The 113,319-nt window shown below is 49.5% G+C and overlaps 4 protein-coding genes and 1 non-coding gene across 5 annotated transcripts; 2 read left to right on the top strand and 3 right to left on the bottom strand.

The window, feature by feature from the left end:
- Positions 1-20,295: 20,295 nt before the first annotated feature.
- UBALD2 (UBA like domain containing 2) lies at positions 20,296-26,033 on the top strand. Its single transcript, XM_021670909.2, has 3 exons — positions 20,296-20,415; positions 20,648-20,710; positions 24,908-26,033. Exons 1-3 carry the CDS (start codon positions 20,296-20,298, stop codon positions 25,214-25,216), a joined length of 492 nt encoding a protein of 163 aa, XP_021526584.1. The 3' UTR covers positions 25,217-26,033.
- Positions 26,034-28,823: 2,790 nt separating this feature from the next.
- Positions 28,824-57,328, bottom strand: QRICH2 (glutamine rich 2). Its single transcript, XM_012453915.2, has 19 exons — positions 56,807-57,328; positions 53,430-53,489; positions 52,966-53,076; positions 46,649-48,662; positions 45,625-45,710; positions 44,123-44,208; positions 43,558-43,672; positions 38,281-38,532; positions 37,271-37,393; positions 37,096-37,170; positions 36,725-36,889; positions 36,472-36,593; positions 35,801-35,866; positions 35,475-35,576; positions 34,419-34,619; positions 32,517-32,664; positions 32,028-32,115; positions 30,869-30,997; positions 28,824-29,002 (listed from the first exon to the last, which is right to left on the bottom strand). Exons 1-19 carry the CDS (start codon positions 57,326-57,328, stop codon positions 28,824-28,826), a joined length of 4,644 nt encoding a protein of 1,547 aa, XP_012309338.2.
- Positions 57,329-62,849: 5,521 nt separating this feature from the next.
- Positions 62,850-99,606, bottom strand: PRPSAP1 (phosphoribosyl pyrophosphate synthetase associated protein 1). The gene is made up of 10 exons (XM_021670910.2): positions 99,437-99,606; positions 95,309-95,361; positions 92,550-92,616; positions 80,346-80,518; positions 78,655-78,770; positions 78,180-78,235; positions 77,175-77,320; positions 65,921-65,991; positions 64,975-65,121; positions 62,850-63,790 (listed from the first exon to the last, which is right to left on the bottom strand). Exons 1-10 carry the CDS (start codon positions 99,604-99,606, stop codon positions 63,632-63,634), a joined length of 1,158 nt encoding a protein of 385 aa, XP_021526585.1. The 3' UTR covers positions 62,850-63,631.
- Positions 73,748-73,851, top strand: LOC135271737 (small nucleolar RNA U13). Its single transcript, XR_010339873.1, has one exon. It is a non-coding gene; the product is annotated as a small nucleolar RNA U13 (small nucleolar RNA).
- On the bottom strand, positions 93,585-94,128 carry LOC105718238 (large ribosomal subunit protein eL39-like). Its single transcript, XM_012453899.3, has one exon. The coding sequence runs from the start codon at positions 94,126-94,128 to the stop codon at positions 93,865-93,867; it is 264 nt and encodes an 87-aa protein (XP_012309322.2). The 3' UTR covers positions 93,585-93,864.
- Positions 99,607-113,319: the final 13,713 nt, after the last annotated feature.

Here is a 113,319-nt window from a genome sequence, read left to right as displayed (position 1 = left end):
GCTTACCCAGGAGCAGGCAGGGATGTGGCTCAGTCAGGCGGGCCAGGCAGGGATGTGGCTCAGTCCAGCAGCCCAGTCCTGTCGCTTACGAGGTATCGGCTCTGGTCCCACCTGGGCCTGAGCCTGGGAAGCCAGCTTCTCCATCTTGAATAATACTTTCCAAGCATAGGAGTTGGTTTCACCTCCCACAGAAGAGTCATGAGTCCAATGCATAGAATGGTAAAGAAAAACAAGGCATAGCACAATAAAATCAGTGAATATTTATGGAATACTCTATGTGCAGGGCTGTTTTAAACACTTAACAAAGATGAAAGCATTCAACCCTCCCAACAACCCTATCAAATACATGCTATTTACACCCCGATTTTACAGTTGAAGAGACTGAGGCACAGAAAGAATGCTGGACTTTGAGTTGGACAGATCAAGACCCTAAGCAGCTATGTAACTTAACCGTCTCCGTTTCCTCCTCTGAAAATAGCCCAATCTTCAATGGCTATTGCAAAGATTCAATAAGTGAATCAAGACTCTTTTTGTTTGTTTGTTTTGTTTTTGAGATGGAGTCTTACTCTGTCATCTAGGCTGGAGTGCAATGGTGCGATCTCGGCTCACTGCAACCTCCCGAGTTCAAGCAATTCTCCTGCCTTAGCGTCCCGAGTTGCTGGGATTACAGGTGCCCGCCACCACACCCAGCTAATATTTGTATTCTTAGTAGAGACAGGGTTTCACCATGTTGGCCAGGCTGGCCTCAAACTCCTGACCTCAGGTGATCTGCCCGCCTCAGCCTCCCACAGTGCTGAGATTACAGGCATGAACCACCACACCTGGCCAAGACTCATTTTTAAAAGAATTATTACCAGAGGCAGAAAAGAAAGGGATAGAAGGTAGTTCAGAAACTTCTAGATCAAAGAGACTTTTTGTGAATTAATTCAACTAGAGTCCCACAGTCTACAGTGTAATCACCTAAACAATTATGGAAATAGAATCTCAGCCAGTGCCCAGGGCAAAGGATGGGTTGAGTCCTGCGTTCCTCTATGGTTCTTCCCTGGCTCCACTTGGCTTCCTCTCCAAAGATCTGGGCCAGGGAGAGTGCCCGAGGGAGAAGACAGCTTGGAGAGGAGGAAAAATCCAGAAGTGACTGCCATCAAGAGAGCCGTAAAAATGCTTTTAACTTGAAAATGGTCTGGGGAGGGGTTGCACAGTGTCCATAGGGAAATTACATGCAAATACCACACGTGCTTTGTGGAAATAGCTTTGCAGCATCCTATCCACTTCCTTACTGTGGATGCAGCCCTTGGGAGAATCCCAGCAGAGAACACAACATCCAAGGGTCTCAGGAGTTTCCTCTAAACATCGCTGGAAGGCAAGGGACCAAAAGCCAAATATTTTATCACGTTCAAGCTCTTCTATAACTTGGGTCTAAGGGAGAAAGGAGAAAGGTGGGGGAAACATGGGGACAAGTAATTTTCAGGTGAGCTTGTCCCTTTGAACTTTTCATTCTGTTCATGTTGCTGTCCTGGTTTCAGCCCAGATGTGCCATTTTCACCCTTGTAACACATGCCATGATTAGCTTAGTACAGGAAGGATTGAGGGAGCCCACAGGTGGAAACTGACAGACAGCCCTGCAGCACAGAGTTCCTGAGGCAGCAGGGTTGGGAAGGCAAACCAGTAGCTCAGGTGACCTGAAAGAGTTAAGAAAAGTTCCTGCCTCTAGACAGGAAGATGAGGGTCTTGGCTGTTGTTTTTTTTTTTTTTTTTTTTGAGATGGAGTCTCACTCTGTCACCATGTCACCAGGCTGGAGCACAGTGGCACAATCTCAGCTCACTGTAACCTCCGCCTCCCAGGTTCAAGTGATTCCTCCTGCCTCAGCCTCCCGAGTAGCAGGGACTACAGGCATGCGCCACCACACCCGGCTAATTTTTGTATTTTTAGTACAGACGGGGTTTCACCATGTTGGCCAGGGTGGTCTCCATCTCTTGACCTCGTGATCTGCCCGTCTCAGTCTCCCAAAATGCTGGGATTACAGGCATGAGCCAAAGCGCCTGGCCGGTTATTCTTAATGACTACAAGCTCTCTCCAGAAGATATGGCCCAATCAGCCACACATGGTCCCAGATCCCTCCTTCAGTCCTCGACATGTGGCTTCGGTGGATTGAAGCCAAAACCACCAGCAGAGAATCTCACATCCTGCTCCAGATCAGTGGGCTAGGCTAATGCCAACAGAGGGGTCTCATCCTAAATGCTTTGGGGTGCTGCAGATGGCTCCTCTGGCAACCTAAGGCTCTCTGTAGAGGAAAACAATCTTGTCTATTAGGAAGCCCGCAATCAGGCTTTAATATTTTGCTTTTTGCAGAGTGTGAATTACTCATTGTTAATTTCATCCTCTGCTCTGGGCTGCCAACAAAGAAGAATTGTTCAGATGGATGTAGACGCCAGTCCAGTTTGTAGCCTCTTAATCTATTTTTGAAGTTAAGACTAAAAGGAAAGATGCTGTTTACCCTGCCCAGCGTGGTCGGGATGAGGGGAGGCGAGTGAGACACCTGGAGTGTCAACTTTAAGAGTTTCTCACTCTCAGCGTCATGCAAGTGGCTCACCTGCCTCACTCTGGTTCTGGCACTGCTGCCTGGGCATCTGGCATTTGGAGAAATGAGGGGCCCAAGACATTATTTGTTTATGGACTAGTTTGAAGAAACTGGGCGAGTCTGTTCTATTTTTTTGTTTTTTCTGTCAAACACCAGACCTTGTTAGCATGTTCACTTCTGCCTTCATTCTCTTCCTCATTACTTCTGCCCTTCTTTTGGCTTTCAGCTCACTCCACTTGGGACTGCACATTCTGCATCCTAAAGTTGGTGTAAAAAGAATGTGCGAGCCAGGTGCAGTGGCCCACGCCTGTAATCTCAGCACTTTGGGAGGCTGAGGCAGGTGGATCACTTGAGGTAAGGAGTTCGAGACCAGCCTGGCCAACATGGTGAAACCCCATCTCTACTCAAAATACAAAAATTAGCCAAGAGTGGTGGCGTATGCCTGTAATTCCAGCTACTTGGGAGGCTGAGGCAGGATAATTGCTTGAATCAAGGAGGCAGAGATTGCAGTGAGCTGAGATCGCGCCACTACACTCCAGCCTGGGGCGACAGAGGGAGATTCTGTCTCAAGAAGAAAAAAAAAAAGAAGAATGTGAGGCTAACATTTCAGCTCAGCAGGGCAGGCCTGGTGGCTCGCACCAGTGATCCCAGTGCTTTGGGAGGCTGAGGTGGGAGGATTGCCTGAGCCCAGGAGTTTGAGACCAGCCTGGGCAACAAATTGAGATCCCATCTCTATGAAAAAATATTTAAAAATTAGCTGTGCAGGCCGGGCGCAGTGGCTCATGCCTGTAATCCCAGCACTTTGGGAGGCCAAGGTGGGTGGATCATGAGGTCAATAGTTTGAGACCAGCCTGGCCAACGTAGTGAAGCCCAACCTCTACCACAGATACAAAAATTAGCTGGGTGTGGTGGTGTGCGCCTGTAATCCCAGCTATTCAGGAGGCTGAGGCAAAAGAATTGCTTGAACCCCGGACGCGGAGGTTGCAATGAGCTGAGATCACATTATTGCACTCCAGCCTGGGTGACAGAGCAAGACTCCGTCTCGGGAAAAAAAAAAATTAGCTGTGCAAAATTAGTAGTCCAAGCTACTCAGGAGGCTGAGGCAGGAGGATTTCAAGAGCTAGACTGCACCACTTCACTCCAGCCTGGGTGACAGAGCAAGACCCTGTCTCAAAGAAACAAACAACAACAAAGAAAAGACATTTTAGCTCAGTATTGACTCCAGCTGCCCTCAGAGAAACAAACCGGACTAAGCAGGCAAAGCTCAGCATCTGTCTCCTTGCTACCTAGAGAAGGTAGAATGTGGAAGAGGCAGCATGGTTTTCACCTCAAACCTTTCTTTAACAAAACAAATACTCAACTGTGGTTACTTAGATAAAAAGAAGAAAATGATAATAAATTCTCATTTTTCTCCCATGGTTTCTTGAAAATGCCTGTCCTGGCTAGATGGTCAGATTTGGAAGGAATCTCAAAGGTGTAGCCCCTCTCCTGACGGATGAGGCAGCTGCAGCCTGTACAGGCGAAGGGGCTTGCTCAAGACCATACAAGTGGCAGCCATGGCTCAGGACCCAGGGATTCCTGGCTCCCTGTGCACTGGGTCTTGATATTTGGAAGCTGATGCTGTGCTGGTTCTCTCTCTCTCTCTCTCTCTCTCTCTCTCTCTCTCACTCCTTGGTGAGCCGTCTCCTACAACTGGCATAAGAGGATAAGCCGACTTCAGGTCGAGCTCTGCAGCTCAACACAAGTGCACATACGTGTTCAGCTGTTGCAGTGTCAGTGCGAGCATGCAATCGACGGCATTTGCAGAAAAGTTGTCTATAACCGTGCTCAAGTTGGAATCAGAAAACCACTGAGCTCCTCTCAGCTGGACACTCCCTGCATCCTCCCTCTACTCCTCTGAAACTGGAGCTGAGGTCAAGGCTGCAGAACTGAACTATCCACCAGTCACCTAACTCCTCCCGGGCACAGGAACCAGAGGGCTGCTGAGAACATAGACATGAGAAGCCACTGAAGGTTAGATCAGATTCTTAGCAAGTGGGTTAGAAGTGGCATATGCACGCTAGTAGTGTGTCTAGCTAAAGTCTGAGTGCCAGCCAAAGTCCACCACAGACAAGCAGTTTGTTTACAAATGACACATTTATTTCTGAGCTAATTGCGTGTTTATTTACATGATAACTACTGTCCTATTAGTGTATTTCAAAGACTGTGTTGAGCCTGACAAAGTAATAAACAGAGACACCACTCACTGTTGTGGTTCTCACAGTAAGCTATTCGAAGTCTTAAGTCTTTTTTACACATCATGAGGTATATATTTATTACATTGTTAGCCGTATCCTGTTATCTTTTTTTTTCTTTGAGATGGAGTCTCGCTCTGTCACCCAGGCTAGAGTGAAGTGGTCTGATCTCGGCTCACTGCAAACTCCACCTCCCAGGTTCAAGGGATTCTCCTGCCTCAGCCTCCCCAGTTGCTGGATTACTGATGAGTGCCACCACATCCAGCTAATTTTTGTATTTTTAGTAGAGATGAAGTTTCACCATGTCGGTGAGGCTGGTCTCAAACTCCTGACGTCAAGTGATCCACCCACCCTGGCCTCCCAAAGTGCTTGGATTACAGGCATGAGCCACCATGCCTGGACCTGTTATCTTTGGTTTTATTATTATTTTTTTTTATTGTTGAAATAGAGTTGTATTCTGTCATCCACACTGGAGTAAAGTGGCACAGTCTTAGCTCACTGCAACCTCCACCTCCCTGATTCAAGTGATTTTCACGCCTCAGCCTGTTGAGTAGCTGGCTAGGATTACAGGCACACGCCATCATGCCCAACTAACTTTTTGTATTTTTAGTAGAGATGGGGTTTCTACTAACTCCTAGCCTAAAGTGATCCACCTGCCTCAGCATCCCAAAGTGCTGGGATTATATGAGTGAGCCACTGTGCCTGGCCCCTGTTATGTTTTACAGTCCAAGATGAAATCTGTGTATGAAAAAAGGTCTGGCCATTTCATTAGCTTCGTCTCTGGTTTTCCTACCTCTTGGTCTTCCTTCACCTTATCCATTCTCTAAATTATTCTCAGGTTACTTCGCCAGTAAGCAGCCGTCATCATAGTACTCCCTTGCCTATATACCTTCAGTGGCTCCCTGTTACCTTTCAGAAGGGCTTCCTCCCTGAGCCCTTTCCTCCCTCTGCTTCCCAGTAAACCCCTGCTTGTACCCCAAATGCAGCTTATCATTCCTGCTCATATTTGGGTTTTTCGTTTTTGTTTTGTTTTGTTTTGAGACAAGGTCTTACTCGGTCACCCAGGCTGGAGTGCAGTGATAACAATCACGACTTACTGCAGCCTCCACCTCCCAGGCTCAAGCGATCCTCCCACCTCAGCCTCCCAAATAGTTGAAACTACCAGCACACGGAACCATTCCCAGCTAATTTTTGTATTTTTTTGTAGATAGTTAAAAAAAAACACTCCCCTTTGTAGAAGGGGAGTTTCACCATGTTGCCCAGGCTGGTCTCAGACTTCTGGGCTCAAGCGATCCACCCACCTTAGCTTCCCAAAGTGCTGGGATTACAGGTGTGAACTACCACGTGTGACTCCTGCTCATGTTTTTGCTCACAAAAAAACCCTTTCATGTGTGTCCTTTCCATTCCTATCTGCCAAGGTGAATTCCACTCAGCTGAAATTATACCTCTTCCATGAAGCCAATAGGTGGCTCTTCTTTCTCAGCAGTTCTATTGCATGAATTGTTTTCTGTATAACTTGATATTTGCGTGCAAGATGCCCCCAGCCTCCAAAGGGAAAAGGCATATACAGTTGTCGCTCTGTATCTATAGGACATTGGTTCCAGATAGCAAAATCCTTGGATGCTCAAGTCCCTGATATGAAATTTGCATGCAACCTACTATGCACATCATCAGGCATGCTTTAAATCATCTCTAGATTACTTATAATACCAAATACAATTTAAATAGTTGTATTATCTTTTATTGTTGTATTGTTATTTTTCATTGTTTCTTTTCTAATTATTTTTCTTTTTGAGACAGGGTCTCTGTCGCCCAGTCTGGAGTGCAGTGGTACACTCTCGGCTTACTGCAACTTCTGCCTACTGGGTTCAAGTGATTCTCCTGCCTCCATCTCCTGAGTAGCTGGGATTACAGGCACCTGCCACTACACCTGGCTAATTTTTGTATTTTTGGTAGAGACGGGTTTCAGGTTGGCCAGGCTGGTCTTGAATTCTTGACCTCAGGTGATCTGCCTGCCTCGGCCTCCCACAGTGCTGGGATTACAGCTGTGAGCCACCGCGCCCAGGCTCTTTTCTAATATTTTTGATCCACGGTTGGTTGGATCCATGGATGTGGAACTCATGGATTTGAAGGGTCAACTTCATAAAGCTCTAGAGTCAAACACAGCACGGTTCAGAACCCAGGTCTTCCACTGTTGGCTGTGTGTCTGGGAAAGTTCTTTGACTTCTCTGAGCCTTAGTTGCTTCACCCACAAATGAACATGAGAGCATCTAAGAGCTGTTTGAACATTGTTAGCTAAAGCATGTGCAGCCCTCGCACAGTTCCTGACATACAGTAGGTGCTCAATGAATGCTAACTTTTTAAATTAAAAACAAAAAACAAAAAACCTGACCAGGCGTGATGGCTCACATCTGTAATCCCAGGGAGGCCGAGGCAGTCAGATCACTTGAGGCCAGGAGTTCAAGACAAGCCTGGCCTACATGGTGAAACCCCTTCTCTACTAAAATTGCAAAAATTAGTGGGATGTGGTGGCGGGTGCCCATAATCCCAGCTACTCAGGAGGCTGAGGCAGGAGAATCGCACGAACCCAGGAGGCAGAGATTTCAGTGAGCCGAGATCACGCCACTGCATTCCAGCCTGGTGACAGAGCAAGACTCCATCTCAAAAACAAAAACAAACAAGCAAAAAAAAAAACCCTCTTTTTTTTTTGAGACAGAGTTTCGCTCTTGTTACCCAGGCTGGAGTGCAATGGCGCGATCTCGGCTCACCGCAACCTCCGCCTCCTGGGTTCAGGCAATTCTCCTGCCTCAGCCTCCTGAGTAGCTGGGATTACAGGCATGCGCCACCATGCCCAGCTAATTTTTTTTTGTATTTTTAGTAGAGACGGGGTTTCACCATGTTGACCAGGATGGTCTCGATCTCTTGACCTCTTGATCCACCCACCTCGGCCTCCCAAAGTGCTGGGATTACAGGCGTGAGCCACCGCGCCCGGCCCAAAACCCTTTTTTAAACAAAGAGATTAGCTTCCAAAAAATAATTTTTAAGTCAGAGTTTCAGGATTTCTGAGTCAGGATATGTATTTGAGAGCCTGCACGGGACCAAACCAAGGTCCACACACTACCAACTGGAGGCAGAGCCCAGGGCTTCGATTTCCTGAGACATCACCTTTCTATGTTTGTTGAAACTCAAAATGCCAAGAACACATCTCCCCTGTCACATGTGTGGTGGCTGCTAAAGGGCCAGAGGAAAAGATAGTCTGGCCCTGCTCCTTCTCGACAGAGTGCTTTGGCTAAATCACTGCACTGGAAGAAAGCAGGGCCCCTAGTTGGCACTCTTGCCCCTGCTGTCTGGATTAGCCATCTGTGGACGACTGGTGTGTGTATTTGTGGGTCAGAGTTTGTCTGCCATTGTTTTGAGGGGGGTGTTTTTTGTTTGTTTACTTTTTGAGACGGAGTCTTGCACTGTCACCCAGGCTGGAGTGCAGTGGCACGATCTCGGGTCACTGCAACCTCTGCCTCCCGGGTTGACGTGATTCTCCTGCCTTAGCCTCCTGAGTAGCTGGGACTACAGGCACAAACCACCACACCCAGCTAATTTTTGTATTTTTAGTAGAGACGGGGTTTCACCATGTTGCCCAGGCTGGTCTCAGACTCCTGACCTCAGATGATCTGCCTGCCTCAGCCTCCCAAAGTGCTGGAATTATAGGCGTGAGCCACCACGCCTGGCCTTTTTTTTTTTTTTTTTTTTTTTTTTTTTTTAAGAGATAAGGCCTTACTATGTTGCCCAGGTTGCTCTTGAATTCCTGGGCTTAAGTGATCTTCCCACCTCAGCCTCCCAAAGTGCTGGAATTACAGGCATGAGCCCCTGCGCCCAGCCTTCTGCCATTATTAACTTCGCACTTAAGTGCTGTTTGCTAACTAGAGAGAAGGTTCAAGTTCACTGAGTTGGGGCCAGATTTCCAGGGCTCATAGTTCAGAAATTTTTCCAGCCAGTTGTTAAATTGTTGGTAGCATAATGGGAGTATTTACAACACAGAAACCATCAAATGCTGCAAATCACGACTTCCTCCCATTCTCCAGAGCCAGTTCACCAGCAGACCCCTGGTCTTAGGTTTCTTCTAATCCCTGGAAGGGCTGCACACATTGCTTCCCATACAGAGAGTGCTCACTAAATGAATGACTATTTAGATACGTATTATTGTTATTATTATTGTTTTCTGAGACGGAGTCTTGCTCTGTGGCTCAGGCTGGTGTGCAGTGGCACAATCTCGGTTCACTGCAACCTCTGCCTTCCAGGTTCAAGCAATTCTCCTGCCTTAGCCTCCCTAGTAGCTGGGATTACAGGTGCACGCCACCATACCCAGCTAATTTTTGTATTTTAAATAAAGACAGCGTTTCTCCATGTTGGCCAGGCTCCTCAGCCTCCCAGAGTGCTGGGATTACAGGCGTGAGCCACTGAGCCCAGCCAAGAATCATCATTTTTGAGCAATGACTCCATCTAAGTACTTTGGAATGCCTTGTCACCTGGGCTGGCGTGCAGTGGTGTGATCACAGCTCACTGCAGTCTTGACCTCCTGGGCTCAAACGATCCTCCCACCTAAGCCTCATTTAATCTTCAAAACAACTCAAAGAGATAAGTATTATTGTTCCCACTTCCCAGATGAGAAAACTGAAACTCAGGTAGGCACAGGGAGCAGGAACTTGCCCGAGGTTCTTCCAGGTTCAAAGTCCCATGTTTTACCCACGGATCACCCATCCCACCAGCCTCGTGGGGAAAGCCTCCCTGGAGGGATTCTGCTGGTGTGGTGCCAGTGACAAAGGGCAATGCATGGGGACATCTCCATTGTTGTCACGCCACCACCTCTACCTTCACCGTGCCTCTCTCCAGGTTTAATCTTCCTTCCTTTCCCTCCTCACTTCCTCTGTATTATCAATCTCCTTGCCTGTATTGTCACTATTTTCTCAACAGGCCCTGGGAAACTCTTGTCTATGGAAGTCCTTTGTGGCCTTGAACTTCCCTCTAAGAGCTCTAGTGGATAAGTAACCTGCCCTCCTACAAACACTGCAGTAAAGCCTGTGTGTAGGCAGCTGCCTGCTTCAGGGCTGGATGGACATCCTGTTTCCTTTCTCAGTCCCTTCTGATGACTGAACTCTGTACACAGTGTGGTCAGCTCTGATCTGGAAGCTCCCTGAAGGCAGGACACAGGATTTTCTCTGACTGTTCCCAGGCCCCAGGTCGTGTTGGGCACAGGAGAGTGTGGCATGGATGTTGTTGGCGATGAGGTATATTCTGGTGGTTTCCCAATTCTGTTGTGTACAGCCCAGTGCTCTAGTGCTCAGTAAATACTTCCTTCCTCTTTATGCAGAGCACTGGCTCTTTGTTTGTTAATGGCACCTCATGCCCTGCTCAAAGAATGATTTGCGTGGCTTGCCTGTTGGGGCCAGGAAATAGCACTTGTCTGTCATTCACTCTGGAGGTGCTGTGTTTCTGAAGGAGAAGGGGACCTATCACAGCAAAAAGATCAGGGGCTTTATTGTAAACACTTCTCTTCCCAGGACTCATTTCTTGCTCTCTCTTTTGTATTTTCTCTCTCTCTTTCACTTTTTTGTCCGCTATACTCAGCCTTCCTGTGTTCCTGACAATTTCTAAAGCCTCAACCATGATCTCATCAGAAACTCTGGCTTCTTTTAACATTCCTCTCCCTTCTGCTGAGTCCTAGTCCATTTAGATTTCCTCTGTGACTCTGGGATTTTTTTTTTTTTTTTGAGACTTAGTTTTGATCTTGTTGCCCAGGCTGGAGCGCAATGGCCCGATCTTGGCTCACTGCAACCTCCACCTCTTAGGTTCAATCAATTCTCCTGCCTTAGCCTCCAAAGTAGCTGGGATTACAGGCATGTGCCACCACACCTGGCTAAGTTTCTCTTTTTTTGAGACAGAGTCTCACTCTGTGGCCCAGGCTGGAGTGCAGTGGTGCTATCTTGGCTCACTGCAATCTCCGACTCCCAGGATCAAGTGATTCTCCTGCCTCAGCCTCCTGAGTAGCTGGGTTTACATGTGTGCGCCACCACGCCTGGCTAACTTTTGTATTTTTAGTAGAGACGGGGTTTCACCATGTTGGCCAGGCTGGTCTCGAACTCCTGACCTCAAATGATCTGCCCACCTCGGCCTCCCAAAGTGCTGAGATTACAGGTGTGAGCCATCACGCCCGATCACACTCTAGGATTTAAAGATAACCAAGTGAAAATAGATGCATCCTCTTTGACTCACAGCCTGGCTGCCCGTGGAGGCATAGAAGTGTTAACATTCACCGGAGCCCTGTCCTTCTCCACTTCTGGGTATGCAGAGGCTCCTTTTGCTACTCGCTTCAGGCTAGAAGAGGCCACGTGATTCTTCTGGACAGTGAACCATGAACAAAGGTGTATTGCAGCCATGAGTTTGCTTAAAGACCCATATATGCTCCAAGAAACGCGTCATTAGGCGATTGTGTCATTGTGTGAACATCCTAGAGTGTACTTACACACACCTAAATGGTCTAGCCTACTACAAACCTAGGCCCTGTGGCATAGCCTGTTGATCCCAGGCCACAAACCTATACAGCATGTTACTATACTGAATACTGTAGGGAACTGTAACATAATGATTAAGTATTTGTGCATCTAAACACAGAAAAGCACTTTGGGAGGCCAATGCAGGCAGATCACTTGAGGTCAGGAGTTCGAGACCAGCCTGGCTAACATGGTAAAACTCAGTCCCCGCTAAAAAAATAAAATTAGCTGGGCACAGTGGCTTATGCCTGTAATCCCAGCACTTTGGGAGGCCGAGTTGGGCGGATCATGAGGTCAGGAGATTGAGACCGTCCTGGCTAACATGGTGAAACCCCGCCTCTACTAAAAATACAAAAACAATTAGCCAGGTGTGGTGGCACGCACCTGTAGTCCCAGTTACTCAGGAGGCTGAGGCAGGAGAATCACTTGAACCCAGGAGGCGAGTTCAGATTGTGCTACTGCACTCCAGCCTGGGCCACAGAGCCGGACATTGTCTCAAAAAATAAAAATAAGAACAAAAATACAAAATTAGCTGGGTGTAGTTGCACATGCCTGTAATCCCAGCTACTCGGGAGGCTGAAGCAGGGGAACTGCTTGCACCCGGGAGGTGGAGGTTGGGGTGAGCTGAGCTCATGCCATTACACTCCAGCCTGGGCAACAAGAGTGAAACTCCATCTCAAAAAAAAAAAAAGAATAATAAACAATCACCCGTGTACCTGACACAGAATTTAAGAAGTCCAAGACCTCTGAAGCCCCTTAAATGACCCTTCCCAGATGCATATCCTTTCTTCTTCACCAGAGACTCAGTATCCTCCAATTTGCATTAACTGGTCCCTTGCTTTTCATTGTCATTTAATCCTCTATGTGTGTATTCCCAAGCAATGCATTGTGGGTTAGCGCACTGATTCCACTGCACGTGTGACCCGGTCTCTCTCCCCATCTTCTGATGGGTGAGCTCAGTGGAGTTCTCTTAACAAGGCAGATTCCCCCAAGCAAGGGCTGGCTCTTTTTCTCTTTTCTGTGACCTCAGACAGCGACTCTGACCCAAACAAGCCACCATAGTTCATAAGGATCTAATCCAGGAAGGCACCTTAGAGCAGGGAAAATGGAAGCTGGGAAGGATTTGGATAAACAGGAAGGAGAAGAAAGGGAAGTTTTGGAAGAGGGGATAGTGCAAACCAAAGCAAGTTCATAGCTACGACCATTCAGGGCGTCTGTTGGGAGCCGGTGGGGTCTGGGGAGGTGCTAAGCTTGGATAGGCAATGGCTGGAATGGACGTGCTCTGGGCAGTGGGGGAGGGGGTGGGGGGCCACATCCTTCATTCATGAAAAGCGGCACATGCTGTCAAGTTGGCCCAGAGACGCCACAGATTCCTCAGGTTAGGCTCAGCTATACTGAGATAACTGACAGTTTTCCTTCTTACCCATACAAAGGTGGCTGAAGTGACTCAAGAAAAATTGCCTTCAGGGCAGTGATATCATGACCCAAAAGGGGACTCATCCATCCTCTTGTAGCAAACTATAGCCCTCAGTTTGCTGCCTGTTTTTGTAAATAAAGTTTTATTGAAAATTAGCCAGACATGCTGGTGCTCCCCTGAGGTCCCAGGTACTCAGGAAGCTGAGGCAGGAGGATGGCTTGAGCCTCGGAGGTCGAGCCTGCAGTAAGGTGAGATGGAGTCACTGTACTCCAGCCTGGGTGACAGACAGCGACCCTGTCTCAAACAAAAATTGTTTTTAGCCGGGCGCAGTGGCTCACACCTGTAATCCTAGCACTTTGGGAGGCTGAGGTGGGTGGATCACCTCAGGTCAGGAGTTCAAGACCAGCCTGGCCATCATGGTGAAACCCCATCTTAAAAAAAAAAAAAAAAAAATTATTGGAACACAGCTATCCTTTTTTGTTTTCTTTTCTTTTTTTTTTTTCTGAGACCAAGTCATGCTCTGTCTTCCAGGCTGAAGTGCAATGGCACAATCTCGGCTCACTGCAACCTCTGTCTCTTGGGTTCAAGTGATTCTACTGCTTCAGCCTCCCAAGTAGCTGGGATTACAGGCACCCGCCATCACGCCTGGCTAATTTTTAGTATTTTTAATAGAGACAGGGTTTCCCCATGTTGGCCAGGCTGGTCTCAAACTCCTGATTGCAGGTAATCTGCCCACCTCAGCCTCCCAAAGTGCTGGGATTACAGGCGCGAGCCACTGTGCCTGGCCCCATATTAAAATTTTTTATTTTGTAGTAAAGACAGGGTCCCACTATGTTGCCCAGGCTGGTCTTGAACTACTGGGCTCAAGTGATCTGTCTGCCTCAGCCTGAATAAAATGATTATACTGCTATTTCTTGATGTATCAATTTTAGAAATTATTTACTTTCAATTACAGTAGATCAATATTTACATACTTAAAACTGCTGCCTCCACCTCTGCTTCCCACCCACCATCCTGCAGGCCACACCCATGGTGATGGGGCTGAGACCTGGCCTGGGCAGCTGAGGGCCTCCTGGGGCACTGGTACATGTCTGTAGTCCCAGCTACCCAGGAAGCTAAGGCAGGAGGATCACTTGACCTGGGAGGTCGAGGCTGCAGTGAGCTGCGCTGTGCCACGGCACTCCAGCTGGAACAGCATTGAGACACTGTCTCAAAAAAACAACAAAAACGGCGGGCCAGGTGGGAAAGCTGTCTCATACCTGAAGTCAGTGGCTGCCACAGCAACAGGCCTCTTGTGTACTGGACACAAGGGTGAAGTTACAGTGGCCTAGCTCCAGGCCCATCCATTTCTGTCCCCCCACCCAGAGAAAGTGGCTGGGAGCCCTGAGTCCAGGCAGATAACCAAGGACCCCTGAGAAGGAGGACCCTCCTTAGAAAGCTTTTACTCTGTCTCTCCCTTATCAGAGTCAACCTCCTGTGTCCAGCCAAGTGTCTCTTTGAAAAGATTGCCAGCGGCCAGGTGTGGTGGCTCATGCCTGTAATCCTAGCATGCCTATAATGCCTCCCCTGTTGGGAGGCCGAGGTGGGCAGATCACCTAAGGTCAGGAGTTCGAGACCAGCCTGACCAACATGGTAAAACTGTCTCTACTAAAAATACAAAATTAGCCAGGCGTGGTTGTAGGTACCTGTAATCCCAGCTACTCGGCAGGCTGAGGCAGGAGAATTTCTTGAACCCAGGAAGCAGACATTGCAATAAGCCGAGATCGCCCCACTGTATTCCAGCCTGGGCAACAGAGCGAGACTCTGTCAAAAAAAAACCCAAAAAACAAAAAACAAATAAGATTGCCAGGGTCTCACCTACCATTAGACACACCCAGCAACCAGAGGCAGGGCCACCTTATCACTGGGCTGGCAGGTACAGGACAGAAAGTACTCACCAGTCAGAGTGCTGCTTTTGGGAAATGCCATTAACTGTGCTGGGAGTGGTGCGGCCTTTGTCCCTTGTGGAACATGTGACATTTGGCGAAAAATGTAATCTGGTATAAACCAGCAATGAATTCATCACTGGGGGATTAACTTTCACCTTCCTGCTGCTTCCAACAGCACAGATAAGCTTTTCTATCTTTTCAGTATCATTGAGGGCGAGCTAAGGGGGATTTCAGGGCGGGCAGAATTGAAAGTCAAAAGTGAGCATTAAGAGAGACAGCTTTGGAAGCAGACACCAAGTATCTGGGCTCAAACCTCAGCTTCCTGAGCTAGCGGAGTGACCTTGGGCAAACCACTTACCACCCTGACCTCCTTCATTTGCCCATTTGTCAGCTGGGGATATGCAGTCCCACCTCATTGGGTGGTTGTGAGTGTTAAATGACATAACCCAGGCCAGGCGTGGTGGCTCACATCTGTAATCCCAGCACTTTGGGAAGGGATTACGAGGCGGTCAGATCGCTTGGGGCCAGTAGTTTGAGACCAATCTGGAAAACATGGCAAAACCTTGTCTCTACTGAAAATACAAAAATTAGCCAGGTGTGGCAGCGCATGCCTGTAGTCCCAGCTACTAGGGAGGCTGAGGCATGAGAATCGCTTGAACCCCAGGGGCGGAGGTTGCAGCGAGCCAAGATCGCACCACTGCACTCCAGCCTGGGTGATAGAGTGAGACGTTGTCTCCAAAAAAAGAAAAAAAAAAAAGCATAGATTTGCAATGAAAAATAGTAGCAAAAAATAGGTTATGTTAAACAAATAAAGGCTAGCAATAGCATTGGAAATCCACAAAAGGAGAAGAAAACCACCGCACCGCCAGTACCTCCCGGACCTGAGCCTCCGGAGTGTGTGAGCCCAGCCCTGCGCAGCCGCCTTGGTGCTGCTTGTTTCCATTGTCTTAGCGGCCCTTTCCCACTCTCCTTCTCCTCTCAGCACGTTTCCGCTTCTCCTGGCCACCTTGTCCTTTTGTCCTGGCATCTTAAAGAAACAGTAGGGAAGCAAGAAATAAAATTAAAGGATGGAAAAAAGAAAGGAAGGAAGGAAAGGAAAGGAAGGAAGGGAGGAAGTAAATGAGCTTTTGGATCAACCAAACCTGAATCTAATCCCAGTGCCGCCATCAGTCAGCGAGGGGAGAGCGGGTGCCCATGACCTTAAGTGGGTTTCGTGCCCTCTCTGTGCTTCGGGCCTATTGGGAGTTCTGCGAGCCCTCAGGTTCCATCTTTCAGCTTTGTTGGAGCTGTTTGGATTTAGGGAAGTAAGAGGTAGAAATGAGGAAGAAAGGAACAAAAATTATTTTTATTTTTATTATCATTATTTTTGAGACAGAGTCTGTCTGTGTCGCCCAGGCTGGAGCACAGTGGCTCAACCTTGGCTCTCTGCAACCTCCGCCTACGGGGTTCAAGCAATTCTTGTGCCTCAGCCTTCTGAGTAGCTGGGACTACAGATTACAGGCACGCATCACCACGCCTGGCTAATTTTTGTTGTTGTTGTTGTTTAGTAGAAATGGGTCTCACCATGTTGGCCAGTCTGGTCTTGAACTCTTGACCTCAAGTGATCCAGCCCCCTCGGCTTCCCAAGGTGCTGGGATTGCAGGTGTGAACCACGGCACCTGGCCAGAACAAGAATTTAATGCACTGCAGAGATGGAGGTTGAGAATGCCAGTTTTCCACCCTTCCCCCAACCCATTACGCAAGACAGCTGGTGTCCTTTTCTCCCCATCCCTATGGAGGCGGGAGGGTTCACTCAAGCATCTCCAGTGGAACTCTCAGTGACCTCCATAGATCTTTTTGGGAAGGGGCCCTTTGAGAGTCCCGCGGAAGTGTCAGCTGGAGCAGGAACGGAGGTAGCATGGGTGAGCTAACCACTGCCTCACTCCACCTGTGGACACGCTGCCCCTCCACCATCCTTCAGTAGCCCCACCTGTGAACTGGGATTCTGAATCTGGGGGAGGATTGAAAGGCGTTAACAGACATTCAAGTCTTAGAGAGCCGCCTGGCTCACAGGAAGTGCTTGGTAACTGGCAGCTGTTTGTTATGGTCCGGCTATTGTGTCCCTGTTTCAGGAATGATTCAATGACTTGCGTTCACCACAACCTTGTTATCTGGGAACAGAGGAAATGCTGCTAAGATTGTTTCTCCTCTTGATTACTGCCTCACCGCTTGTTCTGGAGCCCAGACCATTGGTGTAACAAGGATTTTCTATCCGGGGCTACCACGTTTTGTGATTGAAGCCATTTTATTATGATGATGATTTTTTGAGATGGAGTCTTGCTCTGTCACCCAGGCTGGAGTGCAGTGGCAGGATCTCAGCTCACTACAACCTCTGCCTCCCAGGTTCAAGCTATTTTCCTGCCTCAGCTTGAGTAGCTGGGACTACAGGCGAGCACCCCCATGGCCAGCTAATTTGTGTATTTTTAGTAGAGATGGGGTTTCGCCATGTTGGCCAGGCTGGTCTCGAACCCCTGACCTCAAGTGATCTGCCCGCCTCAGCTTCCCAAAGTGCTGGGATTACAGGCGTGAGCCACTGTGCCCAGCCCATGGCATGTTTTTATCTGCTCTATTTGACCTACCATACATTGTCCTCTCAGATGAAAATAATAGTACCTTCAGTTAATAATAACCTTGCATTTAGGCAGTTGCTTTCATTGCATCAGCTCAAAGCCCTCTACGAACATGACCTCATTCATTCTCCCAGGAGTGAGGCGGTCCTAGGTTTCCCAGCTACTCATCTCCAACCAGATTCTCAAAAGCCAAAATATGGATTAAGCACTTCCACCTCTCAGGACCACCAATCACGGGCTCTCTGGCTCTCCTTCTCCGTTCCTGAGTGACCTTAGGCCCACAGAAGATAACCAGAACCTGAGTTCCTCTGGCTTGGGGGCCTTGCCCTCCAGGCCCCGCCCAGGTGCCCACAGCTGGGCCCTGCAATTGTTAAACATTACATAAATGTTTTGAATAAACTGCCTTGATATCCAGGAAATAACAAGTTTGGCAATTTTGGACTCTTGCTTTCCTTGGGAACTTCTGAATTAAGACCTACGGGTTCATAAAAGATATTCTACTACAGCCAGAAGGGCTGCCCAGGGCAGACCCTCCTACTCACGGCCCTAATATGCTTGACACCCGCAAGTACTTGTGAGAACCTGGAGCTCCACAGTGACAGTACTTCCTTGTTCTGGGCTGCTTGCGGCCTCAGCTCCCTGGCAATGTGTGCTGCCGGCTGCTCACTTTTGTTTTCACCTTGCAATTACTGGACAGGAAGGCTGCAAGCTGTATTGGACTCTCCAGCCACTCACCAGGTCCCAGCCCACGTGTACTGCAGGGCATCCAAGTGCAACCACGGCAATTCCCAGGAAAAAGCTGACTCCTACTCCTTCAAAACAAACAAATAAACAAAAAACTGACTAAGTGGAATGAGCTCATTATAGTACCTGAATTTGTTTTTCATCAGTACAGAAACATTAACGTTAGTTGTAATCTTCTTCTTGTTTGTAAACTTTAAAAATACATATTGTCAAGTTTTCTTAGATGGAGAGTTAAATCCAGTTTAGGCAAAGTCAGGATAGAACCACAGCGTGCTTTCTTATTATAAGCCTCTTTCTGTTCTGCAGACCTTTAACTAGTTAAAATATACTCTGTAATTAGTAGTTCGGATCAAAAACTAAGTTCTCCTGAAACAGAAACTCTAACAGTGAATCCCTAACAATGTTTATCTCCCTAATCTCTTCTGCCCCTTCCCCAATCTGCTTAAACTCCTAGTTCTTCTCCCACCCCTACAATTCCCAAACACAGCCCTGAAGATCAAACCCTAATCCAGAAGATGGAAGCTCAGCACATGTAAACAAATTTGGGGCCGGGCATGGTGGCTCACACGTGTAATCCCTGTGCTTTGGGAAGCTGAAGCAGGAGAATCACTTTAGTCCAGGAGTTCAAGACCAGCCTGGGCAATATAGTGAGACCTCGTCTCTACTAAAAATTCAAAAATTAGTCAGGCATGGTGGTGTGTGCCTGTAGTCCCAGTTACTCAGGAGGCTGAGGCAAAGAGGATCACTTGAGGCTTCGGTGAGCCATGAGCATGGCACTCTAACCCTGTCTCAAAAACAACAACAGCAACCAAATTTTGGGCTTTAAAGGGCTATGACGGAGAAACAGTATCTGTGTAGAAACACTCACTGTTTTTTATTGTTTATTTTTATTTTGTAGCGATAGAGTCAGTGCTATGTTGCCCAAGCTGGTGTTGAACTCCTGGCCTCAAGTTATCCTCCTGTCTCAGCCTCCCAAAGTGCTGGGATTATAGGTGTAAACCACCCCAAACCTAGACTCCACCCCCACCTCCACCCATTGTTTTTTTTTAAATATGGTAGAAATTAAAGCTTCATCTTAGCTTTGGTGACAAGCAAGAGAAAAAAAAAGAAATGAAAGCTTCAGTTAGGTCAACCGATTTAACAAGAAAAAATTCTTGGCTTGGGATATTGGTCGCTGAGAAAGTCTCACTTTTTCCCTTGCATATTTCCTTGCATATCAAATTTATTGTACATAAATCTTGGCTTCCATCTTCAGAGAGCAAAGTCTTTGGTCTAAAAACGTAGGGAAAGACTGCTCGATCCTCGTGGTGGGTAGTGATTAACAGAGGGGAGGACGGTGATTCTTAGGGTGCAGGTAACGTTCTGTTAATTAATCTGGGTATTCACTTGATGAAAAGTCTGAAAGCTGTACCTGTGACATCGCACTTTCCTAATATGCATTATATTTCAATAAAATATATTTTTAGAACAAATCGGACTGCTTTAAAGTTATTTTTTAAATTATATGCTTTTGATGCTTTTGAGACTTGAGCAGCTGCAAAGGTTCTGTTTTCTATTTTGATCATTCTGTTTCTCGAGATGACCACATCTTTCAGAGGAAATGAGTCAAAGCCACTCTGTCTTGCTTTTCCAGCTGAGCATGTTCTGTTTCAATGAAGTAATGAATGAACTTGGCCGCACCACCCCCTAGCCTACAACAGCAAACAGAGGGCCCTCGGCCAATCAGCAGGCACTCTGGGTTTTCAAGTTGAGTTCAAACAGGACCATGGGAGGCCAATCACTACCTTCGGCCCCGCCCCGAGCGCACGGCTGTGGCCAATCACGAGGCCGGATGAGCCAAAACACAGTGGCCGGCCAATGCCGGGGAGGCCCACGGCGCCGAGCTCCGCCAATGGGCGCGGCCGGGCGAAAAGAGAAACAGTGCGGGCCCCGCAGGCCGCAGGATTCGAATCGAACGTCCTTACGGGAGCCGGGCGCTGGCGGAGCGGCGAGCCGGCCAATCAGCGGCGGCCCCCGAACGTTGGGTCGACCCGGCCCCGCCCCGCGCTGTTGTTTGTGGTTCCGCCGGGCCGCGGGAGCCGAACCACAACATTCGCCCGGCGGGCGGCGGCGGAGAGGCGGCGGCGGCGGCGAGCGCGAGCCCCGGAGCCCAGGAGCCCCGGGCGGCTGGCCTCCCGCGCCCGCGCAGCCCCGCGTCTGCGTCCAGCCCGAGCCGCCGGGCCCCGCGCCGCGCCGCGCCATGTCGGTGAACATGGACGAGCTGCGGCACCAGGTCATGATCAACCAGTTCGTGCTGGCCGCGGGCTGCGCGGCTGACCAGGCGAAGCAGCTGCTGCAGGCGGCCCACTGGCAGTTCGAGGTGCGAGCCTGGCCGCGGGGGTCGGGGACGCCGGGCGGCAGCGGCGGGGGCGGGAAGCGCTCCTTTCGGCGACTGGGAAGCCGAGCGTGTCCCGCGGGTCCGGGGCTGGGGCCGGGGCCGGCTCCCTCTGCACGTGGGGCAGCCGAGGGTCGGGAGCTGCGGGCCCGGCACGGAGGCGGGGGGAGCCGGTGGGGACCCGGGCCCACGGTGCCACTGCCCTGTTTGTCCGCAGACCGCGCTGAGCACGTTCTTCCAAGAAACCAACATTCCCAACAGCCACCACCACCACCAGATGGTAAGCGGCGGCGGGCAGGGGCGCGGGCCGGGGCCGCTGTCAGCGCGGCAGTGACAGCCATGTTGCCGGGGAGCGCCGCGCCGCGAATGTAAACAAAGAGCCAAAATGTCTTCCAGGAAAGAGCGGCTCCCGGGTCGGCGCTGGCGCTTCCAACTTTGGGGCCCGCCTCCCGGGCTGCTGCTGCTTGGCCTCGGGACTGGTGCCCGGCACTGGGCCCTGGGGGGAAGGGGCGCCAGAGTTGGTGGTAGGAGGGAGGGGGAGAGGGCCGGGGGCCTGGCGAGGGGCTCGGGAGCTGGGGGACCCCAGCGCCAGGGGATGGGGAGGGGGCTCGGATGATGCCCAGACTTCTGGGGAACTGGGAAGCCTGGGCGAAGGGCCCAGGGAGGGCGCTGGGGTTGTTTGTGTTTATGGGGAGCCCCTCGTGCTGTTGAGTGGCGGCCCCCCTCCCCCTCCACACACACACCCAACGCTACAGGGAACAGGAAAGGCACGAATCCACCCTGGCTCAGGAAGCCAGGCTCTACCCACAAAGATCTGTTCACCCTTCTGAAGCCCAAGGGGACTGGGAAGTTGGAAGGACATACATCCACCAAGTCAGGAGGACACACAAATTTTGACCCAAGATAAGGCCAGGAATGTGCCTTTAATCTCAGTGTGTCGAGCTCCACCAGCCCAGCACATAGAGAAATGGCCCCGGTATGGATTTGCTTTCTTTTTAACTCTGGCCCAGGCCCGAGTCTTTGCCCTCCTGGCCATGGGGTACCCTGCTTGCTTTAGGCCAAGGACACCCCTCCTCTATCCTACCCCGCTAGTTACCTATTAGCCCTGCTGGGGGAGGAGGGGCTGGGCTCAGCGATAGGGATCTGAAAACATTGTTCCCCAGGAAGGCTGTTGTGGCTTCCAGGGTGAATTTTTGGCGTTTTTAACACTTCGAGTCCTTGCGCTTGGCTCTCGGTTTTCATCTAGTCACAGAGGACAAGAGGGATCCGTCTTGACCTTTTAAACTAGTTTTTCTCTTAGAATGGCTGGTGCTGTATATGAATCAAGTAAAAACAGCATTTGAGTATGATTTGGGCATGGCGCTGGCCACAGGGCTCTTAAAAACCTGAGAGGATTTCATCTCCAGGAGACACCCTCCCCTGCACTTGACCATGAGAAATCTCCAGCTCCCACATGTGCTTGAGCCTCGAAGCTCCCTGCCATCTCCTGTCAGAGGGCCCCTGAGGTTCCCCGCACCAGCTGTGGCCATCCCAAAAAGCTCAGAACTTCTAGATACTGCAGCTATTCTGAGGGGCCAAGAACAGGGAGGCTCCGCAGGGAGAGCTGGTGTGGCCTCCTGTTTAGTTCCTCTTGTCCCCTGCAAATCCCAAAGAGATGGTGAGTCCCTTTGGAAGCAACCCTCAAGGAAAGCGGCAAGTTTTGTAACACATAATCAGTGTGTCCATCAGTGGCCAAGTATGAGTGCCTCAGTCTCAGGGTTGAGGACACTGTCCCTGCTCTCAAAAAGTTCATAGTTTCTTTTTTTTTTCTTATTTTATTTTTGACAAAGGGGTGGGGCAGGGGAGGGTCTCTGTGTCGCCCAGGCTGGTCTCGAACTCCTGGCCTCAAGTGATCCTCTGCTTCAGCCTCCAAAAGTGCTGGGATTATTATAGGTGTGAACCACCACACCCAGTTAGCAATTTCTTTCTTTCTTTTTTTTATTTTTGAGATGGAGTTTTGCTCTTGTTGCCCAGGCTGGAGGGCAGTGGCGTGATCTTGGCTCACCGCAACCTCCACCTCCCGGGTTCAAGCGATTCTCCTGCCTCAGCCTCCTGAGTAGCTGGGATTACAGGCATGCACCACCATGCCTGGCTAATTTTGTATTTTTAGTAGAGACAAGCTTTATCCATGTTGGTCAGACTGGTCTCAAACTCTTGACCTTAGGTGATCTGGCCTACCTCAGCCTCCCAAAGTGCTAGGATTACAGGTGTGAGCCACCCGGCCTGGCAATTTCTTTTAGACAAAATAAATCAAAAGAAAAATTTTAAACAAAAAATAAAACACTAGAGACCAGTAACAGCAAAATGGCAAAACTAGAAATCATGAGTAATTGACAAATGATTGTCCCATAGATTAATGCAGATTCCCACAGGTGGAGGAAGCTTCCGAGTTGATCAGGAGTGTTTCCCAGTTGGAAGTGGAGAAAGGCACAACAGACTTGAAGTGGGTGCAGGGGACACTGGGTTTTCTTAAGAACTGGCCAAGGGGGCTTTGAGCATCTGGTTCAAAATCCTGATTTTACAGAAGCAGAGAGAAGCTTCAGAGAGGTTCAAGAACTTGCCAGAGCTCACACAGGCAGGCCAACACAGGCCTGCAGCCATCATCGAGGCTGTTCCCTGGTGGCTGTTTGAGGAGACAGGCCTCGCTGGCTTGGGGAACTGGGGAAGTCGGTCACGATGCCGTGATGCAATTGGCCTCCACCCCCACCCTTCATTCATTGTTTCCTGCTGCCGAGAAGTCAGCCCCGGAGGGGGGGGGCAGGGAGTAGTGGAGGGAGGAGGGGAAAGGTCGGGGTGGGGCCAGGCCTCTGCTTTGAGTCCTTTGGCCTCCCGTGGGGGCCCCTGGGGAAGGCAAGGGTCGCGGCTCCCTTGGTGCCCTAGGTGCTGACATGGCGTGGGGCTCAGTGAACAGGGTGGGCTGGTGTCCCCCTCCCTTGGATCTTATGCCCCCACCATGCCCTGGTTTCTGGGTGTGAAAGCTCCCTCTGGTTTTTCTTGAGAGGGAGTCTTGCTCTGCCACCCAGTCTGGAGTGTGTGGTGATCTCGGCTCACTGCAACCCACATCTCCCAGGTTCAAGCAATTCTCCTGCCTCAGCCTCCCAAGTAGCTGGGATTACAGGTGCCCATCACCACACCCAGCTAATGTGTGTATTTTTAGTAGAGACAGGGTTTCACCATGTTGGCCAGGCTGGTCTCGAACTCCTGACCTCAAGTGATCCACCTGCCTCGGCCTCCCAAAGTGCTGGGATTACAAGCATGAGGCACTGCCCCCGGCCAAAGATCCCTCTTTCAAGGTAAAGAGCACTCAAGTCTTGTTCCCCCAACTCCTGTGCCTGGAGGAGGGGCCGGTGTTGCTAAAATTAGGAGAAATTCAAAGAAGGACTCCCATGGCTTCCTGGGAAAGGGAGAAAGTGGCTTTGAGGTCCCCACCAGCTTTGTGTGGCCTTGTTCTCTGTGCCACCTCTCGCCCATGCTGCTGGCGAGGTGCTCCTGGATGGCACTCCAACCCCTGCCCCCAGGCTACTGGCAGAAGACAGCAGACGGGACTGCAGCTACCCAGGAAGAGGGCTGAGGGGCTGTACACACTGAGAAACTGCCAGTCTTCAGCCAAGGGCAGGCCAGCTGTGTGTGGCCTGAGGCTACAGACACAGGAAACTGAAATCCCTGGTTTCTGTCCTCAGGGAGTCCAGATATAACGGGGCTTTTGACCCTGTCCAGGCAGCGTGGCTGGTGGATGTTGAGAGCTTGGGCCTGCAGACCCTGGAGCTGGGGAGTTCATCTTCTCAACTTGCACTCTGCTGTGGGTGCATTTTCAGGCCTCACCACTGGGCCCCAAAACTTGACTCCTGGGCCTCAGTTTCCTCATTTGTCACAAAGGGGATAATTGAAGCCACTAAGTGTCATTGTTAAAAGATAAGGGGAAAGGCCCCAAGGCCTGGTGGCTGTCACCCTTAGTGTGGTGTGAACCCATCCACACACAAGGTGGTTTAACTTTTCCAGGGTTGGCACAGGAGGGAGAGCCTCCCTGCTGGCCGCTCTCCCTTGCCCAGCAGCCTGGGAACATCTGAGGGTGGCTGGTGGGGCAGCCAGCTGGTCTCCTTGCCCAGGGAAGGCGCGGCGCAGTGGTGTCCTGGGCTGCTCCCTTGCCCTCTCACTTGAATCTGACACCTTAGCTCCTGGGCGAAATTAACCATTTACTCCTTGGGGTGTCCTTTCCAGGCCTTATGAAGCTGTGTTGGTTTTGATAAGGTTCTTGGGTTTTGTCTTTGGGTTTTGTTTGTATTGGCTTGGGGGAGAGGGCGCTTTTGTCCTATGGAAGCTGCTTATGCGAAAATGAAGCTGAAAAATGGGAGTAAAGGAGGGGCTGACCTGGGTGAGCCCCATCCAGTGGCTCGGGGACCCCGAGGCAGTCTCCCCACACCTGTGTTCTCTCCCGCAGATGTGCACTCCCAGCAACACCCCTGCCACACCGCCCAACTTCCCCGACGCGCTGGCCATGTTCTCCAAGCTCCGAGCCTCCGAGGGCCTGCAGAGCAACAGCCCCATGTCGGCGGTAGCCTGCTCCCCGCCTGCAAGCTTCAGTCCCTTCTGGGCCTCATCCCCGCCCAGCCACCAGGCACCTTGGATCCCACCCTCCTCCCCTACCACCTTCCACCACCTCCACTGCCCACAGCCCACGTGGCCCCCAGGAGCACAGCAGGGGGGCGCCCAGCAAAAAGCCATGGCGGCCATGGATGGCCAGAGATGAGACTGGACGCCGCCGGGCTCTGGGCTGGAGCTGGGGGCAGCCCAGGGTTGTGGAGACACAGGAGGGCCGGGGAGGGGGGAGCTGGGGAGGGCAGGGGGTTTCCCGAAGATCGCACTGGAAGATTTTATAAAAGAATTTTTGTGGGTGGGGGGGATAGTAAACTTCCTGGGCCACTTGGGTCCTTCAGGAGTTTTTCAGGCAAGTTTTTCTCTCTTTTTAATATATAACTATAATATATATGAATATATAAATATAACTAATGTCTGTGAGAATGGGCCTGGCACAGCTGGGGTGCTCAGGGCTGTGGCTGCCGCGTCCACCCGAGTCTTGAGGGTAGGAGTGTGCTGCAGAGCCAGCGGAACGATGTTGGGGCACAAGGCGTCTGTCAGCTGCCTCCTCCCACAGCCGTGCCTTCCGTAACCTGGAAGAGGACCCTGCTGCAGCAGTCACCCAGCAGCCACTGCAAGCGGGGTCCTGGGAGGGCCTGAGGCCAAAGGTGTGGAAGGCCCTCTTGGCATCGGGGCTCCCCTCCCAGCTCCCCCACCGCCTCTTCCCCACCTCCGATTGCTGGTCATGGCCCCATAGCTCCTGTCACCCCCGTCTCCTGCTGAATGTGCAGGGCTGATGTGGCACTGAGGAGCTGACTGAGGTCAAAGGCCAGGCTCTACCCAGTAGGGGCCTTGGCTGTGCCCCTCCCACTGTGAGTCTCGGGTCCCAGTGGAGGGCCTGCCTTTGGGTTTAGTTCCCGAATTGGAATCCCATCTCACCAGGGTGAAATTTTAATTTAAAAACTTTAAAAGAGACTTTTCTAACTTCCCTGGTTCGTGGTGCTTTTATTTCCATTGGTGGGTGAATCAGTCTCCTTGGAAGAGGGGTGGTGGGGGTCCCTTGCCATTGGGCTGGTCTGGGTGTTTCTTGCTGTGTGGTCACAGCGGGGGCTCTGGCAGTGCAGGCAGGGTCCAGCTTGGTGTGGGGAGGGGAGGAGGGGCCGGAGTCCGTCTTGAGTTGCTGTGACCTTCCCTTCTGGCCCCATCAGTGTAGCCACTACCTGCAGAGCCCTAGTGAGGAGCACTGGAAGCCATTTCCATCTGCTGTGGGGAGAGCTGCCTCTTCTAGCTGGGGGTGTCCTGATGCCCCCCCAGGCCCTACCAGCAGGCATCTTCTAGCTGGGCTCATCTCTGATATTCCTACCCTCGCTTCCCAAGGCAGTGTGTCCCTGTGGGCTGTGGAATGACCATGACCCAAAGGTCAATTAAGGCTGTCAGGGAGCCATAGACAGGGCAGGTCCCCAGAGGGGCCTGCTTCCACCCGCCTCCCCATAGCCCTGCAGGGGCAGCGTGTGTGAGGCTGCCGGTTCTGACCCAGCAGCCCAGCCTGGGGTGGTCCTGTGGTGTTGGAGGTCAGCTTCGTGGGGAGCCTGTCCACCTGGTTGATGGGGGTGACAGCCACATGGTTGGGATGCCTCCTCCTTCCCTGCCCTTCACCGCCACACTCGGTCCTGGCAGCCCCTTCTTGTCCCTTCCTCCTGCCTTGCCCTCTGCTGCGGTCTAGGGCTCAGGCCCTGCTGGAACACAGGCAGGACAGGGGTTCTCGAGGTTCAGGCCAGAAGTGAAGTGAAAATCGAGAGGGACTGGACCTGGCACACCCCCTCCCCACCCCCGCATCCTGCCTCCAGGACTCCTGGGGCCCTTCCCACGGCGGGGCAGCCCCTCCTTCAGTGGAGTGGAACGGTGGGCCCCGAGGCCCCTCCACCTCAGCGTGGGACACAGACATGCCGTGCTTGGAAGCTGGGTTCTTCGTCCTTTCAGTTTTGTTTCCTGGTTGGAAACCCCTGAGACTCCTCCCCTTCCGCTGCCCACCTGTGCTTTCCCAGGCTGGAAGGGGCAGCCCCTCTCGGCAGGTGGGCGGTTACGCTGTGACATCCCCGGACTGCCTGGGCCCGAGATGGGGTCCACCCAGGTGCGGGCCTTGCCCAGGTGCGGGAATGGTGGGGGTTGGCCTGGCCGGCTTAGGGAATGTCGCTCTGGGCCCTTCTGTGGGTGTGGGGAAGGCCTGGGTGGTGAGGAGGACTGGGCTGTGCCTCCCTGCCAAGCTGGTGAATTTGGTTTTAGGCCCAGGAAACTGAGCCGACCTTCTGACATTTCACAGCCAGGGTGGGGCCGAGAGCAGCAGGCGCCCAGCTGGAGTGGGGGAGGGGTGGCCCTGCCCTGCCTCCTGCCTGCGGGGAGAGGTGCTGGGGCAGGGGCGTGCCCACTTGGGACTCCGCTGTCTGAGCAGCTCCTTTCTTCTGTGCAGCCCTGAGCACGACCTCATGACATGAAGATTTGCTGGGTCTCTGCAGAGTAAGCCAGAGGGAGCACCCACCCACCCAGCCAAGCCCGCTCCAATTTACCCACACCAGGGTCAGGAGCCAGAAACCTGTTCTGGGCTGTTTCTCGCCACTTTCCTTTCCTGTGTGATTCTGTCTCCTCACACCCCAAAGCGAGCCTCTTGCCCCAGAAATCCCTTTCCCATGCTGGGGCGATGGGAACTGGGGGTGGGGGGAGCCCCACTCTCAACTCCAAGCACTTCCTTTTCCCTGAACGGGGAGCCTCTGGGGCAGTCAGGCCTTGGTGATTTCAGGGCTTTATAAACCTCAGGGTTGGGGACCACTTTCATCTAATGGGGGACCCCTAGAATCTGGATGAAGCCCAAGCTTGGGACGTCAGGAGACCCCTGGGTCCCTGGAGCTTCAAGTGGGTTGCGGCCATGAAGGAGCCTCGTCCCTAGCAGTTGCTGCACAGACCCGAGCTCAGTCCCACCTGCACGCCTCTGTCCCCTCACCTGCCAAATGATGGGTCCCTTGCCTGCAGGTGTTGGGGGCCAGAGCGGACGGAAGCAAATCGCGCCAAGCAGGGGGCTCACAGCACTCTCCACCCACCTTATGTTTTTTGCTCTGTATCTTCCTGGGGAGGAGGGAGATGGGGAAACTGGGCCACAGCCATGGCAGCCCCTGGTCTGAGCCTTCAGGCCCTGGCTGTCTCTGCCGCAGCCCACTCAAGGGACAGCAGTGGAGGGCAGCAAACAGAAACTGGCCCAGCGTGCTGCAGGGGTTTGCCTCTGGCCATTGGCACTACTTCCCTGGAATTCCATGCCAGGGGTCAGGAACCACCTTGAGCCAGCAGCAAGAGCAAGCGGGCAGCCGCCACCCTCACCCGCAGAGTGCTGGACACTGGCTGCACAGCCCCAGCCCCCCAGGGGAGAAGGCAGGTCTGGAGCCAGAAGGCACAGCACCCTGGGTCTAGCCGAGGTCAGTAGAGAGCTGGTGGGGTGAGAGCAGGCCCAGCCGGTCCCAGGGCCTGGAGTCTCCCTGTCCCCAGTGCAATGTCCAGCCCTCCCGAAGCCCCAGCGCCCTCAGAGAACAGAGGCTGAGGACTCACTCTCAGGCTACAAACCAGACCTGCTGTCCAAGAGAATGTCTGCCGAGCAGGCGGGCCTGGGGGTGTCTGGAGGCACGTGGGGGGCTGCCTGGCCAGCAGTGGGCACTTCCCTCTCCCTCCGTCTTCCTGTCAGAGAAGATTCGCCATGCCAAAGCTTCCTCCTGAACGTTTACTTACACCTCTGCTCACTAAGCATTGGTGGACTGTGGCCCCGCGGTGGGCTCCTCGAGCCCCTCCCCAGGAAGCACGTCCATGTGTCTCTCTGGCCCCCCGTTTGCCACCTCGGCAGGGCTGAGCGGGTGCGTTGTGTTCAGCGGAGGGAGACGCCCGTCAGAGGAAGGTCTGTCTTTCTGTTGAAGCAAAAAAACTGCAAGACAGAGGGGCTGAGTTTGCTCGCCATATTCCCCACGCCCACTGGGGCCCCCCCTCAGCCTGCCCAAAGCCCAGGGAAGTTAGGAGCAGTTCTGTTTGCCGGCTGGACTGAAACAGGCTGGAGGGGAGCTGCCAGGGCTGTGCGGCACAGGCTCTTCTGAGCTCCTAAGCAGTCATGAAGCACCCTTCATAATCTTTGTGAATGAAAAGTAAGTGCCTGGGCATGGTGGCCCAGGCATGTAATCCCAGCACTTTGGGAGGCTGAGGCAGGCAGATCATGAGGTTAGGAGATCAAGACCAGCCCAGCCAATATGGTGAAAACCCCGTCTCTACTAAAAATACAAAAATTAGCCTGGTGTGGTGGTGGCACGTGCCTGTAGTCCCAGCTACTCTGGAGGCTGAGACAGAAGAATTGCTTGAACCCAGGAGGTGGAGGTTGCAGTGAGTCGAGATTGCACCACTGCACTCCAGCCTGGGTGACAGAGCAAGATGACTTCTCAAAAAAAAAAAAAAAAAAAAGAAAAGAAAAAAAAGCAAACATATCTCAAAAAAAAGAGAAAAAGCAAACAGGTTTTCTGTTAATCCAGACACTAGGTGATCTGCCAACAGGTACAGGAATTTTTCGTGACTACCAGTCCCTCTCTCCGGCTTCCAGAGCATTTCAGCGCCCTTAGAGCAGACGATGCAATGCCTGGGAGACGGGAGCTAAGTACCCCCAAGAAAACCGTTCTGGGAGCCAGGGTGACAGTCCTGTGCTCACTCTCCTCCACTGAGACCTGTCGTTCCCAGCGCAGCCTCTGGGCCAGAGGGCTTGGCTTCGAACTCCAGCTCTGCCGCTTCCTGGCTGTGTGACCTAGAGCAAGCAGCTTCACCTCTCTGTGCCTCGCCTCAGTTTTCTCAGCTGTAAGTGGTACTAACAATGGTCCCTACCTCAGTGCTGCTGCGTGGCCTAAAACTGGTTCATCCGTGTAAAGCTCCTAAATTAACTCCCTGGCCTGCAGGGGCCTGGATGACGGCGAGGAGCCATCAGCACCGCAGACACTACTCTGTTGTGATTTCCTCCTCCCTCAGCCACAGGCTCTCCGTGAGGGCTGGAGTGATGTTGGAGCATCTAACCTAGGAGCAGGGGAGAGTGGAGGCTCTGGGGGTGCCTGGACCTCCCACGGGCACCCACAAGGTATGTGGGTACATTGCTGTTTTACAGCAGGAAGGTCTGCAGCTTTTATTAGATTCTCTGGGGGGCCCTAACTCCAAGAAGCACTAACCCAGCACCCCCTCGCTGACAGATGAGGACACTGAGGTCTGGAGAGGGGAGAGACTTGCTCAGGGTCACCTGGCAGTGATCCAGCCTCCTGGCTGCAGGGCCTTTGTGGCTGAACCTGAGAGGTCCTTAGCTCCCTGACCTTCAGGCCCAACTTAGCTCATGGGGAGGTCAGGGACCCAAGGGACCCTCCAGGCCAGAGGCCAGGCAGAGGTTCCTCCATGACAGGGTCTGGGGGTTCTCGGGCACCCGGGCATGGCCTGTGCCCAGCAGCCACTATGCAGAGCCCAGGCGCACGAGCCCCATGACAGCGCACGTGAGCAGGGCAAGGGCGTGGGCCTGGCGGGAGAGATTGGGTGGCAACCCTGTCCCTATTTCATCTTCTGTGGAATGGGGCAGTAACAGCACCTACCCACCTCCCAGAAGGGGCACGAATCACTCAGTCTCTAGGGGTTTCTCTTTTCCCCACCCATCCCCTCCTTTGGCTCCCAGGCCCTCCCCTCTCCAGGGAGATAAAGGTGTGACCCTGCCTGGTCAGGAAAGGGGCCGGCAGGGCCAGCAGGGAGGCCTGGCAGGACGCCCCACCCAGAGGGAAGCTACCTGGGGTGTTGCCAGCAGACATCTGGGCGCTCTGAGGCCGAGAGGGCAGCTGGCCACTGGCGCTGAGGGATGGCTGCCTGTGCACATTCGGCCGGGGCTGCCTGGACTTGCGCTTTGAGGTTCCTGAGCCTGATGGGGACAGGACGGAAGGGTCAGTGCTGAGGCAGCCATGAGAACCCCTGGGGGTGGGGAGAGGGCCGCAGGGCTGCTGGTCACGGCTGGCCTTGGCTGAGTGGGGTCCTCATCTGTCTGAATTTTGGATCTGCCCCAGAGAAGCAGTCTTCATTCATTCTCATGTCCACCCACCCAGCCGCGTGCACAGAGTCCCTGAGGACCTGCACACGTCAGCCCTGTGGCAGGTATGGGGTGAGTTCTGACCCGGGGTTTCCAGGGCAGGAGGGCAGGCATCTAGAAAGGTGCATACACAGCTAAATGAATGATGGGAAGTGACAAACAGCAGACTTTGGGCTGCATCACGTTACGGAAGGTGGGCATTCGGGGGCTGAGGCAGTGGGGGCTCAGCAGAGGGCACTGTGCTGAGTTTTTGGGGATTTTTTGTTTTGTTTTGAGATGGAGTCTTGCTCTGTCGCCCAGGCTGGAGTGCAGTGGTACTATCTCTGCTCACTGCAACCTCCACCTCCTGGGTTCAAGCGATTCTCCTGTCGCAGCCTCCCGAGTAGCTCAGACTACAGGCACGTGCCACCACACCCAGTTAATTTTTTATATTTTTAGTAGAGATGAGGTTTCATCGTGTTAACCAAGATAGTCTCGATCTCCTGACCTTGTGATCCGCCCGCCTCGGTCCCCCAAAGTGCTGGGATTACAGGCGTGAGCCACCTTGCCTGCCTCTGTGTTGAGTTTTGAAGGAGAAGGAGGCCCTGATGATGCCAAGGACAGGGGCCCAGCAGTACAGCTGGGGTGGAGGCTGGCAGGAAAACACAGGGCACTCCATCCCAGCTGATGGCCGAGGCTGGACAGCTGTCCTCCACCTGTGAACATTCACCTGGTGGCTTCTCGAGAGACCTGAACATTTGGAGTCAGGGGAGTGGAGAAGGCAGACACCCAGGGTCCAGTGACCCATAAAAGTGCCAGCCCCCTAACGGATGCACGCCCTGTGGGACCCACGCAAGGCACCTGGTAGCCTCTGGGCTCCACTCACTGTCTTTGCTGAGGATGCCTGGCAGCCTTGTGTCCATCCGTCCCTTGTAAATATGGCCATCCAGGCCCAAGATGTCCACCTCATCATGCTGTAAAGGCAGACAGATGTCGTCACCATCTTAGCACGCACCGTCCCCTCCACCCCCCGTCCCTGCCTCCATGCAGGCCTGAGGCACAGAGCACTGTGGTCTGGGAACCCCCTGGGGGGCTCTGGGAGGCACCAGGGTGGAGAGAGAAGGTGGAGGGAGGTAAATGGTATCCAGTCGAGGTGGGAGGCCTGGGAGGCCGAATGCTGCTGAGTGGGCAGGTGGCTGGGATGAATCCCTCTTCCCAGAAAATAAGAACCTGAGGCTTTAACTGGGTCTGATTAACGAATTGCCTCAAGGCAGAGGGCTGGCTGAGATGGCTTCTTGTGGCTTTAGAGAATGACTCAGGAATCTGGAGCTGTGTCAGGGCCTCCCTCCCTGGTGGCTTCAGGCAGGGTCCTGACCTTCATGGCAATCTGGATCTCTTCAGTGGGATACAGACCCCGGGGCAGGTGCTGCAGGCGGCTGTGGTGGTAGGGGTAGGTGAGGGTGTGGCTGCCCCCGCAGCTCCGGGGCACAGTCGAGTAGCTGTAATTGGCCGTATCTGTCACCCTGTGATGAAGACAGGACAGAGTCATTGGGAGCAGACCGCCAGGGACATGGCCTGGGACTTGCCCATGATGGGGCCGGCCAGAGGGAAGCTCCGCTTCAGGGGTGGCCAGGAGGCAGAGCAGTGGGAGCCCAGAACAGGCGGGCAGGGCCCAGGACAGGTGGATTGGGGTAGAGCAGCTGTGAGGCTGGGTCACCCCAGTGACCATGCACATGAGTGGGCACGCACATACCCTTACACTCACACACGTACCTATACACACATGTACACACACTTTTTTGGGGGGGCAGGGAGACGGAGTCTTGTTCTGTCACCAGGCTGGAGTGCAGTGTCTTGATCTTGGCTCACTGCAACCTCCGCCTCCCGGGTTCAAGAAATTCTCCTGCCTCAGCCTCCTGAGTAGCTGCGACTATAGGCGCATGCTGCCACGAGCGGCTAATTTTTTGTATTTTAGTAGAGAGGGGGTTTCACGGTGTTGCCCAGGCTGGTCTCGAACTCCTGAGCTCAGGCAATCTGCCCTCCTCGGCTTCCCAAAGTGCTAGGATTACAGGCATGAGCCACCGCGCCCGGGGTACACACACTGTTATACACACACATGTTCTCATACATACACGCACTCACACATGCACACTGACATATATACACATGCACACACATACACAGACACATATGCACACACAATACACACAGTATGCACACACGTACTCATACACGCACTCCCACATGCACACTCACTCATATACACATACATACACACACAGACACACATACACACACAATACACACAGGTATGCACACACGTACTCATACACGCACTCCCACATGCACACTCACTCATATACACATGCACACACATACACACACAGACACATATGCACACACAATACACACAGGTATGCACACACGTACTCATACACGCACTCCCACATGCACACTCACTCATATACACATGCACACACATACACACACAGACACATATGCACACACAATACACACAGGTATGCACACACGTACTCATACACGCACTCCCACATGCACACTCACTCATATACACATGCACACACATACACACACAGACACATGCACACACAATACACACAGGTATGCACACATGTACTCATACATGCACTCCCACATGCACACTCACTCATATACACATGCACACACATACACACACAGACACACATATGCACACACAATACACACAGGTATGCACACACGTACTCATACACGCACTCCCACATGCACACTCACACATATACACATGCACACACATACACATATACTCACTTATACAGACACATATGCACACACAGTACACACACACAGGTATGCGCACACACATACACTCACGTCCTCATACATGCACACACACACTCCTAAACCCACACTCACATAGACACATGCACTCACACATGCACACTGACACATATATACATGCACACACATATACATATACTCACTTATACAGACACACATATATGCACACACTTAATACACACACACAGTTATGCACACACATGTCCTCATACATGCACACACACTCCTACACCCACACTCACACGCACTCATACACACCCCTACACACGCTCATACACTGATGCGTACGCACCCACCCACAGACACATGGCTTACATATACACTGATACCCCTCACCCACACCTTCACACACTCACACACAGACACACACCACACTCCTCCCACAGCGTTTGTCTGCACGGCCAGCTCCCCGTGGCCTCGCCCGCCCCTCCCGTACCGCTTGTAGCATGGAGAGCTGAGGCACTGGGCCTGCAGCAGCTCGCGGATGACCTGGCTGCTGGCCTTGGTGGAGCCTCCGAAGTGGATCTGCACCTTCTCGATGTTCGTCAGCATCTTGGAGTGCATGGAGCGCAGGCGCCTCACGCTCTGCTCCATCTGCGCCAGGTCACCCCGAGGGAAGGCAGTGCCCAGCTTGAGGCTGCAGGGTGTGAGCAGAACAGAGGGAGCGCTGGCCCACGGGGAGCCTTGACCTTGTGTCAGCCGCATCCTTCTGTTCTGGGTCCCTTTTGTGCAAGACCCAGCTAGCCCCGTGGGCGCTTGGTCGAAGGCTGGGGTCGCTGAGCAACTTGACCCCTCAGTCAGATCAGCCCTTTCCACGGCACCTGAGGGCCAGACTTGCTGGGAAGGCTTTCTCCAGATGGAGCAGGCCAGCCAAATGGAAGACAGCCCGGCTCCCTCTGCAGCTGCGGGCGGAGGAGCTGAGGGCAGCCCGGGACTTCCCATCACAGCGCACCTGGCCCTGCACACCAGAACCCTTAGGGCTTCCAAGAGCAGTCTGAAGTCCTCTGTACTGTGGACTCCCATCCTTAGGAGAAGGGGAGCAGCAAGAGGCAGGCAGGAGCCGGAGGGAGCGTGAGATGCCCCCCACCAGCCTCCCTCCTTGGCTGAGCCCACCCTCCGGCTGAGTGATACCGGACCCTCCCCTCACTGCTGTAATCCCAGGGTTGCCGAGTTAGCCGAAGGCTGGGGAAGAGGTCGAGAAACAGAGAAGTAGAGGAGCTCTCAGAAGCAGATGGCGCCCTTGACAAAGTCCCACTGTAGCTCCCAAAGGCAGGTGTCACTAGGTCTGCCTCCTCCGCTCATGCCCTGGGAACTGCCAGGAAGCTAGTTCAGAAATCAGCCTGTGGCCGCCACCGTCCCACCCCAAAGAGGAGGCTCTCCACACTATTCCACAGCACTGCCTTCTGTCACGTTCTGCCAGGCCCTCGGGAGTCATCTCTGTCCTCTGCCTTCCCCGTCCAGAGCCCTGGCCCTGGCCCCTGCTGTCCCTTACTTGCGGCTATGCTGCCGGACCTGCTCCAGTTCAAATACCGTGTAGGGGCGGATGGAACAGTGCCCGGGTAGGCCTGGACCTGCAGGGGTCACCGGGATGGCTCTGGGTAAGGACAGAGAAAAAAGGGGTGGGTCAGAGTGGGACAAGTCCCATCCCCCAAATCCACCTGCCTAAAGAACCTTCCCACCTGTCCCCCACCTGGGAGGGAGCGAGGGCTGGAAGCCGACCCACGAGAGAAAGGGAGAGGACAGGGTGGACACAGGTGGAGAAGGGAGGAGACGCAGCCCCGCCGTGCGAGGCCACGTGCTGGCGATGTGGGCACTCACTGTCCGGTCACGGTTGTCTCCAAGGGCCGGTCACATGAGAGGCAGTGGAAATGTGCCAGAAGCTGCCTGTTAGGAATAAGACACGTACGCAGGATGAGTGCTCTGCCTGGAAGTCCCAGAGGGGCCTGGGCCTCTGCAGGCCACGCAGGCTGGAAGCTCAGTCCACCAGGGTGCAGACCATGTCCCTGCTCCCCAGGAATCCATCTGCTCCCACCTCGGGGCTCGCATCCCACACCTCCCTGTCCCAACCCAAAGCCAGCAGGGTTCCCATGGGCCACGGAGGGTGCCCTGTGCACGTCTCGGGGGCCCCCTGGCGGCCACAAATGGGAATCCTGGAATTCAAGCCCAGCACGGGCCAGGTCCTATGGACCAGCCCTCAGGAGCTGTCTCGGCTCTGGGTACTGAGGACCTCTCCCTGTTGAAAGGCCGAGCTTAGCTCAGCCAAACCCAGAGAGCCTTAAGCCTCCCTCACTCCCTTTCTCTGCTGTAATACGAAGGGGCCTGAGCTGGAAGAGCATGTCAAGCTCTAAAATTCTGTCCCTCCAACCGTGGGACAGTCCCGGGCAGGATCCACTGTGTGCTGGCCGGTGTTTGTCTGGGAACCCCCAGCCCCCTCTGCCCTCACCCTCCACAGAGTGTGCCAGCCTCCTCCCCTGCCTCCCAGGCCTCACCTCCGCATGGCGGCCGCCTCGTCTGCCTGGTAGAGCGGGGGGCGCTCTCTGAGCTGCTGTCGCAGCGATTTCCACCGATCCTCCAGCAGCTGCTTCAGTGGGTCCAGCTCCAGGCGGTCCAGCTGCGGCGGGGGAAGGGGGGCCGTGGGACCTCTAACAAAGCAGGTGGGGGGCTGGCCCAGGAGAAGGTAGTGCTGTCCCGATCCTGGGGGCAGGGCTGTGGGATGGAAGGCCCTGCTGTGCCCCGCCTCACCTTGGTGTCCATCTCTGTGAGCAGCTTTTCCAGAATCTTCTGCCAGTCCTGCTCCTGCGCACTCATCTTGGCCACCAGCTCCTGCATCATGTGGTTCAGCTGCTCTGTGGTGGCATCAAACTGGATACGGCTCACTTTGGTGGCCAGAGCACTCTTGTCGGCTTTCTGCCCGGAGAGAGACAGAGGTCCCCGCATCTGGGAGAAGGCCATGGAGGGGCCCCGTTCCCTGGGGGTGTCGACCCCTGTCACCAGGCAGGTTTCTGGGAGGCCACCCTCCTCTTGCCAGCTCCCCTCCACTTGGCCTTTCAAAGAATGGCCAGCGAGACTGCCCCGTGACAGACTCAGCGTGGCTCCTGGGGCCTGGTACCCACCACATCGATCTCCATCTCCAGGTGCTCCCTGTTGGCCTTTTCCTTTTCCAGCTTCTCCAGACCCTGGTACAGCATCTGGGGAGGCCAAGTGACCAGAGAAAAAGGAGCCGGAGCTGCAGGGCTGGGGGCACCACACTGAGCCCCGGCCCATCCCGGCCACCCCGCGGCTACTCACAGCGATGTCCTTCTGCTTCTGCCGATGGTCCTCGATGAGGTTGCTGGTGGTGACGTTGAGTTTCTCACAGTCACCCTGCACCTGCAGGATGGCACTCTGCACGCGGCCCAGCAGCTCCTCATCCTGCGGTAGGAGGGTCGGGAAGGCTCTCTGAGGCTGCTGGTGCGATCCCACCCCCTGCTACCATAGTATTGCTGCCCCCAGATAAAGTGGCCCTTATAACATCTCAAGGGCTGGGAGCGGTGGCTCGTGCCTGTGATCCTGGCACTTTGGGAGGCTGAGGCAAGAGGATCACTTGGGCCCAGGAGTTCCAGAACAGCCGGGCAACATAGGGAGACCCTGTCTCAAAACAACAACGATGGAAAACAATTTCCCACTAACGGTGGGGAAGGCTCTCTGTCTGCCCTTTGTGGGTGTCCACTCCCACAGGACACAAGCGTCAGTCACCCACATTCCCATGGACTAGCCTCGGGACGCTGGCCTTCGGTGAGGGGTCAGTAGAGGTGATGGGGGCTCCGGAGTGATGCCCCATGGTGCTTGGGAGCTGGGCTGTGGGCTTTAATCTCCCCTCCTCTCCTGGCCCAAATCCGATTTCCTCAGCCCAAGAGATAGGACCCAGGACTTGTGGGTGCGCCCGCCCCCACCAGCAAGCCTGCCCTTTCGAGGGAAATTGAGAGGGGGTCGGAAGACTAGCGTGCCAGGGAGACAGCGTCTCCTACAGTTGGGCCTGTGTCTCCAGGGCGTGTGACTCAGTGGGCCTGTGCTGTCCCACCCCATCAAGCCCGCTCTGCCCCACGGTCTCCCGTCCTCAGAGCTAGTTCTGCTGCTACCCTCACTGTTGACCTGCAGAAAGACCAAGGACTTCTGTGGGATCTGGCTAAAGGGCTCCACCGTGGATAGCTGACCTTGGGGACAAACGCCCGCCCCGCCTCCGTGGGTCTGCAGCAGGGCGGACCTCCCCTGTGGGGCCATGTCCAGGTGCAGGAGGAGGAAGGTGAGCAGAGCCCCACCTGTCTCTGGAGCTTGGCCTTCTTGGAGGGCCGGGAGACCACCAGTCTGTTGACCATGTCCTGGAGCTGCTCATAGCGCTGCACCAGTGTGCTGACCTGATGGCTCACGTCCAGGCTGCAGGCTGGACAGGTGGCCTCAGGGTCAATCTGGCCAGGAGCCAAGGTGTAGGCCTGGTGCGGGGCCATGCTCATGGACAGGAGCGTGGAGGAGGAGGCCAGCATGCTCTCGATGATCGTCCTGAGCTTGTCCAACTGTGTGCAGGAGAGATGGCGGCAGCAGGGCAGTGAGGCTGGTCACGGCCATGCTCCGCCCACGCCGGCACCGCTCCTAGGCTGTGTGCCTCTCCCCTGTCACACTCTGGGCAGTCACTGCATCCTAAGTGCCTCCCAGAGCATGTGCCATTGTGGGCGCTCTATCCGGTAAATGGTGAGTAGAGAGGGTTCTCTGGGAGCACAGCGTCAGTGCTGAACTAAGGCCTTGCAGAAGGAAGGCCCCTAGAGCTTCCTCCGGCCCCCACCCCCCCAGCTCAGTGTGAGAACATCTCTTCTTGAGCTAAATCCACAAGTGCTGCTGCCAGTTAGCCGGGCCATAAACACACAGAGGACCCTGAGGACACATAGGCCCCGCCCTGGGCTCTGGGGCTGGGAGGGGTGGGCTTGCACACGCTCCTGTTCAGATGCCAGGGGGAACGGGCAGGTTCCATCCACCTAGCATGGAAATAACTAACGATACAGGAAGAGGGCACGTGCCGACACTACTCCAGCGGCGTCTCCTATGAGCCTTGAAGGTTGCCCCCATGTTCTCTGCATCCCTCAGGCCCTGTTGGTCACCACAAATGAGGGCTCCTAGGTCGACAGCTGATCCAAGGGCAGCCGGTCCCTCAACCGGCCAAAGACCTGTGACATGTCACCTGGCTCATAAAGAGAGGCTGGGCCAACCCGGGCTCCTCTTTTGGGAGTGGGTGATGAAGCAGAAAGGACTCCGCAGGGCTGGAGTGGCCGCTGTGGACCACGAAGGACAAGATGATGGAGAGTGGGATGGGAGAGAGACACGGGGGGCTGAGGGGACGGGTAAGGAGAGGGACACAGCCACCCACAAAAGCAGATGCGGAAGGACCAGCGGGGTGGCCTGCCCCAGCCTCCGCCATGGCCTGGAGGTTCCCTTTTTCTCTGCTCCCTACAGCTGCACATCCCCAGCGCACGCCCTGTTGCCTGGGCTCGAAGACACACCGCCGCTTATAACCAGAAAAGCCTGCGTGGAGGCAGGCACCTCTGAGAGCCCCGGAGGCGGAGGGACCGACCAGTTCTCTCTCAAAAAGAGGAAGAGGCCTCCCAGAAAAATGGGCATTTCAGTGGAGTCTTAAGACTAAGCCGCAGCTCTCTGTGCAAAGAACAGCAGGAGAGAATAGGAGTGCATTAGAGAAAGGCCGCACGCCATGGTAGCTATCGATGGGGCATGTGGAAGCGGGGCCTCTGAAAAAAGGCTGCAAAAGGAGGCTAGGTCAGCCCAACAGGAAGCGGATTCCCTTCATTTTTCTTCTTGAGACGGAGTCTCGCTTTGTCGCCAGGCTGGAGTACAATGGTGCGATCTTGGCTCACTGCAACCTCCGCCTCCCAGGTTCAACGATTCGCCTGTCTCAGCCTCCTGAGTAGCTGGGACTATAGGTGCACGCCACCACACCCAGCTAATTTTTGTATTTTTAGTAGAGACGGGGTTTCACTATGTTGGTCAGTATGGTCTCAATCTCTTGACCTTGTGATCCACCTGCCTCAGTATCCCAGAGTGCTGGGATTACTGGCGTGAACCACTGCACCTGGCCCCCAGGAAGTGGACTCTTTGCTGAGTGTGGTCCTGGGACAGCCAGACATGAGCTTGGACTGACAGGTGACTCTGAAACACTCTTAGCTGCTCCTCAGGCAGGACACTTGGACTGGAGTCATGAAATGGTGCACACCACAGTTTCAGCAACTCGGGAGGGAGCCCGGAATGTGGCTGAAAGCACAAGGGGGCTGGGCGCGGTGGCTCACGCCTGTAATCCCAGCACTTTAGGAGGCTGAGGCGGGCGGGTCACCTGAGGTCAGGAGTTCGAGACCAGCCTGGCCAACGTGGAGAAACCCTGTCTCTCCTAAAAATATGAAAATTAGCCAGGTTTGGTGGCAGGTACCTGCAACCCCAGCTACTCAGAAGGCTGAGGCTGGAGAATCACTTGAACCTGAGCGGCACGGGTTGCAGTGAGCCGAGCTCATGGCATTGCACTGCAGCCTGGGTAACAAGAGTGAAACTCCGTCTCAGAAAAGAAAAACAGAAAAACAAAAAAACTTTTACATGAATGTTCATTACTCGTTATAGCCAAAGGATGGAAACGAACCAAATGTCTTTAAGCTGATGCCCAGAAAAACAAAGTGTGGGAACGTTATTCAGCCATAAAAAGGAATGGAGTGTTGACACGCTACAGCACGGATGAGCCTGGAAAACATCGTGCTGAGTGAAAGAAGCCAGCTACAAAAGTCATACGTTGTATGACTCCATGTATATGAGATGTCCAGAATAGACTAATCCACGGTGGCAGAAAGCAGATTCGTGGTTGCCAGGGGCTGAGGGATAGAAGGGAATGGGGAGGGATTGCTAAGAGTTACAGGGTTTCTTTTGGGGGTGATTAAATGCTTTGGAATTAGATTGTGGTGATAGTTGCAGAACTTTGTGAATGTACTAAAAACTGCCTTATTCACTTTAAAAGGGTGAATTTTATGATATATGAATTATATCATAAAAAAGGTCGGGAAAGATTGAGACCAGCTTGGCCAACATGGTGAAACCCCGTCTCTACTAAAAATACAAAAATTAGCCAGGCGTGGTGGCTTATGCCTGTCATCCCAGCTACTCAGGAGGCTGAGGCAGGAGAATCGCCTGAACCAAGGAGGCAGAGGTTGCAGTGAGCTGAGACCGAGACACTGCACTTCATCCTGGATGACTGGAAAACTCCATCTCAAAAAAAAAAAAAAAAAGAGGGAAAGAAAGATTGGGAGGTAAACAGGCCTTGGGGGGTGCCTTTCCCTTGCCACCTGCCCCCGTGGACTCAGAGCTGGCTTTGGATAAGGAGGGAGCTAGATCCTGGACACATTTGCTGCCGCCCCTTCTCCCTCCCCTCCTCGCCCACACACCACACACACACACACCCACACACCACAGACACCACACACACACACCACACACACGACACACACACCACACACACACACACCACACACACACACACACCACACACACACCACAGACACCACACACACACAGACACCACACACACAACACACACACCACACACACACACACACAACACACACACACACCACAGACACCACACACACAGACACCACACACACAACACACACACCACACACACACCACACACACACACCACACAGACACACACCACACACCACAGACACAGACACCACACACACCACAGACACAGACACCACCCACACCCCACACACACCCCCCCACACACACCCCACAGACACACACATCACACACACACCCACACCACACACACCACACACACCACAGACACAGACACCACACACACCACAGACACAGACACCACCCACACCACACACACACCACACACACACCCCACAGACACACACGTCACACACCCACACCACACACACCACACACACATCACACACACCCCACAGACACATCACACACCAACACACACCACACACACATCACACACCACATACACACCACAGACACACCACACACACATACCACAGACACACAGCACACACACCACACACACACCACAGACACACAGCACACACACACACCCCACACCCCACACACACACCACACACACACCACACACACCACAGACACCACACCACACACACACCCCACACACACCCCCCCACACACCACACCCCCCACACACACCACACACACACCGAACACACACACATCACAGACACACCACATGCCACACACTCACACACACACCACACGCACCACACACACACCACAGACACAGACATCACACACCACACATACCACACACACCCCACACACACACCCCACACACACACCACACACCCCACACACACACCGAACACACACCACACACACATCACACACACACCACATGCCACACACTCCCACACACACCACACACACACCACACACACCACACACACACCACACACAGACACCCCACACACACCCCACATGCCCCACACGCCACACACACCACACACACACCACACACACCACACCACACACACCACCCACACACCACACACATCACACACCCACACACACCACACACACACCACATGCCACACCCCCCCACACCACACACATCACACACACACACCACACACCCCCCTACACACACCCCACACGCCACACACACCACACACACACCATACACACACACGCCACACCACACACACCCCCACACACCACAGACACCACACACACACAGACACCACACACACCCCACACACACCACATACAAACCCCCCACACACACCCCACAGACACACACCACACACACCATAGACACAGACACCACACACACCCCACACACACCCCACAGACACACACCACACACACATCACACACACCCACAACACACACAACACACACACCCACAACACAACACACACATCACACATACACACCACATACACACACCACATACGCACCACACACACAGCACACACACATCACACACACACACCCCACACACCCCACACACACACCACACACCCCACACACACACACCGAACACACACCACACACCACACACACATCACACACACACACCACATGCCACACACTCCCACACACACCACACACACACCACACACACATACATTGAACACACACACATACCACACACACACCACACACCACACACACACCACATGCCACACACTCCCACACACACCACACACACACCACACACACCACACACACACACACCACACATACCACACACAGACACCCCCCACACACCCCACACGCCCCACACACCACACACACCACACACACACCACACACACCACACCACACACACACACCACACACACCACACACACCCCCCACATGCCACACACACCACACACACACCATACACACACACACTGTACAACACACACACACACACACACACACACACACACACACGGGACGGGAGGGACCTGGTTTCTGACAAGCCAGCTCTGAGAAGGGCCCTTGGTCCCTGGAGCTGAAAAGCGCGGAATCCTCACCTGGTCCTGCAGGTAAAGGGAGGCTTCAGAGACGGAATTTTCCATGGTGGCCTTGCCCGTCTCTTGGCTCTCCCTCAGCTCGGCCAGCTCCTTCTCGATGTCAGCCACGGTGACTCTGGTGCACGACGAGAGACTGATTCCACACTCAGGCCACAGACCCGAGCCCACCCATGCAGAGCCTCAGCCGTCAGGGGTGCAGGGAGGCCAGACACAGCTAGGGTGTCTCTCCCGCACCCCGTCGGAGTTTGTGGGCAGTCCCGGGCCCAGCCTCTGTCCTGGGAGGCTTCTGGGCGGCGGGACTGGGGTCTCCTCTGGCCTCCGACTGGGGCCAGAGTCTGAGAAGCTTCTTTTTGCTTTTCTAAGACCTGGTCCTGAGTTGTTTTGGGAACCTGGGGAGCTTCTACCGGTTCCTTGAACTAGACATGGACAACCTGAAGGGCAGACACAATCCAGGCCGAAGACCGTGGTCCCTTCAGGGGCGCGAGGGAGCCACTGCCGTCATCACCCCCTTGGCTGAGAATCTGTGATTCCAGGGGACCAGTTGCTCTCAGCGGGGACATTTTACCTGAGGTCACCCAGCTGCAAGCTCAGGTCGCCAGCTTTCAGTTCCTTCCCTGGTTCCCCCTCCAGGATCCTTTGCAGCCTTTCCACCTACAACCCCAGTGAATGAGGAGGGTCAGGCAGGCCCGAGCTCCCGCTCGAGTGCACCCCTGCAGCTCATGCCAGCCCCTCTTTCCTCTACTACCCAACCCTCTCCCACAAAAGCCAGGAGCCTCTGTGGATGTCCATCCGCCCATTCATCCATCCCATGGATGTAGAGAGCTGGCGTTAAGAGAATGCCTGGGCTGGGCATGGTGACTCACACCTGTAATCCCAGCACTTTGGGAGGCTGAGGCGGGTGGATCACCTGAGGTCAGGAGTTCAAGACCAGCCTGGCCAACATGGTGAAACCCCGTCTCTACTAAAAAATACAAAAATTAGTGTGGCCTGGTGTCGTGTGCCTATAATCCCAGCTACTTGGGAGGCTGAGGCACAAGAATGGCTTGAACTCAGGGGGCAGGGGTTGCAATGAGCCAAGATTGTGTCACTGGACTCTAGCCTGGGCCACAGAGTGAGACTCTGACTCAATTTACAAAAAAGAGAGAAGGACTGAAGATCCAGCAGTCCCTTGCAATGACCTGTGACCCCAGAAAGTCACAAACTGGACTCCAAGGCTGCCACAGATAATGAAAAGAGCAAAGCCCTTCTGATTTGGCTCAGCTGAATCATAATAGCTTTGAGCATCAGTTAAAAAAAAATTTAAAGACAGGGTCTTGCTCTGTCACTCAGGCTGGAGTGCAGTGGTGCGATCATAGCTCGCTGCAGCCTCAAATTCAGGCTCAAGCAATCCTCCTGCCTCAGCCTCCCCAGTAGCTGGGACTATAGGCATGAACTACCACATCCAGATGATTTTTAAATTTTTTGAAGCGATAAGGCCTTGCTATGTTGCCCAGGCTGGTCTTGAGCTCCTGGGCTCAAGTGATCCCCCCGCCTTGGCCTCTCAAAGTGCTGGGATTATAGGCATGAGGCACCGTGCCCGGCCTGAGCATCAGTTTTTAGATCCAGGAAATGAACACGATGATACCCAAGGTGCGTTTCCTATCTGATAGGATGCAAAGATCCAATCAGATAATAATGTATGAGAAAAGACCGTTCAATCCATAAAATACATATGGAAGGTGCTATTATTAGCATTAAAAGACAAAGTGATACCGGGCACAGTGGTTCACGCCTGTAATCCCAGCACTTTGGGAGGCTGAGGCAGGCAGATCACGAGGTCAGGAGATCGAGACCATCCTGGTCAACATGGTGAAACCCCATCTCTACTAAAAATACAAAAATTAGCTGGGCGTGGTGGCGGACACCTGTAATCCCAGCTATTTGGGAGTCTGAGGCAGGAGACTCACTTGAACCTGGAGGCGGAGGTTGCAGTGAACAGAGATCACGCCACTGCACTCCAGCCTAAGCAACAGAGTGAGGCTCCGTCTCCAAAAAAAAAAAAGGTAAAGCGGGTTGACTCTTCCTTACTTCTGCTTTTTCCTGCCAAACTTCTTTGGCTAAAGTCTTTACAGTGTTCAGCTGTTCTTGCAGGTCAGGAGGGATGATCTTTTTGACTACGGAAAACAGAGACCTTATGATCAGAGGGATCAGAGCTCTAGTGAGCTCCCAAGCTCCATTTCTAGCCCTTGCAACGCTGAAGGTGCCCCAGAGAACAGCAGAACCTATCACTGTATCCTGCATCTCCCGGTGACTGGGAAAGCAGGATGGGAAGAAGGGAGAGTCTAATTTGAATCGGAATGTCCATAGCCCATAGAACATCCACCTGGGGCCTGACATCCTAAAGGGCTTTGGGACAACAGACTCACCAGTTCCATCCACCGCAAAAATCTCAATTATTCTCTGGGCTTGGAGTTGGGAATAGGCAAATGTTAAGTTTTGCTTTGTTTGAGACAGGGTCTCACTCTGTCACCCAGGCTGGAGTGCAGTGATGCGATCACAGCTCACTGCAACCTCTGCCTCCCCGGCTCAAACGACCCTCCCACCTCAGCCTCCCGAGTAGCTGTATTACAGGTGTGTGACACCACGCTGGCTATTTTTTTTTGTGTAGAGATGGGGTTTTGCCATGTTGCCGAGGCTGGTCTCAAACTCCTGGTCTCAAGTGATCTGCCCGGCTCTGCTTCCCCAGGTACTGGGATTACGGTGTGAGCCATTGCTCCCAGTCAAAATGTTAAGTTTAATTCTTCAGCATTCTCTCCCACCCACCTCCCAATGCTACTGCTTTCTGTAACCAGACGCTCTCCCCAGCTGCTGTGCAGAGAGCCTGACAAAGCCACAAGCGCCCGCTCCACTCCTCTCCTGGGGCTTAGATCTTTCCTTTGCCCACCCATTTTTCTGGACTGCAAAGCCTGTGAGACACGCTCCGGATGACACGCTGATTTCAGGGACTCAGGGAGAAGTCTAGCAGCCAGGAGTTGAGGCCAGGGGAAGAAAAGGAGGAAACCCACTGAACACAGAGACGGTGGTTTCTCCTCTGTCGGCAAGTGGCACCCACCCGTCTTCGCCAGCAGGATCTGAATCTTCTCCATCTCGGTTTGGCCGGTCTCCTCCTCATCCAGATCCTTCATACTCTCCTTTAGCTCCAGATAGAGGCCGCTGAGCTCGCCCATCAGACGAAACGTTTCCACTGCCGTGGGGAAACTAGAGCTCATTCTACGCAGTGAATCACGGTGCTCACTCGGGACCTCACTCAAGACTTCGCTCCTTTCTGATGACACTCGGCCGAGGGAGTCTGGACTCCTGAAAAGGGTGATGTCTTGGCCTGGGGCCATCTGGGCAGGAATTCCAGGCTCGTCTGAGGCTTGTGTTCTAGATGGATCCAAACCTTCCTGGCTATGCTGATCAGCACTTAGGAACCTTGGGCCACCAGAGCCAGGATGCGTTGAATCACGGCTGTCTGCGAGAGAGAAAGCACGGCTGCGCTGAGCTGCAACTGGGTGGACCTGGTCATGCTCACCTGGGCCAGGTGATGTCAAATGCTGTTGATCTGGGAGTGTAGATTCCAAGCCTGTGGTCACTGGTGTTGGGCCACGCTGGTTTATCAGAGTGCCAGGATGCATCAAACCTTGCTGATCTATTCCAGGCTGCACCATACCAAGTTGACCTGCACCAGGCTGGACCAAACCAGGCTGATCTGCACCAGGTTGTGCCAAACCAGGCTGATCTGCACCAAGTTGTGCCAGACTATGCTGAATTGCACCAGGTTGTGCCAAACCACGCTCATCTACCCCAGGTTGGCCCAAACCAGGCTGATCTGCACCAAGTTGTGCCAGACCATGCTCATCTACTCCATCATCAGGCTGTATCCGGCCACTAGGAAATGTACCAGGTTGTACCAGACCATGCTGATCCATGCCAGGGTGGACTAAATCAGGTGGATATGCACCAAACTGTACCACATCAATCCGATCTGTACCAGGTTGGACCATGCCAGGCTGATCTACACCAGGCTGTACCAAACCACCCTGACCTGCACCAGATTGGACCAAACCACGCTGACCTGTGCCAGGCTGGACCAAACCAGATTGATCCATTCCAGGCCAGACCAAACCACGCTGACCTGCACCAGGTTGGACCAAGCCAGGAGGATATGCACCAGGCTGCACCAAACCATGCTGGTCTGTAAAAGGTGGAACCAGTCCATGTTGATCTATGCCAGGCCATACCAATCCTTGCTGGTCCATACCAGGGGGTACCAGTCCTTGCTGACCCGTGACTGATATTATAAATCCATGCTGATCCATGACAAGTGGCTCCATACTGCGTTGGTCTGTGCCAGGCAGTGTCATACCAGGCTGGTATGGGCTGAGTGGAACCATAGCATGTCGGTCTGTGCTAGGTAGTTCCAATCCTTGCTGGTCTCTGCCAGGTACTGATGGTGGCACCATACCTTTCTGATCCATGACAAGTGGTATCAGTTCCTGATCATCCATTTCAGGTGGTGGTACACCAAGCTGACCCATGTTGAGGAGTAAGTGCGGGTAAGTGCCAGCATGCATGAATCCAGGCTGATCCGTGCCAGTTGGTTCTAACCCATGGCGATCTGGCCTTGCACGGACCTGACTCTGGCTAGTGGGCACCCTGCTGGGCTGGCCACTGGCCAAGGTTAAGTCCTGTTGAGCTGGGCCAGGACGTGCATCTTGTTCATCTCTTCTTGGATGTGTCAAGGTAAGCTTCTCTCTACTCCTTTGACGATCCGAGTCTAATTTGAATCGGAATGTAGAAGACGGATGGAGTTGTGGCATGTCAGCCTCATCACGGGCCCTCAGCTGCTGCAGTCTGCCAGCACCAGCGGGGACCCTGCTTTGTTCCCTACCAGTCACCCCATCAGAGGGGTGTGCTGTGCCACTAGACCCTGATGCAGTCTGATCCGGGCCAAGACCCCTGGCAGAATCCAGAGCCTGGTCAGTACTTGGTTGCTTGGTAGAGGCTCCGCTTAGAGTCGCATCAGGTGATGTTAAGGAGGTGAACTCTCTGCGCTTAGAAAATCCCATGAGTGTTTCTGAGCCCTGGACGGAGAGAAGAAGGAAATCGGTAACACTCAAAATAGTCACTGTCAGAGTTGGAATAAAGGCAATCTGGGATATCTGACTAAGCTGATTTAGGTTCCCTGGAGAAAAAAACCTTCTGGTCCTAAAAGCTAAGCTTGACATAAAGAAACACACGGATGTTCTGGAAGGCTAGGCCTCCAGATTTTTGAGAATCTGCATATTTGTAAATGACACGTACAAAAATATGTAATTTTTGTGGCCAGGTGAGGTAGCCCACGCCTATAATCACAGCACTTTGGGAGGCCGAGGGGGATGGATCACTTGAGGTCAGAAACTTTGAGACCAGCCTGGCCAACATGGCGAAACCTTGTCTCCACTGAAAATACAAAAATTAGCCAGGTGTGGTAGTACATGCCTATACTCCCAGCTAAGGAGGCTTAAGCAGGAGAATCGCTTGAACCCGGGATGCAGAGGTCACAGTGAACTGAGATTGCGCCATTACACTCCAGCCTAGGCAACAGAGCGAGATTCCGTCTCAAAAAAAAAAAAAAAAAGTGTAATTTTAATTCATAAAAGATGGGAAAACTACAAAATACAAGTGATCCTCTGGACTTCTGCCGAGCCTTTAAATAAAGGACATAATGTATAAGTTTAAAATATAAAGTCTGGGTCGGGCACAGTGGCTCGCACCTATAATTCCAGCACTTTGGGAGGCTGAGGCAGGCAGATCACTTGAGGTCAGGAGTTTGGGACCAGCCTGGCCAATGTGGTGAAACCCCATCTCCATTTTTTTTTTCTTTTTTTTTTTTTTTTCAAGATGGGGTTTCACCATGTTGGTCAGGCTGGTCCTGAACTCCTGACCTCAGGTGATCCGCCCGCCTCGGCCTCCAAAGTGCTTGGATTACAGGCGTGAGCCACCACGCCCGGCCTAAAACCCCGTCTCTACTAAAAATCCAAAAAATTAGCCAGGTGTGGTGGTAGGTGCCTGTTGTCCCAGCCACTCAGGAGGCTAAGGCAGGAGAATCGCCTGAACCTGGGAGGCAGAGGTTGCAGTGAGCCAAGATTGCTCCTCTGCACTCCAGCCTGGTGACAGAGCAAGACTCCGTCTCAGTCAGTCAATCAATGAATCAATAAATAAAATATAAAGTCTGCCCCATTGTTGATGATAAAAGTGTATACTGGAAGGCATGTGAACCATATATTTAAAACATATAGGCTGGGTGTGGTGGCTCATGCCTGGAATCCCAACACTTTGGGAGACCGAGGCAGGTGGATCATTTGAGGTCAGGAGTTTGAAACCAGTCTGGCCAATATCGTGAAATGCTGTCTCTGTAAAAATACAAAAAATCAGCTGGGTGTGATGGTGTACGCCTGTAGTCTCAGCTACTCGGGAGGCTGAGGCAGAAGAATCGCTTGAACCTGGGAGGCGGATGCTGCAGTGAGCAGAGATCGTGCCACTCCAGCCTGGGTGACAGTGTAAGACTCCATCTAAAAAAAAAAAAAAAAAAAAAAATCCAGCATCGAATACAGGAAGTCACAATGGCTGGCACCTGATCAAAGATTGCCAGGCATACCAAGAGGCAGGAAGACATGACCCGTAATGAGGAGATAACCAACTGAGACCAACTCGACACTGGCATATGTGTTAGAATCAGCAGAGATGGACATTAAAACAGTTATAGCTATACACACACACAAGCACACACTTTAGAGACAGGGTCTCGCTCTCTCACCCAGTCTGGAGTGCACAATCACAGCTCATTGCAACCTTTAACTCCTGGGCTCAAGCAATCCTCCCTCTGCAGCCTCCCAAATAGCTAGATAGCTAGGACTACAGATGCATGCCACCATGCCTGGCTAATTTTTTTTTTTTTTTTTTTTTTGAGCAGAGTTTCGCTCTTGTTGCTCAGGCTGGCAGGCTGGAGTGCAGTGGCACAATCTCGGCTCACTGAAATCTCCGCCTCCCAGGTTCAAACGATTCTCCTGCCTCAGCCTCCCAAGTAGCTGGGATTACAGGCATGTGCCACCACACCTGGCTAATTTCATATTTTTAGTAGAGACCACATTGGTCAGGCTGGTCTCGAACTCTTGACCTCAGGTGATCTACCTGCCTTGGCCTCCCAAAGTGCTGAGATTACAGGTGAGAGCCAACTCGCCCAGCGTTTTTTTTTTTTTTTTTTTTTGAGACAGAGTCTTGCTCTGTCATCCAGGCTAGAGTGCAGTGGCACGATCTTGGCTCACTGCAACCTCTGCCTCCTTGGTTCAAGTGTCTCAGCCTCCCAAGTAGGTGAGATCACAGGCATGCACCACCACGCCTGGCTAATTTTTTGTATTTTTAGTAGAGACGAAGTTTCACCATGTAGACCAGGCTGGTCTCAAACTCCTGACCTCAGGTGATCCCCCCGCCTCAGCCTCCCAAAGTGCTGGGATTACAGGCGTGAGCCACCGCGCCCAGCCAGCACTCATTATTTTTAATTCCTATCATCCTCAGAAATGATGGGGTCTCATCTGATGCCCTTAATAAAAACTGTACCAACTTTTCTAGGACCGCATTCCTCCCCCTGCCTCTGGCTGTTATGTCCATTTGTCTAGGACTTTGAGGTGTTTGTTGTAAAAAACCATTATTTTGATTTTAGTGACTATGGCGCACTAAATATAAGCTCCCAAAGATATCCACGTCCCCATCCCCCGAACCTGGAAGCGTATACGTGGCAAAAGGGATTTTGCAGTTGTGATTAAGGATCTGGAGGTGGAGAGAGCATCCCGGGTTATCCAGGTGGATGCAGTGATGAAGTCACAAAGGTCCTTACAAGAAGGAGGCTGAAGGTGATGTGGCCAGAGCCAAGAGCTGCTGGCCACACTTAGAAGCTGAAAATGACCAGGAAATGGATTCTCCCCCCAGAGCCACCAGAGGGAGCCAGCCTGCCAACAACTTGACTTCTGCCCCGTGAAACGTGGTGCTGGCCTTGCATCCTCCCGAACTGTAAGGTAACAGATCTGTGTGGTTTTAAGCCACGAAGTCTGTGGTCATTTGTTGGAACAGCCACAGGAAGCACACATCGTCCCCTTTTTCCTCCCGTGACTGACTGGCTAGCCTTCCCAGTTTACCCTTTTTTTTTTCTTTTTTTTTGAGACAGAGTTTTCACTCTTGCCGCCCAGACTGGCTGCAGAGCAGTGGCACAATCTCGGCTCACTGCAACCTCTGCCTCCCGGGTTCAAGCCATTCTCCTGCCTCAGCCTCGTGAGTAGCTGGGGTCACAGACGTGCACCACCACACCCTGCTAATTTTTGTATTTTTAGTAGAGATGGGGTTTCACCATGTTGCCCAGGCTAGGCTCAAACTCCTGACCTCAGGTGATCCACCCGCCTCAGCCTCCCAAAGTGCTGGGGTTCGAGGCATGAGCCACCGCGCCCCGCCCCTCTTGCGACATCTTCTGATGCTGCTTTCCTCTGAGGATGAGCCCTGAAATCAGGAAACAGTCCTGGAGATCCCAGGGTGTCTTTCGTACACAGATATTTGGCACTCTCCAAGGTGGCCACTTGGTGGCGCCAAAAGCTTTACTCTTTACCCTCCTGTCCACATTTTCAAACGGCCCTCAAAGTTCGCTTGTTTTGATAACCCACTTGCCCAAAGCCAGTGGGAGGAATGTGAAGACCAAAAGGGAAGCTAAGTCTCATCTCTGAGGGCCATTTGAAAATATCCAGCTTGATTTTATTCAGATGAAGGTAGGTTGGGAATCTGAAAACAATTTTGTCATCTGTACACTGAACCAAGACAGACAGAAGCATGCCTGTGTGCAAAAGTCATGAGCCGCAAAGGGTCCCCTACGGAGGTTTTAATTCCACGGCTGGTCACCATGTCCACTAATAAGGAAAGGTCCTACATTTCAGGACACACCATAAAGAAAGGTTGAAAAGCTACAAAAGCAAATAAAAACTACACTCAGGTACGATTTTCTGTTGACCCAGTCGATTAGCAAAACTCAAAAAATTGGGTGCCAGCATGCAGCGCTGGGGAATGTCAGGGAACGAGTGCTCTCTTCCATTGCCAGCGGGAGTCTCCATGGGAACGGCAGCCATGGAAGACGATTTGCCAACGGCTAGCCGAATCACTAATGCACATTCTGTTTCTAGGGATGCACGCTATTCACATATGTAAATGTCACCTTGCTCTTAAGATTGGAAAAACCATGTAAAATATCCACATTATGAAACTTGTGAACGATGAGCATCCATAGAACAGAATCCTGTGCAGCTGTACAAAGCGAGAGGTTCTGGGGAGCCCCACCCAAGACCACTGCCCAGGCCCCCACTGGTTCACCGCTTGTGAGGCTCTCCGGCCGTCCGTAATCGCCTGCTCCAGCTCTTCCCAGGTGACCATGGTGACTTCTTCTACACCAGGATCCAAACTGAGCTTCCGGCTGACCAGCTCCTGACAGTGACAGGCAAGACACACACATACCCCTTGATTAATCCCAAGAAGCTTTAGGAACAGACTTGGTCTAACAGGATCTGGGTGGGTCCTTCACAGCCCTAGCCCCAGGGAGAATTCATCACCCTTCAAGTGGCCAGCGAAGGCTGGGCAGCCAGTTCCCTCCCATGTGGGTGCCCAGTAGAGACCTAGGCAGGGATGGGGCAGATTTCCCTCTAATCCTAGGGGCAGAGACTTGGAAGGCAGAAGGCACACACTGCCTGCCCCGGAGGGGCAAGCCCTGGAGAGAGGGCCACGCTGAGAGAGGGCCAGGCCCCTGGAGATCCCCTTCCCGTGGAACTGGCTGGTATTACCAGGAATTGTTCCCGATCTTTGAGTTGCTTCTCTAGTTCATCAACCCGCTGTAAAAGTACCTGGAAGAAGAGTTCAGGGAAGGAGAATGGCAGCAGCCCCCACACACACACACACTCGTACACTAACGCACACACCGACGCACTAACACTGACACACTAACACACACACTCATACACTCAGCCTCTGGAGTAGCTGAGATTACAGGCGTGCGTCACCACACCTGGCTAATTTTTGCAGTGGAGATGGGGTTTCACCATGTTGCCCAGGCTGGGCTCAAACTCCTGGCCTCAGGTGATCCACCTGCCTCGGCCTCCCAAAGTGCTGGGATTTCAAGTGTGAGCCACCGCGCCCCGCCCCTCTTGCAATATCTGATGCTGCTTTCCTCTGAGGATGAGCCCTGAAATCAGGAAACAGTCCTGGAGATCCCAGGGTGTCTTTTGTACACTCACACACTAACACACACACACACACACACACTCTGACTCAGTGTCAGGAAATGAGGAAAGGGGGAATTTGTGTGGCTCTTATGGAAAGGGAGGGTTTCTTCTATTTGAGTTTTTTGGTTGTTTTTTGTTTTGTTTTGTTTTGTTTTTTAGACGGAGTCTCATTCTGTCGCCCAGGCTGGAGTGCAGTGGCACGATCTCCACTCACTGCAACCTCTGCCTCCCAGGTTCAAGCAATTCTCCTGCCTCAGCCTCCCGAATAGCTGGGACTACAGGTGTGTGCCACCATGCCCGGCTAATTTTTGTATTTTTTGGTAGAAACGGGGTTTCACCATATTTGACAGGCTGGTCTCAAACTCCTGATCTTGTGATCGCCCGCCTCGGCCTCCCAAAGTGCTAGGATTACAAGCGTAAGCCACTGCACCTGGCCGTTTGGTTTTTTGAGACAGGGTCTCACTCTGTCACCCAGGCTGCAGTGTAGGGGCGCCACCACAGGTCACTGCAGCTTCAACTTCTCAGTCTCAAGTGATCCTCCCACCTCAGCCTCCTGAGTAGCTGGGACTTTAGCCGTGCACCACCACATCCAGCTAATTTTAAACATTTTTTTATGTAGAGATAATGTCTTGCCACGTTGCCCAGGCTGGTCTCAAACTCCTGGGTCCAAGCAATCCTCCAGCCTCGGCCTCCCACAGTGCTGGGATTCTAGGCAGGAGTCCCTGCGTGCTGCCTTCTGCCTGGTTTTTACCTCTCAGGTCTTTTCCCAGCCTAGCGCAGGAAGGGAAGTGAGATGCAGGGGACCCTGGGGGGTGGCAGGGCAGGAGCAAACGCTGCTGCAGAGATGGGACCTCTTGTCCTGGGATTCAGTTTGCTCCAACCCACTCATGAAGGTGGGCCTGGAGGATGAGGCCCGCCTTGCCTTGCAAGGAAGGAATGGTACCAGGTACCTCAACAGGAGCTGAACATCTGTGCTAAAGATGTTCAGAAAAGCCCCTCAAGAGAACCAAAGCAAACGCTACAACTTAAAGTGCTTACCAGCATATGTGGGATTAAGAATATATTAATAATTACAAATAAAACGAGTTGCTTTTTATAAATTACGCAAACCTCTAGAATCTAGGATTAGCTAAAAATTAAAACAAAAGCCCAGGCACGGTAGCTCTTGCCTGTAATCCCAACATTTTGGGAGGCCGAGGCAGGAGGATTACTTTAGGCCAGGAGTTCGAGACCAGTCTGGCCAACACGCAAAAACCCCATCTCTACTAAAAGTACAAAAATTAGCCGGGCGTGGTGGTGCGCACCTCTAATCCCGGCTACTAGGGAGGCTGAGGCAGGAGAACTGCTTGAACCAGGAGACAGAGTTGCAGTGAGCCAAGATTGCACCACTGCACTCCAGCCTGGGTGACAGAGTGAGACTCTGTCAAAAAAAAAAAAAAAAAAAAAAAATTAAAACTAAACGCCCACCACACTTTAAGTTTGGAAAGGAAAGCAGACACACTTCCCAGACCAAAAGTGAGTGGTGCTGGGGTCTCGAGACCGAGGGTGATGTGGCAGGAAGGCATGAGCGGCCACGGCTCCCCTGCAGGGGCTTGGTCTCCTCTTCCTGCCTCTTCCTGGCCTCTCTTTCCCCTCCTGTCTCTCCTCTTGGCCTCCCCGCCCAGCTGTCTTCCTAGTTGCTCCTGCTGTTTCTTCTGGGCCCATCCTAATGTGGCTCTCAGACATGCTTGTCTATTACCTCCCGGCGCTGCCTGCGTTGCTTCCTGGAGTTCACTGGAGAATACTTAATGATGCTCAGTGATCTTACGCACTTCTCCCTCCAAGAAAGCAAAAGTCCAGCTGAAGGCCGGGCGCAGTGGTTCACAGTTTTGGCTAAGGATATGTGAGCAGTTCCAGACCAGCCTGGCCAACATGGTGAAATCCATACAAAAATTAGCCAGGTGTGGTGGCACATGCCTATAATCCCAGATACCTGGGAGGCTGAGGCAGGAGAATCCCTTGAGCCCGGGAGGTGGAGGTTGCAGTGAGCAGAGATTGCGACACTGCGCTATAGCCTGGGTGACAGAGCGAGACTTCATCTCAAAAAAAAAAAAAAACCAAAAGGCAGGGTGCAGTGACTCACACCTGTAATCCCAGCACTTTGGGAGGGCGAGGCGGGTGGATCGTCTGAGGTCAGGAGTTCCAGACCAGCCTGGCCAACGTGGCAAAAACCCATCTCTACTAAAAATACAAAAATTAGCCTGGCATGGTGGTGCATTCCTGTAATCCCAGCTACTAGGGGACTGAGGCAGGAGGATTGCTTGAACCTGGGAGGCGGAGATTACAGTGAGCTGAGACTGTGCCACTGCACTCCAGCCTGGGCAACAGAGAGAGACTCTGTCCCAAAAAAACAAAGTCCACGTGAAACTATCCCCTACCTGCTGTGGCTTGTGTCATGGCCACAGGGAGCTGAGGTCCAACTCTCCATCCTGACTCCCCTTCTCTGGGAGCCTTTGTCCTCAACACCTATCTCTTTATTCTTTTTAAAAAGGGAATTTCCTCTAAGAATATTCTGAGAAGTTGCTGGCACCATTCTGAGCCAGCTCAGGGTCCTTGGATGTCTGATAAGTGGTGGGTGAGCCTCTCCTATAAATAGGGCTAGGAAGGAGGAGGTGGGATGGGACCACTACCCTTGGGAGGGGAGACCCTGTGCGTTTCCTTGGTGTTCTTTAAGGGTTTTTAGGTCTTGCAGGACATCTTGAAGCAGCCCCATGGCCTGCAAAATAGAGCGTGGACTGCTCTATCTAACCAGTCACATTGAGGCCTGGCACCTCCTCTGTCCCCGGCCCCTCCGTCCCCACCCCCGCGCGCCCCTCTACTGTGGGTGGGGACTCGGCCAGGCCCGGAGGGCGGCCTGGAGGAGGCAGACGGCCTGAGGGTTACCTCCACGCAGCGCTCACCCTGGCGATGCTGAGCTCCTCGGCGGTCCGCACACTATCCGGCCCCCGCACGCCCACCTCCTGCTCCTCCAGCCACTCTGGCACGGCCAGGTGGAGCCCGGTGGCCTGGGAGAAGTGCTGCACGTGCGTGGCGATGCCCTGCACCTGGCCATCTATGCGCTTGAGCTGCTTGCTCAGGTCCTCCACCTGGCCGCCCAGGTCCTTCACCTGGCTCTCCAGCGCCAACGGGGGCGCCCGGCTCACGCTCCTGAGCTTCTCCCGGAGCGCCTCCTTGGGCGCCTCCTTGGGCTCGGGCAGGTTCGGGGTGCTGAGCGAGCCCCGGGAGGACTGCAGCGAGCGGCTGGGCTCAGGCGACGGGGCCTGGAAGTCGATCTGGGTATTTTGGAGGTCGAGGGTTTTGAGCATGGCCACGATGAGCGTGTGCAGGGCGGTGAAGTTGACGGCGCCCACCTCCGGGGTGCCGATGGAGAGGTCTGCCAGCTCCCGGAGGGAGACCGTGGTCACCGCCGTCGCGGGCGGCATCGTGGCTGTCGGGAGCTGTGCGCGGCCGCGGGGCGCCGGCCAACCACCCCCCACTCACTGCGCGCCGCGTCTTGGGGCCTTTAGGGGGCCTTGCGAGGCCCTCGGGGCGCCCCTGCCCCGGGTCTGACCGCCTCGGGCGAGTCACTGGACGGAGTTCCTGCCTCTGGGGAATCCGCCCTTCCGCTGTCTGTCGCCGGCCTCGGGTCCCCGAGCTGGAGCCCTGAACTCCCAGTCTCCGCGCCGGCGGAGTGCCCGCGCCGGCGGAGGTTTGAAACGTAGGAGCCCCCACGCACCCTGAAGATTCCGCGTAAGAACGCGCCCTCGCTGCGAGCCTCGATGGGAAGCAAAGGCCACCGCAAGGCTCACAAGGGGATCCTTGGCAACAGGGGCCGAGATGGCCTCCAAAGTCCAGCTAGACTCCATCCACCCCCTTAACCTAGAAAGGCCAGGATTCACTCACTCTTGAGGGGTCACGTAAGGACAGAAAGACTTGAGGGTTTCCTGGCAACCGTGCTTTGTGTCATCAGCCGCATCCATTCCACAGAGTGGTGGCCGCACGTCTAAGGGGTGCAGGCCTGGGGCTTTGGCGCCCTGCAGAGAGTCCGCATATTTTGTTCAAACGTGAAGCAACTTGGAAAAGACAACCCAGTACTCAGGTGGTTCCAATTAGCCACCAGAAGACTACTTGGCGGCTAGGTGTCCCTTTTCTGTGCTGCTACAATTTTTTTTCTCTGAGACGGAGTTTTGCTCTCGTTGCCCGGGGTCGGGTACAATGGTGCATCTTGGCTCACAACCTCTGCCTCCCAGGTTCGAGCTATTCTCCTGCCTCAGCCTCCCAAGTAGCTGGGATCACACCGGGCTAATTTTGTATTTTCAGTAGAGAGGGGGTTTCTCCGTGTTGGTCAGGTGGTCTCAAATTCCTGACCTCAGGTCATCCGTCCACCTCAGCCTCCCAAAATGCTGGGATTGCTGGCGTGAGCCACTGCGCCCAGCCTGCCATAAATTAATTCAGCTCAAAAAACACTCACCTGGTCAAGCGCCCATGCCTCAGCTCATTACAAAGTAGGATTAAACAGCACGAGACAAATCTGGTGTTAACAATTGAGGCGGTCGGGCGCGGTGGCTCACGCCTGTAATCCCAGCACTTTGGGAGGCCGAGGCGGGTGGATCACGAGGTCAAGAGATCGAGACCATCCTGGTCAACATGGTGAAACCCCCGTCTCTACTAAAAATACAAAAAATTAGCTGGGCATGGTGGCGCGTGCCTGTAATCCCAGCTACTCAGGAGGCTGAGGCAGGAGAATTGCCTGAACCCAGGAGGTGGAGGTTGCGGTGAGCCGAGATCGCGCCATTGCACTCCAGCCTGGTTAACAAGAGCGAAACTCCGTCTCAAAAAAAACAAAACAAAACAAAACAAAAACAATTGAGGCATATACTGGGCTCGGTGGCTCACATTTGTAATCCTAGTACTTTGGGAGGCTGAGGCGGGCGGATCAGAAGGTCAGGAGATCAAGACTATCCTGGCTAACACGGTGAAAACCCATCTCTACTAAAAATACAAAAAATTAGCTGGGCGTGGTGGCACATGCTTGTAATCCCAGCTACTTGGGAGGCTGAGGCAGGAGAATTGCCTGAACCTGGGAGGTAGAGGTTGCTGTGAGCCAAGATGGCACCACTGCACTCCAGCCTGGGTGACAGAGCAAGACTCCGTCTCAAAAAAAAAAAAAAGGAAAATTGAGGCATGACTTCCCCAGACCAGATTCTTCCCAAAAACGTATAAATATAACTTGAATGTAAATTCTAACAGAAGTGCAGCAGAGCTACTTAAACGGAACCTCTGAGTTGTGTGCCACGCCCAGCCAGCCTCCTTCCCTGTGAGCTCTGCATCTGCAGATTCAACCAACCAGGACCTGACATGCACACATTCCTGTCATGATTCTCTAAACAATACAGTATGACAACCATTTACACAGGATTTAGATTGCATTCGGTATGAGAAGTCATCTAGGATGTGCATAGCTTATATGCAAATACCACACCATTTTCTATCAGAGACTTACATATCCATGGGCAGGAGGTTGGGTCCTGAAAACCAGTCCCCCAGGGATTCTAAGGAATAACAGTATTTTCTTTTTTTTTTTGAGATGGAGTCTCACTGTCACTCAGGCTGGAGTGCAGTGGCACGATCTCGGCTCACTGCAACCTCCGCCTCCTGAATTCAAGCAATTCTCCTGCCTCAGCCTCCTGAGTAGCTGGGAATACAGGCATCCGCCATTGTGTTCAGCTAATTTTTTGTATTTTTAGTAGAGACAGGGTTTCACCATGTTGGCCAGGCTGGTCTCAAACTCCTGACCTCGTGATTCACCTGCCTTGGCCTCCCAAAGTGCTCGGATTAGAGGCATGAGCCACCGCACCCAGCCACAACTATACAATTTTAACTACTGTTCAAGTTCAGATTTTTACGTCAGCCTTTTTTTTTTTTTTTGAGATGGAGTCTCCCACTGTTGCTCAGGCTCAGGAGTACAGTGGCTTGATCTCGGCTCACTGCAACCTTCGCCTCCCGGGTTCAAGCAATTCTCCTGCCTCAGCTCCTGAGTAGTTGGGAATACAGGCTCATGCCACCAAGCCTGGCTAATTTTTGTATTTTTAGTAGAGACTGGGTTTCATCATGTTGGCCAGGATGGTCTCGATCTCTCAATCTCATGATCCACCCGCTTCAGTCTCCCAAAGTGCTTGGATTACAGATGTGAGTCACCACGCCCAGCCTGAGTGTCTAACTGAAGGATTTTCAATCATCATTATATCCCAATAACTTGGTAAACAGTAGACCTTTAAAGGGTTATCAAAAGAGCTAGTTCCTTCTAGTTTTCTTTTTTTTTTTTTTTTTTGAGATGGAGTCTTGCTTTGTCACTTGGGCTGGAGTGCAGTGGCACCATCTCGGCTCACTGCAATCTCCGCCTCTTGGGCTCAACCAATTCTCCTGCCTCAGCCTCCCGAGTAGCTGGGATTACAGGCGCACACCGGGCTAATTTTTGTATTTTTAGTAGAGATGTGGTTTCACCGTATTGGCTAGGTTGGTCTCAAACTCCTGACCTCAAGTGATCCACCTGCCTAGGCCGCCCAAAGTGCTGGGATTACAGGCATGAGCCACCACGCCCGGCCTGTAGTCTTTTACTGTAATCCCAGCACTTTGGGAAGCTGAAGCAGGTGGAACACGAGGTTAGGAGTTCGAGACCAGCCTGACCAACATGGTGAAGCCCCCGCATCTCTACTAAAAAAATGCAAAAATTAGCCGGGCAGTGGTGGCACGCGCCTGTAATCCCAGCTACTTGGGAGGTTGAGGCAGGAGAATCGCTTGAACCCAGAAGGTGGAGGTTGCAGTGAGCTGAGATCGCACCACTGCACTCCAGCCTGGGTGACAGACCGAGACTTATCTCAAAAAAATAAAATAAAATAAAATAAAACAGAAAAGAAAACTTAAGGCCAGGCCTGGTGCGGTCTCATGCGTCCCAGCACTTTGGGAGGCTGAGGCGGGAAGATTGTTTGAGCCTAGGAGTTTGAGACCAGCCTGGGCAACACAGTAAGACCACCCCCACCCCACCATCTCTACTAAAAAATAATTTTAAAAGAAAAAAAAGGGTGATCAGTTATAGCTACCGAGTACTGGTTGTAATGGAGGCTGGTGCAGGGGCTGGACTGAACGCTCATGAGAAATACATTTTCTCATTTCTAAATGCAGTGATTTTCCAGAGGATGTCAGCAGCCACAGTGACCACACTACGGCTGGGTTAGCTCCCACAGTCCTCACGTGTTCACTTTAATGGCCTCGAGGCTTACTATCTTGTCAGGCACATATTAGAACTCTCCAAATACCACCCCACCAAAAAAAAAAAAAAAAAAAAAGAAAAAGAAAAAAGCAGGATATTCTAATTCAGAGAACTGCATATTTTACTAGATATTTTTGCTAAATATTTCATGATCTCCACCCCTGGGGATACAGAAAAGAACTGCTAATTGGAGGTAAAATGGAATTCTAGGCTTGAAAAGGAACTTAGTTTTCAATCCTGAACCTCCTTTTTCACAAGTGATGACAGAGCCCCAGAAAGGACTTAGCCCTGCCTGATGTTACAAACAAGATGGCCGGGCACAGTGGCTCCCTCGGGTAATCCCAGCACTTTGGGAGGCCGAGGCGGGCACATCATGAGGTCAAGAGATCGAGACCATCCTGGCTAACATGGTGAAACCCCATCTCTACTAAAAATACAAAAATTAGCTGGGTTGGTGGCATGTGCCTGTAGTCCCAGCTACTTGGGAGGCTGAGGCAGGAGAATTGCTTGAACCCGGGAGGTGGAGGCTGCAGTGAGCCGAGATGGCGCCACTGCACTCCAGCCTGGCGCCTGGTGAGTGAGACTCTGTCTCAAAAAAAAAAAAAAAAAAATTAGGTCTCCTGACCACAGCCTCTGTCTCTGCCTCCAGTGCCACGCTAATTATGTGAATGACTGAGTTCTTGGCTCAAATCGCCCTACTTGGACTATTAACAGAAGGTAACTTGTGTGCTTGAAAAAGCTAATGTGCTGAAAGTCTTGACTGTGGGTTGGGAGCTTTTCTTATCAATAGGAAAATGATAAAAACATTAAGGAAACTTCCCCACAGAGAAATAACAACTGTGCACCTAAAGCTTCTTTCCATCTCTCAGGAGCTAAGAGAAGCAATAAGCAATTCCATGCATCTCCCAGCAGCCGCTCCTTCCTATGACTTAGATCAGACTCAAAGGGTGAAAAATGATTCCACATCTGAAGTCAGGCCTCTCTGACAAGGGTGCTACTAACCACAACTGTGATGATGGGATTTAAAATGCTGGGTAGAAGGGCCAAGTACAGTCCTCAGTAATGCACTACACATAAGCGTCATCTATCACAGACAAAAGGACAATCTTTTTTTTTTGAGACAGAGTCTCTGTCATTGCCTAGCCTGGAGTGCAGTGGCACGATCCTGGCTCACTGCAACCTTGATCTCTGGTGTTCAAGCGATTCTCCGGCCTCCGCCTCCTGAGTAGCTGGGATCACAGCACCCGCCACCATGCCTGGCTAATGTTTGTATTTTTAGTAGAGATGGGGTTTTGCCATGTTGGCCAGGCTGGTCTCAAACTCCTGAGAGGTGATCCACCTGCCTCAGCCTCCCAAAGTGCAGTGCAGGATTACAGGCGTAAGACACCATGCCTGGCCCTTTTTTTGTTTGAGACAGGGTGTTGCTCTGTCAACCAGGCTAGACTGCAGTGGCACAATCATAGTTCACTGCAGCTTCAATCTCCTTGGCTCAGGCAATCCTCCCACCTCAGCCTCCCAGGGTAGCTGGGACAACAAGCATGAGCTACCAACGCCTGGCTAATTTTTGTATTTTTTGTAGAGATGGGTTTTGACATGTTGCCCAGGCTGGTTTCAAACTCCTGGGCTCAAGCAGTCCTCCTTGCCTCAGCCTCCCAAAGTACTGGGATTACAGGCGTGAGCCACCACACCCAGTCTCTCTCTCTCTTTTTTTTTAATTTAGATTTAAAATACAGTATTCAACAAGGATTTAGCTTCAACACTTAGGAAGGGGATGGAAACTGCTGAAGGAGTTTGCGTCCGGCCACAGAGCTGATTGCTATTTTGTATCCCCGGTCTTCTGCAGTCTAATGAAGAGACTAGCAAGACAACAAAGTCTTCTATTTGCAGCTTCAGAACCACTCAGATACCCAGGGGTGGGATGCTATTTTCTAATCTGACATCCTTGACAGATGTAACAACATAAATGCTTCATTTTTCAATGGCTGTATGTGTACCAGTTTCTGAAAGAAAAATATGCTTCTCTATAAAAGACTTGAAGTTGATTGATACGGGAGAGGCCAACTGGATAGTAACAGGGCCAGGCAATCAGCTTCCCTAACCAGGTTCAACATCAATACCTGAATTTCCCTGGAGCTGAAACAACTAAATGAACATTATAGAGTTACGACTTTATGTGCCTTTAACTCCTCTTTAATAAGATTTTCAGATTCTTTTCAGGAAAGCAGCTAAAACTTTTGTTTAAGGAACAGGGCTGATGACAGCAGACGTTTAAGGCCATATTATAATATTTATCCATTAGCTCTGTCTTCTTCCTGACTCTCTTACTGCCTCCTATCCATCAATCCGACCAAGAGAGAATATCTAACTCCAGGCTGTTTCCAGTCCTCCCTTGCAAGGACACACTGTGTATGTTACTCATGGCACTGCTTTTTCCATGTCTTCCTCAGGAGTTCCAGGGTCAAGGTCCTCATGAAAGCTAGTCATCCACAGTGATGTTTCGGAAAAGGTAGGCCATGGACTCTCCGTTGTGGATCCTCCGAATTGCTTCAGAAAGAATCAAACTGATATCCACAGTCTTTATCTTGGGACACTGCAGCTTCTGTACCTCATGAGGGACAGTATTTGTCACCACCACCTAGTCACACAGCAATCGAAAACAAACACTGTTACCGAAGTGTGCTCCAAACTGCTCACAGGACAGCTTATCTAACATTCGGTCCCCACGGCCTAAGTTCCAAATTATAAAATCTTGTTCCACTGAGTATAGTTTTTATAAACCAAACTTAACAAACTGTATGCAAAGGAAAAGTTACATGGCCGCAGAACACAAGATGAAAATCTTAGGAATGATGTGGTCTCCACGCAGAAACATGGTGAGCCCCAGCGCTGTGCAAAACTCTCAGATCATAAGGGAAGAATTCCAGTCTCAAGAGAAATGTTCCTAGAGTGTCAAATTAAAGTACCCAAGCAAATCTTTATGCAAATAGACACATACAGACCCTCAACCCTCAACTTATGATGGGGTTAGGTCGGGATAAACACATCATTATAAGTTGAAAATAATTTAAGTAGAAAATGCATTTAGGCCGGGCAAGGTGGCTCATGCTTATAATCCCAGCACTTTGGGAGGCTGAGGTGGGTGGATCACTTGAGGTCAGGAGTTAGAGACCAGCCTGGCCAACATGGTGAAACCCCATCTCTACTAAAAATACAAAAATTAGCCAGGTGTGATGGCAGGTGCATATAATCCCAGTTACTCAGGAGGCTGAGGCAGAAGAATCGCTTGAATCCAGGAGGCAGAGGTTGCAGTGAGCCGAGATTGCACCACTGCATTCCAGCCTGGGCGACAGAGCAAGATTCCATCTTAAAAAAAATTAATTTAATACACCTAACCTACTGAACATCTTAACTTGGCCTAGCCTACCTTAAATATGCTCAGTATGGTTATATTAGACTGTAGCTGGGAAAATTATCTAGGGCAAAAGACTTTCATTTTATAATAAAAGCTATTTATTTTAATAAAAGCTATTATTTTAAAATAAAGTGTTGAATGTCTCAAGTAATTTATCAAATACTATACATTGCATTGTAATTGCAATGGTTTTGCCTCATCATAAAGTCAAAAAGTTTTCTAGGATGAACCATGGTAAGTTGCGACTATCTGTGTTCCTAAACATGTATCTGTCCCAACAAACTGCTAGCCAGCAAAAGCTAGAAAAGCTATAGAGAAATTAAGCAATTTAATATTGACTGAATCATTTCATTATTCCCAGAAAACACAGCAGCAAATCTTGGCTCAAGATTTAGAAGCAGCCTGACCTCATCTACGGAGGACTCCTCAATCAGGCGGGGGGCCTCTGCAGAAAGGATGCCGTGGGTGGCCATGACATAGATCTTATAGGCGCCTCTCTCTTTGAGGATCTCTGCAGCAGCAACAAAACTCTCCACATCATCAATAATGTCATCCTGGGAGGAGAACAGAGTGACTTGGTAGGAAAGAAACACCCTCTAGCCCAGACTGTAAAAGCATACACCTCTCTACTCTTTTCTGCACTCAGTTTCAGAGGATTTCTGAAGGCAAATCAGAGCTGTGGGCCTGGGTCAAAGACTGAGCATCAGAAATGGCAACAGAAGTACCTGATGGTACCTTGTGTGTCTCAGAGGAGAGAGCAGCTGAGCACTTGTGATGTTACCGCTGGAGCTGAGGACTGCCAACACTCATTTTCCTGTTTCACATTTCTGGTTAATCCCACATAGCCAGCGTTCCAATTATTTTTTTCAAATAAACGTGACACGAGAAGAAAACTGAAATAAAGTGTGCTACTGCAAAGGATTCGTGGCCCACTAGCCAGCAGACATTCAGAGCTGGGACGAAACGTATGTCAACGTGCAGAACGAGTCTGCACAAGGACACCCATTCTTAGTCATGAAAACGAAGCAGCTCATCTTCAGTTCATCTTTCAGCCCGAACACTGCAGCATGACGTGAGCTGCTGTGAAGAACCTAGAACCCCCACGGTGTAGGTTAAGGTGCTGAACTTTCTCATGGGAGGTGCCGTGCTCACTTCCTGTCTGTAGGTTATACTTTAATGTGTGTTCATCTGAATAGAGGTTTCTGCCACTTGGCACAAGGGAGTTTGGGCGACAAAGGACACATGGATCCATTTACATCATTGCTCCTAGAAATACAGTCCCCAAGCAGACAACCTACTGACCAACAGCCAGCAGTGTGACCTCTGCACATGAAGGACGACACATAACCATACCACGATGATTGCGATGCGGCCTCCAACATCCCCAACCACAGTTATCGGCGGCTTCTCTTTGGCCATCATCACTAGCAAAACAAAACAAATTACAAGATCTCAGTCATTCATGTATTACTAGAGAAATGTAATCACAACCGCATTCCCTGGAAATGGTGGCAAAACCACTATACAGACAAAACACAAACCATGCAGATTTCCCCTCAATGAAACTGCAATCTCTCAGAAACAATAGCAGTGGCCAAAAGAAATGGAAGGCATGCCATACATGTCACTTTGAATTTTCCAGTAGCCACATTAAAAAGTAAAAACAGATGAAATTAATAGATTTTATTTTAGGCAATATGCCCAAAACATTATAATTTCAACATGTAATTGATATAAAAATTTATCAATGAGATGTTTTACATTTTTTTTTTGAGATGGGATCTTAGTATGTTGCCCAGGCTGGTCTTGACCTGGACTCAAGGAATCCTCCTACCTCAGCCTCCCAAAGCACTAGGATTACAGGCATGAGCCACCGCACCCAGCTTTACACTTTTTTCATATCAAGTCTTCTCTACTTGGTGTGTGTTTTATATACACAGCACTTCTCAGTTGAGACGAGCCGTGTCTCATGAGCTCAGCAGCCAGCACATGCTGGTTCTTTTCCAGCACAGCTGGAAAGACAATGAACCAGCAAAGCATGGACGAGTCTGCCAACACGGAGAAGCCGCCCTGCAATGCCACGCAGATAGAAAGCCCACTCTCACGGAGACTGACAGAGACACGCAGAAGGAATTCCGCTCTGCAGAAAGCAAAATAGCAAAAGGTTGCCAGATCAAGAGATGGCTTTATGTTATTTTCTCCCCAAATCACCTTATTTGGACAGTGTCTTACTATCTGATAACTGCACTATTGACATAATCAGTTTCCTCAAAATCAGGAACTTGAAGACAATAACTACAGACCCATCATCTTTTCCTGATTTAATTGGTGCTTAAAGTAGAGACTTATCTGACTACAAAATCTGCATCTGAAGAAAGGCTATGAGTGTACAAAGGAAACTACAGGATAAAGAAAGGAAATCAGATTTTATCCTCAAAAGGAGGTTAGTAATCAGAGAAGAAAAACAAAGACCATTTCAGAAGAATGGGCTAAGTATTCTTTCTTTAAAGTTTTTTATTATTCTGAAATGTTTGTTAGACTAGTAGTGGGGGAAGTGAAAGAGAATCAAATTCAGGGTAATAGAGTTTAGTGACTGACCAACACACAATTTTGGCTGATTCCCACCTATAAACACTGTATATCTCAAAGAACAGGTGTTTTTCTCTGTATACTAGCAAAGTAGCTGAGCTGAAACTTAGCACCACTTTATAAATTTTCAACAGATATGTATTTCCTGATTTCACGTCCTAGAAATACAATTTCTTGAATTTGGGCAAGTCAAGAAGGCTTTGCATATAAAAACCTTAAAAGGCAGGGAGGGGTTACCAACATTAGGAGCAGCTTCCTGAGATTCTGTTTTTAAATTAAACCATGTAGATAGGTAGTTAATGTTGACCTACACGTTTGTTTTTAATCCCCTGAGACAGAGTCTCACTCTGTCTCCCAGGCTGGAGTGCAGTGGCGTGATCTCGGGTCACTGCAACCTCCCCTCCCGGCTTCAAGCAATTCTCTTGCCTCAGCCTCCCAAGTAGCTGGGATTACAGGTGCATGCCACCATGTCTGGCTAGTTTTTTGTAGTTTTAGTAGAGACACGGTTTCACCGTGTTGACCAGGCTAGTCTCAAACTTCTGACTTCAAGTGATTCACCTGTCTTGGCCTCCCAAAGTGCTGGGATTATAGGCGTGAACCACTGTGTCCTGCTAACCTACCCATTTCTTAAAGAGATGTGGTCCCTTTTCGGCTAGGCGTGGTGGCTCACACTTGTAATCTCAGTACTTTGAGAGGTTGAGGCGGGTGGATCACCTGAGGTCAGGAGTTGGAAACCAGCCTGGCCAATAGGGTAAAACTCTGTCTTTACTAAAAACATAAAAATTAGCCGGGCATGGTGGTACACACCTGTAATCCTAGCTACTCGGGAGGCTGAGACAAGACTTGCTTGAACCCAGGAGGCAGAGGTTGCAGTGAGCTGAGACCACACCACTGCACTCCAGCCTGGGCAACAGAGTGAGACTCCGTCTCAGAAAAAAAAAAAAAAAGAGAGAGATGTGGTCCCTTTTCTTGACCATTTACCTCTGTAAAAAAAGAGAAAGATTGTAAATCAATATCCCTCATTAAATATCAATGGAAATTCAGCTCTAGTTTGATGCAGAAAACGTCATAGTATTTGTGTTTACTTTTTTGAAACCCTACCTTCCCCAAAGAACTATTGTTAGTTTCACATGAAAAACCTCGGCGCTACTAGGAGGGAGGGTAAAAAAGCTAAAAAGAAAGGCGTTCTCCCAAGATACTCATTCCCTGTTGATACTGGTTTAGGTTCTGGATAAAAGTGAACACATCATTTGGTGGCTGCCACAAAACAGAGACAGACTTTATTATTACAGGGTAGAGAAAAATGACTAGCATCTCATAGGCCAACAGTTTTTGAATAGCTTTCCCAAAAAATAAAACACCAAAAATTCCACTTTTCACACAAGATCAAGAATAAAGAGTGCTAAAACTACCCTAAATTTAGATTCTGCTCTCTCTTTTCATCTTGTCAAACAAAATCCAATCCATGAATAAAATGAATTGGGCAACATTATTTATGGCCAGAAATCACTGTGAAAACTGTACCAACTGCAGTAAAAATGTCTTCATCAAATCATTTCCAATATTCTTATGAAGGAAGTAGGAAGTTGTCTTTTGCTTTTCTTTCTTTCTTTTTTTTTTTTTAAGATGGGGTTTCACCATGATGGCCAGGCTGGTCTTGAACTCCTGACCTCAGGTGATCCACCCACCTCGGCCTCCCAAAGTGCTAGGACTACAGGCATGAGCCACTGCGCCCGGCCTTGTCTTTTGCTTTTAAAGGTAGCATTTTCCAAGTAAAATAAGGCTGCATTTACAACCCTCCTTACCTTAAGCATGTTTTCATCACAAGCACAAGCACCTGCACATATGTGCACACCTTGACTCTTTCCTGGGAGTCAATTAACCAAACCTTCCTCTGCTAAAGTAAACAGCAAAAAAGAACTATGAGCAATCATTCACTCCTTACCCATTTTCACCTTTTTCAATCTATTTCTAGTTCAGTGAAACGTCAAACCGTATCAACAAACTGACATTAAAAAGAGATGAATGGCTGGGTGCGGTGGCTCATGCCTGTGATCCCACCACTTTGGGAGGCCGAGGCAAGCACATCACCTGAGGTCAGGAGTTGAAGACCAGCCTGGCCAACATGATGAAACCCCGTCTCTACTGAAAATACAAAAATTAGCCAGGCACGGTGGTGCATGCCTGTAATCCCAGCTATTCGGGAGGCTGAGACAGAAGAATCACTTGAAACTGGCAGGTGGAGGCTGCAGTGAGCCAAGATCACGCCACTGCCCTCTAGCCTGGGCCACAGAGTGAGATTCCATCTCAAACAAACAAACAAACAAAAACAAAACTGGCCAGGCGCAGTGGCTCACGCCTGTAATCCCAGCACTTTGGGAGGCCGAGACAGGCGGATCACTTGAGGTCAGGAGTTCAAGACCAGCCTGACCAACATGGAGAAACCCCATCTCTACTAAAAACACAAAATTAGCCAGGCATGGTGGTGCATGCCTATCATCCCAGCTACTTGGGAGGCTGAGGCAGGAGAATCACTTGAACCGGAAGGTGGGGGTTGTGGTGAGCTGAGATCACGCCATTGCACTCCAGCCTGGGCAACAAGACCAAAACTCTGTCACACACACACAAAAAAAAGTCAAATCAAAACAAACAAATACAAAAATTAGCCGAGTGTGGTGGCTCATGCCTGTAATCCCAACTACTTGGAAGGCTGAGGCAGGAGAACTGCTTGAACCTAGGAAGCAGAGGTTGCAGTGAGCTGAAATCACCCACTGTACTCCAGCCTGGGCAACAGAACGAGACTCTGTCTCAGAAAAATAAATAAATAAATTAGATGAGTAAATAAAATGAGGTCTTCAGTAGAAAAGAAATGAACTGACTGCAAACTCATAACCACTATCTACATACATGCAAACAAATCAAAATTTACATTTAACAGTTGCTCCAGAGGTGCCAATGTCCGTTTTCACTTTAGAGGTGAAAACCACATCTTCACTTGTCAAATTAACAAGCCAGGAAAAGTGAGCCAGAAAAAGTGACCTCCTCTCACTTTTGCAATCCAAACTCTTACTTTTCAGCCCTGTGGCAAATGTAGTCTTTAGCAGAACCCCAGGCATACAATCTTTTCAAGTTCGTTAGATGTCCTTGCCCATCATCTGTATCAAGTCTACCTATAAAATGGAAAAGCTTTATGGTTTCACTCCTTCATTCATACAACTTCTCTTTTAACAAATTACTCTAAAATGAGTGTAATTATTTTATAGTAATTATAGCACTGCAGGATGCTGAGCAGGATCCTGGCCTTTACCTGCAAGATGCCAGTAGCACCCCAGTTCCCCTGGTTGTGACAACCAAAAACATCTCCAGACATTGTCAAATATCCACTGTGAGGCAAAACTCACCTGCGGGCGAGAAACAGTGCTCTAAAGAATGGGTTTGAGGAAAATAAAATAGCTCATCTTCCTAAAAAAATGCAAAGATTCCAAGGTTGAATATTTCTTTTGTCATAACCATTCTAAAATCTTAACCTTCATTACCAACAAATGAACTGCTGGAACACACCGTGTAACTGGCATATAAATGTAAAGCACGTTTAATGTGGGAGGCACAATTTATTACACATACAAGAAATAATTTCAGAATCTTCTTGGCTAAGCCTACTAAACAGAGTCACAGAAAACAATCTGATGACAACTACAGAAGCTGCAATGTAAACACATCAGCATGTCTAGGAAGGAATGCATTCTTTTCCTATGACGCAAAAAGATAGCTGCCCCGGAAACCACAGTTATGATCGTTAAGCAACAAAGCAACATTCTCAGAATAAATAATCTCACGATATAAAATACTCTGATAATACATTTATCAAAGTCACCTCTGACCCAGTAATTTTCTCAGACTTTATCCTACAGTATATTCAGCCGCTTATGAAAGGACATTAAGTCAAGGTTACTCACAGGTAGTAAAGTGGGGTAACTGGGCATGTCCACTCTAGAGCCGGAATCTTGGTTTCTAAATACCATTTCTCAGCTGGTCTGATGCTAGTGGGTTATCAATACTTATTAATATTAATGTCACTAAAAAGTTGCCATACAATCCAGCACTGCTAAATCTGACTGATTTTTTTTCCCCCAAGATGGAGTCTTGTTCTGTCACTTAGGCTGGAGTGCAGTGGTATGATCTCGGCTCACTGCAACCCCCACCTCCTGGGTTCAAGTAATCCTCTGGCCTCAGCCTCCCAAGTAGCTGGGATTACAGGCATACACCAATGTGCCCAACTAATTTTTGTATTTTTAGTAGAGATGGAGTTTCACCATGTTGGACCAGCTGGTCTCAAACTCCCGACCTCATGATCTGACCACATCAGACTCCTAGTGCTGGGATTACCGGCATGAGCAACCGCGCCCGGCCTGACTGATTTTTTTAAATAAATAAATACCATTTTCCACTAAAGGCATAAAGGCTCCTTGGATAAACAGCCAACTGCAGTGCTAAGAAAGTACAAGATGAACATGCGATGTGGGTACAGCAGAAAGTAAGGAAGTCTCAAAAAGTGATGGGGACATGCCAAAAGAACACAGGAGGCAGCTGGAAGGAGCGCTCTCTGGCCAAATCTGAGACAAACTGAGCAGTAAAATAAACGTAGCCTGGGTGTGGTGGCTCACACCTGTAATCCCAGCACTTTGGGAGGCCGAGGCAGGTGGATCACTTGAGGTCAGGAGTTTGTGACCAGCCTGTCTCTCTTTAGTAGAGACAGGAGAAACCCTATCTCTACTAAAAATACAAAATTAGCCAGGCGTGGTGGTGCACACCTGTAATCCCAGCTATTCGGGAGGCTGAGGCAAGAGAATCACTTGAACCCGGGAGGCAAAGGTCACGGTGAGCCGAGATCACACCATTGCACTCCAGCCTGTGCAACAGAGGAAGACTCTGTCTTTAAAAAAAATATGTGTGTGTGTGTGTGTGTGTATACACATATAAAATCTCAAACAACAGTCTTTCAACAGCTCTGATGAAGATACACAAGGAGATGAGTGTTGTTTTCAGGCCTGCTAATACAACATCCATTCTGCAGCCCACTGATCAAGGAGTAATTTCAACTTTCAAGTCCTATTATTAATAATAATAAGGTGATCCTTCCACCTTATCCTCCCGAACTGTCAAGAATGAAGGCTGAGGTGGGAGGACTGCTTGCGCCAATGAGTTCGATATCAGCCTGGATAATATGACAAGACCCTGTCTCTATTAAAAATTTCTCAAAAGTAGCTGGGTGCTGGGCACAGTGGCTCATACCTGTGATTCCAGCACTTTGGGAAGCCAAGGTGGGTTGATTGCTTGAGCCCAGTTCAAGACCAGCCTGGGGAACATGGCAAACACCATCTCTACAAAAAATACAAAAATTAGTCAGCTACCTGGGAGGCTGAGGTGGGAGGATCACCTGAGCCCAGGAGGTAGAGGCTGCAGTGAGCAGTGATCACACCACCGCACCCCAGGTCTGGGTGAGAGAGGAAGACCCTGTCACTGTACTCCAGCCTGGACAGCAGACAGAGACCCTGCCTCTAAAATAAAAGAAAAAGAAATACATTTGGCCAGGTGTGGTGGCTCATGCCTGTAATCCCAACACTTTGGGAGGCTGAGGCAGGTAGATCACCTGAGGTCAGGAGTTTGAGACCAGCCTGGCCAATATGGTAAAACCCTGTCTCTACTAAATATACAAAAATTAGCACCTGTAATTCTAGCTGCTCGGGAGGCTGAGACAGGAGAACTGCTTGAACCGAAGAGGAAGAAGTTGCAGTGAGCCGAGATCATGCCATTACACTCCAGCCTGGGTGACACAGCAAGACTCCATCTCAAAAAAAAAAAAAAAAAAGAAAGAAAGAAAAGAAGTACATTTTACAAAACTATAGATGCCATAGATAGTGAGTTCTCTGAAGGATCCAAAGTAAATTTAAAATCTCTGGAAAGAATGCACCATTCTGGATGCCATGAAGAACATTCGTGATTCATGGGAGGAGGCCAAAATAGCAACACGAGCAGGAATTTGGAAGAAGTTGATTCTAACCCTCATGGATGACTTTTGAGAAGTTCAGGACTTCCATGGTAGAAGTAACTGCAGATGTGGTGGAAAGAGCAAAAGAACTAGAATTAGAAGTGGAGCCTGAAGCTGTGACTGGACTGGTTCAATCTTATGATAAAATGTAATGGCTAAGAAGTTGCTTCTTGGCCGGGAGTGGTGGCTCACGCCTGTAATACAAGCACTTTGGAGGCCAAGGCGGGCGGATCACCTGAGGTGGGGAGTTCAAGACCAGCCTGACCAACGTGGTGAAACCCCATCTTTATAATAAACAAACAAAAAAGAAAATTGAAAAAAGAAAAAAAAAAGAAGTTGCTTCTTATGGATAAGCAAAGAAAGTTTTTTTTTTTTTTTAAGATGAATTTACTGCTGGTGAAGATGCTGTGAATACTGTTGAAATGACAAGAAGGATTTAGAAATATTACAAAAATTATTTGATAACACAGTGCCAGGGTGTGAGAGAAGTGACTACAATTTTGAAAGCAGTTCTTTCTTCTGGGTGAAATGCTATCAAACAGATCCTTTTGTAGTTCATAAATGTGATCATTGGGTGTTCACGCTCATATGTGAGACGTGCCATCCTTGAACCTTGTTAGAACATCAGCACATTACCTGTCTGACATTTTAAAAAATGTTGTCCGCCGGGCATGGTGGCTCATGCCTGTAATCCCAGCACTTTGGTAGGCTGAGGCAGGTGGATCATCTGAGGTCAGGAGTTCAAGACCAGCCTGATGAACATGGTGAAACCCTGTCTCTACTAAATACAAAAAAATTAGCCAGGTATGGTGGCACATGCCTGTAATCCCAGCTACTTGGGAGGCTGAGGCAGGAGAATCGCTTGAACCTGGGAGGCGGAGGTTGCAGTGAGCTGAGATTGCACCACTGCACTCCAGCCTGGGCAACAGGAGTGAAAACTCTACCTCAAAAAAGAAAAAAAATGTTGTCAAACAATATTACATGCTACAGAAAAATCTTTTGTGAAACAAAGAATCAATCAGTGAGGCAAACTTCATTGTTTTAAGAAATTGCCACAGCCGGGTGCAATAAAAAAATTCACGAGACTCACTTTATTACAATATTCACCTTATTGCAATAGTGTATAACTGAACCTGCAGTATTTAAGGTATGCCTGTGACAGCAATGAATTACAACCCACCGAATGAAACAGGTCTATGAATCCATATTGATGTAAATGAAGGAATGAATAGGGAAGAAGAGAAAGCTTTCTTAAATTAGAATGTCAACCAATAAATGTAGAAGGAATGATGGAATTAGAAAAATGAATACTTACCACAATCACAGTAAATAACTGATTCAGGCAAGAATCATCAGATGTTAATTTTATGAGAAACAGGATATTTACAGTTAAAACATAGTCTTAACATGAAGTACTGTTCATTACAAAGGGGAGAAAAAAGAGTAACTTCCTGCCAGACAAACCTTAACCAACTTATCAGAATGCACATCAGCAGTAATGGGACACATCACATGTTTACTGTGATATTTCTGCCAAAAACGCATAACCTGAATCTAATCCTGAGGACACAAGCCCCAATTAAGGAATAGTCTACAAAATCACTTGATTGTACTGTTCAAAAGTATCAAGGTCATAAGAAACAAAGAACAGAGGAGCCATTCCAGATTAAATGACACTAAAAAGAAATGACAACTAAATGCCATGTGTGACCCTGGGTTAGGTCTTGGACAAGAAAACAAGTTTCTTCTTTTGCTCTGAAGGACACTGCTGGGATCACTGGTGAAACCTGAGTAAGGTCTGTAGATTACAGTGTTAGAGCAATGTTAGCTTCCTGAGTCTGATCATGAAACTCTGGTTATGTAAGAGACTCTTGTCTTTACAAATACATGTGAATGTATTTAGGAATGAAGGGACATATGTCTGCAATTCACCCTCAAATGGTACAAAAAACCCATGTATATAAATGTTAAATTTGGAGACTCTGAGTGAAGAGCATATGCTGGAAATCTGTACTACTCTTTCAACTTTAAGTCTGAAGTCAGTTCAAAATAAAAAGCTAAAAAAGCAGATTACGGCCAGGCACGGAGGCTCACACCTGTAATCCCAGCACATTAGGAGGCCAAGGCAGGCGAATACTTGAAGTCAGCAGTTCAAGACCAGCCTGACCAAAATGGTGAAACCCTATCTCTACTAAAAATACAAAAATTAGCCAGGCATGGTGGCATGTGCCTGTAGTCACAGCTACTTGGGAGGCTGAGACAGAATTGCATGAACCCAGGAGGCAGAAGTTGCAGTGAGCCAAGATCATGCCACTACACTCCAGACTGGGTGACAGCGCGAGACTCAGTCTCAAACAAAAAACAAAAAAAAAATTGGCTGGGCATGGTCCCAGCACTTTGAGAGGCCAAGGTGGGCAGATCACAAGGTCAAGAGATCGAGACCATCCTGGCCAACACAGTAAAACTGTGTCTCTACGAAAAATACAAAAAATTAAAATTAAAAAACAAAACAAAACAAAACAAAATAAAAATTAGCCAGGTGTGGTGGCGCATGCCTATAGTCCCAGCTACTGAGGAGGCTGAGGCAGGAGAATTGCTTGAATATGGGAGGCAGAGGTTCGCCACTGCACTCCGGCCTAGGTGATAAAGTAAGACTCCATCTCGAAAGTAATAATAAATAAATAAATAAATAAATAAAAATAAATAAAAGTTGCCTGATTGCCAAAGCCTGGTATTTGATAAACAGCTGTCACCCAGCTTACCATAATATAACAGCTTAAGATTTGACACCATCACACACACAACTTTACTAAAGCTAAAATTACTGAACACTCTCTGAATGCTGAGTGCTAAGCAGAACTGTGCATACACAGTCTGCCAATGTGTATAACACAACTTCCTTTTACAAAAGAGGAAATCAGGCCTGGCATGGTGGCTCATGCCTGTAATCTTATATAATCTTGACATTTTGGGAGGCCAAGGCAGGAGGATTGTTTGAGCATAGAATTTCAAAACCAGCCTAGGCAACCTAGGGAGACCCCATCTCTACAAAAAAAAAAAAAAAAAAGGAAAACTATCCAGGCATGGATAGTCCCAGCTACTCAGGAGGCAGAGGTGGGAGACTCACTCGAGCCCAGGAGGTCAAGGCTGCAGTGAGCCATGACTATGCCACCGCATTCCAGGCTGAGCAAAAGAGTGAGATCTGGTCTTAAAAACAAAGGCAGGGGATAGCAAATGTAATACCATTCTATTATTTAAAAGCATCAAGATAGGCTGGGTGCAGTGGCTCACGCCTGTAATCCCAGAACTTTGGGAGGCCGAGGCAGGAAGATCACGAGATCAGGAGTTTGAGACCAGCCTGATCGACATGGTGAAACCTGTCTCTACTAAAAATACAAAAATTAGCCGGGCATGGTGGCATGTGCCTGTAATCCCAGCTACTCAGGAGGCTGAGGCAGGAGAATCGCTTGAATCCGGGAGGTGGAGGTTGCGGTAAGCCGAGATCATGCCATTGTACTCCAGCCTGGGCAACAAGAGCGAAACTCCTTCTCAAAAAAAAAAAAAAAAAATCAAGACAGCATAATCTACGTAGTCAGTAACTCCTAGCCAGTCACACTACTTACAACTTTCTTTGGGGCTGGGCATCGTGGCTCATGCCTGTAATCCCAGCACTTTGGGAGGTCAAGGTGGGCAGATCATGAGGTCAAGAGTTAGAGACCAGCCTGGCCAAGATGGTGAAACCCCATCTCTACTAAAAATATAAACATTAGCCAGGCATGGTGGTGCACACCTGTAATCCTAGCTACTCCAGAGGCTGAGGCAGGAGAACTGCTTGAACTCAGGAGGTGGAGGTTGCAGTGACCCAAGATTGCGCCACTGCACAATGGGTGACAAAGCAAGACTCTGTATCAAAAAAATAAAAACTTCCTCCAATTTACAAATAAAATAAAAACGCAGAGCTCATCTTACATGGCAACTCCAGGCCCGGGTGCACAGTAGCGTTTTTGACCATAGGCGGGGAGTGACGACCATCGTCCATGTCCAGTTCCGTGCACTGAGCTTCCCCGTGGATGACGGCCAAACCCAGACGCAGTCTCTCAGCATAGGACTGGGCCCTAGAAGGACAAAGGAAAATGGTGAAACTGATGGGAAGAAAACCCATGCAACACTACTGCATCACTTTTTAACCATAAAATGAAAATAATTAATGTTTTAGGGACATACAAAGGCATTATTTTTATAAAGGAGAATGTGAGGCCCAAGCCAGAATGTAAATGCCTCAAGGGGTAAGTGAGTTAGGGTCTGGGATTGTATCTAATTCTAGATTTTTTTTTGAGACAAGGTCTCACTGTCATCCAGGCTGGAGTGCAGTGGCATTAACATGGCTCACTGCAGCCTCAACCTCCTGAGGTTCAGGTGATCCTTCCACCTCAGCCTCCTGGGTAGCTGGGACCACAGGCATATGTCACCACAACTGGTTAATTTTTGTGTTTTTGTAGAGATGGGGTCTCACTATGTTGCCCAGGCCAGTCTTGAACTCCTGGGCTCAAGCAATCTCCTGCTTTGGCCTCCCGAAGTACTGGAATTACAGGCATAAGCCACCATGTCCGGCTCTGATTCCAGATAATTTTGATTCTGTCCTTTGTCTAATATTCTAATAGTCATCTTCAGAAGGAATAACAACGTTAAAACACACTGGCTGAAAATGCTCATAGCCTCACTGCTTTCCTTTCTCTGAGAACTTGAAGGAGCTTTGTTTTCCCAGAGGAAAGCTGGGTAACTCAGTGATCATGAGTGCTGTCTGGAGGCTGGAGATAAAGCTGTGTATGGCGTGGGATGTGACAATGATGGAGGGGTAACAGGAGAGCCAGTAGGCTCTTACAGGCCACAAGTGACAGCCTCGGGATTCCAAAGCAGCTCATTCTGACTTTGGGAGCACTCAGGAGGGATCAGGACCCAAGTCTGATTACTTACCTCTTTGCAGCATCAGGAGACTTAGCTACAATGACTGCATTTCTGTAATTTGGAATCTAGATTTGAAGGAAAAATAGAAAATACTGAAAAATTATCAGAAAGTAACACCTGGATGCTGATATTAAAGTCTTCCCTCTTATAACAATGATCCAAACTAGTCATCAAATATGCTAGAATTTCAGTCACAAGTTTTAGAGTTTTCAGTATTTATCAACTGACATCATTGCAAAAGCACTTGTACATCAAGAATATTAAAAAAAGCAAATTGCTAAAGATACGTAGAAAAAGTCCATTTTAACTGTCTTTTAAAGCTATGATCCTCCATGACTAAAGCTGACCCTCTCTGCTGCCTCAGGCATTGCGACTTAAGGGAGAGCTCATTTGATGTGCCTTTCAATATCGAAATCTGATACCAGAGAAAAACTAAATAAGATCTCTTTTGAGGACAATGGGGTGTTTGCTGGTGGTTCCTCACTTCTTCCTGGATATACTGAAGCAGGAAAGGTGAGGCTCTAAGGTTGTCCACGGGAAAGCTGAAAAAGCCTTGTATTTCCTTTTGATGAAGATCCATAGTGATAATGTGAGTTAAACCTGAAATTTTAAAACAAAAAATTACAAAGTTCACCCCTACAGGTTAATAGGTACAGTGGACATACACTAGATGCTCAACTCCTGCTTCCTACCAGCAGACTGAAGACAGGGGACACTGTGATTAAGCGCTGCAGTCACAGGCTTGATCATTAACCTTATTGTAGAGAAGACTAAGACCTTCCACATGGACAAAGAACTAGAGCTGAGAAAGCGTGAATTACTGATGATTGGCTGGTCCTAAAAATTGAGAAAATAATGTGGCAGAAACAAATATGTGAATATGGAATTAATACCAAAGAAATGTAAAAAACAGTAAGGCCTTGATTAAAGAATCTCAAAAGAAAGGATAAAGAACTGCAGCAAAGGCAAAAAGTATCAAGAACACAAAAGCAAAGAAATATACATATTAGAAGAAAAGAAACTCATATAACACAAAGATATTGAAGTTCAGAATAATTTCTGTATGTAATAAAGAATGTTTCATGTATTCTTATAGAAAAACAATGAAGAGATACTCTTATAATCAAGAGTACTGAAGAGGAAAAGGCAGATAAACAAGCACATTGCAAATGGCCAAAGGTCACAGCAAAACTTCCAGGGCAAAGAACCAGTATTACTTGTTCTTTCCAGCAACATTATACTTTTTTGGAGAGAGTGAAATTCACACAGTTGACCATCTGGATCTACGGGTTCCACATCTGTGGATTCAACCAAACACAGACTGAAAATGTCATTAGGCCTGTAATGGTTGTGTCTGTACTGAGCAGGTATAAAATTTTTTTCTTGTCATTATTCCCTGAACAAGACAGCACAATGATTTACATAGTATTTATATGGTATTGGCTATTTATAAGTAATCTAGAGATGACTGTGTTGGTTATATGCAAACACTGTAGCATTTTATACGAAAGACTTGAGCATCTTCGGTTTTGGTATCTGCTGGGGAGCCGGGGAAGGGGTAGATGGGTTCCTGGAACCAATCCTGTAAGGATATCAAGGGAGGACCGTACATTTCTTTCTGAGGACCCAAATATATGTTAAAGTTTTAGAGTAGAAATCAGATGAATAGAAACCCAATTGTAAAATATTACATTGATTTACAGACCAGAAAGTATGCCCCTCACTACATAAGGAGAATAAAGCAATGAAAACGAGCCACTGTGTAGAAAGGCGAGGGTGGAGGAGAAGCAGTAAAAGAAAATCCAGCTTGAATACTATGAACAAAAACAGAATTTAGCTAACAAAGCAGATGCATAAATCTAGACCTGAAGATCAAAAGATCACATAAGAATGCCAAGACTGCCAGCTAAAAACTTAACGATGACAAGATGAAATAGAAAATACGTGACAGATGATAGAGAAGAGCAGAAGACACTGAAGCAATGGTATTCTAAAGTAAGACAGAGAGAACGGGGGTAAAAACAATTTCTAACCAAGCTCATGTATCCTTAGCCAAAACTGTTCAAAAGGAAACAAACACCTAGATCCCGAATTGGACATCTGAAGTACGAACTAATCCCGACTAGGAAAGAGCCGTAAATGAGCATGCTGGATCCCCAGGGCCCCCGCCCTCACCTGCTTTCGCCAGCATGGACGCTAGGAGCTTGCACACAATGGAACCCCTCTTCCTCATCTTGCTCTGCTTGCTGTAGGGGAAGTAGGGTATGACCCCAATAATATTCCTGGCACAAGAAGTCTTCAGTGCATAAGCCATGATCAGCAACTCCATCACAGCTGTATTCACATCTCTGAAACAGTTAAAATTTGTATTTGGGGATTAATTCCATTTATTAACCCCTAGAAAAGATCTTGACTTTACCAGCTTAACACGGCTGCCCAGACGGGTGTTGTGGAATTTTTACCATCACGCTGGCTTACAATGGCACCTCATGAAGGCAGGGGAAGCCTTCCAACTTTTTGCAGCTGAGCAAGCCCCAGCTTTCATCTGAGGTTACTCCCATTCACAACACAGTTAACCCACTCTCACCTTTGCCTGTGTCTCCTGGGTCATACCTGGTTACTGCAGTGGCATCTGAAGCAACTGCTGATAACCAGAGTTACCTAACACCTGCTGGCAGCCTCCCAGGGATTTGGGCTTAGGCCAGCCTGAATGCCAAGGGAAACCCACCTGCCCTTCCATTTATCTGCCATTAACAGAAAGATTTGGTCTCATTCTTCTCATTGGGTATGGGGAGATCTTGGAACATAATTTTCTTTTTTTTTATCTTTTGAGACAGAGTCTCACTCCGTCACCCAGGCTGGAGTGCAGTGGCATGATCTTGGCTTACTGCAACCTCCACCTGCCAGGTTCAAGTGATTCTCCTGTCTCACCCTCCCGAGTAACTGGGATTACAGGCATGTGTCACCACATCCGGCTAATTTTGTACTTTTAGTAGAGACAACGTTTTACCATGTTGGCCAGGCTGGTCTCAAACTCCTGACCTCAAATGATCCACCCACCTCGGTCTCCCAAAGTGCTGGGATTACAGGTGTGAGCCACTGAGCCCTGTTGAAACTTAATTTTCAAAAACCTCTGTGGAGGCCAGGTGCAGTGGCTCATGCCTGCAATCCCAGCACTTTGGGAGGCCGAGGTGGGTAGATCACCTGAGGTAAGGAGTTTGAGACCAGCCCGGCCAACATGGTGAAACCTCATCTCTACTAAAATTACAAAAATTAGCCAGGCATGGTGGAATGCATCTGTAGTCACAGCTACTGGGGAGGCTGAGGCAGGAGAACAGCTTGCACCTGGGAGGCAGAAGTTGCAGTGAGCTGAGATCGTGCCACTGCACTCCAGCCTGGGCTTTGAGATTCTGTCTCAAAAAAACAAATGAAAAACCTCCCTGGACCTTCTCCCTTAGACATAAATTCCTGACAAAGATTACCCAGAGAGACAAAGAATGAAATATGAGAAAGATATTAGAAGGAAAGACTATTTCCAATGATTATAAATTTGGATTGGGGCCGGTCGTGATGGCTCACACCTGTAATCTCAGCACTTTGGGAGGCCAAGGTGGGTGGATCATGAGGTCAAGAGATGGAGACCATCCTGGCCAACATGGTGAAACCCAGTCTCTACTAAAAATACAAAAATTAGCTGGGCATGGTGGTGTACGCTTGTAGTCTCAGCTACTCGGGAGGCTGAGGCAGGAGAATTGCTTGAACCCAGGAGGTGGAGGCTGCAGTGAGCCGAGATCGAGCCACTGCACTCCAGCCTGGCGCCTGGCGATGGAACAAGACTCTGTCTCAAAAAAAAAAAAATTTTTTTTGGATTGCTAGCTTTTGCCAAGGATGATCAAACCTAATGCAGACTCTTCATTCATTCATTCATTCATTCACTTACTCACTCACTTATTAAGAGACAGGGTCTCACTCTGTCACCCAGGCTGGAGTGCAGTGGTATAATCATAGCTCACTGCAGCCTCAAACTCCAGAGCTCAAGTGATGCTCCCACCTCAGCCTATCAAAGCACTGGGATTACAGGCATGAGCCACCATTCCCAGACAGGTTCTGCCTTTAAAAAGGGGTGAGAGCCTTGAAATCCTTCCAGGATACTCTCTCAGCATTCACTTCTCACATTAGCTTCCTCCTGCTCTTCCCTGGACTACCCATGAATCCTCAAACATCCCCTTCTTGGAGTAGGGGTGGGGTCAGGACTGTATCTCCCTTCCCCATGTCATCAATTCCTACCCATAGGAGCAGGTTCTTCAGGCACCAGTTATTCAACGATTATCACTCTACACTGACATGGAAGTGATGCTGCCCTCATTACAGCAAAGTGGAAAGCCTGCCATCCACACAGCAGAGGTAGTGTTGGCTGAATGAAATACTCAGCAAGAAATGCTTTCTAGCTTGAAGGGTCATCGGGCCATTTCCTCCCAGTCTCTTCCAATTTATGTTTACACCTCTCTCTAAGGCACGGTGCATTTGAGAGTGAGCAAGTTCAAGGACATCCTTTTATTCTCACAATGTTTTCCACTTCCAGGTTCAACTCCTGGAACTTCCAATTTCACCCTTGTAATTTGGATTTTTCGTGACTATTCCAAGTGTCCTATGATTAAAAACATTTCTCCCTGAGATTGATGCAGGGCTCAACTTCAAGACAACTGAGATATTCCCCTTAGACTGCGAATACAGTACATTATTTTCCAGTTACCCTTCTTTCCCTCTCAATAAATTGGGAGTATTTTTCTCCTTCGGACTTCCAAATTAATAATGCCAAGTCTGGCATCAAAAGGTCAGATAATCTTTGGCAGAATCAAGACAAAACAATTATCAAACACTTTGAAGGAACTTGGGAATTCACAATAGTCAAGTTTAGTTCATCATCCATTCAACAAACATTTAGTGAGCAACTTGAGTCAAGCCCTGTGGTAGGTAAAGGCAAAGCACCTCTAGGGGAAGCCAGAGACCGCCTGGGACCACTCTCAATGTAATCATTCTGCCCAAGAAGGAGCACATCCGACTCAAGGACAAATGTGTGGTCCCCTTCCCAGAGACTGTTTTGTTAAAAAATATTTCTTTTCTTTTTGTAGAGACAGGGTCTCACTATGTTGCCCCTGCTGGTCTTGAACTCCTGGGTTCATGCAATCTTCCCATCTCAGCCTCCCAAAGTGTTGGGATTACAGGTGTGAGCCACCACACCCAGGCTTACTGTGGCTTCTTAAACCAGATCCCAATACCCACAGTATGTTTGGAGTCAGTTAATTTAGTATTATCTGTTTGGAGTCAGTAATAAGTGTTATTTGTTCAAGTAGTGGGGGTTTTTTTGGTTTCTTTTTTTTTTTGAGATGGAAATTTACTCTTGTCACACAGGCTGGAGTGCAATGATGCAATCTTGACTCACTGCAACCTCTGCCTCCCAGGTTCAAGCAATTCTCCTGCCTCAGCCTCTAGAGTAGTAGAGATTACAGGTGCCCATCACCACACCCAGCTAATTTTTGTATTTTTAGTAGAGATGGGGTTTCACCATGTTGGCCAGGCTGTTTTGAACTCCTGACCTCAGGTGATTCACCCGCCTCAGCCTCCCAAAGTTCTAGGATTACAAATGTGAGCCACCATGCCCAGCCTCAAGTAGCGGATTTTCAGCTGGCTGTCACAGATGATACACTAGTGGACCCAGTGTGGTAGCTTATGCTTGTAATTCCAGCACTTTGGGAGGCCAAGGCAGGAGTATCGCTTGAAGTCAGGAGTTTGATACCAGCCTGGGCAGCATAGCAAGATTTTGTCTCTACAAATAAAATAAAATTTAAAAATCAGACAGGCACAGTGGTGCTCACTTGTAGTCCTAGCTATTCAGGAGGCTGAGGTATAAGGATCCCTCGAGCCCAGAAGTTCAAGGCTACAATGAGCTGTGACTGCACCACTGCACTCCAGCTTGGGCAAGAGAGTGAAAGCCCATCTCTCAAAAAATACAAAAATAAATAAAAACAAAATCAAGTAAAATACACAAGTGTATGATACCATGGGTTTTGGAGAATAAAGCACAAGGAAGGCCCAGATAGTGAAACATTAATGACCAAGATAAACAATTTTTGAGAAGTCCGGATTTCAGGGTAATGTTCCTTTCATTAATAAGTAATTTCTGGGCCGGGCACAGTGGCTCACACCTGTAAACCCAACACTTTGAGAGGCCGAGGCAAGTGGATCACCTGAGGTCAGGAGTTCAAGACCAGCCTGACCAATATGGTGAAACCCCATCTCTACTAAAAATACAAAAATTAGCCAGGCATGGTGGCAGGTGCCTGTAATCCCAGCTACTCAGGAGGCTGAGGCAGGAGAATCACTTGAACCCGAGAGGCAGAGGATGCAATGAGCCAACATCACACCATGGCACTCCAACCTGGGCGAAACAGCAAGACTCCGTCTCAAAATAAATAAATAAATAAATAAATAAGAAAAAAAAGGCAATTTCTCATGAGATTTTTATTTTCCATTTTTTCCAAGGGATTCAACATCCTTCAGCCCAAGGCTAAAGAAAGCCCCACTCCTTACCCCTTATTGGGCAGGAAGGTGACAAAAGGGGCTTTGTCACACTGGCTCTACCCATTCACTGACAGCTACGGGACAAATCGGACACCAGACAGTTACTCTGTGAACTAGCAGGGTGAAGAGAAATTGCTGGCAGTCTCTGCTTTGTTTATCTGTTCCCTATGAACGTTCCAAGTACACCCTGGCTAGTTCTTGTAGTCTTTATCTCTAAGTAGGACATTCTTAATTGTTCTACCAACGATTTTTCTTTCTTTCTTTTTTTTTTTTTTAAGTAGAGAAAGTTCTCACCATACTGCCCAGGCTGGTCTTATACTCCTGGGCACAGGCAATCCTCCCGCCTTGATCTCCTAAAGTGCTGGGATTACAGGCTTGAGCCACCACGCCCAGCCAACCAACTATTTTTCTTCCCCCTAAGTTAACCATATCCTATATTAAGCCCAGCCCTTACTGCTCTAGCATTTTGGATAAGAAAAAACTAACCAGAGGTGAGGAAATAGACATGGTATATGCATTCATTAAACTAGCCAGGCTTGCAAAAGAGGGACCAACACCATAGCTGGAGTAATGGAAGAGATTTACCCTGCTCCCAACTATAACAATTAATCATCTGCAACAGTTGTAAAATTTTTTTTTTTTTTTTTTTTGAGGCCGAGTCACTCTGTCACCCAGGCTGGAAGGCTGGAATGCAGTAGCACCATCTTGGTTCACTGTAACCTCTACCTTCTGGGTTCAATTGATTCTCCCACTTCAGCCTTCCAAATATACGGGATTACAGGCGCTCACCACCATGCCCAGCTAACTTTTTTGCATTTTTTTGCATTTTCAGTAGAGACAAGGTTTCACCATGTTGGCCAGGCTGGTCTCGAACTCCTGACCTCAAATGATCCACCTGCCTCAACATCCCAAAGTCCTGGGATTACAGGCATGAGCCACCGCTCCAGTTGTAAATGTTATTTTAATGAGTCTTCTTACTTTACATCAACACACTAGAACTTGGATATAAACATAAAAATTATCCTTTAAAATGTATCTTATAAGCTCCGTATTTTACTTAGTTTCATTGCTTGGTAAAATTCTCTGAGTATCACACAGTTCAATTACCCAAAATAATCACTTTGTTCTGAATGGCTTGTTGCCATTTCCAAAAATTAAACCTATCTTCAACGACCAAAAATTTGCTATTATTAGAACAGTCAAAAGAAATATGTTGTAAGTTTGGAAAGTGGTTTCAGTAGTTACAAAGCTATTCCAAGCAAAAACAGCACCAAAAAAAGGGATATATGTGATTTCAGAACAACAGCTCTGAAGGCAGCTAAGCTTATTTTAATGTCTAAGCTTTGGTGTGTTGCCTAGAATCAGCCTTTTTACTTTAGGCAATGCCCCCTTTCTCCTAACAACAGAAAAACCTGTAAGATATATTCCTTCATCCATGTAACTGCAGATAATATTAAAAAACCACGCAGGGTGCAGTGGCTCACACCTGTAATCCCAGTACTTTGGGAGGTCAAAGCAGGTGGATCACCTGACGTCAGGGATTCGAAACCAGCCTGGCCAACACAGTGAAACCCTGTCTCTACTAAAAATACAAAATTAGCTGAGCATGGTGGCACATGCCTGTAATCCGAGCTACTTAGGAGGTCGAGGCAGGAGAACTGCTTGATCCTGGGAGGTAGAGGTTGCAGTGAGCTGAGATTACACCACTGCACTCCAGCCTGGACAACAGTGAAACTCGGTCTCAAAAAAAAATAGAAAATTAAATTATCTGTGTTCTTTAGTTGGTACTAAAGTATCCAGTACTCAAGCACTAAAAGAACTAGTTTATTGTCTGGAAGCAGTGGCTCACGTCTGTAATCTCAGCACTTTGGGAGGGTGAAGTGGGTGGATCACCTGAGGTCAGGAGTTCAAGATCAACCTGGGCAACATGGCAAAACCCTGTCTCTACTAAAAATACAAAAATCAGCTCACTGTGGTGGCGCACGCCTGTAATCCCAGCTACTCAGGATATTTTTATATTAATACTCCTGCCCTGAGGCAGGAGAATTGCTTGAACCTGGGAGGTAGAGGTTGCAGTGTGCTGAGATTGCGCCACTGTACTCCAGCCTGGGCAACATAGTAAGACTCTGTCTCAAAAAATCAACAACAACAAAAAACTAGTTTCTTGTGACAAACCTAATAACCTTCTTTATGGGCTGCACATCCACACAAAACAACACATCCATCCTTTATCCTTTTTCCAAAGTTTTCCTTTCTTCTTCCATCCCTATCAGCTTAAAAGACAGAGGAAATGCCAGGTGATCCTATTTTCGCTTTGATGCTACCAAACTGAACCACTGGGAAGACACTTGTGACTTTTAAATAATCTCAATACCAAATACCCATAAAGGAACTTCACCATCTTCAGGAAAGGGTTCTGGTTTTCAGAAGTACCCATTTATACCTATGTGCCTTTTCAACAGGGAAGGTGCCTTTCCATGTTATGACATGTATGTAAAATTGTCATTGTTATTGCACAGACTTACTCTCTCTGCTGCAACTTCATGAAGTGCTTCGTACAGCCAAATTTTCTTTTTCCTTTTATTTTTTTAGTAAAGGCTGGGCACAGTGCCTCATGCATGTAATCCAAGCACCTTGGGACGCTGAGGCAAGTGGATTACCTGAGCTCAGTTCAAGACCAGCCTGGTCAACATGGTGAAACCCTGTCTCTACTAAAAATACAAAATTAGCCAGGCATAGTGGCATGTGCCTGTAGCCCAGCTACCCAGGAGGGTAAGACAGGGGAGGCTGAGACAGGAGAATCGCTTGAGCCTGGGAGGTGAAGGCTGCAGTGAGCTGAGATTGTGCCACTGCACTCCAGCCTGTGTGACAGAGCAAGACCTTATCTCAAAACAAGAAAATAAAAATGAAAATAGAGACAGGGTCTTACTGTATTGCCTAGGCTGGTCTCAAGCTCCTGGCCTCAAGAGGTCCTCTCACCTTGAACTCCCAAACTGCTAGGATTACAGGCATAAGCCACCACACCTGACCATGGTCAAATTTTCTAATACTCAAGGTACAAGTGAGAAAAACTGTGTTTCCCAATTTACTATTAACTCATTTTTTCATGCTTCTTTTGTCCCTTCCCTGGGAAACACTTGCACACTGATGATCCTTCATTTGTAAAATTCAGTCTTTACTGCCTCCAGCATCTAGATTGCATATATTAAATACTTACATTGAGCACTCTCGGTTACCATGTGATATCAAAGCCAAGAATTTTATGAAATGTAATTTCTTACCACAAAGGACACTAACGATACGCTGTTTCTATGCTTGACTAGTTTGAGATAACCATGAACAAGAAGGAGAAATCACAAGAGAACAATACTGTTAATAGTGAATGTCATTTTGCCATGACAGTAGACTGTGAATTTATACTAAGATACATTAAGGGGCCAGGTGTGGTGGCTCACACCAGTAACCAGTAATCCCAGCACTTTGGGAGGCTGAGGCAGGTGGATCACTAGAGGTCAGGAGTTCGAGACCAGCCTGGCCAACATGGTGAAACCCCATATCTGCTGAAAATACAAAAAATTAGCTGGGTGTGGTGGCACACGCCTGTAATCCCAGCTACTCGGGAGGCTGAGACAGAAGAATCTGCTGTGAGCAGAGATTGTGCCATTGCACTCCAGCCTGGGCAACAGAGCAAGACTTCGCCTCAAAAAAAAAAAAAAAAAGTACATTAAGGGAAGTCTGAATAAAACCAGGAATTCTGAAGTACAGACAGAAACTACAGAAACCACAAAGGTCGTTTCAATTTCAGGTGAGATCTAGCAGGTAAAGAAGTAACTTCAAATAGGGACTGGCCGGCTGAGATCTAAAAACAGAAGAGGGGAATCACAATTATTTTGTGAAGATATAAAAAAGGCTGAAATGCTTAAAAATATATGTATGTGTATATGTATTCACTAATTCGCTCCACAAATATTTGAAATACAAGTATTTACTAACAACACAGAAGGTCAAAGCCTATTTGTTCATTAAGCAAAAATTCTAGTGCTTACTACAGGGCAGGCACTGTTTTGGCTGCTGGAGACACAGCAGTGAGCAAAGAAAACTCTCTACCCTCAGGGAGTTTATGTTCTAATGGGAATATGCAAGGAGATATGTTATAACCAATGGAAAGTATGGTGATAGCTGCCCTTCTACCACACGTACACAAACACACAGGCAAAAAAGTAAAAGTCGGTGGGGCGCAGTGGCTCATGCCTGTAATCCCAGCACTTTGGGAGGCCAAGGTGGGCAGATCACCAGAGGTTAGGAGTTCCAGACCAGCCTAGGCAATATAATAAGATCCTGTCTCTTTTTTTAAATTTTTATTATTTTATTTTATTATATTATTTATTTATTTATTTTGAGACAGTTTTGCTCTTGTCACCCAGGCTAGAGTGCAATGGCACAGTCTCAGCTTACTACAACTTCTGCCTCTCAGGTTCAAGCAATTCTCCTGCCTCAGTCTCCCGAGTAGCTGGGACTACATGCATGCGCCACCACACTCGGCTAATTTTTGTATTTTTAGTAGAGATGGGGTTTCACCATGTTGGCTAGGTAGGTCTCGAACGCCTGACCTCAGGTGATCCACCCACCTTGGCCTCCCAAAGTGCTGAGATTACAGGTGTGAGACACTGCCCCACCCAAGATTTCTTAAAGATAACTCTTTAGGGCTGGGTGAAGTGGCTCATGCCTGTAATCCCAGCACTTTGGGAGGCCAAGGTAGGCCGATCACCTGAGGTTGGGAGTTCAAGATCAGTCTGACCAACATGGAGAAACCCCATTTCTAATAAAAATACAAAATTAGCGGGGCTTGGTGGTACACATCTGTAATCCCAGCTACTTGAGAGGCTGAGGCAGGAGAATCGCTTGAACCCGGGAAGCGGAGACTGCCGTGAGTCCAGATCACGCCATTGCACTCCAAAACAAAATTCTGACTCAAAATAAATACAAAAATAAATAAATTAAATTAATTTAAAAAATAACTCTTTATGTGACAAATCCTTTCGTTATCACAAATTCAATTAAGGTAGTAAAGAGACTTCACCAATCAATACTGCTTTTAGAATTAGACCCCAATATTTCTTGGAGGATTAGTGACAAAGCTGGCCAACCCGTGGCTACAAAGGCCATGATTGCATTACTGTGCACCCTTCCATCAACTAGTAGAGAGCCCTTAGTAGTCTAAGCCACCCAAACCAAGGACCAAGGGTCACATGTGGCTCTTTCCTATGCCCTAAGGAACTCAAGAATGTAGAAAAAATAGTGATAACAAGGTAACCTTACTATTCACAACCAACAAAAACCAGGACAAGCACAGACAGCCAGGGAACAGCTATGTGGTGTGTCAAGGCGTGCCAAAGCTCCCTTCCTACAGGCACTGTACCTATAGGTAAGCCCTTCAGGTCTTCCCCTTATTTATAAGATGCAGAGTCAGACAAAACCACTGGGCAAAAAAGACTCTAGGCACCAGGAGGCAAACAACACAAAACCAAAACTGCTGGAGAAAATGTGAATTAGTGTATCCTCGATGAGGGCAATGCAGCCACTTCCCTCAATACCACAGGGTGTGGACCCTCACAACCAGAAATTTCTTAGGATCTTCCAACAGATACCTCTGAAACACAGACAATATGACGTACAAACAAGGAGGCTCACAGCAGCTCTATCGTGTCAGCACAAGACTAGAAACAAACTGACCCACAAGAGACTGAGTAAACCGGTGCATCCACATTACACCATGAAGCAGCAGGAAGACAAGACGATGCGAACACAGCTTCCTTCCAGGGGCACCTGAACCTCATCACAGTGAAAGAGCTCATCATGGTGAAACCCAAATTGAGAGACATTCAACAAAGTAACAGGTAAAATGTCACAGTCTTCAAATGTGTCAAAGTTTTGAAAGTCTAGGCCGGGTGCGGTGGCTCATGTCTGTAATCCCAGCACTTTGGGAGGCTGAGGCAGGTAGATCACTTGAGTCCAGGAGTTCGAGACCAGCTGGGCAACATGGTAAAACCTTGTTCTCTACTAAAAATACAAACAAATTAGCCTGAGGTCATGGCACACGCCTGTGGTCCCAGCTACTAGGGAGGCTGAGGTGGGAGGATAGCTTGAGTTCTGGAGGTTAAGGCTGCAGTGAGCCATGACTGTGCCATGGGGCATGCTTGCATAAGTGACAGAGCAAGACCCTGTCTCAAAAAAAAAGGCAAGGAAAAACTGAGGAACTGCTCCAAACTAAAAAAGACTGAATAGGGCTGGGTGCAGTGGCTCACGGCACTTTGGGAGGCCCAGGTGGGCAGATCACTTGAGGCCAGGAGTTCGAGACCAGCCTGGTCAATATAGCGAAACGCCATCTTTGCTAAAAATACAAAAAAAATTACTCAGGCATGGTGGCAGGTGCCTGTAATCCCAGATACTCGGGAGGCTGAGGTAGAATCACTTGAACCTAGGAGGTGAAGGGTGCAGTAAGCCAAGATCACACCACTGCACTTCAGCTTGGGCAAAAGAGTGAGACTCTGTTTCAAAAAACAAAACAAACAAGAATGAAACATATAAAGCATCCAGCACACTGGTGGCACTGAGTGCCATTCTTATTACTAATATGGTCTGGGGAATGCAAACTGATCAGGACATGAAGGTCTGGATTTTTTAGAGACACAGATGGTATAATTGCCCACACTCTGTGAGCCGATGAGAAAGGATATAGTCTCACGTGGAAGCATGGATGCTCCCACTCAAGCAGGCATTCCCCCTGCCCTCAGGGAAGGCAAGGGTAATGATCTCTGAAATAGAGATAGGCTAGAAACAGGCCACAGTGCCAGATAAAATACAGCACAAAAACCTGTCTTGGTGGGTATGAACCAGGAGCAGTTATGTACCACACTTAACCATTAGAAGCTTTTCTCCAGAGCTGAGCTGATAGACACTGGCCTAGGGCCAGTGCAAACCATGGGAAGACCCTTTGTCCTTGAGGAGTTTAAAGCTTGGGGAGTGGTAGCTCATGCCTGTAATCCCAGCACTTTGTGAGGCTGAGATGGGAGGATCACTTGAGGTCAGGAGTTCAAGACCAGCCTGACCAACATGGTGAAACCCTGTCTCCACTAAAAATACAAAAATTAGCCAGGTGTGGTGGTGGGCACCTGTAATCCCACCTAATCAGGAGGCTGAGGCAGGAGAATCCCTTGAACCCAGGAGGTGGAGGTTGCAGTGAGCCAATATTGTGCCACTGCACTGCAGCCGGAGCAACAACAAAAGTAAAAGCCAGGCACGGTGGCTCAGGCCTGTAATCCCAGCACTTTGGGAGGCGGAGGCAGGCAGATCTCCTGAGGTCGGGAGTTCAAAGCAGCCTGACCAACATGGAGAAACCCTGTCTCTACTAAAAATATAGCCGGGCATGGTAGCACACGTCTGTGGTCCCAGCTACTCGGGAGGCTGAGGCAAGAGAATTGCTTGAACCTGGGAGGTGGAGGTTGCGGTAAGCCAAGATCATCATGCCATTGCACTTCAGCCTAGGCAATAAGAGCAAAACTCCGTCTCAAAAAAAAAAAAAAAAAAAGCTTGGGGAGAAGTAAGCAGATAACAGCACAGTGTGACAAATGGGAGGAATTCCAGAAGACGGTAATTGTATTCGGGGAAGCATTTAGTTTAACATGCAAACGAATGTATAAATTTTAAAAACAGTAAATTGTTGTTCATATGAAAACTCAATAAATTATATCGTTAAGGTTTTTACAAGAAAAGAGATAAAACAGTCAGTCCTCTTACCTGGGTATTGTCTGTATAATGAAAATATCTTGGCCGCGAACAGATTCTTTTATTTCAACTCTTGTTTCTGAAAAATAAAAATGTTCTAACGTTTTAAGAACAGTTCCTATGTGTAAAAAGGAGAGAAAAAAAGAAAAAAGAAAAAGAAAAGCTCTTGATGCCAGGCATAGTGGCAGAGGCCTGTAATCCCAGCACTTCTGGCGGGGGCTGCAGTAAGCAGGTCATTTGAGCACAGAGTTTAAGAACAGCCTAGGCAACATGACAAAATCCTGTCTCTACAAAAATACAAGAATTAGCCGGGTGCTATGGCATGTGCCTGTAGTTCCAGCTACTCAGGAGGCTGAGGTGGGAGGATCAACTGAGCCAGAGAAGATCCAGGCTACAGTGTGAGCTGAAACTGCACCACTGCACTCCAGCCTGGGCGACAGAGACCTTGTCTTGAAGAAAAAAAAAAAAAAAACAGGAAAGAAAAGCACTCATAATACAAGAGTTAGATAACTTTGGAGGGGGTAAAGATGAATCTAAAGCAACATTTCATCTCGTGCAAAGGAATAAATCTTGGAGAAGTATAAAAAAGAGGGGGCAAGAACGACCCCTGGACCAACAGCAGCCTGCGCACTGCCATGGCATCCCGCTCCCAATGCCTACATCCGGCCACCATCCCCAAGAGAAAGGCTGAAGGGGGTGCTAAGGGAGATGAGGACAAGGTGAAGGAGAAGATCCACGAGGCCGTCTGCTAAATCTGCTCCTCCAAAGCCAGAGCCCAAGCCTAAAAAGACCACTGCAAAGAAGGGAGAGAAGGTGCCCAAAGGAAAAAAGGAAAAAGCTATGCTGACAAGGAGGGGACTGACCCTACAGACAGTGGAGATGCTGGAACAGACCAGGCACCTGCTGCAGATGCCGAGGGAAGTGTGTGCATTTTGGATAACTGTGCACTTCCAGTGACTGTACAGTTTGAAATACTATTTTTTTATCAAATTTTGTAAAATGCAGAATTTTGTTTTACTTTTGTTTTTAAGCTGTCTTGTTAGCACACAGAACACTTTTGGGGGAAGGGGCACATGTCACAAATAGAATGTCTCCGAAGCGGGACTGATGTGGGGAAAACACCTTTCCCTTCTAGTTTTTGCTTTTTTTAAAATGAAGGGTCTCACATATTTATTACTGAACCTAGCCAACCAAGACGTTCATAACAGATCCAGAGAGGAAACACTGTCGGATTATCCAGATAGTGGTGAGGTTTTCAGCTTGATATGGTAACGTGACTGGGACCTTCAGACAGCATAAATATGTGTGCCACCTCATATGCAATTCCTTACAGACCCAGACCCAGCTTGGTTCTTCTCCAATGTCTCCTTTTGGAGTTGTACCTGATTTTATTACCAGTTTTCATCCGAATCCACTGAGGAATGAGACAATTTTGTTTTTGTTTCTTGGCCAGGAATCGCTTAATCCTGAAAGTTTTGTGAGAAGCGGAGTCAGGCACACACCACGATGGCGAAGAAAGGAAGAGGGGGCTTTTTTTTTTTTTTTGGAGACTGAGTCTCACTCTGTTGCCCAGACTAGAGTGCAGTGGCATGATCTCGGTTCACTGCAACCTTCCACCTCCTGGGTTCAAGCGATTCTCCTGCCCCAGCCTCCTGAGTAGCTGGGATTACAGGGGCACGCCACCAGGCCGGGCTAATTTTTGTGTTTTTAGTAGAGACGAGGTTTCACCATGTTTGTCAGGCTCGTCTCGAACTCCTGACCTCAGGTGATCCACCCACCTCGGCCTCCCAAGGTGCTAGAATTACAGGTGTGAGCCACTAGGTCCAGCCTTCCTTCTAGTTTTGAGGAGAGACTTCCTCTTGGCTCCCAGGAAGAGGGGTTCCCTGACTTCGACACAAAAGCCTCGCTGTGTGTAAAAACAAATTCATTTCTATGTCGTCTTCTCCCATTCCACCTTTCAGCATAGACTTAGATCTCTTAAACCCAGACATCTGTTGGGACCTGACCCCCATAATTGATTACCAGTGTGTCAGGCAATCTGGACATTCCAATGCCACTGAATGGCACCCCTCAAAACAGCAGTGGTTCCATTTCTAGACTGTGGGCCTTCAGATAAATTCTGCCATTTTCATTTCACTTCCTGAAAGTCAGGGTCAGCTCATGAAAAGTAGTTGTTAAACAAAATGCTACATGTTCACTGGGTTTTACAGTGGCTGATTTTTGGTAGTCCATTGAAAAAGGGAGTTTGAGGCCAGGCACGGTGGCTCACACCTGTAATCCCAGCACTTTGGGAAGCTGAGGTGGGAAGATTGCTTGAGCTCAGGAATTCAAGACCAGCCTGGCCAACACAGCGAGACCCCATCTTAATTAAAAAAAAAAAAAAAAAATTAAGGCCAGGCACAGTGGCTCAAACTTATAATCCCAGCACTTTTGAGAGGCCGAGGTAGGTGGATCACCTGATGTCAGGAGTTCAAGACCAGCCTGGCCAACATGGTGAAATCCTGTCTCTACTAAAAATATAAAAATTAGCCAGGTGTGGTGGCAGGCGCCTGTAATCCCAGCTACTCAGGAGGCTGAGGCAGGAGAATTGCTTGAACCCGGGAAACAGAGGATGCAGTGAGCCAAGATCATGCCATTGCACTTCAGCCTGGGTGACAAGAGTGAGGCTCTGACTCAAAAAAAAATAAAGATTGGTGGAAATCGGTGACTATGGAAAAAAAAAAAAAAGAAAGAAAGAATAATTTAAAAAAAAAGAAATAATTTGTACTTACCTCCATTGGTCTCTTGGTATACAACAGACTTCCCCAACTCAGCACCAAGGCGCCTATAGACCAAAAAAACAAATAAGGGAACTAAGATTTCTTTTTTTAAAAAAAATTCCAATTCATATGCATATGTCTAATAAAAAGACTCAAATAACTAAGCTGGTACTCTTTCCAAAAAATAATTGAGAAAATCTAATTCATTAAACTAAAATTCTGCAGTCACTCCAGAAGCAGCTCATCACGTTGCAATACACTGCTTTACCAGACAGAGCTAATGTCTGGTGTGCTCTTCTTTGAATAGTAATTTTCTTGGAAAAATCACTTCCAAATACTTGGTTACTAGCAATGATTTCAATAACACATGCCAGGAATAAATGTCTCAATTATCAAAAGCACAGAGAAGTAAAGAGATTTCAGCACCATTAACCAAGTGTGGTGTGGATCTTGTTTGGATCCTGATTAGAATAATCCAAGTGTAAAAAGCCATTAAAAATATATATTTTTAATGGCAAAAAATAAAAATAAAATAACCAGAGAAATATGGACAAAAACTAGACACTACATAATATTAAGGAATTAATAGTAGTATGAGGTTTTAAGTCCTGATTAGTAAGCATTACTGTTTTTACAAGTGAAATGATATGATGTAAGGGAATCTAAAAATACTCCAAGCTGGGCACAGTGGCTCACACCTGTAATCCCAGCACTTTGGGAGGCTGAGGCAGACGGATCACCTGAGGTCGGGAGTTCGAGACCAGCCTTACCAATATGGAGAAACTCCATCTCTACTAAAAATACAAAATTAGCTGGTGGTGCATGCCTGTAGTCCCAGCTACTTGGGAGGCTGAAGCAGGAGAACTGCTTGAAACTGGGAGGCTGCGGTTGTGGTGAGCCGAGATTGCACCATTGCACTCCAACCTGGGTAACAAGCGAAACTCCATCTCAAAAAAAAAAAAAGAATGAAATTCTGGTATATGCTATGACATGAATGAACCTTGAAAAAGCTATGCTGAATAAAATAAGTCAGACACAAACAGATAAATACCGTATTATTCCATTTGTATGAAGTCCCAAGAATAGGCGAATTCACAGAGACAAAGCTACCAGGGAATGAGGGGAGGGGAGAATGCGAAGTATTTAATGAGTTGAGTTTCTGTTTGGGATGATGAAAAGTTCTGGAAATGGATAGTGGTGATGGCTGAGCAACACCGTGACTGTAGTTAGTGCCACTGAGGTGTACACCTAAAAACGGCTAAAAAGGTAAACTTTTTTTTTTTGAGCTGGAGTTTTGCTCTTGTTGCCCAGGCTGGAGTATAATGGCACCATCGCAGCCCTCACCTCCCAGGTTCAAGTGATTCTTCTGCCTCAGCCTCCTGGGTGGCTGGGATTACAGGTGCTTGTCGCCACACCTGGCTAATTTTTGTATTTTCAGTAGAGATGGGGTTTCTCCATGTTGGTCAGGTTGGTCTCAAACTCCCAACCTCAGGTGCCCTGCCGGCCTCGGCCTCCCAAAGTGCTGGGATTACAGGCGTGAGCCACCGCACCCAGCCAACATATGTAACAATTTTTAAAAATACTCCAGCACCGCCCCCCAAAAATGCACAATAGATGAAACAAGATTAGCAAAAAGTTGCTAAGTGTGGAAGCTGGATGAAGGATACTGGGTGGTGGGGTGGGTAACAAAACACAAGTAACTTTCACAGATCCTGGGAAGGTAATGTATCTAACTATTTTATTGATTAAAGTGCATAATCAAAAAAGTTTGAAGATCCTTGCTTGAAGTTTATAAAGTCTGAAAGGAATCATGGAAATAAAATATCACAACTTCAGGGGTTAAATAATCTACTGATCAAACTTTGTTCAGTGGCAAATAATCCTCTTTTAAAATAAAATCTATCTTACTAGGCTGGACGCAGTGGCTCACACCTATAATCCTAGCACTCTGGGAGGCTGAGGCAGGCAGGTCACCTGAGGTAAGGAGTTCGAGATCAGCCTGGCCAAAATGGTAAAACCCCATCTTTACTAAAAATACAAAAATGGCTGGGGGTGGTGGTTCACCCCTGTAATCCCAGCACTTTGGGAGGCTGAGGTGGACCGATCACAAGGTCAAGAGTTCAAAACCAGCCTGGTCAACATGGTGAAACCCCATCTCTACTAAAGATACAAAAAGCCGAGCATGTAGCTCGTGCCTGTAATTCCAGCTACTTGGGAGGCTGAGGCAGAAGAATCACTTGAACCTGGGAGGCGGAGGCTGCAGTGAGCTGAGATCGCACCATTGCACTCCAGCCTGGGTGACAGGGCGAGACTCCGTCTCAAAAAGAAAAAAAAAAATTAGCCAGCTGTGGTGGCGGGCACCTGTAATCTCAGCTACTTGGGAGGCTGAGGCAGGAGAATCTCTTCAACTTGAGAGGTAGAGGTTGCAGTGAGCCGAGATGGCACCACTGCATTCCAGCCTGGGCGACACAGCAAGACTCTGTCTCAAAATAAATAAAGTAGGTAAGATAAAATCTTACTGAGGGATTCGACAAATAAAATAGATAAAGGAAGTATTTACGAATATGTATCATTTATAGTAATTCAAAACCTTTCTGGAATTTGGCAGGGAAGAATCTAAAACAAAACAAAAAAAACCTCACTGGCTTTTAAAATGTGCCCTGTTCCCCTCTGCTCTCCCTCAACAAGGTCAGGTGGGGTAAATCTGAACCACTAGACACACACACAAGCTTCATTTAAAGTCAGTGTTTTCGTTGGCCTCAAAAAGAAAGACAAATAATCAGGGGTTAGAAATGGAAACTAGGCAGTAGACTGCAAAAGGATTGTTTTATTTTAACATTTTCCAATCTCCAAAACTTCAACTATTAAAAAAAAAACAGGCAGAGCTGAAAAAATATAACTAAAGTTTTCCCTTTCTTCTATGTTTGTACCTAGAAGTTTAAAATATACCCCTGCAATTATCAACCCTAAAAAATTAGCCAAGTAACTCTAATGGAAACTACTTAAAATGTGAAAATGACTTGAAATAATAAAGACGACCTATTCGTTTGATGTCTCAGATTTCTTTTTAATTTTTTTATAATAGAGGAAGGGTTTCACCGTGTTAGCTAGGATGGTCTTGATCTCCTGACCTCGTGATCCACCTGCTTCAGCCTCCCAAAGTGTTGGGATTACAGGTGTGAGCCACCGAGGCTGGCCTTAAGTCTTAGATTTCTAACAAGTGTATATGGAAAGGGCCCATAAGCCTTTTTTTTTTTTTTGTAGTTTTAGTAGAGACAGGGAGCCACCGCGCCCAGCGAAGACTCCTCTTTTATATCAGAGCTCTGGAATTCTCCAAAAGAGCCAACTTAGAAAAGAGGCCATTGAGTAAACAGGTCTTCAGAGGGCCATATGAGCCCCTGCTCTGCTAGAGTCAGATACTACTTCCACATTATCCCGGTTATGCTCACAGTATCCTTGGCCAAGAGACAGAATGATGCCCATTTCACAAATGAGGCTCAGGGAAATCCAAGTCTCTTGCCGGAGACACCGAGCTAGTAAGTGGCCTTGGGGTTAAAGGCACACAGGATTCCATCCCAAGCTTATTTACAAAGCAGGGTCAGGCCTGTCATTTCTACCACCAGCTCCGGCCCATCTGCCTCCCTGGAGTTGGCTTCTTCTCACTGCCAGTCCCCACACCTTTGCCCTGAGGCCGCACCCCCCGGGTCGGGTCCCCCAAGTCACAACCACGCCCGCGGATCTCACTGCAGGGAGACTTGGGAGTGGCGAGGGTCAGATTCCGCGGCCAACTCCAGCTGTGGGGAGGGCAGCCAAGCCCAGAGCCCCTCTCCCCGAGCTCCAGAAAACTCGGTCCGCCCCGGAGTGTGGGAGTGGGGAGACGAAAGGCAGGCAGGCCGCGGACCCAGTCACGGGGAGGGGGGCTGAGGTCACCGAGAGTCCGCCCCAAGCCTCCCAGCTGCAAAACCGGGGAGCAGGGGGTGGTTTCCGTCACGTCCAAGGTTTGTCCGGCTGGGAAAGGTCAGGCCCGCGCCTCCCGCCCCAGGTGCAGGAGGTGGGGCGGGTGGAGGGGAGCGGTCCCTCAGGGCGTGAAGGCGAGCGAGGCGCCGCCGCCCCGGCCCGGCCCTCCCGCCGCCCCCTTACTCGGTGATGCGCTTGGCCAGCTCCGTGCAGGCGGCCGTGGAGTTGGCCGAGAAGACTCGGTAGCCGGTGCGAGCGGCGTTCATGGCCGGCGGGGGAGCGGGGCGGGCGCGCGGGACGCGGAAAGCCGAGGACGCGGAGAGCGGGGGCAGGAGCAGCAGCTTCTTGGGCATCGTCCGGCCCGCGGCGCGGTTACAGTCGGCCCCGCGCGGGGCTGCACCCGGAGCGCTTCCGACCGCGAGACCCGGGATCGGATGGGGAAGGCGCTGAAAAACTCGGCGCACGCGGGGAAAGCTCGGAGGTCCGCGCCCCCGCGTACCCCACGCCACGGACAGCAGCGACCAAACCCCTCGCTACGCCCCGCGCCGCAGCCTCAGAGCCAGAGGCGAGGCCACCGCCCCCTCCGGGCATCCGAGAAGCGCCGGCGAGAGCGCCCTCAGGCCGCCATCTCGGGTGAGGGCAGGGAGGCTGACGACTCTCTAAAAGCCTGTTCTTCCGAGGGGCGCGTCACGGGCTCGCTCCGCCCCTGCTTTGACTGCTTCCAGGGGAGCTCTTTCTGTCTCACCTTCTTGGGAGGATCAGCCTAGCTCGGTATTGGCCCCAGCCGTTTCCAACTTTTCAGCCAGGACCCAACATGTCAGCCTCCGAGGAGGTAGACGATCTAGCTCTGCATGTCTATGGCAGCATAGTGCCCGCCCCACGAGGCCCGAGCGCCGGCCTGGAATTAATTTGAAAAGTGGACGGCGGGGTTCTTCCCAGCTGGGTGCCCGCAGTACTGAAGCGTCCAAAAGGTGCCCTTCTCCTGGGCCTGATCTTTCAGGCGTTCCCGAACATTCCCCCAACCCTGTGTCTGCGTGTAAGGCAAGGTTCCCTGAACGTGCCAAAGGCCCGGTTGCCGGTATTCGCTCTCAATCATAAAAGCCCTCCTTCTGCTCTTTCCATATGCACCACCCCTCCGAGACCCACTCGCGATGCGTCTGCTCCACAATCTTTCTGGGTGACCTCGACCACAGTAAGCCGCCTGGCCCGCAGCACTGTGCCACATGCAGATGCTTGCATTATTTTTATTTTTATTGTTGTTGTTTTGATGCTTGCATATTTATTCACCTTTGCAAACATCTTTCCCCACTAGGATGTAAGCCCTTTTACGGCCAGAAAGTGTGTTACTTAAAAAAAAAAAAAAAAAAAGTATTATTATTTATTTTTGAAATGAAGTCTTGCTCTGTTGCCCAGGCTGGAGTGCAGTGGCGCGATCACGGCGCACTGCAGCCTCTACCTCCCGGGCTCAAGCCATCCTCCCACCTCAGTCATTAAAAATGCTGACATTACAGGCCTTAACCATCCCGCCTCACCAAGATAGTGTACTCCTTAGTACTCCATGTTTCCCAGTGTCTACGGCAGTGTCGTGGGCTCCAGAGGCCGACAATCAGTACCTGTTGAATTAGAAAGTAAAGCGCAGGGAAGCATTTTAGATCTCTAGTTAGCTGCACCAGAAACTGGGGGGACGAGAGGTGCCTCTCACATTGACAGTACCATCTTCTGAGAATGTCCTTTAGAGACTCTGCTTGTGGTGACATTTGGCTTGAGGGAGCAGTAGATTGTGACTCAGCATGTCGTGAAGGATCACAAACCTGAAGCTACGGGGTTTGGAAGTTGAGCTGCCTTGGGCCTGCAGCAGCCTGGCCCCTATTCCACCAGCTCTCTAGAAAAAGAAAAAGCAGAGCAGGTACACAGCCTAGGCTGAATTATTTAACCACTGCACACATGTCCAGCTCATGGACCCCGACAGAAACCTTGTTACCTTCTTTTAAAAAAAAGGGGGTGGGGAGAGAACCGGCCATGAGTGGTGGCTCATGCCTGTAATCCCAGCAGTTTGGGAGGCCGAGGCAGGGGGATAATTTGAGATCAGGAGTTCAAGACCAGCCTGGGCAACATGGTGAAACCACGTCTCTACTAAAAATACAAAAATTAGCCAGCTTTTGGCTGGGCACGGTGGCTCATGCCCGTAATCCCAGCACTTTGGGAGGCTGAGGCAGGTGGATCACCTGAGGTCAGGAGTTCGAGACCAGCCTGGCCAACATGGCGAAACCCCGTCTCTACTAAAAATACAAAAATTAGCCAGGAGTGGTGGCAGGCGCTTGTAATCCCAGCTACTCAGGAGGCTGAGGCAGGAGAATCGCTTAAACCTGGGAGGCAGAGGTTGCAGTGAGCCAAGACATGCCATTGCACTCCAGCCTGGGCAACAAGAGCAAAACTCCATCTCACTGCAGCCTCAACCTCCCCAGGCTGAAGTGATCCTTCCACCTCAGCCAACCCAGTAGCTGGAACTAAAGGCATGCAACATCATCCCGGTTAATTTTTGTAATTTTGTAAAAAAAGAAAAGAAAAGAAGAATACATCAAAATATACTTCAATTTCTAATTATGATCAAAAGTATGGACTAAATTATGTCCATCGTGCCCCATTTATTTATTTTTATAGAGACAGAGGTATTGCTATGTTACCCAGGCTGATCTCCAACACTTAGGCTCAAACAATCCTCCTGCCTGTCCTCCCAAAGAGCTGGGATTACAGGTGTGAACCACTGCGCCCAGTGGAGGCTTCTTGCTCTTAACTCCAAAATTAGGTTAGCGGAGGCCAGGTGTGGTGGTGCACAACTATAGTCCCAGCTACTTGGGAGGCTGAGGTGGGAGAATTGCTTGAATCAAGGAGTCAGAGATTGCAGGGAGGTGAGATCATGCCACTGCACTCCAGCCTGGACAACAGAGCGAGACTCTGTCTCAAAAATAAAAAAATAAAAATAAAACAAAACGTTAGCTGAAGCACTTATATATTGTCTTCTTGAAAACAAAACCCACACTGACTAAATTATTTTACTTTATGTGTTGTCAACTTGAATAATAGAGAGAGACTCTTGGCCAGGCCCAGTGGCCCACTCCTGTAATCCCAGAACTTTAGGAGGCCTAGGTGGGTTGATCACCTGAGGTCAGGAATGCAAGACCAGCCTGGCCAACATAGTGAAACGCCGTCTCTACTTAAAATACAAAAAATTAGCTGGGCGTGGTGGCAGATGCCTGTAATCCCGGCTACTCAGAAGGCTGAGGCAGGAGAATCACTTAAATCCGGGAGGTGGAGGTTGCAGTGAGCTGAGATCTCAATACTTCACTCCAGCCTGGACAACAAGAGCGAAACTTCATCTCAAAAAAAACAAAAACAGGGTGGCCGTGGTGGCTCACGCCTGTGATCCCAGCACTTTGGGAGGCCAAGGCAGGTGGATCACCTGAGGTCGGGAGTTTGTGACCAGCCTGATCAACGTGGAGAAACCCTGTCTCTACTAAAAATACAAACTTAGCTGGGTGTGGTGGCATATTCCTGTAATCACAACTACTCGAGAGGCTGAGGCAGGAGAATAGCTTGAACCCGAGAGGCAGAGGTTGCGGTGAGCCAACATTGCGCCATTGCACTCCAGCCTGGGCAACAAGAGGGAAACTTCATCTCAAAAAAAAAAAGAGAGAGACTCTCTAAAAGAAAGCAACGTTTATTTGGGATAGGGCATGACAATGGGAATATGTGTGCCATAGTAAACTATGTGTGGATCCAGGGAGGCAAAGGAAGACAAAGGTTTTTAGAGGGTTACTGAAGGGGATTACACAATTGTTTTGGGGATAATTATCCTTGGCTATAAGGATCAACAACAAATGTGACCCCACTGCCAAGTCATACAGAAGTTGTGGGCAGACGTCCTGGCAGAAGTATTTTTCGTGTGAGGTTGCAGTGGCCTTTGCGTGAGGTTGTGCTTTTTGCTGAGTCTTCTGTGATAGTTTTTGCTATCTGGCATTTATGCACAAGAACCTTCTCTCGTAGCCTTTGTCAGAGGTTTTTGTTTTGTTTTAACACAAGTGACTCAGTTTTGCTTCTGACAGCTCTCACAGTGTCTTCATTGTTACTGATGGGTCAGGGATTTTGTTTGTTTGTTTGTTTGAGACGAAGTTTTGCTCTTGTCACCCAGGCTGGAGTGCAATGGAGCGATCTCAGCTCACTGCAACCTCCGCCTCCTAGTTCAAGCAATTCTCCTGCCTTGGCCTCCTGAGTAGCCGGGATTACAGGTATATTCCCCCATGCCCGGCTAATTTTGTACTTTTAGTAGAGACAGAGTTTCACCATGTTGGCTAGGCTTGTCTTGAACCCCTGACCTCAGTTGATCCACCTGCCTCAGCCTCCTTAAGTGCTCGGATTACAGGCATGAGCCACTATGCCTCCTAGCCTAAAATGCTATTTTATTATATCATTTTTATTATTTTGAGACGGAGTCTTGCTCTGTCACCCAGGCTGGAGTGTAGTGGCGCGATCTTGGCTCACTGCAACCTCCACCTCCCGGGTTCAAGCGATTCTCCTGCCTCAGCCTCCCAAATTGCTGGGATAACAGGTGTAAGCCACCACACCTGGCCTGTTTTGATATATATAAAAAGTGGTATTTTAATTTTTTTTTTTGAGACAGGGTCTTGCTCTGTTGTGATCTCGACTCACTTTAACCTCTGCATCCCAAGCTCAAGTAATCCTTCTGCCTCAGCCTCCAACTAGCTGAGACTACAGACATGCACCACCATACTTGGCTAATTCTGGGGTTTTGTTTTGTTTTTGAAATGGAGTCTTGCTCTGTCATCCAGGTTGGAGTGCAGTGGTGTGATCTTGGCTTACTACAACCTCTGCCTCCTGGATTCAAGTGATTCTCCTGCCTCAGCCTTCCGAGTAGCTGGGATTACAGTCATGCATCACCATGCCTGGCTAATATATATATATATATATATATATATATATATATATATATATATATATATATTTTTTTTTTTTTGAGACAGAGTTTTGCTCTTGTTACCCAGGCTGGAGTACAATGGCTTGATCTTGGCTCACTGCAACCTCCGCCTCCTGGGTTCAAGCAATTCTTCTGCCTCAGCCTCCTGAGTAGCTGGAATTACAGGCATGCGCCACCATGCCCAGCTAATTTTTTGTATTTTTTTTAGTAGAGACAGGGTTTCACCATGTTGACCAGGATGGTCTCGATCTCTTGACCTTGTGATCCACCCGCCTTGGCCTCCCAAAGTGCTGGGATTAAAGGCATGAGCCACTGTGCCTGGCCTAATTTTTATATTTTTAGTAGAGATAGGGTTTCACCATATTGGCCAGACTGGTCTCGAATTCCTGATCTTGTGATCTGCCCGCCTCGGCCTCCCAAAGTGGTGGAATTACAGGCATAAGTCACTGCTCCTGGCCTTAACATGTCTTTTTCGACATTTAAAGTGAGATTTCACTTGGTCAGTTTTAGTTTAGGGTTTTTTTTTTGTTTTTTTTTTAATATTTCTCTATATAAGACCAGGCTGACAATTGAGGTCCCAGACCCGCCAGACACCTCCTGCAAGTTCGAAGCCAGCTCTGCCTCTGCAAGGTGACATTTTGCATCTACAACCCTATTTCAGTTTTCAAGGTTGAAAAAATGAGCTGCTTGTTAACCAGGCCAGTTTCAATTCATGAATTATGGAAAGATCTTCTCTGTACTAGAAACTAGAAGACAAAGGGTGGCCCAGGTGCAGATTTGGCATGAAGTGTTGCCCAGGAACAAACTGGACAAGACAAAGAGGGGTGTGTTCAGGGTTGGTCAACCCTGTCCCCGAAGGAGGAACTAATTGGAAGACAAGGTCAATCGGTGCAAGAAGAGAACATTTCAGGCAACAATTCAGAAGTTTTGCGTCCACGTTGTACCACTCCAACTTGAACTTTGGAAAAATATGAGGCCTTTCCCCGTTTCCATTCTCCAAACAAGCCTCAGCAAGCTGGGACTGAGTGCTCTTTATTTCTAAAAATAAAACCAACTTGGATCTCTACGCTGATTCTCTCTATAGGATACCAGAAACCATGCTGGGGTCAGGAGCAAAACACAGGCAGAGAGAGCCAAGCCTGCTGGGAGTGACCCTTCCCAGCTTCAGCAAGGACGGCGGTAGGCAGCAGCTGCTGCGCTGGCCGCTGGAAAATCTGAAATGGAATCGCAAGGCACTGAGGGACCTCGGCTATCCCTCGATTTTAGTAGCTCTTGGTGGGACCCTTTGGAGGCATTTGAGGGTTTCCCAAATGCGCAAACATCATTGAAGACTTTGGTTCAAGTGGAAACCCTCAAGTGGCTTCTATTGCCTTCTCTCTGTGCACCGCAGAGGCTCCTGCCAAATGAGACACTTCCTTGCCCATATGGCCAGATTCATAACCGAACTGGCAAGATGGGGTGGAAGAGACAGAAATGGAGCAAGGAAAAAGGCCAGGGCTGTCGGGGCTGAGAAGGTAGGAGGCAAATGCTAAGGAGACGTTATAACAACTCGCAAGGCAAATGATTCAGGAAGTCACAAGGTTCTTGGCTTAAGTGTGCCAAACTTGTCAGTTCACGGGGGTCCAGGTCTACGATAGCTAAAAACCTCCCCAAAATGCAAATGTCTAAAGGTAGCTATGGGCCGGGCACGGTGGCTCAAGCCTGTAATCCCAGCACTTTGGGAAGCCCAGGCGGGTGAATCACCTGAGACCAGTCTGGCCAACATGGTGAAACCCCATTTCTACTAAAAATACAAAAAGTTAGCTGGGCGTGGTGGCGCTCACCTGTAATCTCAGCTACTGGGCTGGCTGAAGCTGGAGAATTGCTTGAATCTGGGAGGCAGAGGTTGCAGTGAGCCAAGATCACGCCATTGCACTCCAGCCTGGGCAACAAGAGTAATACTCCATCTCAATAAATAAATAAATGAATAAATGAATAAATAAATAAATAAAGGTAGCTGTGGTTCAGCTATAACCTGGAATATTATGTGGTCACTTGCTGCACATGGATACACGAAGAGGCTGCAGGCTGGGTAGATTTGCACGTTGTCTCAGGAGCCAGACTTCAGGAGACAGGTCCACCAGCTGTGACCCTGAGCAGACAGTCACGCCTTACCCTGCCTCCAAGAGCCTCCCAGTGGGGCGAATCGTTCCTGCCTCATAAGGGTCTGTGAAGCAGCTAAAACAGAGCCTGCTGCACATGAACTGTTAGGTGAGCACTCTGTCTCCAAAAGAAAAAAAAACTATATATATATATATGTGGTTTATATATATAACATATATAAACATATAAATATACATATATATATGGCTCATGCCTATTATCCCAGCACTTGGGGAGACTGAGGCAGGTGGATCACTTGAGGTCAGGAGTTTGAGACCAGCCTGGCCAACATGGCAAAACTCCATCTCTGCATATGTGTGTGTGTGTGTGTATATATATATATGTAGTATTTTTTTCTTTTGGAGACAGAGTCTTGCTCTGTCGCCCAGGCTGGAGTGCTGTGGCATGATCTCCATCTCAAAAAAAAAAAAAAAAGAAAGAAAAGAAAAGAAAGAAAAATGATGAAAGAAGCTATCCTGCCCCTGTGGCTGGGGGACAAGGAAGGGAGGTTGGGATTATTCCATCTGAGATTCCTGGGGAAGGGGCCACGGAGCTGAGACTCAAACTCAGAGGACAGGCTGTGCCCAGTGGGTGCTGGCATCTCTGTGGAGTACAGAAGGTTGGTTCTGGGAGTGCAGTGAAACCGGAACCAAATGTCACCATTACCAGCAGATGCTAGGAGACCCGGGAGCAGACAGGAAATAGCCCTCCTCCAGCACTGCCAGCCCTTCTGACGTCCCTTGTTGGCTACTCCTGGCAGGGAGCAGTGGGTATCGGAGGAGGCCAAGTCCCCAAAGCATCGCAGGGCCAGTGTAGGGGACGGCAAAGCATTTCTTCTTAGGTTTTTAGCTGGAATGGCCCCTGTGACAAAAAGACAGATTACCAAGAGAAAGACAGAGGTTCGTCACCATGCACAGTTCCTGTGTGCACGGGGGACATCCAGGGAGTGCCTAGTTCTCAAAGAGGTGGCTTTGGTCGGGCGCGGTGGCTCATACCTGTTATCCCAGCACTTTGGGAAGCTGAGGCAGGTGGATCACCTGAGGTCAGGAGTTTGAGACCAGCCTGGCCAACATGGCGAAACTCCATCTCTACTAAAAATACAAAAAAATTAGCCAGGCTTGGTGGTGTATGCCTGCAGTCCCAGCTATTTGGGAAGTTGAGGCACAAGAAGTGCTTGAACCTAGGAGGCAGAGGTTGCAGTGAGTCGTTGCACTCCAGCCTGGGCGACAAGAGTGAAACTCCAACTGAAAAAAAACAAAAGAGGTAGCTTTGAATCCCAGCTCATCTCGCATCTTCCACAGACAACAGTGCATCTTTAGAGAAGCCGCCAGACAAATGTTGAGGGGCAGTCCCTTCAGGAGGCACAGAGCTGGCGTGTGCAGGCTGGCTGGGGAAGCCTGTTCCTGTGGATGCCTCTGGAGCTGGCCCCAGGCCCTCAAGGGTGCAAAGATGTCTTCAGTGGCTCAGCTTTGCTCCACGGTAGAAAGGGAAGCCGGGCAGCTTCTGTTTCTGTAAATTTATGTCCTGCTTTTAGGCAAACAGGGTGGACTGAGCTTCCTGTACCTGCTGCTTCAAAACTGCCCTCAGCTCAAGGAGCCTGCGTATTTTGGAGTGTCATCTTCTGGTCTCCCCAAGTATGGCCTGAACTCTAGGCAGTATCCCCGCCACTCCCTCCCTGCAGCCATGGGAGAATGTACTGGAGGAGGAAGACAGAGGGGTATGCAGGGCCAGAGGAACGAAACCTCTAGTTGCGGAGGTTGTGGTGAGCCAACACTGTGCCACTGCACTCCAGCCTGGCGACAGAGCGAGACTCCATCTCAAAAAAAAAAAAAAAGGCCAGGCCTGAATTACAGCAGGGATGGCCACAGGAGAGAGGAATGGGACAGGCAAGTGTAATGGACCTCAGTGCTGTGGGCCTCCTGCGGCCACAGAAGGAGGGCTGAGGGCAGACATGGATACAGATTATTCTGGACAAGGGATGGATTGCAGAGGGGTCCCACTCACTCCCGACCCCAAGGCCCTGCACACTCTCAGAAGGAGTTGTAGCTGATGTAAACCAAAAATACAATTCTTTTTTCTTGAGACAGGGTTTCACTTTGTCACCCGGGCTGGAGTGCAGTGACTCACTCAGCTTACTGCAGCTTTGACCTTCCAGGCTCAAGCGATTCTCCCATCTCGACCCCACAAGTAGCTGGGTCTGCAGGTGCATGCCACCACATCCAGCTAATTTTTTGTATTTTTTTGTACAAACTGGGTTTTGCCATGTTGCCTAGCTGGTCTTGAACTCTTAACCTCAAGAGACCCACCCATCTTGGTCTCCCAAAGTGCTAAGATTACAGGCGTAAGCCACCATGCCCACCCTCAAAAATAAAATTCTAAGCTCCCCAACTGACTGAATGGCCCCTCCTATTGGCCAAAGGGACCCAAAGAAACTTGAAAAACTAGTTCGGGCCATGATGGGAAGTGTGGGTGATGGTGGTGGGGGTCAGACATGCCTCATATGCCATCCTCCCTTTGGAGTTCAGGCACAGCTGACCATCATTAACATAGAAATAGCCTAAAACGACGGGCGCGGTGGCTCATGCCTGTAATCCCAACACTTTGGGAGGCTGAGGCGGACGGATCATGAGGTCAAGAGATTGAGACCATCTTGGCAAACGTGGTGAAACCCTGTCTCTACTAAAAATACAAAAATTAGCTGGGCGTCGTGGCATGCACCTGTAGTCCCAGCTACTCGGGAGGCTGAGGCAGGAGAATTGCTCGAACCCAGGAGGCGGAGGTTGCAGTGAGCCGAGATCTCGCCACTGCACTCCAGCCTGGCACTTGGCAACAGAGCAAGACTCTCTCAAAAAAAAAGAAAAGAAAAAGAAATAGCCTAAAACGGACAGAACACACTCTTTGTAGCAGTAAGATGTCAATTCCAACCTGACTGCTATAACCTAAAATGACACAGCAGGACCTAGAAGGAAATTGGGCCTGGGGCAATGGCTCATGTCTGCAATCCCAGTACTTTGGGAGGCCAAGGCAGGCAGATGGCCTGAGCCCAGGAATTCAAGACCAGCCTGGGCAACATGGTGAAACCCTGTCTCTACAAAAATACAAAAATTAACCGGGCATGATGGTTCATGCCTGTATTTCCAGCTAATTGGGAAACTCAGGTGGGAGAATCCCTTGAGTCCAGGAGTTTGAGGATGCAGTGAGCCATCAGACCCTGTCTCTTAAAAAAAAAAAAAAAAGGCGGACGGGCGCGGTGGCTCACGCCTGTAATCCCAGCACTTTGGGAGGCCGAGGCGGGTGGATCACGAGGTCAAGAGATCGAGACCATCCTGGTCAACATGGTGAAACCCCGTCTCTATTTAAAAAAAATACAAAAAATTAGCTGGGCATGGTGGTGCATGCCTGTAATCCCAGCTACTCAGGAGGCTGAGGCAGGAGAATTGCCTGAACCCAGGAGGCGGAGGTTGCGGTGAGCCGAGATCGCGCCATTGCACTCCAGCCTGGGTAACAAGAGCGAAACTACGTCTCAAAAAAAAAAAAAAAAAAAAAGGCAATCAAAGTGAGGCAGGAGAATAGGATCTGGAAGCAGAGAATCTAAGGACTTCCTAGAACTAAATCAAATGGAAACACTTGAGCTATGACAGGAAATATCCTCTCCATTTGCATAGGATGTACACCAAGTAAATGACTTCGTGACTCTACTTCATCCCTTCATTTACATATGGCATCACTAAGTAACCAGTGGAAACTTCTAGAGGTTATTTAAACCCCCAAGAATTAGCCCCCATGCTCAGGTCGCTCCCACCCTGTGGAGTGTACTTTCATTTTCTTTTCTTTTTTTTTGAGACTGAGTTTCGCCCTTGTTGCCCAGGCTGGAGTACAATGGCATGATCTCTGCTCACCACAACCTCTGCCTCCCGGGTTCAAGAGATTCTCTTGCCTCAGCCTCTTGAGTAGCTGGGATTACAGGCATGCGCCACCACGCCTGGCTAATTTTGTATTTTTAGTAGAGATGAGGTTTCTCCATGTTGGTCAGGCTGGTCTCGAACTTCCGACTTCAGGTGATCTGCCCGCCTTAGCCTCCCAAAATGCTGGGATTACAGTTGTGAGTGGCAGCCTTTGACATTCACATCTCTTCTCTCTGAAGCCTGCTACCTGAAGGCTTCATCTGCAAGACAAGAACTTTGGCTTCCACAACCATCCCCCACTTACCATAAATCAAGCTGATTTCAGCTCTTCTGGCAGAGCTTAACTTTTTTAACCATTGCCCAGGCTGGAGTCAGCAAATGTTTAAATCTACCTATGACCTGGAAAACACCTCCGCTTCAAGATGTTGCACCTTTCTGGGCTAAACCAATATATGACTTACCTCTGTCTATGTCTTTTCCTATAACTTCTGTCTTCCTAAAATGTATAAAAACAAGCTGTAGGCTGCATGCAGTGGCTCATGTCTGTAATCCCAGCAATTTGGGAGGCTGAGGTGGGTGGATGACTTGAGGTCAGTGTGAGGTTTGTTCTTGCCGAGTTTAAAAAGAAGAAACTGAAGCCAACACAAGAAGATCCAATATGAAGGAATTTATTCAGGCTCCCGGGCGAGATTCTGCGGTCGGACAGGAGGGGCCGAAGAAGTCGCACAGACTCCTCTCAGACGTGGGGTTTTATAGGGAGTGAAGGAGCTCGATTGGTTGTGGGAGAGCAGGACTACTATTGGGTAAAGTTACAAGCCTTCGTTTGCATACAGGACTCGGCTGCTATTGGTTAGAATTACTCGGCTGCTATTGGCTAGAAAGACTCGGCTGCTATTGGCTAGAATCACAAGACCCTGCTTGCATACTGGGTTCTTTAAGGGAAAGCCAGGCTGTGCGAGAAGGGGAGAAGGGAACAACCCGAGAATGTCCGAGCTTTCGGAAAAAAGGCAGAGGGGGTGTGCGTCCGAGCTCCCGACGAGGCAGCTGGCCTTACAGTCAGGAGTTGGAGACCAGCCTGGGCAACATGGTGAAACCTCGTCTCTACTAAAAATAAAAAAATTAGCCGGGGTGGTGGCACAAGCCTGTAATCCCAGCTACTCAGGAGGCTGAGGCAGGAGAATCTCTTGCACCTGGGAAGTGGAGGTTGCAGTGAGCCTAAATCACACAACTGCCCTCCAGCCTAGGCAACAGAGTGAAACTCTGCCTAAAAAAAAAAAAAAATGCTGGGTGCGGTGGCTCACATGTGTAATCCAGCTCTTTGGGAGGCTGAGGTGGGCAGATCACCTGAGGTCAGGAGTTTAAGACCAGCCTGGTCATCATGGTGAAACCCCATTTCTACTAAAAATACAAAAATTAGCCAGGCACGGTGGCGGACGCCTGAAATCCCAGCTACTCCAGAGGCTGAGGCAGAAGAATTACTTGGCCACAGAAAGCGGAGGTTGCAGTGAGCTGAGATCGCCCCACTGCACTCCAGCCTGGGCAACAGAGCAAGACTCTGTCTAAAAAAAAAAATCAAAAACCACAAAAATTTAAAAAATTAAGAAAAGGATCAGATTTTTAAAAAATCATTTGGGCACAGTGGCTCACGCCTGTAATCCCAGCACTTTGGGAGTCCGAGGCGGGCAGATCACCTGAGGTCAGGAGTTCGAGACCAGCCTGACCTATATGGTGAAACCCCATCTCTATTAAAAATACAAAAATTGGCCGGGCGCGGTGGCTCACGCCTGTAATCTCAGCACTTTGGGAGGCAGAGGCGGGTGGATCACGAGGTCAAGAGATTGAGACCTTCCTGGTCAACACGGTGAAACCCCGTCTCTACTAAAAATACAAAAAGTTAGCTGGGCGTGGTGGCGCGTGCCTGTAATCCCAGCTACTCAGGAGGCTGAGGCAGGAAGAATTGCCTGAACTCAGGAGGCGGAGGTTGCGGTGAGCCGAGATCGTGCCATTGCACTCCAGCCTGGGTAACAAGAGCGAAACTCTGTCTCAAAAAAAAAAAAAAAAAAAAAATACAAAAATTAGCCGGCGTGGTGGTGTATGCCTGTAGTGCCAGCTGCTTAGGAGGCTGAGACAAGAGAATTGCTTGAACCCAGGAGGCAGAGGTTGCAGTGACCCTCGATTGCGACACTGCACTCCAACCTGGGCAACAGAGCAAGACTCTATCTCAAAACAAAAAAAAAGAAATCAAGATGTACCCAACCAGGACAGGCGCGGTGGCTCACGCCTGTAATCCCAGCACTTTGGGAGGCCGAGGCAGACGGATCACGAGGTCAAGAGATTGAGACCATCCTGGTCAACATGGTGAAACCCTGTCTCTACTAAAAATACAAAAATTAGCTGGGCGTGGTGGCACACGCCTGTAGTCCCAGCTACTTGGGAGGCTGAGGCAGAAGAATTGCTTGAACCCAGGAGGCAGAGGTTGCAGTGAGCTGAGATCTTACCACTGCACTCCAGCCTGGCAACAAAGCAACACTCTGTCTCAAAAAAAAAAAAAAAAAAAGATGTAGCCAACCACCAACCACCTTGGAGCCACATTCTCAGGACCTCCTGAGGCATGTCACGTGTCATGACAACCTTGCAGGATAAGGTTCTAAATTGACTGAGACCTGTCTCAGATATCCTTATCTCTGTTTGGTTTACACTGAGAAGATTGTGAGACCAGAGACCTCGGCTGGCAGCCGGCCAGAGGGTCCAGGTGTGGGAATGGGGGTGGGACAGCTGCAGGGAGCATCTAGCTGGGAGGGCTTCCCGGGAGGAAGAATGGTAGTTTGAGGCCATGTGGGGAGCTAGTGGGACTTGGAGGCGAAGCTGGTGGTGGGCAGGAGGCAGACAGACCTGGGCTCTGTCCTGGCTCGGAGGCATACCTGGGGCAGTCCCTGAGCCGGATCCTGCCTTGAGGGATGCTGTGAGAACTAAATGAAATGGAGAGTGTTTGACGAGGAGGAGCAAGGTGCCCTGTGGAATCCTTC

Source organism: Aotus nancymaae, unplaced genomic scaffold (assembly GCF_030222135.1).
Source record: "Aotus nancymaae isolate 86718 unplaced genomic scaffold, 86718_ANA_hifiasm-v0.15.2.pri h1tg000089l, whole genome shotgun sequence".
Taxonomy (NCBI): domain Eukaryota; kingdom Metazoa; phylum Chordata; class Mammalia; order Primates; family Aotidae; genus Aotus; species Aotus nancymaae.
This window is presented reverse-complemented; position numbering and strand designations above follow the sequence as displayed.

Excerpts from the sequence above, each read along its gene's own strand:
- UBALD2 (XM_021670909.2), top strand. The coding sequence starts at position 20,296 with ATGTCGGTGAACATGGACGAGCTGCGGCACCAGGTCATGATCAACCAG. Across the intron at positions 20,416-20,647 it reads CGGCCCACTGGCAGTTCGAG|ACCGCGCTGAGCACGTTCTT; the intron begins GTGCGAGCCTGG and ends GTTTGTCCGCAG. Across the intron at positions 20,711-24,907 it reads GCCACCACCACCACCAGATG|ATGTGCACTCCCAGCAACAC; the intron begins GTAAGCGGCGGC and ends TCTCTCCCGCAG.
- QRICH2 (XM_012453915.2), bottom strand. The coding sequence starts at position 57,328 with ATGCCGCCCGCGACGGCGGTGACCACGGTCTCCCTCCGGGAGCTGGCA. Across the intron at positions 43,673-44,122 it reads TTGCAGCTGGGTGACCTCAG|AGTCACCGTGGCTGACATCG; the intron begins GTAAAATGTCCC and ends GTCGTGCACCAG. Across the intron at positions 34,620-35,474 it reads GTCCGGCAGCATAGCCGCAA|CCTCAAGCTGGGCACTGCCT; the intron begins GTAAGGGACAGC and ends CACACCCTGCAG.
- LOC105718238 (XM_012453899.3), bottom strand. The coding sequence starts at position 94,128 with ATGCCACTGCACTCTAGTCTGGGCAACAGAGTGAGACTCAGTCTCCAA.
- PRPSAP1 (XM_021670910.2), bottom strand. The coding sequence starts at position 99,606 with ATGCCCAAGAAGCTGCTGCTCCTGCCCCCGCTCTCCGCGTCCTCGGCT. Across the intron at positions 80,519-92,549 it reads ATTATACAGACAATACCCAG|AGATGTGAATACAGCTGTGA; the intron begins GTAAGAGGACTG and ends TAACTGTTTCAG. Across the intron at positions 77,321-78,179 it reads TCTCCTGATGCTGCAAAGAG|GGCCCAGTCCTATGCTGAGA; the intron begins GTAAGTAATCAG and ends TTGTCCTTCTAG.